This window comes from Coenobita brevimanus, chromosome 27 (assembly GCF_032717465.1).
Source record: "Coenobita brevimanus isolate Jiangsu-jjx chromosome 27, ASM3271746v2, whole genome shotgun sequence".
Lineage (NCBI taxonomy): Eukaryota > Metazoa > Arthropoda > Malacostraca > Decapoda > Coenobitidae > Coenobita > Coenobita brevimanus.
Genome location: NC_136980.1, coordinates 25,171,486 through 25,315,664, shown reverse-complemented (window position 1 = coordinate 25,315,664; position 144,179 = coordinate 25,171,486). Strand labels below are relative to the sequence as shown.

The 144,179-nt window shown below is 41.4% G+C and overlaps 1 protein-coding gene across 1 annotated transcript; it reads right to left on the bottom strand.

The window, feature by feature from the left end:
- Positions 1-63,997: 63,997 nt before the first annotated feature.
- On the bottom strand, positions 63,998-124,041 carry LOC145394516 ((3R)-3-hydroxyacyl-CoA dehydrogenase-like). The gene is made up of 6 exons (XM_080268357.1): positions 123,969-124,041; positions 110,201-110,317; positions 104,647-104,840; positions 104,320-104,504; positions 103,928-104,055; positions 63,998-64,089 (listed from the first exon to the last, which is right to left on the bottom strand). The coding sequence occupies exons 1-6, from the start codon at positions 124,039-124,041 to the stop codon at positions 63,998-64,000; spliced, it is 789 nt and encodes a 262-aa protein (XP_080124483.1).
- Between the last annotated feature and the right edge of the window lie 20,138 nt (positions 124,042-144,179).

The window sequence follows — 144,179 nt, the reverse complement described above, 5'->3', positions numbered from 1 at the left end:
TATGTTTTCGAGCAGTTTTACAATGTTCTCTATCTATCTATCTATTGCCAGATGCCTTAATCCCGTTTGGGGTGGCCACAAACAAATCGCCTCCAAGTCGCCCTGTCCCCCGCCATTTCACTGCCCTGTTCCCAACTCACCCCCCTCTCTCATATACCTCTCCACCCCATCCCTCCATCTCATCTTCAGCCTCCCCCTCCCTCTTCCCCCCTCCACCTCACTCACATACACTCTCTTCGTCAGTCTTTCACCCTCCATTCTCTCCACATGGCCAAACCACCTCAGTGTGTTCCTCATAACGCTTCCTATCACATCCACATCCACACCACAACGCTCCTTTATATCCTCATTCGTCAGCCTGTCTCTCCACGTGACTCCACAGGCTCCTCTTAAATAACTCATTTCCACTGCTCTCACTCTTGACTTGTGTCCTTCCAACAGTGTCCAAGCTTCACTTCCGTACGTTAGAGTTGGTATCACAATACTATCATGTAGTAACTTTTTCACTTCCATGCTCACTTCCCTGTTTCTTATCACTGCTTTCAAGGAACCAGCAACCTTTCTTCCCTGCTGTACCCTTTCAAGCACTTCACCCTCCAAACCTCCATCCTTACTCATCACACTACCCAAATACTTAAATGTACTCACATTTTCCAATTCCTCACCATCCAACCTCGCTGTACATTCACTAACTTCACCTCTCTCAAAGACCATCACTTTACTCTTCCCTACATTCACCTTTAGGTTCCGTTTCTTACACACTCTCTCAAACTCATCCACCAAGCCTTGCAGCTCCCCTTCGTCTTCACTCAACAACACAGTATCATCTGCAAACAACAGTACAGGGAGTTTCCAAGCACTATCCTCTCTCACCAGGGCCACTCCAACATCCACTACCCTACCTTGTACCTCTTTTATTACCCCATCCATGTACAGATTGAACAACCATGGAGACATGACACATCCCTGTTTCAAACCAACTTTCAAAGAGAAAAATTCACTTAGTTCACCATCCACACGCACTGCAGCCTTCGCACCATTGTACATACTCTTCACAGCATTCAACAACTTCCCATCTACTCCATATATTCTTAACACTTTCCACAATCCTTGTCTATCCACCCTGTCATAAGCTTTCTCCAAATCCATGAAAGCCGCATACAACTTCTTTCCCTTCTCTAGAAACTTTTCCACTAAAGTTCTAAGAATGAATATCTGATCTACACAACCTCTTCCCTTCCTAAAGCCTCCCTGTTCTTCTCCAACTAATTTCTCTGTTCTTTCTCTAACTCTGTCTATAAGTATCCTACCATACACTTTTCCTATTATACCAAGAAGACAAATGCCCCTATGATTACCACACACTTCTTTTTCCCCTTTTCCTTTGTACAAGGGAATAATTATACCTGACTTCCAATCCTCCGGGACTCTGCCTTCCATCCAGGCCAATCTGCACATCTTCCACATCCATTCTACTACTATCTCTCCCCCATGCTTCAGCATTTCACCACACACTCCATCAATTCCTGGGGCTTTCCCCGATTTAACTTTCTTCATTGCTTCCACAACTTCTATCCTACTGATTTCTTCCTGTCTTCTCACCTCCCTCCTTCTCCCAGCCATTCCCCTGCCACTTATACTCGCATTACTTCCATCCTCTACGTTCAACAATTTCTTAAAGTGTTCTCTCCATCTGCTTACTTTTTCTCCCTTCTCCACTAGTAATCTACCATTTTTATCTTTCACTCCCCTGCTAACTTCACTTCCACCTGTCTTACTCTTTTCACTTCTCTCCAGAATATTTTCTTACAGTCCCTCCACTTTACACTCAAATTCCTTCCAAATTCCTCATCCACTCTCTTCTTACTCTCTCTTACTAATCTTTTCACCTCTCTCTTCCTTTCCACATATAACTCTTTCTTCCGCCTCTCAACTTCTTCCACGCCCCTATTTCTCATCCATTCATTGTATGCTTTCTTCTTTTGTGCCACAGCCTGTTTCACCTCTTCAGTCCACCACGCTGTTCCTTGCACCCCCCTCCATCTTCTCTTCCTTCCACACACCACATCACATGCTGCACATATTTCTTCTGTAAATATCTTACACATACCTTCCACGTCTCCCATCTGCTCCAATTCATATTTGCCCAATCGTTCCTCCACTTCTCTCTTATACTCTGCCTTTTTCTCATCCTCTTGTAACCTTTCCACTCTCCTTGCAACTACTCCTTCCTCTCGTCTTTCCCTTCTTCTATTCCTCCATCTTACTTGCATCCTAATTCTGGCCACCACCAAGTAGTGGTCAGAAAGTCCACTTCCCCAGCCTCACTACACTCTTACATCCTTTACACATCTTCGCATCCTTTCATCCACACACACATAATCAATCATTGCCTTCCTTTCATTCAGTTCACCACCCACCCTTCTCATCACTCGCCATGTATACCTGTGGATCATTTTATGCCTGAAGAGGGTATTGGCTATCACCAACCCCCTCCCAGCACAAATGTCCACTAACGCACTCCCATTCTCATCTATCTCGGTAGGCACACCCCACTCACCAACTATTCCATCCACCTTCACATGACCAACTTTACCATTCATATCACCAATCAAAAACACTCTCTCATTCCTTCCAAACTTTTCCATGCACACTTCCACATTTGTCCAGAACTCTTCTCTCACTCTTCTAGCACGATCTTGTGTTGGCGCATACACACACACAATCGCCCACATTTGTATTCCAACTTTCAACTTTACCCACACAATCCTTGACCCAACTGATCCATACTGTCTTATGCTCTTCTTCCATCTTTTACTAACAACTATACACACTCCTTCCTTTGCCCTCTCATTCTCATCTACTCCTGCACATATACCCCATCCATACTCCCATTCTCTCACACTTTCTCCTCTCCATTTTGTTTCAGTTATTCCACATACATCCACTTTCGCATCCTCAACCACCTGGACAATCTCTCTCTCTTTCACCTCATCATTCACTCTTTTTTTTTTTCTTTTTGTGGGGGGGGGGCTTAATGGCCATCACCCACTATTTTGGGCATTAGGCCAAACAATATAATATACACAAGAAAATTTTAAAACATAGTCCAAAATCATTGAAACAGTCACTCTAGGACACAAAGGCGAGCGAGGCAGGAAGAAGGGCACAAGATGTAAACATGGCAGGAAGAAGGGCACAGAACGTAGGTTAAACCGAGCTGGTGGCTGAGGCAGAGTCGGACGTAGAGATAGACTGCACCCCCTGAAGGATATGATTGAGGATTTTCACCTCGTCAGGGTCCTTGATGGTCTGGAGGGACCCCCGGCGCAGCTCGATGAATGAGAGCATGGCCTGCCGGAAATCCCCCTTGGAAAAGTCTTTCTCATCTGGAGTCACAGGGGCAGCATCCTCGTACTCATGAAGATGGCGAGACATGGAGTCTATTTCCAACTCATCAAGGGCGGCAAAGTTTGCCCAGGTGAGGTGATGAACTGGACCAGAAGGCTCCAGATCCGCCAGAGCCAGCCCCGTAGGTGGAGCAGACTCCACCTCGTCGAGCACCACGGTAGGAGCAGGGGAGACAAGGGCATCAGGAACAGCAGCCTTAGGTGGGGAAGGCGGCGCCACATCCCCAACCTCCATAGGTACCACGGGTAGTGGCGGCGGGGCAGACCGGCAAGAGACTGAACGTCCTACCAGTTGGAGCCTTGTAGGTGGAGTTGAGGGCTGCAGCTGCAGCACCCTCGGGACCAAGCTGGTGGAGATCACAGGATGCCCCGAAGGATGACTAGGGGTCCTCCTCCAAGGCCTCTTCCGCACCACAGGCGGGGAGGAGAAAGACTCTGGGATGAGTATGGCAGGAAGCCCATTTGCCTGGAAGATGGCGGGCAGGCGCTGAGTGAGAACTGCCATATCACCCCCTGAGAAAGCCTTAGCAACCTCCACGCACATGGTGACTAGGGTGGAAGCAGAAGAGGCAGAGGCAGAAGCAGAAGAGGGAGACCAAGACTGACAACGGCGCTGACGACGGGGGAGGGTGTGGTGTGAGCCCCACACTGCCTGGACAGCAGGGCCAGTGACGAAGGCAGCCACAGGACCCTTATCTCCCGCCACCATGACAAACGCCACAGCTTCACCAGCCTCAACCGAAGGCACAGGATGGGAAGGGTTGGGGGCCACTATGGATGAGCGATATATAAAAATGTCGGTCCCCGTGTCCCGGCGAGTCAAGAAGCCAAACCCCTTCCGTACGTGGAACCACCGCACCTGGCCCACAACTTTAGCAGCCATGTTTCCCTTCAGCTGCTGCCTTCACACTCGCTGCTAGTCCCGGCCAACTCTGCTCAGTTCAAATGGTGGACTGTCTCACTCCTTGTTCTCGCAATGAATTTATAATTGCTATGTGCTCCACTGAGTCGAAAGTCTTTCGTAATACACACACACACACACATATATATATATATATATATATATATATATATATACACATGGAGGCTCTGTGGTACAGTGGTAGAGTGTGCGTTTCGTACACTGGTGAACCAGGGTTCACGCTCCGCCAGGGAAATAAAACTTTGGCAGTGTTCACAGGCGACGTACGCATTGGCAGACACAAGGGGTGCTGTAGTTGAACTAGTGTCGCGTACTATGAAGTATGCTTGCACCCAGTCGGCTTGCACTGGCCAATTACACTTGGTTCACAGACTACACACACATCCAGAGCCACTACAACACTACAGTTACACTTACAAGCACATCTCCCCCTACATACAATCTCTACCATACAGCCTAAGCTACTTGGTAGAGATACGTTGGCTGTATCGTCCCTACTTCGGTTAGGATAGGCCGGTCCTGCAGTGGATACTCAAACGGCTGCTGCTGCTACTGGTGATATATATACTGTATATATATATATATATATATATATATATATATATATAGATAGATAGATAGATAGATCGATCGATCTTGGCGCCGTCTCTTTGTCCCAGATATGCAGTTGCTTCAGCCGTCTCCTGCCAGAGGGCCGGACGAGTCATCCTCGGAAAACAATGAGAATCTAGGCTTTGTATATTTATTTTCTGGTCTCAGAACTAATTTAATATTAATGGATTAAGGATTATTTACTGTACTAGTGATTCATTATTTCATCACTGTAAACGATAAATAGTAAAACAAGGGATCACGACAGCGTTTGTTTACATTTTCGACACAAGGCAAGTCTTGCTGTTATTGCCCAACTTTTTTTTCTTTCTACTTGCACTAAGTTTTACAGAGAAATATCTCTCCCATTTCTTTACAGGTAACCGTGTTGTGACTTTATTGTTATAATTCAGATTGTAGTATAATTTAATTTCTCCATTCCACATAATGGTTACTTTTCCTTTCTCTGGAACAGATTACTGATAAATACTCTGCAGGTACACCGCTAACCAGTAAGGTAGTCATTCCTGCACAGTTTTAAACAGCAAGACCACCACCTACACCTGTAACAACTACATAAATTGTAATTGTTTTCATAACAGATTTTGTAAAGCAACTGATCATTGTTCCAGTATCTCTTTCAGGTGCTAATTAGCAATATCTGATTCTGTTTCTCTTGTAAGTCTTCGCAGTAACTTTAAATTTCAGAATGACGCAGAACATTATTTGCTTAGCCTGCTCCTGCAGTTTCACATGATCCTTTTATATGGACCGTTCCTTTGTTTGCAGGATGTGCAAACTATGTCAGAGCTTGGAAGACAAGCTGACCGAAGCCACAAATAAAATTAACAGCCTGACCCATAAAACTGATGTCCTGGAGGAGTTCATTGCCAGCAACGTTGGACATACTGTGGAGGATAGCCCCACTGCTTGGCCAACTGCTTTCCAGGCTGACCATCCTCCTCCCACTGTAGTTACTTCCCCCCCCACCATACAGAATGAGTTACAGCCAGTGCAGAATGGTGCCAGGTTTGTGAGAAAAAGGAGCATCATTCCAGTAACCACATATAACAAATAGATTCTCGCAGATGTCGAGGAAGAACCCCATGAGGCAGGGGTTGTGGGGGACTCCATCATCTGTGGTCAGTTTTTGGAATTTTGCAGCCGCGCAGCCTCTAAACATAAGCGTTTTTGTATTCCATGTGTAGGAGTAGATGATGTAACAGAGGCTGTGGAGGACGTTTTTGAGAATGCGGAAAATGACAGCCTTGTTATCGTTCATACAGGTACAAATGATGCCGTGCGAACCCGATCAGAGGAGCTGATGGAGAAGTACAGAAAGATGATTCGATGCTACAAGGAGAAAACTAATCACATTTTAATTTCAGTCATACTCCCAAGGATTAATGCAGGGAATGCCTTCTTCAGCAGAGTATTTAATATAAAAAACAGTCAAGTCACTTTGCTTACAAGAAAGAGTTGAGTTCACTGACATGTGGAACTAGATGTACGAGCAGCGGACATTATTTGCCAATGATGGACTGCACTTAAATTCGGTTGGTTCTGCCCATCTCGGTCGTTTGCTTAGTGATGCTATAAGTTTTTTCTGGAGAAAAAACAAGCATCAAGGCAGGGAATCTTAGATATCATACGATCCAAATAATCAATAAGTAATGGAAACTTCACACATCGGAGAGGAAAACACACTAAAGCTTTTCTTGTAAATGCGCATAGTCTGCATAATAAATTTTCTGATTTAGAGGCCCTTATCTTTACTGAAGATTATGATGTAATTGGTATAACAGAATCGTGGCTGAATACTGAGCAGATAGATTTGATAGCAGAGTTTAATTTACCAGGCTATCAAATTTTCAGTAGTGAAAGGATGAATCGAGCAGGGGGCAGTGTGTTGTTTTATATTTAATCAGGATTTCATCCAGTCGTAATTACCAAGCCATGTACTGAAAACATTGACACTATTTATATTCAGCTTCGAAATGAATCTTGTCATAAAATCACTCTTGGGTTGATTTATCATCCACCTGGTCAGCCACTCAACATCGATAATGAAATCTACAATCAAATTGCTGAAATATCTTGTACACAAAGCGCTGTAATATCTGGTGACTTTAATTTACCAGTTCCAAAATGGGAAGAAGCCAAATCTTCACACACAGGGTTAGACCTATACACAAACATGCAGGAAAGTTCTTTGTATCAATTTGCAAATTATCCGGCACGTGGAGCTAACATCGTAGATCTTGTCTTAGCCACATCAGAATATGTAGTGAGCAACGTTATTGTAGAAGAATTTAGTACAAGTGATCATCGCATAGTTACATTTAACATTAAATTCAGTGAAGACAGTGTCAAGGCCAGTTGCAAGAAAGTGCCTGATTTTAACCCGTACCATCCGAGGCATTTTTGCAATTTTATACCCACCCAATCCCGGACCAAAAACGGAAGAAATTTTTATTGCATCAATCAATCCAAAAGGACATATAAATCAAGGAAAAGCAAAAAAACAAGTACTCCTTATAGGAGAAATAAGACCAGGAAGACCGTCCATCGTGTTTTTACCCAAGTTTCGCAATGTTTGCCCACCCAGCTGGGCGGGATGAGAGAGAATGGGAGAGGAGAAAGAGGATTCCCCTTTCTCATTGTCCTCCACTGGCTCATATTCCTCCCCAGAATAGTCATCCAGGTCTTTCTCTTCTGAAGAATCACTATTTTTTTTTTTTATGCGAGGAAGAAGAAAGCAAAGGCCATGAGCCCGCAATAGGAGTTCTCTCCAAGACAAGAACAAAATACAAGAGAAGGGACAGAATTGTCCAAGTGACAATTTCAACAGCCTGCTCCAGCCCAATGAGGTAGAAAAATGGCGTGATTTTCGCGACATCCTCACGCACTGACGGACAGTGGCACACTGATGTTACCCACCCATGCAGAACCAAACTCAGTACTACAACTGCTTGGACACAGTGTTGCCAATACATTAAGCTACTCCTTAGCAAAAAATAGATTAAAGCAGTTTGAGACGTGCTACAGCACTCAAATTTTGCTGTTGGCACCATCACGTCGCTGGGATTAATCGAGACGTTTTGTACTATCGGCACCATGCCGACGGCAGGATTGTTCTGGTTAAGAGAGCAAATTTTAAGAAATTAAAGGCAATTGTAGGCGCAGGTGACTGGCATCCCATTGTCGAAACTTTAGATATCAATGACGCATGGAATTTTTTTACAGAAACTGTCAACAGTGCCATCAGGTTATGTATTCCAATGCGCAACAGAAGACCTGCTAAAAATTCTAAACTCAAATGGTGGATCTCCAACATAAAACATTGCTTAGAAGCAAAAAACCTTGCATATAAGAATCATAATACCACAAAGAGTCAAAGTGATAAAAATGAATATGATGCCCTTCGACTAAAAGCCAAAGAATTAATTAAATGCAGTAAGGAAAACCCTGAGACACATATTGCAACTATCAGTAAATCAAATCCCAAAGAATTTTCCAGTTACATAAGAAGCAAAAAGGTAATAACTCCATCAATCGGTCCCTTATTCACAGATAACGGAGAGCACATTGATGATGAAACTATGATGGCGATAATTCTTAATACTTCCTAAGCGTCAGTATTTACAACAGAAAATATACATACGATTCCTACTGTTTCCCCCATTCCCATAGAAGGGGGCAACATAATCACTGACATTACAGTTAGCGATCGTGAGGTACTGCTTGCAATAAACAAATTAAAAGAGAATAAAGCACCAGGACCGGACAATATATCACCGTGTGTATTGAAGGAAATATAGAATGAAATATCAAAGCCTTTATCTGAACTTTTTAACTTATCACTGAAGAGCAGTAAGGTGCCACACAAATGGAAGCTTGCTAACGTAACCCAAATATTAAAAAAGGGCAACAGAAGCCAACCAGAAAACTACCGCACAATTAGTTTAACATCGGTGGTTTGCAAATTGCTTGAAACTATTATCAGAGACAATTTCGTGAAACACTTAGAAACAAACAATCTCATAAAAGATTCTGAACATGGTTTTCATAATAATCGCTCTTGCCTCACGAATCTGCTGGACTTTTTCAATGATATACTGAACATGAACGACGAGACTAAATCTGTTGATGTGATCTACCTCGATTTTCAAAAGGCTTTTGACAAAGTTCCACACAAAAGACTCCTTCAGAAGCTAAAGGCATATGGTTTCAGCGGCAGTGTTCTCAGGTGGGTAGAAGATTGGCTCATTGGACGAAAGCAAAGAGTTGTAATAAATGGAAAAGAGTCAGACTGGATAAATGTTACAAGTGGAGTGCCGCAGGGTTCAGTGTTAGGTCCTATTCTTTTCTTAATATATGTAAATGATATTGATGAAGGATTGTGTTGTAAGATTTCAAAATTTGCTGATGATACTAAAATAGGTAACAGAGCAGATACAGCACTGCAAAGGTAGCCAATTCAAAGAGACCTTGTTCAACTGTTTAACTGGGCCCAAGTCTGGCAAATTGATTTCAATATTAATAAATGCAAAGTGCTAAACATTGGCAGTAAAAATGTACGAGCAAGTTATAGCATGAATAATGTCCAACTTGATAGGGTAAACCATAAAAAAGATTTAGGAGTTATAATAAAAAACGATTTGAAACAAAGCAAACAATGTACTGAAGCTGTGAAAAAAGCCAATAAATTGATTGGATTCATAGGAAGAGTATTTGAATATTAATTAAATAATGTCATCCTCACTTTGTATAATTCCTTAATATGCTCGCACTTGGACTATTGCGTTCAGCTTTGGTCACCATATTATAAAAAAGATATGGAAAAGCTTGAAAGAGTACAGCGAAGGATGACAAAGAGGATACCTAGATTGAGAAATAAACCATACGAGGAATGCTTACAAGCCCTGAATTTATATGCCCTAACTAAATGGAGGTTATGAGGAGATATAATTCAAGTATTCAAAATATTCAAAGAACATGATAACATGGCTGTAGATAAATACTTCACAGTTGATCACTCGAATTTTATTACAGGCAATGAGCATAAAATAATTGGCAAACGATTCCAGTCGCATGAAGGAGAGCACTTCTTTTTCAATAGAGTTGTAAATATATGGAATGAATTGCCCTACAGTGTAGTAAATTGTAATACAGTACAAACCTTTAAAGGTCGCCTGAATAAGTATTTGTCGTCTAACCCCCAGCTTAATATGTTTACTTCTGAATAAAACACTTGAGTATGTTTATTTATTTATTTTTTTTTTCTTATACCCCGGATTAGTATATTAAATGTAAATATAGTATATGCACAGATAGGCCTGAAATACTGGTCACTACTCATACTGTACTTTCGACCTGTGATGGGATGTGGATCACTGAGGGTCCCTGTTAGTTAAGTGGCCACCATCGGGATTTTTTTAATGTACCAGGGGTCACTGCTCCAGGAGGTGACTTTTGTGATTGTCCCGCATGGGAAAATTCCTAGTCTCAGTGGAATGAACGGAGCTGGGGCGTGATTGACTGCTGCCTACCTTAATTGCACCAGGCAAGGCTGCTGCACCACCCTTGAACATCCACACTGTGCACTGTGCAATTTCCAAGCTGTGTCCGCAGACGCCCTGTCAGTTCAACGTACCTGTACTGACATGCATTATTATTTTTTTTTTTCAATTATTCATTTTACTTTACTACTTCCTTTTCCAGGTTATTCTTACTGGTAGCTTATAGATAAAGTGTTAAAGTAACTTTTCCTTCTCAGCCTTTCCTATGAAATTTCCATGTCAGTCTTTCCATGTTGCATGGTGGTTTTTCTCACTTTTTCTTGCCAGTTTTAACTGGAGGGTTTGGAGGCGGGGAGCGCCTTCTTGCTTTACTATCCTTATACTTCAGCATGTAGAGTTAGATCTTGTAGCCATAGTCTACTATATAACAAACAGCCTCGAACGGACCATCAGGTCTATTGCTGTTTGCTTTCCTTTGTATACAAAGCATATTTTGGCATGGAAATGGTCGATCAACATAAGGACTGGTCTCCCCACTACACTTGTGATAGCTGTTGCTCTGCGCTTGAAGCTTGGCTACAAGGAGCGAGAAAGAAGATGCATTTCACAGTTCTGAGAGTGTGGTGAGAGCCTTTGAATCACCACAATGATTGTTATTTTTCAGTGGTTGATATATGTGGTGTGAAGAGCATTAAGGGCAGAAAGAACATTGTATATCCAAATTTGCCTTCTTCGATCTCTCCTGTGCTCAAAATGATGAGCTGGTGATTCGTGTCCCTCCTGTGGACATGGAGGTTGTCTCTGATCATGAGGACATCGTCAATGACAGAGGGGAAAGTGATAAATCGTATCTTGGAGAATGTTCCTGAGACACTCCAAACCTTCCCAATCATCAAGAACTGGATGACTTGGTCCGAGATTTAGGACTCACCAAGTCCAATGCTGAGCTCCTGGCGTCACATCTAAGCGAATGGAACTTGTTGGATCCCAGTTGCAAGTTGAGTTATAGGAATCACAAGGGCAAGTTTGCATCCTTTTTTCATATTTTGTGAAGAAAGTTCGTTGTGTTATTGTTTTGATGTTAAGTGTTTGTTCCAAGCCATGAGAGTGGATTACAAGGCCTCAGAATGGTGACTCTTCATAGACAGTTCCATGATGAGCCTAAAAACTGTACTTTTGCTTAATGGCAATGAACTCCCATCAATTCCAATTTCGCATTCTGTGGAAATGAAAGAAGGCTGTGAGAATGTGAATATTTGTCTGACAAAGATCAAGTACTCAGATCACAATGGAGAGGTTTGTGGGGATTTAAAAATGATTTCATTCCTACTTGGAATGCAAGGCAGTTATACGAAGTACAGTACTCATGATTTTTGTGCTTGTGAGACAGCTGGAGCAATGCAGAACGTTTCGTGAGGAAAGACTGGCCTCTCAGAGAAAGTTTCACACCAGGCTTGTGCAACATTTTGAGAGCTCTGCTGATCTCCAAAAAGAAGGTATTGCTACCGCTGCTACACATAAAACTTGGTCTTGTGAAACAGTTCGTGAAAGCCATCAACCAGGATGGCGATGCTGCATATCCGATCAATGTTTCCCAAACTGCGCGTGGCAAAGGTGATGGCTGGCATATTCATTGAGCTGCAAGTTCAAAGAATGCTTGCAATTCGTTAACTACAGGATAAATGATCAATAATGAAGAGCGCACTTGGGATGCTTTCAGAGTGGTTGTGGAAACTTTTTGGCAACCAGATGAGACCAAATTCCGCACAGCTCGTCGATGGCCTGATCAGTGCATTTCACCGGCTTGGATGCAGAACGTCAGTCAAAGTGCACTATCTGCATTCCCACCTTGATTTCTTCAAAAGCAACTTGGCTGCAGTCAGCAAGGAGCGTGGCAAAAAGTTCCACCAGGACATTCTGCTGATGGAAACCAGATATCAGGGCAGGTGGAATTAGCCAATGATGGGCGATTACGTTTGGGGATTGTTGCACAACTGTCATCACAGCTACAGAAGAAAGTCAAGATCAAAAGTGCATTTCTAGATACTATGTGCCCTGCATTCCTTGTGATGTTACTGTTTGCACATTTTCTAGTTACATTCATAATATACACCCGGAAATATATCAGTTCTTTAACATTCTCAACATTCTCAAAATGGTAACAAGTTGTAGTTCCTGTCCTTGCAAGATACATATGTTGCTGCAGAATTATTCCTGTAACTCTAGATTTACACATAAACAAATAGCATATTCAGAATTTACGCATTGACATTGATCAGAAATGGTGTAAACATCAACATAAACAAAAAATTAGTTTAAGTTTGTTCCACAGTGATATATTCGATATATATGCCTCATCATCTGGGTTCGAGTTGTAAAATATCCTCCCATAACGGAGTTATGAGGTTCTGCACAGAACTCAGGTGGCTTAGGCTTTATCATGTCATTGTGGGGTGACATAGTGCCTTGTTCCTATCTGCCTATATATATATCTATCTATTTTTCTATTGCCAGACGCCATAATCCCGCACGGGGTGGCCATTTGACTCTGAGTTATTTGTTTTACAGGGAGGGGCACTAACCCTCCACCAACCCACTTGACACGTAGGGAGCACGTATATATATATATATATATATATATATATATATATATATATATATATATATATATATATATATATATCTTTAAAAACAAAGAAACAAAGAAAAAAGCAGTTATTTGTTAAAAAAAAAGGTCACCCCAAATAAAAAAAATGGATTACCATATATTTAACGTTACCACAAGCAAGTTTTATTACTTTCCTAATCTTTATATAGATTTTTTTTTATAACTTTATAAACTTGCACAAAAGATTTTGGAACTGTTTAGAACTTTCTAGAACAGTTTGTAATGTTCTGTTATGGATTAGCATTGTTTAAAATGTTCTAGAATAATCAACATATTATAAAACGGGATACAGTTATCAGCATCTAACAATAATCTTCGCAGTTTGCAGGTGAACACTCAGGAAAACAATTGCTTAATGTATTACTATTATATATTAATATTATTTTTTTTCAGATATGCATGATGTCGCACAAAAGAAGTGATACTGTCGTACAGAAGAACAAGGATCTAGACCAATAATGTGGTGCAGTTCCAGCAGTCACATAGAAGAAGAGGAATTGCGCCTTTAGGAGAATTCTCATTAGAAGAAAAATGCAGAATGCCAAACCAAATGCAAGTTGTTGGACGTTACCAGTTTCTTAGAGCAAAAATCAAATTAAAAAAACATTGAATAGTCGAAATTTTCAAAGAAGTTACAAAATTATGGGAAAATAAACTGAACTTCCCACATGTGTCAGATCAAGCAAGACAAGCAAAGCTTGACAAGATGCTAAAATCTTACAATGAATGTGTCAAGAGAGGAAAGTATGATGCCCCAAATAAACTTATTAATATCACAAAAGTAGCTGGTCAATAGTTATCCACAGAAGATAAAGAATTCTACCACCTGCAAACGCAAAGCAACGGAGAAGTGGGGTGCTCAACAGGTCAAGTTGCAAGTAAGGAAACCATTCACCCTTCAACATGACGAAAACCGCCTGATGAACCTATATTACCATCAACATCTTATGATCTTTCATCTAGTGGTAGTTGCACTGAATCTGATGTCAGCGAATATAAGGATCAAGACGAGACTAATCATCCACCAACCAGAAAACACAACAGAAGTTGCAACAAACTTGGTAACATTCGCTGGAGTATCGAGAAATAAAGCTGCTAAAACATGCAAACAATTGTCACATGATGGTATTGACGTTCCATCTCCAAGTCAAGCAGCAATTTACAAGTCAATACACAGTGAGGCTGCTACACTGAAGGAGGAAATGACTGAAAAGTTACAGTTGGAAACATGGTCTTTATATTTCGATGGAAAGAGGATTGATGAAAATGACTACAGGTAATAATACTTAAAAATGAAAGAACCGAAATAAAACTGGGTGTATTGTGTTTGGAAAATGGCAAGGCTGAAACTGTTGCTGAAGGAACTGCAAAAGTTATTGATGAATACAACTTATGGGATGCAGTAAAAATGAACAGTGCAGATACAGCTAGCGTTAACACTGGGAAAAAGTGTGGAGTTGGTGCCGGATTACAGCAATGTTCTCGGATAAGAATTTCAACAAACCACAGTTTATCGGATGTCAGTATCACATTCTGGACAGGATTCTTCGTTTGGTGATGGACAAAGAACTTGGCGCTACCACCAATTCTCAAAACATCGATTATCCATTTGTGTCTCAGCTAATAAAGAATTATCTATCTATCTATCTATCTATATACCTAGGCTGCTTCCCCCAAGGAAAGGGAGGTAGCCGAGACAGGACGACACACTCCCCATTTACTCATCCATTCAAACACATTCATTCGCATCTTAGCCCCAAAGGGGAGAACGGACAGATCCTCACCGCACCACACCACACAAGGGTCAACTGCGCAATGCAATCAGTGACATCCGCAGCAGGGCCCGACAGCAGAACTGGTTTACCCCTGCCACATCATAACAGACCCATCCCCTTACCCGCACCTGACCTGACTAGCTGATCAGACCAAATGCGGGAGAATATCCCCTCAGGGCTGCGTCATCACTTATTCATTCATAATTTCTCTCCATTTATTTCTGTCACACACAGCCACTCTTCCTTGCTCAACAGACATCCCTCTCGCATCCAGCGCTCTCTTCACACTGTCCATCCATCCTATTCGTGGTCTTCCTCTCAGCCTTCCACCTCTCACATCAGATCTAGTTATCTTTTTCACCAATCGCTCATTATCCATTCTCTCCATATGCCCAAACCATCACAACACCCTCTGCTCAACTCTACCAGCCATCTCCCGAACAACTCCAGTTCTCCTTCGCACTTCATCATTTCGCACCCTATTCATTTCGTACTCTATCTTTTTCTCTCTTTTATCCAACTCACTTTCAAAACCTCCCTGCCACACCTAACCCTCCTAGCTCTTACCCATCTCTTACCTACTCTTAACTTTCCCTCCACCAGGTAGTGGTTAGAGATACCTCCACCCTCCCCTCTCAGAACTCTCACATCCAACAATCTTCCTATTACATTCCTATAACGAATTATAGAAAATTAAAATAACAGTTAGTTAATGGAAGAGATCCTCAATAAATCATTATGGAGAGATGACATGAAGTTTTTGCACCGTTTAAGACGAGTGTTTAGATTCTTTGGAAAAAAAAAAAAAAAAAAAAAAAAAGAGGGGGAGGCATTTCTTTTGATTAACTTTCACAAAATTCCAAATATCAGTAATGTGAAGTGGAATTCTAGTGCAATTGTCGCTAGCCTTTCACTCATTCTTATACCTACAAGGAAGACTTTGGAGAAGATATGCAGACCCATTTCGTACGAATGGGCAGAGTACTGGTTTACTAATCAGATGTAAAGTACAATGAAAATGACTTCAAGAACTTGTCGGAAATATTGAAACCTTACAAAAAAGCATTAAACTCATTGCTGAATTACTGGAAGAAGGAGTCATCTTTACTCAATACACAAAGAAGAAATCAGCGTGCAGAATGTGCAATGAAAATGATGCAGGAACTTGATGCTGCCTGCAGAAACAAAGGCAAACTGCAAATTAGATTTATTCTTGGTAGTAAATAGTGATTTTAAGTATTCATGCATTTGTATAAGCTCTTTTTTTTACTGTTATTATTATAATACATGGAAATTTACACTTTCAAAAATCATTTTCATTTTAGGGTGACTTTTTTTTTTTTTAACTGAGAGGAATAAGGCTTTTTTCTTTGTTTTTAAGCAAAAGTTTGTCGACCTGAGGAACAGGAACATTAAGCTGTAAAAAGTTATAACCCTATATATATATATATATATATATATATATATATATATATATATATATATATTAACATCAACCATTACAAGTCCACTGCTGAACGAAGGCCTTCCCCAACCTTCTCCACGAATTCCTTGACTGAGCCAATCTTTGCCACGTTTTCCCTCCACCTCCTGTCTGGCCTTTTCTGCTACGTTTACCATCTCTTGGTGTCCAGTCAGTCAACCTCTTGCTCCATCTTTTATCCCTTATTCTTGCTACATGGCCTGCCCACCTCCATTTCTGTTCTTTTATAACTTCTCTAATATCTTTGACTTGAGTCTGCTCTCTCATCCAAGTTTATCTTTTCCTGTCCCTTAAAAATATTCCCAACATCGCCCTTTCCATTGCTCTCTGACAACGAATTAATTTATTTTCCATCGATTTTGTCAGTTTCGAAGTCTCACAACCATATGTCACTGCTGGAATTATGCATTCATTATATACTTTTCGTTTCATACAAATTGGCAAGCTACTTTTCATAATGTCCCTATGTTTGCCGAAAGCTTTCCATCCAAATGTAATGCTTTTTTTATTTTTTTATTTCGCTATCATTATCTTTCGTTAATTTTAGTATTTGTCCCAAGTAATTGTACTCCTCGACTTCTTCAAGATTTTCTCCACTTATTTCTATAACGCTCTTTGGTGTTTGATGATTAAACATTACTTTAGTTTTACTCCAGTTCATCTTTAGCCCTACTTTGAGACTTTCTATGCTCAGATCATTTAACATTTCTTGCAATGTCTCTGCTGTTTCTGAGAATAGGACAATGTCATCTGCATATCTTAAATGGTTTAGCTTTTCTCCATCTATGTTCACTCCTTTGTTTTCCCAGTCTAGCCTTCTGAAAATACTTTCTAGGGATGCTGTAAATAACTTTGGTGAAATTGTATCTCCCTGGCGCACGCCCTTCTCAATCTTAATTTGTTCCGAGTCCTTATGTAGCAGTTCCCTCTTTATATATGTTTTCGAGCAGTTTTTCAATGTTCTCATCCTCTCCGTGTTCTCGCATTGAATTTATAATAGCTATGTGCTCATATATATATATATATATATATATATATATATATATATATATATATATATATATATATATATATATATATATATATATATATGAAGCCTCTGTGGTACATTGGTAGAGTGTGCGTTTCGTACACTGGTGAAGCAGGGTTCGTGCCCCGCCAAGGTAATAAACTTTGGCAGTGTTCACCCGGCCACGTACTGCATTGGCACACACAAGGGGTGCTGTAGTTGAATCGGTGTCGCTTACAATAAAGTATGCTTGCACCCAGTCGGCTTGCGCTGGCCGATTACACTTAGTTCACAGACTACACACACATCCAAAGCCACTACAACACTACAGTTACACTTACAAGCACTTCTCCCCCTACATACAATCTCTACCATACAGCCTAAGCCACTTGGTAGAGATACATTGGCTGTATTAGAAATACATTGGCTGTATCATCCCGACTTCGGTGAGGATAGGCCGGTCCTGCAGTGGATACTCATACGGCGGCTGCTGCTGCTGATATATATATATACATATATATATATATACATATATATATATATATATATACATATATATATATACATATTTTTTTTTTTTTTTTTTTTTTTATGGGAGGAAGAAGGACCCAAAGGCCATGGCCCGCAGTAACAGTTCCTCCAAGAGAAAAACAAAATACAATAGAGAGCCAAATTCAAGATCCGATCATTTTGAGATGCCTGGACACACTGCGTTTGAAAGACTGGAGATCATAGGCAGCAGGAAATACAGACAGAGGGAGACAGTTCCAGAGTTGACCTGTTGCATAAATGAAAGACTGGGAGTAACGGTTTACTCTTGCATTAGAGAGTTGGACAGAAAAGGGATGAGAGTTTGCTGCCAGACGGGTGCTACGCGCCCGTCGTAGAGGTGGAGGAATGCAAGCAGACAGTTCAGAGGAGCAGAGACCATTAAAGTAGCGATAGAAAAGAGATAAAGATGCAACAGTGCGGCGAAGAGACAGAGGTTGAAGGGAGTCAGTAAGAGGAGGAGAGTTAATGAGACGAAAAGCCTTTGACTCCACCCTATTGAGAAGAGCTGTATGTGGGGAGCCTCCCCACACATGAGAGTTGTACTCCACACAGGGGCGGATAAAACCTCTGTATAGAGTCAACAATTGTGCAGGGGTAAAGAAAGAGCGGAGTCGGCTTAGCACACCCAATCTCTTAGAAGCAGATTTTACAAGAGATGTAATATGATCTTTCCAAGATAAGTCCCGAGTAAATGAAACCCCAAGCATGTTCAAGGATGATGCAGGATTAAGCTGAATATTATTAAACATTAATGGGTATACCTGTGGAAGATTTTGTCGGGTTGATAGGTGTAAGAACTGAGTCTTAGATGCATTAAAGACAACCATATTATTTTTACCCCAGTCAGCAATACGAGCCAAGTCAGACATTAGGTGTGCCATAGCCTCATCCCTTGTTTCTTGAAGTAACTGTTGAGATGGGCGTTGCGGGAACCGAATGGAAAGGTGAAGGGTGGAGTCATCAGCATATGAGTGGATAGGGTTAGATGTACAGCTTAGAAGATCATTGATGAATAAAAGGAAGAGAGTTGGTGATAGGACAGAGCCCTGAGGAACACCACTGTTGATAGATCTAGGAGAAGAACGATGGCCGTCTACAACAGCGGCTATAGAACGACCAGAAAGGAAGCTAGCGATGAAGGCACAGATAGAAGGATAGAAACCGTAGGAGGGCAGTTTGGAAATTAAAGATTTATGCCAGACTCGATCGAAAGCCTTTGAGATGTCAAGTGCAATGGCAAAGCTTTCGCCAAAGTCCCGAAAGGAGGATGACCAGGAGTCTGAAAGGTAGGTGAGAAGATCACCAGTGGAGCGTCCCTGACGGAACCCATACTGACGATCGGAAAGAAGGTTGTGATAGGAAAGATGCCTTAAAATTTTTCTATTAAGAATTGACTCGAAAACTTTTGAAATACAGGACGTTAAAGCAATTGGACGATAGTTGGAGGGTTGGGAGTGGTCACCCTTCTTTGGAACTGGCTGAATGAGAGCAAACTTCCAGCAAGAAGGAAAGGTACAAGTTGACAGACAAAGGGGAAAGAGTTTGCCTAGGCAGGGTGTAAGCACAGAAGCACAGTTCTTGAGAACAACAGGAGGGACCCCATCAGGCCCATATGCCTTGTTAGTACTGAGGCCAGTGATGGCAGAAAATACATCAACTGAAGAAATTTTAATGTCAGCCATGAGGAAGTCAGAGGGGAGAAGTGATGGAGGAACAGCACCGGAATCGTCTAAGGTGGAATTGGAGGAGAAAGTCTGTGCGAAGAGATCTGCCTTATCAGTAGAAGAAATAGCTACAGAACCATCAGAGTAGAAAAGAGGAGGGAAGGATGATGAGGTAAAGTTGTTAGAAAGATTTTTGGCAAGGTGCCAGAAGGAGCGGGAAGAATTCGAGTTGGAGAGTTGAGAGCATTTAGTATGGATGAAATTATTTTTAGTAGAGCGAAGAACAGACTTAGCACGATTCCGGGCAGAAACGTAAAGATGATGTGATTCAGGTGTGGGTTGGCTCCAGTACCTTTTGTAGGCCCTCTCCTTGTTGCGGACAGCATTAGAACAAGCGTGATTAAACCAAGGCTTTCTTGCGTTAGTCAAAGGATATGAGAAAGGAATGTATGCTTCCATGCCCGAGAGAATAACCTCCGTAATGCGCGAGGCACACTCAGATGGCTCCCGGCCATGGAAGCAATAATCATTCCAGGGAAAATCAAAGAAGTACTGCCTGAGGGCCTCCCAGTTCGCGGCTCCAAAGTGCCACAGACGACGTTTCCCTGGAGGGTCCACAGGCCGTACCGGAGTGATAGGACAGGTTAAGGTAATAAGGTTGTGATCGGAGGAGCCCAACGGAGAGAAAAGATTAACAGAGTAAGCAGAAGGATTAGTTGTGAGGAAGAGGTCAAGTATGTTGGAGCTCTCTCCAAGGCGGTCAGGGATACGGGTAGGGTGCTGTACAAGCTGCTCTAGGTCATTAAGGATAGAAAAGATGTAGGCTTGTTCACCAGGTGGATCCGTGAAAGGAGAGGAGAGCCAAAGGTGGTGGTGAACATTGAAATCTCCAAGAATGGAGATTTCAGAGAAAGGAGAAATGGACAGAATGTGTTCCATCGTAGAAGTAAGATAGTCAAAGAATTTTTGATAGTCAGTAGAATTAGGGGATAAGTAAACAGCACAGATATATTTAGTCAGAGAATGACAGGAAAGCCGAAGCCAGAGTGTGGAGAATTCAGAAGAATCAAGTTCAGGAACACGAGAGCAAGATAAGTCGTTGCGTATGTATACACAACAGCCACCTTTGGCTTTGAAATGAGTATAGAGAAAGTAGGAGGATACAGAAAAGGGTTTGCTGTCGGTTGCCTCAGACAGCTGAGTCTCCGTCAGAAAAAGAAGGTGAGGTTTAGAGGAGGAGAGGTGGTGCTCAACAGAGCGAAAGTTAGATGAAAGGCCGCGAATGTTGCAGAAATGAAGAAGAAGAGAGTCAGACAGTGGTTCCAGGCACCTCGAGTCGTCACCGGGAGAGGGGCAGATGGCGGGGGCATTTATGGTCCCCCCCCCTGGGGACTCCGAGGCTTGATTAATAGACGCCATTTTTGTTGATTTTTGAAAAGGAAGTGTAGTGTGTACTGTGCATGTAGTTTGGTGAAGATAGTTAGAGAAATTTGTACTGGAGAGCATGCTGGCCTACTCTCTGTGTAACTGAGACACTGAAAAAGTTCAGCAAAGGGGGATGGTCAGGAACTAGTCCTGAGGGCTGATGAAACGGGAGCTCCAGCACTCCCTGTCATCAGCTTTCCATCCACCTCGGGAGTACTGCCCTGCTCGACTGGTGCTAAAGTCTACTCGATAAACGATTTCATTCATCTTATGAAAAGAGAACAACAAACATTCTTCTTTCAATATTTCTTCTAGTGGATGATTTTATTATACCAGTGCACTCAGAGCAAGGGAGGGTAATATGATTTGAATTGCTCGCATTTGTATGTGTCTGTATATAAGTATGCGTGTGTGTTTGAATATGTATGCTAGTGGGTTGAGGGGGATGATTGGGTGTGGGTGTGTTAACAAAATTACTCAGTGCTTTATCCTGTTTCAACCAGATTTGGTGGATGGGTTAAGGGTCAGATTCTGAGCAAAACCGTGTTTTTATAACTACAGGTCAAAAGTCTTGGCTACAGGACTAGCTCTTGCGTTGGTATAGCAAAATTGGTTCAAATAGTTTTTATCCAGTATAAACCAATCTCTGGTGTCTTCTCAGACAAGAAAAAAACTGATTGTTTTGTGAACAACCATACAGAGGTCACGGTCACAGAGCCTGGTCAGATTTCACTCAGTGAGTGTGTTTGTTAACAAATTAATTTTTTTATTTTCAGATTTTTATCAAATATGGTGGAAGGTTTGAAGGTGTGCGACTAAGTAAACCTATTCCTTTTGTGACCAAATTCAAAAGTCTTAGTACTGCAGTTAGGTCAGATAGATCAGTTTTTATCCGATTTCCAGCAAATTATATGGAATGGTTGAAGATAAGGAAAAATAAAAGGATAATTATGAAGTTGAGATTAATCAGTTAAAGGCCTAGGTTATACTGAAACGTCAGGGGCTACTACCACAAGGACTGTCAACTTAAACTGATTCTCACATTCCGACCTTCACGGCGGACGACTTAACCTCCTTCTAGGTAACTGCAGACAGTTGTATTCAATACATAGGAGTGTTTCCAGAATGGACGTACAGTTTTAGGTATAAACTGTTTTAGCTCCTTTCCAGCAGGACGCCTCCCCCATTTCGAAGAGGGCATGCTCTTAATGGCAATAGTGTGTGTGTGTGTGTGTGTGTGTGTGTGTGTGTGTGTGTATATATATATATATATATATATATATATACAGTCGTGGTCATTATAATCACCTATCATTCGGTACCCCGAGCCTCAGGCTGGCTCCTTCATGCGCAGCAAATCACACTGGAGTAAGAGAGGCTGAGAGGGAGAAGGGAAGGTGGGTGGAGCGACGTGTGATTGTGCGGTGGTGGAGTGAGGGAGGGGAGGGAGGGTAGGTAGGGGAGGGAGAATGATATGCGAAGTGGTGGTCACATTATCTGTCTATTTTCTTTCATTCAGGGCATGATATAAAGGAGTTCATATTCGGTAGATTATTCTGCATTAAATCTTGTATAGTGACGCCAGATAAACTTTAGATAGGTGGTGATATCAAGGGCTGGCTCAAGAAATATACTGACGTCACAGGTCAAACATTAGTGCAGAGCCATTGAGATTGCGTGGGACCAGTCTGTCAACACGTGAGAGACAGAACGAGGGGACACGGGTCCGCCTCCTCCAGCACACCTAGGATGAGTTGGAGCTGTTCAGACGAAACCAGCAAACCATCAACAACATTGTTCCCTCGGTGCAGCAAGACTACTAGAGGTTATTGAGGCAGGAGGCCACTGGACTACTTTCTACAACTTTCCTGGTTGCTTTGGCTTAAACATTGTCGGTAAACATTGACAAAGATATGTTTTGGGAGTTTGGGTAGGAATTTGTTTCATTTTCCATCTAACAGACTAGAGAGATATCATTATCATATCCACCCATGTGCATCGACATCAAATTTATTTACCTTTTATACACAATTATTTTAAATAGCCTTTTCTTCTAGAGGTGCCATAAAATATGACATTACGGTAACCGTATAGAGGAAGTATATAGGGAGAGGATGATCATATTTACTGTGGACGCAGCCTTGTCAAAGGTTGCATTTGATATTTAGTTCAAAAATTTTATTAAATGTAATAGTAGAGGACATTTCATATATAAATAATACGGAAGTCAAAGCCATTCAGACTCCATTCTGCGTCCGAAGTCAAAATACATGGAAAAACTCAAATATCTGGCTCCGTACTAATGTCTGATCTGTCACGCCAGTCCCTGATATCACCACCTATGTAAAGCTTGTTACCTGACGCCGCTATACAAGGTGTAATGCAGCATTATCTACCGAATATAAACTCCTTTATATCATGCCGTGAATGAAAGAAAACAGACAAAATTATGTGACCACCACTTCGCATTTAATTCTCCCTCCCATACCTCCCTGCCCTCCCCTCCTTCGCACCATCACTCGAACCCAAACCCACCTTCCCTTCTCTCTCTGGCCCCTCCTTCTCGGCCCCTCTTACTCCATTGTGACCTATCGTGCATAAAGGAGCCAACCTAAGGCACGGGGTATCGGAGAATAGGTGATTATTTATGACCACGACTGGAGAGAGAGAGAGAGAGAGAGAGAGAGAGAGAGAGAGAGAGAATGTCATTCTTATCCAAACTTAATTGTCAGGACTCTAAAATATCTTAATACAATACATAATAACTAATAGCATACATACTGTAGGCAGTGTAGAGGTGCAAAGTCAAACCTAGGGGCCAGAGGAAGTGACGTTCGCATTCCCTCTCAACAGGTATGTCTCACACACAGCACAATATGCCTCGTGACGCCTGATGTTACCACACACACACACACACACACACACACACACACACACACACACACTGGCTGCTAGATTACATCTATGCTACTAGCAATTATTTATGATATTTTAGAGTCCTGACAATTCTAGTGTTCTATACTGAAAATGATGAACATCTTCTACCTTTTTTTCCAAAAAATCTTCATCCCAAGCAGAAAGAAATCCTGTGGCAGTAGCAGGAATACAAACCTGCGTGGCTTCATAAAATTTTATCTGCATTAACTCAGGAAAAATCAATTACCATGTTAACAATAACTATTCCTTGCTGGGAATCGAACCCCGTTTGAATATCATGTGAATGTCCCGGGTTTGTTTCTTGGCATAGAATTGGTACTGTGTTATCTGATTTGATAGAGATTGTTGCTAATAGCTTTACCTCAAGATTTCCATTAAAAAAAAAATCTGGGACTGTCATAGTAATGCGTAAAATGACAATCTAAAAGAACGGGACAGTAACACAGAGGTGTCTGAATCGTGTCGCCGTTCTATCTCCCACACTGTGATACGAACTCCCCCATGTTGCCCTGTTTACCACTAGACAAAATACTTTCGTGAGGAGAGGCCTATGGTGGAGAAACAGTAAGTCTGTGTTATCTTACTTTACCGTTGTAACAAATCGTCCATAATGTCCTTGCAATCGTCAGCCCTTTTTAATGGGGATAGATCCGTTGCCGTGAACTGAAGGGGGCTGGGAACTATGCATTTTCCCGCCCGTGTAGCGAATATGTAATGTTCTTGGTCGCGTATGTCTGTTTGAGTACACTAAATGTCTTTGTTCACCAACTCGGATTTTAGCCAGAGGAAACCCTGACTTAAAAACTTCAGTTTGTGTAGGTCTGTAGCATATTACAACATACAGTTCAAGCTCGAATGAAGACATATTAAACTTACCTCTACGAAAAGTTAACATCCCTCTTTCTGTCACTTAAGTCTTGGCGCCAGCTTATGACTTTATTCGGATCATGAAAGACTCGAGGTGAAAGAGATTACAATATCTCTACTGGCCCCCAATGTCTTTTTTGCTTGTGATGCTCATATCTTATTATCGATGCTAGAGAGGATGCCTTCATTTGGTGGCACTGATATAGTGGGCTGTGGGGCTACCCGGTTATATAAATATCCCTTAACTCTCTCTCTCTCTCTCTCTCTCTCTCTCTCTCTCTCTCTCTCTCTCTCTCTCTCTCTCTCTCTCTCAAAAGAGAAAGGTGGGCTCCAGGTGGAGAACAAAGTAAGTCTGCAGTCCACTGTAAACATTTCAGATGAAACAACAACAACAACAACACCTTCTACTTCTACTACTACTATTACTACTTCTACTACTACTACTACTACTACTACTTTTGCTATTGGTAGATTACAGTATTTGGCTTATGAGCGATCCCTTGTAACGAAAGTTTAAATAGGCTGTGTTGTAGCCGTGGTGGTGTGTTGATAGCGAGCATTGGGCAATAATGTGGGCCTGAGTTACCACCTCGTGTTTCAGTTCTCTTGGGGTTTGCCGATACGCCTAGCTAAGTTATGACTCCAGACATCATGTTTGTAAAGGAGCTTCACCAGCCGTGACGATAAACAAGTTCCTACCGAAAGTAAAGGTGAAGTTCGGGCAAATGTCTGCATTGTATTTGCAATTTAGATTTATGTTGCGCTACTTCAGTAATCAGTAATAAACAGTCAGAACTCCTGAAAGGATGACATATACTGCAGATACCAAACTCAAAGAGATAATAAACTGTAGAACAAGAGTAAATACTGAACTGAAGAGATAAGAGCAAACCAAATGATTCTAGTAACATTTAAGTAACGAAAAACTGAATATGAGAAATGAGGACAGTGTGTGTGTGTGTGTGTGTGTGTGTGTGTAAACGGAAATGTTTCAGTTCTGCTTCATTCTGAATGAGATGTGATGCCTCTTTACAGATAAATTTAACAAAGTTTGGTGTGTGTATATATATATATATATATATATATATATATATATATATATATATATATATATATATATATATATATATATATATATATATATATATATATATCGCGGTATATAATCTTCCACTCACCACTTTTTTTTTTTTTCCAAATGAATGAATCATCAAATACACCAATACGTGCAGCGGCACGCATTTTCACAATAATCTTTTCCAACTGCAGAACGGAGTAGAGGTTGTTGTGAACTATTAATACGTTAAATAGATGATTTAGTAACATAATATTTACAGTTCATGTGGGCTGCAAACAATATCCAAAGTCTATCAATACCGTTATGACTGAGCTTCATATTTTTAAAGATAAAATAAATGCATGTGGTAAGCAACATGTTTCATTTAATGATATCTTTCCTTATAACGCATCCTTGTTACGTCCATCCATTTTTTATGCTACATAGTGATTTTTTTTTTTTTCGTTCAATTTGCAGCCCTCTTTCGACCTTCGCTTAATGTTAGAGTAAGAATATTAACGAAAGACTCCTATTTCTCCATGAGTACCGAGCAGCTTACCAAGTAACTAACCAGGCAGTGTTGAATATCAGCCAGTCTCTGGTAAAGCAAAGTGTAGTAATGTAATGATAATTCAAAAATGTAGTGCACTTAACGTTACCATGAATAAAGAACTTATCTGGTTAGCTCTGCAAACTCAAATTTTCGTTCTCGCCGACAATGGTCTCTTCTCGGGTATTTGGGATTGTCTCTATTTCTCCACGACTTGATCTTAACCACTAAGAGTTGAGTAGATTAATTAAGGGACTTACCGAAACTGAAAATATGCTTGATCTGGGCAAAAATATAGTTAAACACATTGACAGATGTAATAATAGCCATTGGGTAGTTTTGGGCAATTATGCCATACTAGCACTTTAGCACATCTCCGGTTACGTCCTTACATGTTATCTCCCCACCCACGTATTTACTCCAAGGAACGTATGGTCTCCCCATGAACCTACTTTCGTTCATGGCCTGTTTCATCATTGGGGATGTTGGGGAAATTTTCCCACTTACCTATTTGGTCCATGGACCTATTTTCCTTCCATGGACCAATTATCCCCAGGGAGCAATTATCCCCATGGACCTGTCTTTTCCTCATATTGAAACACAGGACCTCCACAGTGACCTAATATCTCCCATGGCGTATTTCCTCCATGGACCTTTTCAATCCACTTGATCTATGTATCCGCTTCAGCCCATTTTCCCCACTCCGTATTCCTCATAGATATATTTCCCTCATGAACCTGATTCAACCAATGACATATTAACCTATGGATATATTCTTTACTGGGCATTATTTTTTCATCTACTCACCCTCCCACACATTTAGGTACCTACCTACTCACCCGTTGTAGCAAGGCCGTCTCTTGCCATGCCCTTCGGGAAGACATGCATTCACCTACCCACCCACTCATCACCATAACCCACCCACCAACGTAACAACTCACAAATCCACTCACCAGCCCCACCCAAAAACCTCATCCACTCTCACCCACTCTACCTACCCCCTCCTGTGTACCCACCAAACCACCCACCCGACCCTCTCAGCAACTGCAGCCATCTTGACCAAAAGGGCTGCCATTCACTACCACGCACGCTGCAGTAGGTCAAAGTGTGACGATCTAAAAGGAAAAACTTCATGATTACGTGGTGGCCACACACCTTTCAGGCCTGCAGTGGTGAAGTGGGTTCGAGTCCCACACACATGATGCTGCTTTACCGTACGATGTTATTATATGCTGTCGCTAATATATATATATATATATATATATATATATATATATATATATATATATATATATATATATATATATATATATATATATATATATATATATATATATATATATATATATATATAGTTGCTACTACTACTACTACTACTACTACCACTACTACTACTACAACAACAACTACTACTACTACTACTACTGCTATTATTATTATTATTATTATTCCCGTAAAGGCCGCCCTCGGCGGCCTTTCCGCTCGAGTCAAAAGGCCAGAAGTGAGTCATATCTCGGGAATCGGTGGCCCGATTGGATTGGAATTTTTTTGTTTTAGTTAGGAGCATTTTAACAGTACCTTGCTATAACAAAAACTGCAATACGTTGCGTAGTTTTGACTGTGCTATGGTAACTACAAAGAAAGTGATCTGACTAAAGGCCGCCGGAGCCGCTCGATGTCAAAAGGACAGAAATGAATCATAACTAGGGGCCCGTGGCCCTAATGGACTAGAAATTGTTTTATTCTTCAGGTTAGAGCATTTTGGCGGTACCTTCCTCTGACAAAAATTTTTTCAATGCGCCGTTTTTGCTGTGTTATAGAAACAAATGGATAAACCAAAAAACCAACACACATACAGATATCGGATCATTACAGCATAGATTTCTGGGTATTTAAAATGCGGTCAAGTTAATTAAACACAGTTAGTGTATAGGGTATAATTATCTTTATATAAGGACAGACATAAGAACACTGACTATAATACACTGATAGAACGGGACAAAGGCTTTTTTTTAATGCAACGAAGAAAGAACCAAAGGCTGAGCCCGCAAAATTTTCCTTCCAAGGAGAAAAAAAAAAAACAATATAAAAGAGAGCCCAATTCAAGATCCTTTCATTTCGAGATGCCTGGACACACTGTTTGAAGGACTGGAGATCATAGGAAATAGGGAATACGGAGAGAGGAGATAGTTCCAGAGTTGACCTGTTGCATAAATGAAGGACTGGGAGTAACGTTTAACTCTTGCATTAGAGAGGAGGACAGAAAAGGGATGAGAGTTAGTTGCTAGACGGGTGCTATGCGCCTGTCGTAGAGATGGAGGGATGCAGACAGTTCAGAGGAGCAGTGACCACTGAAGTAACAATAGAAAAGATGCAACAGTGCAGCTAGGAGACAGAGCTTGAAGGAAGCCAGTAAGAGAAGGAGATTTGAGGAGACAAATAGCCTTTGACTCCACCCTATTGAGAAGAGCTGTATGTGGGGAGCCTCCCCACACATGAGAGTTGTACTCAAAATGGGGGCGAATAAAATCCGTGTATAAAGTCAACAACTGTGCAGGGGTAAAGAAGGCACCGAGTCTGCTTAGCACACTCAGTCTCTTGGAAGCAGATTTTACGAGAGATGCAATCTGATCTTTCCAAGATAAGTCCCGTGTGAATGAAACACCAAGCATGTCCAAGGATGATGCAGGATTTACCTGGTTATTTTAAAACAGTAGTGGGTGCTCTTGTAGAAGATTTTCACAAGCTTATAGGTGTAAAAAGCTGAGTCTTTGATGCATTAAAAACAGCAAGATTATTTTTACCCAAGTCCGAGATACAAGCCAAGTCAGACATTAGATGTGCCATAGCCTCATCCCTTTATTTGTTGAAGTAACTGCTGAGATGGAGAATGTGTAAACCAAATGGAAAGGTGAAGGGTGGAATCATCAGCGTACAAGCGGATAGGATTAGATGTACAGCTTAGAAGATCATTGATGAATAAAAGGAATAGAGTTGGTGCTAGGACATAGCCGTGAGGAACACCAATGTTGATATATCTAGTAGAAGAACGATGGCCGTCTACAAGAGCAGCTATAGAACGACCAGAAAGGAGGCTATAGATGAAGGAACAGATAGAAGGGTAGAAACCGTAAGAGGGCAGCTTGGAAATTAAAGTTTTATGCCGGACGCGATCGAAAGTCATTGAGATGTCAAGTGCAATGGCAAAGCTTTCGTCAAATCCCGAAAGATGGATGACCAGGAGTCTTGAAGGTAGGTGAGAAGATCGCCAGTGGAGCGTCCCTGACAGAAGCCATACGGACGATCAGAAGGAAGGTTGTGATAGGAAAGATGCTTTAAAATTTTTCTTTTAAGAATAGACTCGAAAACTTTTGAGATACAGAATGTTAAAGCAATTGTACGATAGTTAGAGGGTGGGAATAGTCACCTTTCTCTGGGACTGGCTGAATGAGAGCAAATTTCCAGCAAGAAGAAGGGGTACAAGTTGAAAGACAAAGGCGAAAGAGTTTGTCTAGGCAGGGTGTAAGAATAGAAGCTCAGTTCTTCAGGACAACAGGAGGGACTCCATCAGGCCCATGTATCTTGTTAGTATTGAGGCCAGTGACAGGAGAAAATACAGTACATCAGCTGAAGATATTTTAATGTCAACCATGAGGAAGTCAGAGGAGAGAAGTGATGGAGGAATAGCACCGGAATCATCTTAGGTGGAATTGGAGGAGAAAGTCTGAGCGAAGAGATCTGCTTTTTCGGTATAAGAAATGGCTACAGAGCCATCAGGATAGAAAAGAGAAGGGAAGGATGATGAGGTAAAGTTGTTAGGAAGGTTTTTGGCAAGGTGCCAGAAGGAGCAGGAAGAAGTAGAGTTGGAGAGTTAAGAGCATTTAGTACAAAATGAAATTATTTTTAGCAAAGCGAAGAACAGACTTAGCATGATTCCGGGCAGAAAGATAAATAACATGTGATTCAGGGATGGGTTGGCTCCAGTACCTTTTATAGGCCCTCTCCTTGTTGCGGATAGCATTACAACAAGCGTGATTAAACCAAGGATTTCTTGCATTATTCAAAAGATATGAGAAAGGAATGTATTCTTCCATGCCCGAGAGAATAATCTCCATAATGTGCAAGGCACACTCAGATGGCTCACGGCCATGGAAGCAATAATCATTCCAGGGAAAATCAAAGAAGTACTGCCTGAGAGCCTCCCAATCCGCAGCTCCAAAGTGCCACAGACGACGTTTCTTTGGAGGGTCCACATACCGTATCAGAGTGATAGGACAGGTTAAGGTAATAAGGTTATGATCGAAGGAGCCCAATGGTGAGAAAAGATTAACAGTGTAAGCGGAAGGATTAGTTGTAAAGATGTATGTTGGAGCTTTCTCCAAGGTGGTCAGGAATATGGGTAGGGTGATGTACAAGCTGCTCTAGGTCATTAAGGATAGAAAAGATGTAGGTTTGTTACCAGGTGGATCAGTGAAAGGAGAGGAGAGCCAAAGGTGGTTGTGAACATTGAAATCTCCTAGAATGGGGATTTCAGAGAAAGGAGAAATTAATAAAGTGTATTCCATTGTAGAAGTAAGATAGTCGAAGAATTTTTGATAGTCAGTAGAATCAGGAGATAAGTAAACAGTGCAGATATATTTAGTCAGAGAATGACAGGAGAGCCGAAGCCAAAGGACAGAGAATTCAGAAGAATCAATTTCAAGAACACGAGATCAAGATAGGTCGTTGCGTACATATACACAACAGCCACCTGTGGCTCTGAAATGAGTTTAGAGATAGTAAGAGGATATGGAAAAAGGGTTAGCTGTCAGTTGCCTCAGACAGCTGAGTCTCGGTAAGGAAGAGAAGGTGAGGTTTAGAGGAGGAGAGGTGGTGTTCGACAGAGTGAAAGTTAGAGGAGAGGCCATGAATGTTGCAGAATTGAAGAAGTGAGTTAGACAGTGAATCCAGGCAGCTCGTTGAGTCGTCACCAGAAGAGAGGCAGATGATGGGGGCATTTATGGTCCCCCCGCTAGGGACTGTGAGGCATGGTATGGGTGCGCCATTTTCCTTTTTATTTTTTATTTTTTGAAAAGGAAGTGTAGTGTGTACTGCTCATGTAGACTGGTGTTGACAGTTAGAGAAACTTGTACTGGAGAGGATGTTGGCCTACTCTCTCTGTTACTGAAACACTGACAATGTTCAGCAAAGGGAAATGGTCAGGACCTATTCCCGAGGGCTGATGAAACGGGAGCTCCAGCCCTCCCTGTCATCAGTTTTCCATCCACCTTGGGAGTACTGCCCTGCTCGACTGGTGCTACAGTCTACTCCTCAAATAGCCTATGTGGTCTTTTTGTAGTGTGGCCGTAAATAGCGCTCCAGTACAAATCCATTCGTGCTGCTGGGACGACTTAGTCTGCTGGTGATGACGTATGTGTAGAAGTGAGAGGAGGAAGTGAATGAATGATGCAGGTTAGACACTGATAACGCTGACTCAGCCGTCCCTAAAACAGGCAAGATATAGCCTAGTGGAGGTGGTGAGTTATATATGGATCATTCTATATTTCAAGAAAGTGTACGATGGTGTAGGCAGAGAATGGAAGTGCCTTCCTTTTTACATTTTAAATATAAGAGATATTGTTGAAATGTATCACTGGCATTGTTAAAGCTAACAAGATATATTTATATCACTATTGAGCCAGTATGCTTAATATTTGTTCAAAGGCCACCAACTTTGTGAGTATGCCTCAACACTGCAATGATAAACTAATATGTTCAACTATGTTGTTCAGTGCACACCATCGAAATAACATTATTTAGCGGCAGTTTCGACGATGATGCTCTTTAGTGATGATGGTGAAATTTGTTTCGTCAAAGCAAAATTATTATTCATGCATACGAAAATACTGTGCCTTCCTGAAGCCTAATGAAGTGAACAGAGTGTCTCTTACACAAGCTTTAAGTTTTCGCACTCTCAGGGGCGAAGGGACTGCTGGTAAATAAGTACTGATATTCAGCTGGTCTTATATTCATTCAGTGGAAGGAACATTATGGATAAGAGAAAGGGGACGTGTCCAAACAATGTAATGTGGAGGTAATTCTACCATGGCCATCAATTAGTAAGGTTATCTAGGAGTGTGCAGGTGTCATTAGAAATACCTGTAGTGTAATATTATAATTTAAAAAAATGGACTTTCCTTCCATACTAAGCATTATCATTTTTACTTCTTTCAAGTACTTTGATTACTAACCAACCTAATGTGTTTGTGACGGCATAGTTACAGCCATCAGTATCTCTGTCACGCCACCAGAATTCTCATTAGCCCCTTTACCAACAGCACAACTTGTTTCTCATTTATCTTCGTCCTCCTCTAAATTAACAAGAAAATGCTCTTCCAGTCAAAAGTCATTGGCCAACATTGTTGTAAAAATCAGTAAAAGTGAAAAAGAAATTAGGTTAGGCCAAAAAATAGCCAGCTGAATAAAAGTTGTTACTAACTCTCCATTGCTAGCTGTAGAACATAACACAGTTGATCAAAATGACCAGCGAAATGGTTTCGGGGATCTTCTTGACCAAGAACATTCATCTACAGTATACTGCAGCATTATTTTGTTGATGTTATGAATAAAAATGTCCCTAGCAATATGATGCTGGAGTACTACAAGTCAATACATAAATAAGTATTTGTCACGAGTCAGCTAGTGACATTGGCTTTTGTGAGAAACCGCGAACTTTAGTGGAATCCCAGTTTATCGTTCAGTTAACCGCTCATTCGGTCGGGAGTCTTTTCAAATCAATTTTTAACTGTCATAAGTGATCGTCTTTGTGTGAGACATTAGCGCTTCCACTGAGCGATTTGTTTTGGGCGTGTTTCGCTCATTCTAGCCGTTAGAAATGCGGCCACAGCGCTCCCTTCTTTCCCACGAGTTAGTCAGTCGAGGTTTGAGCACCACGAAACCAGGTTGGGCCAGAGCGTAGTGCCGCCGTTCCTGATTCCCACATACTGTGATAGGCGAAAGACTTAAGCGAGTGCAGTGTCCTTCCAGTAATGACACCCAGTCATCTGCTTAGTCCACTCTTTGACCAGTATTTTCTCTTCGTTTTCCTAGACTTAAGAGTTTAGTTAAGTGTGCTGTTTCCTCACATGCCGGCCGGCTGCGCCGCATGTTGTTTTCCTAGGTTTAAGAATTTAGCTTTTGAGTGAGTGAGTGCGATCTCTTTATTTGAATTCACTTTGAAATGTAACGTTAAATTTATTCCTTTGTAATCAATAAATTTAACAGTTCTTTTTCTTTGAGCTTAATGTACTGTAAACTCGTGTTTCATTTCTCCATAATTAAGCTTATTTCCCTTATAGCTCCTAGCTTGCATAAAAGCTTTGCTATTCATAACTGGTACTTAGGCCAGTCTTATTAGCTTGTGCTTAAAATCCGTTGTGCCTTCTAGGAGTTAACGCATCAGCAAGAACCTGATATCATTGATAGTATTAGTTATTTATTGTCAGGGGTGAAGTCACTTTCTCCAGAGGCTAACAGTACTAATAAACAGCAAGTGTGAGGAATTAGTCTCTGCTGTGTACTGTTGAGAAAGTTTATAAATTTTCGTTCTTAGGGAATCGGCGAAGCAAGGCAGCATAAAGTAATCATTGCTTGATTTTAGCAAGACAATTTCATTGTCCCTGCTCTTCAGTATAATTGGAAATCATCCTTCAATATTGTATAATCATAAAAACCCCGTGAAAGTATTTAACAAATAAGTAATAAAGTAATAAAGTATTCTATTCAGAAGCAAGGTAAAAGCTTACATCAAAATTCCTGTCTGAACCATGAAATATGACCCAAATCATGTGAAGACGGCCTGAAATGAAAACAGTCTTGTGACAGACAGTGTTGCATGGAAATATGATAAAAATGAAAAAAAGATTTCGAGAAAAGATGAGAAGTTAACAGGGAATTGGTACTGTCTCCTGCTACTAAACCTCCAAGCTTTAGATCTTTAAATGAAAGACATTAAAGAGCAAATAACCCATGTGATCAAAATGATGCTTCAGAAACCATCACCCTCCTGGATATTTACTCAAAACAGGAGAAAAATGATTGTTTTGTCTTGTGATACTGTAACACTATTGTTGACTAAATTCAATCATAAAAAATAAATAAATAAATAAATAAAACTGGGTTATCCTAGTAAAAGCATGCGGAGAACACAGTGATAAATTGATGAACAAATAATTCGTACAGTACAGTAAATGAAATAGCTTTGATATTTTTTGCTAAAGACTATCTAGACAGCCACAATCCTTCTACTGTGGCACTGAGTACAATCTAACAAGAACAAGCTTTGGTCATTGATGCTGCTGAAGCTTCGTACTGGCTTAAAGTTAATATAAAAGGCTGATAACCAGAGCAGGAAACAGCAAGTTATGACAGACATAAATGGACTGGCAGTAACTCTAACACCAACTAATTATTCAGCAAATGTAATCAATCATAGGTATCAAGTAAGGGATTTGGGAACTGAGTTTGATGTAGCTGAATCATGTGTAAATAAATGCCAATGATTCTCCCACGAATGCGTATCGCCCACCATCGCTAAAAAACTAGATCCACTGGTAATCGGAAGCATATCATCGCAGATTTGTCAAAAAAAAAAAAAAAAAAAATAGTCTTATGATTTCACTGCTTGCTCCTACTAAGTTAAATATCACGTTTGCATTCAGAAACCTGAAGTCAGGGGGTTCTATGCTGAAGGTCATTGAGTATAACAGGCCTTTGAAGAATTTCTAATAGTTACCCTTTAAATAGCTGTCCTCTTTGTTGAAGGTATGACAGAAAACATTGAATAATGTCAATATCATCTGGCCATCTAACGCATATCATTGCAGCTTCTCAAAAATTATTAACAAACAAGCCATTCCTGCATATCCCGGGACACTGCCCACAACGTTTGCATTACAGTTTGTCTGGTTGATCTGAGATATTTTGAGAACAGCTAGACACACTAACAGACATGCACACACAGATGTAGGTGACATTATCGCCTCACTATGCTGGCGACAATGAGAAGCTCCCAAAATACTCCTCCAACACTGATGAGTTCCAGAGGAAGAAATAACACATTTCATTGCTTAAATTTGATAAATAATGTAATTAATTTCCTTTCACCCATTGCTGCTGATGGATTTTTAAAAATCTAGGATAAAAAAATAATGAAGATCCCACGGGTGGGGCTGAGGATGAAAAGGAGAGTCCTAGCCCTTAACCATGATAAATGGGACTTATTTACTTATCGACGGAAAAAATAACTATTTTTAATATCCTGTTTTATTAAAAAGATCGTGTTTTTCAAAAATTTTCGAATTCCAGGAACTTAAAAAGTTACATGTTTAGGCACCACCTCTAAGTGGACAGCAACCAATGTGTGTTCTTACCTAATTCTTACCAAATTGTATCTTTACAGGAATGAGTCAAGCTCGTACTGTCCCGTGTCTTAAACCATATTTATCGTACATATCCTTAAATTTGTCAATTGTTTTGGCACACACTATTTCATTCGGTAGGGCATTCCATTGATCAATTGCTCTGTTTGGGAAACTGAATTTCCTTACGTCTTTATCACCTCTCTTCTTATGCAGTTTTTTGCAGTGTCCTCTTGTTGATGCTTCTCCATATGTTAAGTAATCATTTATGTCTATTTTCTCCTTTCCTGATATGCACTTATAGAGCATTATCATGTCACCTCTTTTCCTTCTCTCCTGTAGTGTTGGTAGATTCAGTTTATTTAGTCTTTCTTCGTAGCTCAGGTCCCTTAAGCTTGGTATCCATCTTGTAACGGCCCTTTGAACTTTTTCAATCTTGTCTATATGCTTTTTGAGATGAGGACTCCAGACAACTGATGCATATTCCAGGGTTGGTCTAATGAATGATGTTATTATCCTTCTTAGCATGTCTTCATTTATGTATGTGAATGCTATTCTCATATTTGCAAGCAGTGTATACATGTTCCGTACCTTCTCGCTGATGTGGTCAGCCGGAGATAGTCTGTTATTGATAATCACACCTAGGTCTTTCTCTCTTTCTGATGTGTATAGGGTTTTATTTCCTAACTTATAATCCCAATCAGGTCTTTTTCCACTTTTACCAAACTTGATTACATGACACTTGTGCACAATGAATTCCATTTGCCAAGTACTACTCCATTCATGAAGTTTATTTAATTCTTCTTGTAACTCCCTACAAGAGTCTGTGCTAGTAATTCTCCTTTGTATTTTTGCATCATCTGCAAACGTATTCAGATAGCTCTCATTTCCAGTGTTACTGTTTACATCATTTATATACACTAAAAACATGATTGGTGCCAGCACTGAACCCTGTGGTACTCCACTAGTCACTTCTTTCCATGATGAGTAGTTTCCTCTTAGTACTGTCCTCATTTCTCTTTTTATGAGAAAGTCTTGCATCCAACAAAACAGTTTGCCTCGAATTCCTCCTTCATGGTACAGTTTCCATAAAAGTCTTTGGTGTGGTACTGTGTCAAAAGCTTTCTTGAAATCTAAATAGATACTGTCCACCCATCCTTCCCTTTCCTGTATTGTGTCTGTTACTCTGTCATAGTAGCTCAACAGATTAGTAACGCATGATTTTCCTTTTCTGAAACCAAACTGTCTTTCTGTTATCATACTGTGTTCTTCTAGATGATTTACCCAAGTTTTTCTTATAAGCTTTTCTAATACCTTGCTTTCAACACTGGTCAGTGATACTGGTCGGTAGTTGAGTGGATTTTGTCTATTTCCTTTCTTGAATCAGGGGACAGTATTTGCTTTTTTCCAAATATCAGGTAGTTTACCTTGACTCAAGGATTTCTTGAAATTTAAAAATAATGGTTTGCTTAACTCCTTTGCACATTCTGGTAATACCCAACATGAAATTTCATCAGGACCACTTGCTTTTCCTCTGTCTAATCTACTTAACTCCTCTTGTTTTACTTTTTCTGCTATTTGTATATCTGGTAGTATGTGTGGGCATGCGTGTTCCACATAGTCCCTTTCAAGATATTTTTCTTCTGTAAAAACTAATCAGAAATTCTTATTTGGTGCTTCACAAATATCTTTCTCTTGTGTATAAGTGATTCCCTCGTCCGTAATGGATTGTATTATATCTTTTACTTTGGTTTTGCTTCTGATATAGCTGTAAAACAGCTTTGGTTGATCACTACTTTCATTTATTATATCCTCCTCAAACTGTTTTCGGGCTTCCCTCCTTATTCTTGTATAGTCGTTTCTTGCCTGTTTGTAATTATTATACGCCTTTTCACTATTGTGTCTTCTGTATCTATTCCACAACAAATCTCTTCTTTCTTTTGATTTTTTACATTCTGTATTGAACCATTTCTATATTTTCTTATCTGCTTCTTTGTGCTGTGGGATGTACTTCTGGACTCCTATTTCATAAAATTCACAGAATTTTTTATATACAGCATTTAAATCTTGTCCTCTAAGCTCATTTTTCCAATCAACTTCTAAGAAATACTTCTTTAGGTCTTTATAATTTCCCTTTTTATAGTTTAGGCTCTTTTTGTAACTGTCATTACTGTTTACTATGTCATATGCTATCATGAAGTTATAATTTAGTACTGCATGATCGCTTTTGCCGAGTGCAGGGTGATATATTAAACTGTCAATATAATTTTCTTGCCTAGTAAATATTAGATCTAGCACTGAAGGTACATCAAGTCCTCTTTTTCTGGTGGTTTCCCTCACATGTTGCGTTAGGAAAAACTCTTGCACGAGATCCAGGAGCTTTTGGTCCCAACAACTTTCTTAGCTAATTATATCTTGAGTATTCCAATTTATATTTGTATTGAAATCCCCAGTTAGTATAATTCTTTCCGATTTCTCTTCCATTTTATGTAGTAATGATCTTAAACTCTGAATTGTACTCTCTGCGAGGTCCTCATATTCGTCTCTTTCCCATGTGTTTGATCTGGGTGGCATGTACAAATTAGCTACAATTACATTACCTTCGGATGTGTTGATCTCTACTGCAATCACTTCTACTTGTGATGGTATATCTAGTTTTATTTCATTGACTTTTAGATTTTTCTTAGTTAATATTATAATTCCTCCTCCTTTTTTTAAATTTCTGTCTCTTCTCCATATATTGTATTCCTCTAAGTTTAGTATGTCATTGGATATCCTTGGTGTTAATTTTGTTTCAGTCAGGCATATTATTTGTGGTTCATTTTCTCTGACATAATCATTCATGTCTAGTAATTTAGATACCATTCCATCCACATTTGAGAACATCAGCTTTATCATCTTGTTTATATACTTGTCATGACATGGTTCTACTACCTTCCTCCTTTTTCTTCCATACTGTTTGTGTACCACTTTCGTACCTCCAATCCTATTACTTTGTAAAAAAAAATTCTTCTTCTCCTCTTCTGATCTTCCCTCATTTTTTGTTTTTACTTCCTCCCTTTTCTCTTTCAGTAATTCCAGTTCCTCTTGTGTTAGGTATCTTTTTATCCATACATTTTTGAACTCCTCTTTTTCCATAAGATTCTTTGTGTGTGTGTGTGTGTGTGTGTGTGTGTGTGTGTGTGTGTGTGTGTGTTTGTGTGTGTGCGTGTGCGAGAGAGAGAGAGAGAGAGAGAGAGAGAGATTAGTGAATGTAAATGAGATGGAGACTGGGAAATTAGCCAACTGTTGTTTGCAGATAATAAAATTCTGGGTCCGGGCTTCGGTGGTAAACTTTAGCAGTTGTTTAACTTTGGAAGTGTTAACGAGAGGAGGGAAAGTTGAATGAAAGTGAGAAAAAAGCTAGGTGATCAGATGAAGTGGTAGCTGGGCACAACTAGGTGAAAGGATATCTAAATGGGGATAATGTTACGAAAATAGAATTGTTCGACTTTGTGGGGTGTGAAAAGAAACAGGCTGACTAGAAGACTTCGAGAAGGGAAGAAATTTGCGATGCAATGGATGGAATGCAGATGTAAATTGTTTGCGACAGTGGCGTTTGGAATGTATCAGTGCATAATGATGGCGGCTGTGCTGTATGATCCGCAAGTGTTCGAGACGGAAAAGAAAAGACGTGATGGAAATAAAGTTTCTGAGGACGATATTTGGGATGAAATAACTTAGTAGAATGGGAAATCAAGTGGAGTTGTAAGACAGAGTGATGTGAAAGTAGAAGTAGTATCAAGGAAGGACATGGTCAGGATGTGTTAGGGTGATCTGGCAATGGTCAGGGTGTGTTAAGATGATTTGGCAAGGTGGAAAGAATGCGTGATGAAAGATTGATAAAGAACATTTACAGATCGGAGTCAAATGTTGGAAGAGGAAGTGGCAAAGAAAGTGAAGGAAGTATGAGATGAAGAAGATTATGTATGGCAATGTAGAGGATGAAGAGACTGACGTAACCCACGGAGCACTCAGGGGGTTTGGTTGTGGACATGATCAACTTGTTACGTGTAAACCTATAATCAGCCAGAGGTAAGCGTACATGTGAGTGGGGTAACTAGCAGTTTGTGACAGAGAAGTAAACTGACTTCTGTTCTGAGGTCGGACCGAGGCTGGAGACTGAATAATTTGAGGATTTGCATTTCATTAAACCTCTTTAACTGATCGTCCACAACATCCAGTAACTTGTCACTGAATTATGTGCACGATTAGATGGCTTTAATGCTGGATATGATTGTTCCGGAATAAGTAAACTGAAGAATGAATTCCTAGTGCCAGACGTCAAAGACCATGTGGCACTAACTCAAAGCAATGACTAGCATTGGAACAAGACGGGGAAAGGAGTTGTAGAAGTGGTTTAAGTGTAGAAGTGGTCTTGGTGTAGCAGTAGTCTTGGTGTTAAAGTGGTCTTAGCAATTAAGTGGTATTGGCACTGAAGTGATCTTGGCACTGAAGTGGTCTTGGCATTGAAGCTTTCTTGGCATTGAGGCTGTCAAGGCACTGATGCAGTCTTACAGCAAAAGCAGTGTTGGTGCTGAACTGTCCCAGCGTTGAAGTTGTTTTGGCACTGAAGAGATGCTGAGGTTGAAATCATCTTGATATTGAAGTTGTCTTGATGTTGAAATGGCCTTGGCGTTGGAGTGGTTTGGGCTTTAAAGTGGCTTAGCGATTAAATGACTTGGATATGAAGTGGCTTGAATGGCCAGTTAGTTGAAAGGCCCAACCCAGGAAGGGAAGAAAGGTCGACCTCAGTGGGAGATCCCTAAACCATTCATGCCATGAAACCAAATGTCCAAGTTGACAGGCCAAAAGAAACGCGGAAACATCAATAAGAGAGGTATATTAGCGATCCAGTGAAAACATCAAGGGCTTGTCGATGCCGTGGCTAGGAAACCACGATTGGTCAGGTGTTCGGACAGAGTTTTAAACCCCCTCTCTTCCAGCTCCTCCCTCTATCCCCTCTCAGTTATAACCACCTTGATCTGTGTGTGTGTGTGTGTGTGTGTGTGTGTGTGCGCACACACACACACACACACACACACACACACACACAGAAAAGTGTGATAAAATAAGGAAAATAGACAGGTCATTACATGCTTGACTGGAATCTGTTAAAAAAATAATACCCACTCTTTCTTCAAGAGCGTGAGTATAATTAATGTAATTCATTAAGCAAAAATATGAAAGTAACGGATGAGGCGTGTTCTACCCTAAGCCTAATAAAACTATCAGCCAGTAGCAAGAATGAAATGGCAGTTTACTTCATGAATGAAAGATTTGGAGAGTGTTTGTTAGTCACTATGTCTGCATATGCTTTACGTCTTCCTGTCCGCGAGAGTCGTATTTTCACTTCAACTGAATAAAATCATCTGGCAGTAATAATATTGCAATACCAGTTAATGTATACTGAATGTAAACTGATAATGCCAGTTAATGTGAACTGATAATTCCAGTTAGTGTGAAATGATAACTCGGAAACTGCCTGGCTCACTTTCTTTCTTTTTAATTTACCTGCTTCTCTGTCTTACACGGCTTCGTCCACAGAAATAGTTTACTCTCAGTTATGCTGAATAAAATAGCCTGTTTTTAGCAGGCGCGAAATAGCAATCAGTGTGAAATAATGATTGAGACTGTTTTTCCCCTTGTCCGCCTGCCCAATTGGCTGTCACGTTTTCTCTATAAGAAGGGTCTGCTATTGCTTAACCTGAATATTATCATCAGGTGAAATCAAGAATATAATAAAATAAGTCAACGTGAAACGATAATCCAAAAACTGTGTCTGTCTGTTTGTCTGTCTTATTTAGGAGGCGATTTCTTTCCGAAGATGCATGAAATCATTTGTCTTTAGCAAAAATAAAATTACAGTTATTCGTAATCTCAAATGGCGTGTGTCTGTGTCTTTCCTTGTCCTTGCGGGAATAGTTTGTTTTCAGCCTGGCTTAGTAAATGTGTTTGTTTATATTAAGAATAAAATAACAACACTGACAAATCTCTCTAAGGCATATGCCTGCCTTTCCGTCAGTTTTTTCTATTTCTCTGAGGATGACTTCTATTCAACAATATGATTTTCTGGCAGACAGGTTTCCAAGCAAGTTTGAATGTAAAAAAAAGAAAAATACAATAGCTTACATTTGAAGCCAATACGAGTATAACGCTCATTCCATTTTACATCACGCAGTTTTATTATGTTACTGTGCAGTCATAATTGTTTTCATACGTATTTACTTTATATAAATGCTACAACATATGCTGAGCATCGTCAGGTGCTTCAGACCGAGAAGTAAGGGAGCCAGCTACCCTTCAATCAAGCGGGATGGTGGTAGTTTGGGATTGATGGATGGATGGAGGGAGGGAGAGAGCATCTATATAACGCAAATGTTAATGTTATAAAGATGCTCCCTCCCTCTCTCCCACCCTCCCTCCATCAATCCCAAACCACCACCAGCCCGCTTGATCGACGGGTAGCTGACTCCATTACTTCTCGGTTTGTCGCAGCTGACGATGCTCAGCATGTGTAGTAGCATTCAAAGTCCAGAGATCTCTGGACCTTTGCAGCATCTATGTAACGTAAATACGTATGGCAAAATTCTGACTGCACAGTAACATAATAAAAGAGCGTGATGCAAGACGTAATGAGAGTTAGGCTATACTCGTATTGACTTGAAATGTAAAATACTGTAATATTATTCTTAACACTCCATCTTGCTTGGAATTCTGGCTGATAGAATGATGTGGTTGAACAGAAGTTCCTCAGAGAAATAGACAGAAAAACTGACGGAAAGATAGGTATATGCCTTAGTGAGATTCGTCAGTGTTATTATTTTATTCTGAATGTCAACAAACACATTTAGTGAGCCAAGCTTGAAATAAACTATTTCCGCAATGAAAAGGGAAGAAACAGACACGTCATTTGAGAATAAGAATAATTGTTATTTTATTCTTGCTAAAGACAAACAATTACACGTATTTCCGAAAGACATCGCCTCCTAAATAAGACAGACAAACAGATAGATACAGATTCTGGATTATCGATTCACGTTGACTTATTATATTGTTTTCTTGATTTCACCGAATGACATTATTCAGATTAAGTGATAACAGACCCTTCTTGTAGAGGAAAAAATGATAGCCAATTGGGCAGACGAACAAGCGGAAAGACAAACAGTCTCTCGGTCATTGTTTCACATTGATCGCTATATCAGTTTTGCTAAAAACAAGAAAATATTTTCAGCATGAAAGAGAATAAACTGTTTTTGAAGATGATTGACGAGAGACAGAGAAACAGGTAAAATAAAGATAACGAACTTAAGGGAGACAATTTCCAAGTTATAAGTTGACATCAACTGGAATTATCAGTTCACATTAATTGGAATTGCATAATTGTCACTGCCAGATGATTTTATTAAGTTGAAGTACAAATGCGACCCCCCCGAACAGGAAGACGTAAAGCATATGAAGACATACTGACTAACAGACAAACACTCTCCAAATAGTTCATTCATGAAGTAAACTGTTATTTTATTCTTGCAACTGGCTGACTGTTTTATTAAGCTTAGGGTAGAACACGCCTTACCCGTCGCAGAGATACAGTATTATTACTTAATGAACTACATTAAGTACTCCCACGCTCTTGAAGACATAACGGATGTTGTTATTTAACGGCGTTCAGTCAAGCCCGTAATGCGGTGTCTCCTTTCCTTATTAAACCTTCCTCAGGTAACCCTAAAATTTTATCCTTCCTCAGGTAACCTGGGGTCCGTCAAACCCCAATCTTTGAAAAAACACCAAAAATACTTGCAACTTTACTGAAACAATCACTTGTACACAATTTCTGTAGCCCCTTTTCTTCAATTTGGGGCAAAATGTATGGAAATATAAGTGACGAAATACTGTAAGGAAAATTAAAAAGGAAAACATTGACAAATTTCATACCAACTGAAATTAGTGGCTCCCATATCAAAGCTGATATGTTCCACCAGTTTTCTGTCAATGCCTGCTGTGGACCAATGGCCAATATATCTTTAAGAAGAAAGAGAAGCACATGTCATAATGAATGATTTTTGGTATGGAAGATACTGTACATATGGGGAAAAAAATCACAGGTTAGCTAACCTGGAATCCACTGGACCCCAAAGGCCCTTTAGCGAGAAAATAGAACCAGACCCTGAACTGACCCCATCACCTGCCTAAACTAGTCTACTAGTCGGGAAGGTAGAGGGGAAACCAGATCCCAAGGCCTTATAGTAATATATGAAAAACACTGAGAAAAATAGTGTGGGGTCCAATAGACCCCAGGTTACCTCACACACTTTTGTGTGTGTGTGTGTGTGTGTGTGTGTGTGTGTGTCTGTGTGTGTGTGTGTGTGTGTGCGTGCGTGCGTGCCTCATATTGCGATGCAAAGAAGAGAGCTACATCTCGATCAGACCAGGGAATGTGGTTGTAGTTGGGAATGGATGGAGGGAAGAGGAAGGGAGGGTGTTTAAAGCTGTGTCCAAAAACCAGACCATTCTCGGCTTCCTGGCCATGGCATCAACAAGGCCTAGATATTTTCTTTGGTTCGCGACATTACATTCAGAAAATAACCTATATGACTGCTATTTCCCCCAGACTCGTACGTAATTAATCTACTCTCTCTTTTCCTAAAATGTGTGTTACACACAATCATGTTCGTTACCTCCCCAAACTCAAGTATCCTTTCCCCTTCTGCATTTCTTATCCCATACGCACATCCCCCATGTACTCCTTAGTAACTTTGAGCTGCTTCGCCTACATGACCATTTAAGCCTCCTCCCAAAACAACTATCTCATCATCTCCCATACCAACTACTACACGTATTAAGTCATCCCAAAACCTATCCTTCTCTACCTCATTCAAGCCTGCCTGTGGAGCATATGCCAATATAATTGCAGTCATCATTCCTGTGAACAAAATTTTCACTACCAATATCCTATTGCTTACTCTCATAACGTTGATAATAGATTCTACCCATTTCTCCACAACCAACACACCAACACCCCCATATCTGTCTGTCTACCCCTGCCAAAACAACTTATAGTAGCAATCCTTCCTAACAATCTTTCTGGCTGATCCACCCCTGCACCGGACTTCCTGCAAACATGCCACATCCACCCACCTCCTACTGAATGCCTCAGCCATTTCCCCTGCTCTTCCCCTCAATCTTCCCACATTCCATATATATAATTAGAGAGAGAGAGAGAGAGAGAGAGAGAGATTTACTTATTTATTTATATGTTTATTTATTAGGGTGTGTCTAGGGTAGGAGGGAGAAAACTCATAGTACGAATTTGTATGGTCTCACCCTCCCGATTTGTTCCACTTGATGAAAAAAGGTTCTGCTACCAAAAAATCATTCGTTTTATTTAATATTAAGGGGGCGCCCTGGACACTGAAAATTACAACACAAATACATATGCTACAAAGTTATGGTACAAGCATAGAAGTTCACACTGAAGCTCTCCTTTTGGTACGAAATCCCTTGGCAGGGGTAGGAAACAGCTGTCGGTGATCTGTTACAACACAGAGAAAGGAACTGGAGCTGCCCATCTTTGGTGAGCTTCTTGTTCAGCTCCTTCCTGAGGGCCATGGCATGCTTAGCCCTATCATTGACGACGGGGAGCTACTAGACTATATCACTAGCTTGAGTGTAAGCTGCATTCTTTATCCAGGAAATTGGGTAATCCTGAAGAAAGTCATGGGAAAGCCAAGTCTGGAAAAAAAAAGTCCTAGTGATGATGGTTATCAGGCCATCCAAGGCATCTCCGGCAAAAGCAGTTATGGGTATTCAAGGTCTCTTCGTTGGTAATTCTGGGGCTTCCCAGTCGAGTGCCAGCACCATCTGGTGCTTTGCGTCACCAGTGATCCTGTCACTGAAAAAAGCAAGACCAACTGCTTTCTTTCTCCAAAAGGAACCATAGATGAGAGTCCAGCTTCATGGTGGCATCAAAGATTTTCTTTTTGGGGTACTTGATGAGTTGCTGCATCAAGATCCGGTCATTGAGGGGAGCTTAGCCCGCCGTGTGCTGGCCATTTTTAGCCTTCTGGGTCACCCCAGTGCTGGCCATTTTTTGACCTTTTTTTTTTTTTAGCTAAAATGATAGATATTGATGTGGAAACAACAAATTTCGCCATTAAAATGCTCACCGAGGCTCAGAAATCAGTTTTATTGAGTCCTGCATACTCGTGTACAGGTATAGCCGCTCTCTCACGCTCACCACGTACGTGAGAGAAAGCCGTTTTCTATGTAATGTATACTCAGGTATTTTTGCTGGAAAGGTATAGCAATGTTCAGTGCACTTTTCTGATCACTAATTACTTCAGCATCTATCACAATTTGCATGTCTTTCTCACTGTGAATGCATTATCTTACACTTACTTGAAGATAGGTACAACCTGACTTCATTATGTAGAGTCTTGACACTTACAAGAAGGTATTTACAACTTGACTTCACTATACAGTCCTTACACTTACAAGAAAATATTTACAACGTACATTTACATAAAAATATTTACAAAATGCCTTCACTATGTACAGTACTGGGTGAGGCACACAGGCAGAGTGAGGCAGAGTGAACGTGAGGGGGGAAGCGAGTGAGTGTATGGCCTTGACTGCCTGGGGAATGGTAGAGGAACAGTTACCTTACATACCTGCCAATTTTTACCTGCGAATCTTGAAAAATGCAGTCACAGTCAAGTTTTTTATTATAGACCGTTTTAAAATGGCCCTGGCACTGGCCACGACATTATGTCAGACCATTTTAAAACGGCACTGGCATGCAGCGGGTTAAGCCAAAAATGTAGCTGAAACTCAGGCCTTCAAGTAGATGGGGACAGATATCGCACTCCATGCTCTTCTGCCTTCATCATCTGGAACTGGCTTTGCAAGAGATACAGCTTCTAGATGTATATAACTTTCACCATCTATTGAGCACGGTGTACTGTCCCTGGAGCTTGAAAATTCACGCCCTTCTTTGGAGTTCCGCCAAGAAAGATAATGAACAGGTGCAAAAACTCCTGATAATCATCTAATAATTGGTTTGACTGGGACATGGCAAAGCAAAGGAGATCTTTCCTCAGCTCGGTAATTGCTGCCTTGGCTACCTCAGTATCTGTGGTTTCAAACTTCGCTTGAACTAATAAATTACAGTGGGCTTTGAACCTCTTCAGGAGCAAAATATTTGCTCCCATTGAAGTGGTCTCCATGGAGGCTTTGAATGCTGCTCCCATGATCAACTCCATCACATGGTGCCGATAGGCCAAGTAAAGTAAATCTCATCCGATCTTCTCTTGAAGGATAACACAGGTTACTCCATGCTGGCCCATGTTCAGTGCAGCAGTGTCAGTGCACATGGAACTGATGTGCTGGATTAGGACCCAGGCATCAAGGTACTCCATGATGACGTTGGTTTGGGCTTCTGCTGTCCCAGAAGAAAGCTTTGGAACTCCCAACAGTTGTTCTATCCTGAAACTAGACACCAAAATCGGAAGACGGTCCACATGTTCCCTTGAAGGAAGATCTTCCATAAGTTTTCCATTCCAGTGCACCGTCAATTTTTAATTCCTTTGAGCTCACTCTTCAGTTTTTGAGCGTCTTGGGCACAAAACTGTGCCCATTGGCGGTGTACGGTTGATGAACTGATATGTTCACGATGATCATGACCTAAACTGACAGCAGTCTGCATCAGAAGATACGTTGTCTAGCGGAAGGATATGTTTGTTCAGTTAAGAGTGACTGATAAGACCCTTGTCATAATATTTCTCACTGTTCGTTGTTTAGGAGGAAAAGAGTCATTTGTAGGTGTCTGAAGTGATGTTGATGATCCATCACAGGCTCCTTCAATTTTGGTTTCATTCTCAGAGCTGGATGAGTAGGAGTACAGGATGATTTTCTTAGCAGCTGCCTCCATCTCATTCATGGAATACTTTCTCAACTTCTCAGTATTTTCCTCCCATTGTTGTTGAGCCTTGACTTTTTTCTGGTGAATCACGTCGAGTCCCATTATGCTTCCAGGACGTCCTTTCTGGCACTGAAGAAGGAGAAATTCCCAGTCCTCTCGATGAGATACACGCCACTCGGCATCAGCATGAGCAATGTCAAATTAATCTTCGATGTAATCCAAAAACAACAGCTCCTTTTCCTCGTGAAACTCCGTTGTATGGGAAGAGTGCTTCTTTAGCCCAGTCCAAGCTGTGAAGATCTCTTCTAGCTTCTTGATACAATTGTATTCCTGTCGAGATGGTAAATTTACTGCTTTATCCCATAATGTCTTCACTGAGCGAACTGTATCACGAAATCCATCCCTTTTCTCTTTCTGTTGCTCTCTATGCAGATGCATAAAGTACCCATAGGGCTGTCGATTCGATGGTAGTTTGTTTCCAGTTATCTCTGTAACCGCTGAACCAAGTAAGTAGACTGTCTTGCGAGTTACCGTCTGGGAACGACCTGAAATAAAAATTGATATTGATAACGCAACACCCATACTGATCATTGAAACAAAACAAACTAGCATATTCCATGAATGCATGAATGCTGGTCCTTTGATGGTTCAGAGTACAGAGCAACAACAATGGCCGACAAGGGACAATAACTTTGCTGCTCCAGGGCGACCAGTAAATATCATCCAAATGGAGTGAAAATCGGCGTGCCTTGTTTTTGTATGAAGTGGAAGAAAAGCAGAGGGTGAGATAAAGAAATATCAAAATTTTATTTGTAGGACACACCCTAATATACTGTATAGATAGATAAATAGATAGATAGATAGATATAAATATATATAGATAGATAAACAAATAGATAGATGGATAGATAGATTGATTGATAGATAGATGGATAGATAGATAGATAGATGGATAGATAGATCGATAGATAGATATAAAGTACGTGTGTGTGTGTGTGTGTGTGTGTGTGTGTGTGTGTGTGTGTGTGTATGTGTGTAAGAAAATGGGAAGGAGAGAATGAGTGAATGGAGACAAAAGAATCACAATAATATGACGCACTAGGAGAGTGCAAGACCTGCTTCGTACGAGTACTTGTCTGACACTTACTCCTTCACAAGTTTTGTTCTAAATCAGATCAAAACTCTGTGTTATCCATGTCCTGTGACCTTGACGTTTTACCTTGCCATGTGACCTAGACTTTTGACTGATTGTTCTAGATAACAAATTCCTTTATTTTCGTCTAACCCTGAACCTTTCCACAAAGCTTTGATGAAAATCAGATAAACACCGTTCAGACGGACCTTGTCATGTGACCTTGGCCTTTCACCATTGTTCTGAATAGCAATAGCCTATATTCACTTCTACCAATTATGGTAAAATGTTTATCATCACTGATTTCATTGCTCTGCGCACACATAGCCATAAAGTTTGAATTTGGACCCTGCTTTGGCCTGTCACTGGTTGGTCACAAACGAAACCCTTTGTCCCTACATTAACCCAACCCATTCATTATGTCAGAAAAAAAAAAAAAGTTTTTGTTCTTGCATGGTCAAGCTTGACCTAGCTATAGGATTTCTTATGAAAAAAAAAAAAAAAAAGACAAAAGAAATGTCAACTGTATGCCTGACCTTATCTTTCCACCAAATTTGGCTAGAGAAGGCTGTTTGAGTTAATTGTTCACACACACACACACACACACACACACACACACACACACACACACACACACACACACACACACACACACACACACACACACACACATGTCGATCAAACCTCAACATCTTACGCTTTACGAGTCGCGGATGTAAAATTACAGAGAACAAAAGTGAAGATGGAACAAAGTGAAAGTCATTGGACAGCACGGAATCGTACCTAGAAATAAAATCATGTAAATGGGAAAGAAACGAGGAGAATACTAGAAATGGGAAAACAAAATAAAAATAAAAGAAATGAAAACGAAGTACATCAGCGGAAAGAAAAGAGAATGGGGACGTCATCAAAGATCTCAGGGAGTGGTAGAGTGAAAAGGTAGGGTTATGTGGGAAATGACCGGGAATGACTCAAAGAACATTGTAAAGATAATAAAAAGGCAAGGAAGTGGAAGCAAAGGAAATAAATATAAATGAATTAAAATTTTCAGCGCTTCCAAAGTAATGCAAGACAGTCTGCACATAGTTTGAGTACAGCCTCATACTTCTGTACAAATTGTCATGATAGTAAATGGATATACAAGAACATTCAGTCCCATTATGGCTTGACGTAAGACCTCCTAACTCCCTTTACAAAGGACGCACACGCCATAGGAACAGTTGGGACAGGTTTGATGCGATATGGTTAAGAAATAAAGGACTGGTATCAAGCTGAAAACCGTTTGGAAGAAACAAAGAAGATTTGGAACAAGGAAAAAAAAATAGGGAGAAAACGGCAGATGTCACACGATAGTGCGGAGTCATAAAACAACCAAGATAAGAAATACAAGTAACGAAGAAGGACAAAGAAATGAAGGAAAAACACACAGAAAGTTGAGAAATTAAATTAAATGAAGAAAACACACTAAACAAAAAAAGTAAAGGAAGCAGGAAGAAAAACAAGGCGAGAGGAAAATTTACAAAAAAATGTCAAAAGAATTAGCGGCATGAAAGAAAATTAATATGGAAAATAGAGAAGAAAAAGGATGGCAAGGACAGAAAAGGGTAGGACTACACAACCTGAAAAAAGGAAGAGAACAGGAAGACGACAAGAAGAAATTGGAAAAGAAGAGGAAGAACGGAAGAATGAAGAAGGGAGAAGAAAGAATGGGTCATAAATGATATGAAGGAGGGCTTAATAGAATAAAAGAAAAAGAAGAGAAGAAAAAAGTGAACCATGACGAAGAAATGCACAGGAAAAAGCAGGAAGTGGTAAAGAGGAAACACAAATATAAAAAGAAAGTGAAAAATGAAAGGACCAGGAAAGGGGTATAAAATGTTAACTAAAAGGCCAGGACAGAAATAAGGAAGAGGAGAGGTAGACCAGGGAATGAGAAATGTGGAGAAAAGGAAGGCATATACTGTAGAAAGAGAACAAAAGAACAAGGTAATGAAAAGAGGAGAGGTAAGGAAGGAATGACATAAGAGAGTCGAGAATGAGGTAAAGACGGGCTAAAAATTGGGGGCAACGTAATTTGGGAGAAAGCGGAGCTGGGGGGAGGGGGGATTGGGAAGGAAGAGAATAAAGAATTAATAGGAGAGAGAGAGAGATGGGGGGGGGATGGGGTAACGGACAGGCAGTGAATGCAGAATATTATAATGTCAGAAATCATATGGTATGTGGGGGCGCTCACTATCCACTCACTCGATGTATTGTTGCTTCGGATGTCTGCCCTTTCCTCTCTTCCCTCCTTCCTCTTCCGTCTTTCTCTCCTCCATTCTTTCCTCTTCCTCCTGCCTATGGGTGATTCTACACAGAGTGACAAGCCAAAAGGTTTCCTGTACACCAGGAAACCATTTACTATGCTTGGTGGTAACCATATAACCATACTACTCACCATCCACTCACTCGATGTATTGTTGCTTTGGATGTCTGCCCTTTCCTCTCTTCCCTCCTTCCTCTTCCGTCTTTCTCTCCTCCATTCTTTCCTTTTCCTCCTGCCTATGGGTGATTCTACACTGAGTGACAAGCCAAATGGTTTCCTGTACACCAGGAAACCGTTTACTATGCTTGGTGGTAACCATATAACCATACTATGGCACCTCGTGGTTTAATGGGCAATGAAGGAGCTCCAATCGAATTGAGCCTGTGTAGGTTCATACCCAAGGGATGGTTGGGGTTTATTGCTCACGTAATGCCACTCAGGAATGAGTGAGGCTGATCACTCATCTTAATGGTCAGGACCAACCTGCCTAGCCCCAGGCTTCTACGCTCCTCATGGGGCAACGTAGGATTGGATGATGGATGGATGGATGGAGAAATCATATAAAAAGATAATATCGGGGGACAGATATGGAAAGGAACGGGGAGGAAATGTGCTTGCTATAACGAATGAACTGAACGGAAGGGTAATGAAGGGAAAGGTGGAGAGAGGAAGGAGAGAATAGTGGAATGAGGAGAGAAGGGAGTGGATGGCAGAAAAAAAAAATCATATCAGCTCACTTATATATTTCGTTAAAGGTACCATGATTTTTTTTTTTTTTTTATTCAGCTGTGCAAGAATAACCCAATGTGTAGGCTACATTTCTGTACACAGCAACTTAACTTTCCGCTGACTTTCTCCAGCCTTTTGTCGTACTTTCCTTTACCTTTGCTTTCCAGTATTATAAATGCAATATGCCTAGGCATTTCGAAATGAACAAATCCAGAATTACGATCTCTTATAATTTTTCTAACAATAGGAAAAAGAAGTTAGCATGGTGGAGTCTTTGCTTCTTTTTTTTCTATAAAATATAAAGGTCAAATCCTTCAGAAATATTCTCCGGCAACCATTTCTCTATTGCATCAAGGTAACACCAGACGATTTTGTTCATTTAAGAGAAATCCCAACAGTCAAAAAGTTGATGTACTGTAGGTGGTATTAGAAGGCCATGGAAGGGAGCATGATTAATAAAAAAAAAAAAGGAAGAGGAGAAGAGGTGTAAAAAGCTAAATATAGAAATAAAAGATTGTTGAAAAACAGAAAATGGATTTTAAGAACAGGGAGATGGGAGGGAAAGAATATAATGCAACTGGCTGAGACTGAAGGGATAAATGTTCGTTGAACTGGGAAGAAGGGAGGAAATATAATAAATGAGGAAGGAAGGGAGGGAGAGAGAACAGTGAATTTGGGACAGAGGCAGGAGGAAGCACGGGAGAGGAAATTGTACCTGTAAGAGAAGGAACAAGGCATGAGGTAAAAAGGAATTGGTAACGAAGAAAGGGAGAGAGAAATTGAAATTGGGAATACAGCGGAGAGAGAGAGAGAGAGAGAGAGAGAGAGAGAGACAGACAGACAGACAGACAGACAGACAGAGACAGACAGACAGACAGACAGACAGACAGACAGACAGAGGCAGAGACGGAGACAGAGAATGGTGTAACAGAAAGCGCAGACTGAAAGAAAAGATGTTACTATAAGTTCGAGAAAAGATGGAACGAAACAGACATATGGAGTAGAGAGAAGAACGAAACTATAGGAGATGAAGGAAAGGATATAAACTGGTGAAATCAGGGCAATAAAACATACAGAAATTAATGAAAATAAGGAGCAGACGGGAAAGTGAGAGATGGAAGTAAATTGAAATATGAATAACCAAATAGCGGCTAAATATGATAGCAGGAGGGGGAAAGAAGGGTAACACAGAAAAATGGTTGAGACGCTGGGAATTTAATTAGAAACAGAGAGAGAGAGAGGGAGAGAGAGAGAGAGAGAGAGATGACATGCAAAACAATGGGCAGGGAATTATCGTGCCAGTTAATTACAGCTCTACGTAAGCCTGTGTATTTTTTCCCTGCCTGCCTGCCAGCCCCTCCCCCTCCCCCCCCCTCTCTCTCTCTCTCTCTCTCTCTCTCTCGTGTTATTCCCAATTTCACTTCTCTCTCCCCTCCTTCCTCTTTACCAATTATGTTATTCGTTGTGTCTTGTTCCTTCTCTTCCAGTTACAATTTCCTTTCTCTTGCTTCCTCCTGCCTCTGTCCCAGTTTCTCTGTTCTCTCTCCTGTCCTTCTCTTGTTCACTTATTAAATTTCCTCCCTTCTTCTTCCTTCCCAGTTCAACGAACATTTATCCCTTCAATCTCTGCCAATGTCATTATATTCTTTCCCTCCCTCCCCCCCAATCTTCTAAAAATCCATATTCTGTTTTTCATCGTTTTTTCTGTAATTAGTATTTTTTATTTCTCTTTTTTCCCTCCATTTTTTTTATATAGTAATTATTCTCCCTCCCTTGCCCTTCCACTGCCACCTACAGTACATTAACCCTTTGACTCTTGGAATATCTCTTGACTGAACAAAATCGTTTGGCGTTACACTGTGTAAATTTCCTTGATGCAACAGAGAAACAGTTGCCGGAGAAAATTTTTTTAGGATTTTCCATTTTTCTTAATGCCAGAAGAAGGATGCAAAGGCCCCGTCATACAAACTCTTTCTACCTAATATTAGAGAAGTGAGATCGTATTTCAAGATCTGTTCAGTCTGAGGAGCCTGGACATATTGCATTTATAATACTGGATGTCAAAGTTAAAGGAAAATACAGGCCGAAGAGGGCCAGCTGAATGTTGAGCTGTTGCGTACAGAAAAGTACACCTCGGGTTACACTTGCATTAAAATCCTGTATTTAAAAATCATGTTAGTTTTAATGTAATAATGAATGAACTGCAGATTGTTTTTTTTTTCCCTGCCTTCCGCACTCTTCACTCCTCGTTCCATTATTTCCTCCGTCTTCCATCCACCCTTCCCTTCATTACCCTTCCGTTCAGTTCATCCGTTTTAGCAAGCACATTTCCTCCCGTTCCTTTCCCTATCGGTTCCCCGTTATTATCTTTTTATATGTCTTATCGCATTCTAATAATCTTCATTCACTTTCTGTCCATCGCCCTATTTCTCTCTCTCTCTCTCTCTCTCTCTCATTAAATCCCTTTTCTCTCCTCCCATTCCTCTCCCCTAGCTCCACTTTCTCGCAAATTACTTTGCCTCCAGTTCTCAGCCCCTCTTTACCTCATACTCGACTCCCTTACGTTCTTCCCTCTTACCTCCCCTCCTTTCTATACCTTGTTCACTAGTTGTCTTTCTCTATGTATTTCTTTTCTCTGCATTTTTCATTGCCTGGCCTACCTCTCCTCTTCCTTTCTCATTCCCCGAACCTCTATTAGTTAACATTTTTTCTCTGTCCTGATCGTTTCACTTTCACTTTCCTTGTATATTTGTTTTTCCTTTTTACCTCTTCCTGCTCTCTCCAGTGCATTTCTTCTTTCCAGTTCGCATTTTTCTTCTTCTCTCCTTTTATTTTGTTTTCTGTTAATCCCCCCTTCATATCTTTTATGACCTGCTCTTCCTTCCGTCTTCTTCCTTCTTGTTTTATTCATCGTATTCCTTTCCATTTCTTGTCCTCTTCCTGTTCTCTTTTTTTTTTTCTTTTTTTTTCGTAGTGTAGTCCTCCCCTTTCCTGGCCTGGCCGTCCTTTTTCCAACCTTATTATTCTTTCTCCTTATTTTCTATTAGGACGCAACTTTTTTTTATTATTTTTCTCTTTTCCTCTCACATTCCTTTTCTTCCTTTCTCCTTTTCATTGTTGTTTAGTGTTTTTTCTTTTCTATTTCTTTAATTGAACCTTTCAACCACTTTCCGTGTCTTTCTTTTATTTCTTTCTCCTTCGTTACTTGTATTCCTTGTCATGGTCGTTGTATGACTCCGCACAGTAGTGTCGAGATATACTGTTTTTTCCCCTCGTTTTTTCTATTTTTTTCCACTTTCTTTCAAACAGTTTTCAGCTGATGCCATCACTTTTATTTAATAATCACTTCGCTTCAAACCTGGCACAGTTATTCCAAGCGCATATACACTACATCCAGCCATAATTTTCAGCTTATTGGCCGAGGGCTTCTAGAAGGAGTTATGGGGTCAACCGTCAAGCCATAAAAACACTAATATTGTGATTGAATATTCTTGTATGTTCATTAACTACCAGGATAATTATTTTGTACAGATATAAGCCAGTGTACTATAGCTGTGTGCAAACTATCTTTCATTACCTAGAAAACGTTGGCAGTTTTTATTCATTTTCCTTCCTTTCCCTATCTTCCACTTCTTTGCCATTTTTTTCTTCACAATTTTCTTTGAATTTTTCCCATTAATTTCCCACATAAATTTCTCTGGGGTCTCCGACGATCTCACGTTCTCTTTTCTTTCCGCCGCGTCCTTCATCTCTTTTTCTTTTTCTTTTTTTTCCTTTTTTTTCAGTTTTTCATTCATAGCACTCCCTTCGTTTATTTTTCATGCACAATTTTTTTTTCTAGCGACGTTTTCATGCTGTCCTCAGTCCATCACTTTCTTTCTACTTCTCTTTTCCTCTTTCTCTTTTCTCTGTATTTTTACACCCGTGGTAGGTGGGGACGCCCATCATCCACCCACTTAATGAAGTGGTACACTGTTTTTTGGGTAGCTGTACAGTGAGTGGCGAGCCAAATGATTTCCTGTGAAACAGAAAATCATTTACAACGCTGGATGGTAACCTTATAACTAACCAACACGTGTTCCCTACATGACAGTAAGTGGGTTGGTGGAGGGTTAGTGCCCCTCCCCAGAAAACAACAAACTAAAAATATGAACAAGAATCCTCTCAGACCAGGACTGACCAACAGCTGACGACTAAGGACAGAACAAAGGACATGGTACGGATTGCGACATGGAATATAAGGGGGGCAAATGATGAGGTGAAAGAGAGAGAGGGACTGTCCAGGTGCTTAACAGTGCAAAAGTGGATGTATGTGGATTTACTGAAACTAAATGGCTGGGTGAGAGTGTGAGAGAATGGGAATATGGATAGGGTACATGCGCGGGAGTAAGTGAGAATGGGAGAGCAAAAGAAGGAGTGTGTATTGTTGTGTGCAAGAGATGGAAAGAGAATATAAGAGAGTATGGATCAGTTGGCTCAAGGATTGTGTGGGTAAGATTGACAGTTGGACTACAGATGTAGGCGATTGTGTGTGTGTTCGCCAATGCAAGATCGTGTAAGCAGAGTGAAAGATGAGTTCTGGACAAATGTGGAAGCATGCATGGAAAAGTTTGAAAGAAATGAGAGTGTCTTTGATAGGAGATAAGAATGGAAAAGTAGGGAATGTGAAGATGGATAGAGCAGTTGGTGGGGTGTACCTGCAGAAGTGGATGAGAATGGCAGTGCTCTAGTGGACATTTGTGCCACGAGGGGATTGGTGATAGCCAATACCCTCTTCATGTACAAAATGATCCACAGGTGTACGTGGCGAGTGATGAGAAAGGTGGGTGGTGAACTGAATGAACAGAAGACAATGATTCATTATGTGTGTGTGGATGTGTAATGGATGCAAGAGCATATAGAGGTTGAGGAAGTGGAATTTCTGACCATCACTTGATGGCGGTGAGAGTTAAGGTTCAAAAGAAATAGAGGAATAGACTAAGGGAAGGACAGGAGGAAGTAGTTCATACAAGGAGAGTGGAAAGGTCACAAAAGGATGGAAAAAGGCAGAATATAAGAGAGAAGTGGAGGAACGATTGGGTAAGTATGATTTGGAACAGATGGGGGATGTGGAAGGTGTGTGCAAGATATTTACAGAAGAAATCTGTGCAGCATGTGAGGTGTTGTGTGGGATGAAGAGAAGACGAAGGGAGGTGTAAGGAACAGTATGGTGGAATGAAGAGGTGAGACAGGCTGTGGCACAAAGGAAGAAAGCATATAATGAGTGGAAGAGAAACAGAGGTGTAGAGGAAATTGAGAGATGGAAGAGAGAGTTACATGTAGAGAAGAAGAGAGAGGAGAACATATTAGTAAGAGAAAGTAAGAAGAGAGTGGATGAGGAATTTGGAAGGAATATGAGTGTAAAATGGAGATAATGTAAGAAAATGTTCTGGAAAGAGGTAAAGAGAGTTAGACAGGGTTTTAAAGAAGTTAGTCAGGGAGTGAAAAATAAAAATGGTAGATTACTAGTGGAGAAGGGAGAAAAAGTGAGCAGATGGAGAGAACACATTAAGCAATTGCTGAACAATAAGAATGAAAGTAATGTGAGTATAAGTGGCTGAGGTATGCCTGGGAGAAGGAGGGAGGTGAGAAGAGAGGAATATGTCAGTAGGATGGAAGTTGTGGAAGCAATGAAGAAAGTCAAAATGGGGAAAGCCTCAGGATTTGATGGAGTGTGTGGTGAAATGCTGAAGCATGAGGGAAAGATAGATGTAGAATGAATGTGGAAGATGTGCAGATTGGGCTGGGTGGAAGGTAAAATCCCGGAGGATTGGAAGTCAGGTATAATTATTCCCCTGTACAAAGGAAAAGGGGAAAAAGAAGTGTGTGTGATAATCATAGGTGCATGTGTCTTCTTACTGTAATAGGAAAAGTATATGCTAGTACAGTAATCCCTGTACTATCCGAACTCCCATTTTCTGGACACCCCACATACTAGACATTTTGGTCCCTGGATTTAATATTCCCCAAATTGCCCAAAATTCGCAAAAAAATCGAAAGAAATATGACTTTTTCTCCCACCATAATTTGAACTCAGCACATGCAGCGCGGACCAGCCAAGTTTGGGTGCGTAGTTCTGACCCCATTTGCTAGAGCGCCCCTGCATCCTCCCCACTTACCACCCGTCTCATGTTGTGAATGCACGCTCGTCATCATGGCTGCCCACGTGCTCGCTTTTGTGGTGGTGCCCTACCTGCTGCAGGCTCTCCTGCTGCTCTCCTGCCTCTTGGTCGTGTATGTGATGACCCCGCTGCCTGAGAGGAAGAAGAGAGTGGTTCTGACTCTGGAAAAGAAGAGGGAGACACTGGACAAGGTGGACGCAGGATGGTCAACCTCACGCATCCTCCATGAATTCAATCTGGCCTGATCTACTTTTATATCAAGAGATCCCATGAGAAACTCATGCAGTACACGGCTGACTTCTCGTTGAAGAACAAATGCAACGTGGAGAGGAAGATGATTTTTTTTTTTTTTTTACTCCCCGGTATGCTGAAGTTGACCGCTCCACGTTGATTTGGTATCGACAACAACGTGCTGCTGGTGTGCTGGTGCGTGGCATGGAGCTGAAGGCTGCTGCTGAGAAGTTCGCAAGGCTTAAAGATGCCCTAGACTTCAAGACATCTGAGGGTTGGCTCTTCGCGTTCAAGTTACGACAAGGCCTTACCAACTGTAAGTCCCATGGCGAAGCTTTGGATACCAACGATGATGGAGTAGAGGAGTTTCGGCACAAGGTGAATGGCTTGATCGACATGGAGGGCCTCACTCTCGGTCAAGTCTACAACACTGATGAAACTGGTTTATTCTATCGCTCTTTGCCAACAAACACTCTAGCTGAGGAGATGGAGAAGCGTGTACCTGGCTGCAAGCACTCCAAGCAACAGATATCTGCTTTGTATTGTGCCAATGCTAACGACATGCACTGGCTCAAGCCCATTATTTTTGGCCACGCAAAGCAGCCTCGGTGTCTTTGTGGGGTGATGGATGTCCTTCCTGTCATTTGGTACCATTCTTTGAAGGTTTGTTTCACTGCCCAGATCTTCAAAGACTGGTTCCATCTCCATTTCATCAAGGAGGTCATCCATTACCAGACAAACACACTGGGTATCCAGTGCACATGCGACAAGGACTTGGTGGCTGAGAATGGCCACATTAGGTGCATGTTTATGCCACCTAATATGACTGCTCTCATCCAACCAATGGACCAAGGAGTGATCGTGGCAACGAAAAGGCTGTACCGAAGGAAGTTCCTGGACGAGGTGATGGCAGTTCTCGAGGACGAGGACAAGCACAGGGGGGGATGGGACACACAAGGCCAGCGGACTTTGGAAAACCTTTGCCGCTATAACATCAAGTCTGCAAACTACAACTGGGCCAGTGCATGGAAGGAAGTCCCTGTCAAGACTCTAGAAAATGGTTGGTCTCATCTGCTTCTTGGAATGGATGTGGAGCACAATTTTCAAGGTGTTGATGTGGATGACTTCCATGCACGTCTACGTGTGCATGGTGACGATGTTGATGTGGATGAAGTGCATGAGTGGTTGGATGACGACGAGGGCGATCCTGGGTATCAGACCATGTCTGATATTGAGATCGCATCTTTAGTTGCAGGTGTCAGTACCCAGCTTGAAGATTCCGACGAGGACAGCGACGATGATATGGACTCCTCTCAGCGTGACACTACTCCAGCCATCCCCAAGCTGAGCGCATTCTGGAAACACATAGAGTTCGTTCTCGACGACCTGGAACACCCGGACTATGACAGGGAGATGGGTCCCTTGGGACTTGTGGAGGAAGTGTGCACTTTCAGAAAGCGCATCATTAATTGCCAAAATCGTCGTTCCTTGCGTCAATCACCATTGACAGCTTTTTCAGACCCGTGACCCCAGCTGGCTCCACACCACTGCCTCCCCAAAACAGGCCCTCATCCTCCGAGCCACAGCCCAGCACAATAGCCAAGGTAAAATCGCCACTGGACGTGAGTTTCCGCCTCTCTTCAGAGTCATCTGCAGTGGGTAGTCCATCACCATGTCCCAGCGACGCACCACTAGGCCACCTTCATCAGCTACTCTCAGACTCTGACAGTGAATAAACAGCAAGAACTCACCACTAGACCACATGGGAATTTACAGTGTTGTACAGTGAAACAAATAGTGTGCAGTGTTAAATTAGAATTCTGAGTGCAAAGACTTCAGTGCAGAGTGCAACACTGATTTTATTAACGTACAATGGAGCGCGAATTAGACTATAGTGTGTAGTGTTAAGAAAATGGAATTATGAGTGCAAGGACTTAAGTGAAGAGTGCAACACTGATTTCACTAAGGTACAATGGAGCGCGAGTAAGACTAGAGTGAGCAGTGTTAAGAAAATGGAATTATGAGTGCAAATGACTAAGTTCATTGCAAGATTTCATGTACGGTGTACTGCAGGTGCTTCAGGTACTCCTTTATACTGTCAGAGTCTGAGAGGAGGCGGGTTATTCATTGAGATGGCCAGTGACTTGTTGTAAGTACCCAGAATGTTTTATATTGTACTGTATTTTCCATACCTCTAAAACCTCATTTCACTCTTTTATGTCCCTTACTGGTGTGAATAGGGTCTTAGGTGCTATGCATGTCCACTAGGGAAGTAATTTTCTGAGTCAGGCTAGGTTAGGTTCCATAAGTACCAGTCCAGAAGCCAAGGACTTGTTGTAAGTACCCAGAATGTTTAATATTGTATATACTCACCTCTAAAACCTCATTCTCTGGTTCCTTTGCATTTATTTCAGAATTTTATGTCCCTTATTGATATGAATTGGATCTTAAATAGGTCCTATGCATGTCCAGTAGGGAGTTGTAGGTGTTTTTCTGAGTCAGGGTAGGTAAGGGTCCCTAAATACAAGTCCAGGAGGCTGGGGCCCACTATTCGGACGGGACCAATTTCCACACATGCCTTTGGCTCTATTACGTAGGATAGTAGAGGGATTACCGTATACTTATTGACAAAGTTAGGGAAATAAAAGAAGAATTCGAGGGAGAAGAACAGGGAGGTTTTAGGAAGGGAAGAGGTTGTGTAGATCAGATCTTCATTATTAGGTCTGTAGTGGAAAAGTTTCGAGAGAACGGAAAGAAGTTATATGCGGTCTTCATGGATTTGGAGAAAGCATATGACAGGGTGGATAGACAAGGACTGTGAAAAGTATTAAGAATATATGGACTGAATGGGAAGTCGTTGAATGCCGGGAAGAGTATGCATGAAGTTGCTAAGGCTGCAGTGCGTGTGGATAGTGAACTGAAAGAATTTTTCCATTTGAGGGTTGGATTGAAACAGGGATGTATCAGGGGTCCATGGTTGGTCAATCTGTATATGGGTGGCATATAAAGGAGATACAAGGTAGAGTAGTTGATGTTGGAGCAGCCCTAATGGGAGATGGCAGTGTGTGGAAACTCCCTGTACTGTTGTTTGCAGATGATTCAGCATTGTTAAGTGAAGACAAGAGGGAGCTGCAAGGTGGTGAATTAGTTTGGGAGAGTGTGTATGAAACGGAATCTAAAGGTGAATGTAGGGAAGAGTAAAGTTATGGTTTTTGAGAGAAATTAAGTCATTGAATGTACAGTAAGGTTGGATGAGGAGGAAATGGAAAATGTCAGTGTGTTTAACCCGCCAGATGCAGACAGACTTTGGACCCTCATGGCGCCATGGTGCCAGGCAATTTTTGACCATTTTTTTCTTTGCTAGATAGGTTAGAAGTGATGAGAAAACATGGAGAACAGCCATAAAAGTACTCACAGAAGCCATGTAGGTCGATTTTGAAGTCGATTCTCCCTGAGCAGGCGACTGAAAACTTCGGAGTAATGCCCGTATACTTCACCCCCCGCCGCTGCCACAGAGCAAGGGGAGGCAGAAGCTCTGCGTTTTCTTCATTGGTAACTATGCTATTCAAGCCAAGGACACTCTTGTTGGGTATATATTGAGGCCTAGAGAGTCAGATGAGGCTTAGAGTGGTGTGGGAATATCCCAGCCAATTTTTGTGTGCCTAATTTGACTTCGAGTTTTGGCATAATCGCCAACGTACAAGTACATCGCTGGCAGTGTCCGCGCATATAGGGGCCGACATACACGTAGATCTCCGGCACAGAGTGGGTTAATAGTTTCTCAAAAATATGGACAGTGTACTTACTGTATTAATGGCAAAATTTGCTTTAGGTAAACAAATTACAGAGCAGAAAGTGAGCCATATGGAAAACGAATTGTACTCCAATGTGGAACAAGATAGTTATATTATTATCTTTAAACTGTATGGGATGTAACTGAGGATAGGAAGTTTGTGCTTAGGCCAGTGAAAGTAGGTTTGTGAGAAACACTTGCGGGATAAGTGAAGTGACTGGAGTGATTGGTAACTAGAATGTCCAGGAATGGAAGGTTTTTGTCGTTTTTAGGTTCTTAAGTGAAATTTATGTCGGCATGTTGGGAGACAACAATCCAAATATTTTTCAATGTGAGCAGGGTTGTTAAGTTTGAGGAATGTGTCGTCAGTATACCTTTGGTAAAAAAGAAAGAAGAAAGAAAGAAAGGAAAGAGGGCTTAAAATTACTGGGACAGTTATTAAGCCTGGTTTGTGCATTATGACAAAAAAAAAAAAATGCAAATGAAGGACCTGGTAGTGACCCCATCGCCACACCATGTGTTTGAGTAGAAAGTTTTCCATTAAATGTAAACAGGGATTGGTGGGGTAGCTATCTCCAACAAGCTGTACAATGATTTCCTGTTCAGGCCAACTGAAGTGAAGGTAGAAGTACTGGTGTTGTTTGTGATGAGTCGAGTCGCTTCATGCAAGGGAACATCAAAGCCAGCAGAAATCTGAACCGTATATTTATTTGTTCATAGGAAACTGACCAGGGGAACCAAAAATATATTTTTATTATAAGTGAAGGTACCTTTGAATGAAATGTTGGGTCTTAAAGGTATGTTAGGCTTATAAACTTTTGGGAGACCATAAAGATAACCAGGAATAGAACCAGAAGCATACAGACTAATAGGTGCTACTATAGTGTACGGTCTACAGAGATATTTACACTACAGCACTCGGTTAGGATACAATAGGCTAGGCTGACTAGGTTAGGTTAGGTTAGGTATAGATTAAGACAGGACACGATAGGACAGGATAGGATAAGTTAGGGTTAAGTTTGGACAGGTTAGGATAGGATAGGATAGGTTAGGTTAGGTTAGGTTAGGTTAGGTTGGGTTGGGTTAGGTTAGGCTACAATAGGACAGGACAGGATAGAATAGGATAGGTTAGGTTGGGTAAGGTTCTGTCTTGTCCTAACTCAACCTAACCAAAACTGTTCTATTCTGTCCCAACCTAACATTCTATTCTGTCCTATTGAACTACATTGTAAAATGTCCCGTTAGACCACTCGCTAAAGAGTAAATGTTCCGGTAGACCACACATTATAGCAGCACCAACTAACAGTCATTAGTAGTGTCACCAACTTCATCTTTAATACTTCGTAGCAATCTGTTTAGTTTATATTCATGCTTAAGGATGGCAGAAGAAATATCAAAATTAATGACCTTAAATTTAGAGGTGTCACTGAGAATATGATTAAGCTTAAATTCATATTCATCCTTGTTCAAGTAAACTATGTCCCTTCCTTTGTTGGGGAAGGTAATAATTATATTATATTTTATTAGTGATTTCAAAATCCTATGATATATGCAATCCTCCTTTTCTTTCACATGTGTATAGTATTTTGTAAAAGATTTTGTTTTTGCTAAAGCAGATACATTATGCCGCACATAAATCATGTCTTGGTTGTAGATGTTGTATTCCTTTAAACCTGAACATTATTTCTCAAAAGGTAAGTAGAACTTAGCATAGTTTAAACGAAGGGAGGGAGAGCAAAATCCACGTTTAACGACAAAACATCGAATTGGCGTCAATCGTTCAGTTAATATAGATGAAGTCATTTTTAATCCCTCCACAAGGCCTTTGACTAAGGAAGAGAAAGATGTGTATGGTGATCACATGCCGTATCCTCCCGTCACCTCAACACAGGCTCCCACCATGTAGCTGCTCCGCTCGCCCAGCAGAAACGCCACCACTTCAGCCACTTCTGTATTTGGCGAGAAAAAATAAATAAATAAATAAAATAAAAATAATATAAACACAAGTGCTCGTGGACCCTTCGGGCCCCTCGCACTTGCTCCTGCGAAGGGGGTTTAGGTGTTATGAAGTATGGTTATATGAGTACAATAATATAGTATGGGTACACTCTCGCGCTGCTATAATATATTTTAGTTATAGCTATGGACAAAAAATTCTACGGAGATCCTATGCCGGGCGCCGGCAGCTGCTTTTTTTGGTCAAAATGTGACCGCGCATTAAATACAGTAAAAGTATTTCAATCGTGATGGGATCAAGTTTTTTCACATCAGCGAATTTTTTTGCAGTTTTAGTGCCAATTTTGGTGCGATTTGAATGTGTAATTTCGGCTGCCCAAAACACACACACACACACACACACACACACACACACACACACACACACACACACACACACACACACACACACACACACACACACACACACACACACACACACACACACACACACACACACACACACAGCTAGTGCTACAGTACAGTATATTAGATTTCCAAAACTAAACAAGTTTGTTAAGTTCGTTACGTTTTTTCGTTACCTGGAACTGAAAATAGGGAGCTGGATGTAAATCGATGGTTGTGTGTGGTATTCTGGGGGAATGTTTGGGTGATTTCCTTTTCCGTCACACTTGTATGTGTTTGTGACTGTTCCTTGCCACTAAATACTGCCCACGCATGTTGGGTTGAGCCCCGATACTTGTTTCTTCAACTGAAAATCAATCCCTTACCAACTAATTCTTCCCATGTCCCCATCCTTTCTACCGACTTAGTGGTTGGCACAAATATCTAGTTCTTTCCTTTTCCGTCACACACAGTGTATCGTCGTTAGAGGGCTGGGCAGAAAATTTTGACAGAATGTGTTAAGTATGATAACAATGGAGCTTTGTGATTGATTCCAAGATTTGTCCGTCTTGTTGTGTGATTCTGCTTGCTTACTTGATTTTTCTTCTCAGACCAAACTCCCCAAATGCCTGTCATCGTAGCCTGCATTCAGCCCTCATCCTCTACCTTTCATCTATTATATACCGTTAGTATCATTTCTAACCTAAATCTAGCCTTCAGATTATGTTATATAGCCCTGCTTTGCCACAGATAATATAATTGCAGTTTCATCATATGAATACGAGGAAGGTTCTAAAACAGAACTGAATTTTCAGGCATTTGATCTAACAATAACCTTATGAGATACAATGGATATAAATGAAAGGTCAGCTTAGGAGTGTACATATTAGACTTATGACAAGTAAAGTTATGGTAGACACGGTTCTTTCTTCTCCCCCCCCACACACACACTGGCGCCCAAATCCACTGAGTGTCCCTATACTGGGTCACTCGTTTACCGAGTCATTGTACTCTTTTGAATAATGAACCCTGTCATGTTACAAGCCACAAATGTGGGATGCTGAAGGATGGGAGTATTAATGATGCCTGGGGTGTATCTGAGGTGCGGGTGTTTTGCTTCTTGGGTGTGTCTGGAGTGTATCTGAGGGTCTGTCCAAAGACATAATATGTGATGGAATGTGTCGGGGTGCTGGATACGTTCTGGGTGGATGCAGTTTTCAAAGGTCTGCTGAGATGAAGGCGTCTGACGGCACCAAGCTAGTGGTCACAAATTCTGTTCTTGTACTCATTTGATGCAGTGCTGCCTACTTCTTCCTTCACTTTTATCATTCTTTTTCTGTGTCTGTCCACCTCTTTTCCAATATCTCCCATCTTTTCTGTCACTTCTTTTCAGGTGGCATATCATTAAGTGACAAACATAGTGGCTTCCTGTAAGCCAGGAAACCATTTACAACGCTGGTTGGTAACCATATAACCAACCCAAACGTCCCTATATGTCAGCAGATGGGTTGGTGGAGGGTTAGTGCCCCTCCCCGTATAACAACAAACCCAAAAACAAATTACAGGATTATGGCATCTTGCTACAGATAGACAGATAGATATCTTTCTATATCGACTGATGACTAATACATCCTTCCATAATAATAATGTGTCGTGTACCAGTAGGTGCAAGAAAAACTACCATGTATGACAGAACCATTAATAATGGTGTATCCAGAGGCCATTAAATGTTATTCAGGATATTAAAATACAAAAAACTTACAAAGTAGGTGAGCTTTCATTCTCTGATGTGTTTTTTCCAATTGTTACTATTATAATAAACCTGACAGTCACACAGTCATATTGTAAAATACTGTATTATTTATCGGGGGACAAGATATACTGTATTCATACAAGGAAGCCTACACGCACTTTTGCCAATAGGTCACACTTCGCCAGACAAATATCGAACTACAGACGATTTCCAATCCAGTCGACCTCCATATGGTTGAATATACTGTAGCTTAAGAAAGACCCCTTTCAGTTGGATGGGTGAAGGAAGGCTATATTGTTGAACCCCTCCAGTTCGAAACCTCTCTCACGATCTGTTTTAAAAATGTCTAGAGACAACATGACTAAAATACATGAAAACTTTCTGACAGAAAGTAGTAAATTTTCAGCAATTCGATCCTTCCACTGCTATATTCCCCATCCAGACGCTTTTGTCTAGTTTAGGAAAGGCCTCTCATATTTATCGGTTAATGAGTTAATAAAGGCTGTACCTAACCCACAGTTCAATATGTCCCCTGGAAAGAGTTTGAACATGATACAAAAAACAACCACATGGAAGGTGTTAATATCGGTTGTTCGAAGCCTCCTTTGTTGAGTTCAGCATCCTGCTTCGAATCTTCTGAACCCCTGAAGTCCCCTGCTCCGTCTTTATTACCCGTCCCCGCCCTGGAGGGGCTCTGGGACAGGTGTTGTTTTCACTCATTTTCTCTGTTTATATGTTTGCTTGCTTGTTTGTTTGTCTGTCTGTCTTTCTGGCTGGCTGGCTGTCTGTTAACAATTTTTCGTGAAAACTACTGGTCAAATGGGCGATTTTGACTAAAATTACACGGATGATGGGCTATGGCCTTCTGATCACCTGATTAAATATTGGGCCAAATTGGGCCAAGGCCCAGGCTGTAGGCCCCCCAAAATTTAAATAACGGGGATGCGTATTTTTTTTCGCCATAACTACTTTCAAATTAGTTATATAGAAATGAAACCTAAACCTAATGGTGCATCTTTCAAATCTGCTTCCTATAACATGCCTCTTCCCATCAGGGGGTTCACCCCCCAGCTTGCGGTAAAAGGGTCAATGGCAGGTGGGTCGGGCCTAAAGCTTCAAATGGGCATAAAATTGTCAATTTTCACCTGATTTACTCCAAATTTGGTATGTGACATCTTTGACTAGATATCCGATTGTGTTTATATGTCAGCACTAAAATGAATGCCGGGGACGGGTTTGCTGTGCCTTGGCACCGCTTCTTGTTCACGTTCAGATGATTTTATGCAGCTAAGTAAATCCCTCTCATATTAAAGAAATTAATGAAGGCTTAATCTAACCACTTCAATCGAACTATCTCTCTTAATATGAATAAAACCATCTAAAGATAAGAAGAATAACAAGAAGGGTAATCTGTGCAAGAGGTAATGCCTATTATTCGAACCCTCCTTCAAAGAGTTAATTATCCTGCTTCATATCCACTGGTCCCTTTAAGCTGGCCTGCGAATAAGAGATGTCCCATACCATGATAGGGTTAACAGTGACCGTATTCACACTATAGCGGTATTTTCGTCCTGCCCTTTGAGCGGTCATAACCAGTCGCGACACGAGGCTTCCCGTGACGTGATTGGTGTTGAAATTTCTTTTATCAAAATGGCAGCAGGAAAATGTGGCTAATGACACAGCTGAACGATACTGATTGTCGTTAGTTGGAATAAATACTACAAAGGACGCGTCCATGACAGGGTTTACAATAATAATATTGCTCTCTCTCTCTCTCTCTCTCTCTCTCTCTCTCTCTCTCTCTCTCTCTCTCTCTCTCACACACACACACACACACACACACACACACACACACACACACACACACACACACACACACACACACACCAAAGTTCTGTCCCACCTTTCCCACCATACTTATTCCCCAAGTGCACATACAAAACACCTACTCTAGTCGATATCTACATCTACACATCCCTCACATACACCCTCATTCGACACAAAACCATTCTGGAGAAGGAAGGAAGAAAACATCATCATCATCAACATCCTAACCTCTTTTTCCCATCCAAGGATAGAGGATGAACTATTTATGTACAGACGATGTGAATCTCTCAGGTGATCACAAGTATTATTCTCATAACTCTGCTCTCTTTAGTCATTCAAAACAACTCTCTTTTTTCCCTTTACACTCATACCTCTCACTTACATCCCCTCAATCACATTTCCTACTCACCCTGTTATCCATCGTTACACATTGTCACCCACTCACACTTATTCACACCTCTCACCCATACCTATATCCTCATCCCCAGTGACACTTACATCTATACCCAACTTCACCCACACCTGCCTCCACCCACATTCACACCGACATCCACAATCACAACCACCAAAGCATCACACCCTCACTCATTTATACTCACTTCCACCAAAATCCACGCTTGCCTACACCTACACTCACTACAATCACACCCACATCCACAACCACATCCCAACCATGAAAGCATCACACCCACACATACTCATCTGCACCCAAACCCACACTTACCTACACCTACATTCACAACAAACACACCCACATCCACATCCACATCCACAATTACAACCATCAAAGCATCACACACACATATACTCATCTGCACTTAAACCCACACTTACCTACACCTACATTCACTACAACCACATCCACATCCACATCCACATCCACATCCACAATCATCAAAGCATCACACACACATATACTCATCTGCACTTAAACCCACACTTACCTACACCTACATTCACAACAAACACACCCACATCCACATCCACATCCACAATTACAACCATCAAAGCATCACACACACATATACTCATCTGCACCCAAACCCACACTTACCTACACCCACAATAACTACACTCACACCCTCTTACACCTACAATCATGCTTACTTACACCCCCATCCCCACACCTACTATACCCTTTTTACTCTAACTTGTCCTAAAATTTCCATCTATCCATCTTGAATGCTGAGTTGTAACCAAACATGGGGACTCGAGTCTGTGACTCGGACTCGAGTCCGACTCGAGTCGCTGTTTTTCATGACTTGCGACTTGACTTGGACTAGAGAGTAATCTGACTTGACTAGAGACTTGGTCATAAAGACTCGTGACTTGACTCGAGACTTGCAGTTATTTTGACTTGGGACTTGGTTTAAAATGATTCGAGTCTTGGTAAAATCATTATAATGTATTTAGTATAGAAGCTGGATAAATAAACCGTCTGATTTCCTCCTGACAAATTGTTCCTTATGGACAGGATCCAGACAGGTCCACTTACAGACGCACTGCCAGGTTGCCAGCCATACGATCATGATTAACCTAAAATAATATGTGTGACATACATACTTCCTAGGAGAATGATTTAATACAACTAACTAAAAAAACAAACAAGAAGCCTCGGACAAGGACTGACCAAACGATGACGACCCAGGACCGGACAAAGGATTTGGTAATGAGTACATGGAATGTAAGAGGAGCGAATGATGAGGTGAAAGAGAGAGAGATTGTCCAGGTGCTCGAGGGTGCGAAAGTGGATGTATGTGGAATAACTGAAACAAAATGGAGAGGAGAAAGTGTGAGAGAATGGGAGTATGGATGGGGTATATGTGCAGGAGTAGATGAGAATGAGAGGGCAAAGGAAGGAGTGTGTATAGTTGTGAGTAAAAGATGGAAGAAGAGCATAAGACAGTATGGATCAGTTGGGTCAAGGATTGTGTGGGTAAAGTTGAAAGTTGGAATACAAATGTGGGCGATTGTGTGTGTGTATGCGCCAACGCAAGATCGTGCTAGAAGAGTGAGAGAAGAGTTCTGGACAAATGTGGAAGTGTGCATGGAAAAGTTTGGAAGGAATGAGAGAGTGTTTTTGATTGGTGATATGAATGGTAAAGTTGGTAATGTGAAGGTGGATGGAATAGTTGGTGAGTGGGGTGTGCCTGCCGAGATAGATGAGAATGGGAGTGCGTTAGTGGACATTTGTGCTGGGAGGGGGTTGGTGATAGCCAATACCCTCTTCAGGCATAAAATGATCCACAGGTATACATGGCGAGTGATGAGAAGGGTAGGTGGTGAACTGAATGAAAGGAAGGCAATGATTGATTATGTGTGTGTGGATGAAAGGATGCGAAAATGTGTAAAGGATGCAAGAGTGTATAGAGGTTGGGGGAGTGGACTTTCTGACCACTACTTGGTGGTGGCCAGAATTAGGATGCAAGTAAGATGGAGGAATAGAAGAAGGGAAAGACAAGAGGAAGGAGTAGTTGCAAGGAGAGTGGTAAGGTTACAAGAGGATGAGAAAAAGGCAGAGTATAAGAGAGAAGTGGAGGAACGATTGGGCAAATATGAATTGGAGCAGATGGGAGACGTGGAAGGTGTGTGTAAGATATTTACAGAAGAAATATGTGCAGCATGTGATGTGGTGTGTGGAAGGAAGAGAAGACGGAGGGGGGTGCAAGGAACAGTGTGGTGGACTGAAGAGGTGAAACAGGCTGTGGCACAAAAGAAGAAAGCATACAATGAATGGATGAGAAATAGGGGCGTGGAAGAAGTTGAGAGGCGGAAGAGAGAGTTATATGTGGAAAGGAAGAGAGAGGTGAAAAGATTAGTAAGAGAGAGTAAGAAGAGAGTGGATGAGGAATTTGGAAGGAATTTGAGTGTAAAGTGGAGGGACTGTAAGAAAATGTTCTGGAGAGAAGTGAAAAGAGTAAGACAGGGTGGAAGTGAAGTTAGCAGAGGAGTGAAAGATATAAATGGTAGATTACTAGTGGAGAAGGGAGAAAAAGTGAGCAGATGGAGAGAACACTTTAAGGAATTGTTGAACGTAGAGGATGGAAGTAATGCGAGTATAAGTGGCTGGGGAATGGCTGGGAGAAGGAGGGAGGTGAGAAGACAGGAAGAAATCAGTAGGATACAAGTTGTGGACGCAATGAAGGAAGTTAAATCGGGGAAAGCCCCAGGAATTGATGGAGTGTGTGGTGAAATGCTGAAACATGGGGGAGAGATAGTAGTAGAATGGATGTGGAAGATGTGCAGATTGGCCTGGGAGGAAGGTAGAGTCCCGAAGGATTGGAAGTCATGTATAATTATTCCCTTGTACAAAGGAAAAGGGGAAAAAGAAGTGTGTGGTAATCATAGGGGCATTTGTCTTCTTAGTATAATGGGAAAAGTGTATGGTAGGATACTTATAGACAGAGTTAGAGAAAGAACAGAGAAATTAGTTGGAGAAGAACAGGGAGGCTTTAGGCAGGGAAGAGGTTGTGTAGATCTGATATTCATTCTTAGATCTTTAGTGGAAAAGTTTCTAGAGAAGGGAAAGAAGTTGTATGCGGCTTTCATGGATTTGGAGAAAGCATATGACATGGTGGATAGACAAGGATTGTGGAAAGTGTTAAGAATATATGGAGTAGATGGGAAGTTGTTGAATGCTGTGAAGAGTATGTACGATGGTGCGAAGGCTGCAGTGCGTGTGGATGGTGAACTAAGTGAATTTTTCTCTTTGAAAGTTGGTTTGAAACAGGGATGTGTCATGTCTCCATGGTTGTTCAATCTGTACATGGATGGGGTAATAAAAGAGGTACAAGGTAGGGTAGTGGATGTTGGAGTGGCCCTGGTGAGAGAGGATAGTGTTTGGAAACTCCCTGTGCTGTTGTTTCCAGATGATACTGTGTTGTTGAGTGAAGACGAAGGGGAGCTGCAAGGCTTGGTGGATGAATTTGGGAGAGTGTGTAAGAAACGGAACCTAAAGGTGAATGTAGGGAAGAGTAAAGTGATGGTCTTTGAGAGAGGTGAAGTTAGTGAATGTACAGCGAGGTTGGATGGTGAGGAATTGGAAAATGTGAGTACGTTTAAGTATTTGGGTAGTGTGATGAGTAAGGATGGAGGTTTGGAGGGTGAAGTGCTTGAAAGGGTACAGCAGGGAAGAAAGGTTGCTTGTTCCTTGAAATAAGTGATAAGAAACAGGGAAGTGAGCATGGAAGTGAAAAAGTTACTACATGACAGTATTGTGATACCAACTCTAACGTACGGAAGTGAAGCTTGGACATTGTTGGAAGGACACAAGTCAAGAGTGAGAGCAGTGGAAATGAGTTATTTAAGAGGAGCCTGTGGAGTCACATGGAGAGACAGGCTGACGAATGAAGATATAAAGGAGCGTTGTGGTGTTGATGTGGATGTGATAGGAAGCGTTATGAGGAACACACTGAGGTGGTTTGGCCATGTGGAGAGGATGGAGGGTGAAAGACTGACGAAGAGAGTGTATGTGAGTGAGGTGGAGGGGGGAAGAGGGAGAGGGAGGCCGAGGATGAGATGGAGGGATGGGGTGGAGAGGTATATGAGAGAGGGGGGTGTGAGTTGGGAGCAGGGCAGTGAAATGGCGGGGGTCAGGGCGACTTGGAGGCGATTTGTTTGTGGCCACCCCAAACGGGATTGAGGCGTCTGGCAATAGATAGATAGACATACATACTTCCTAGGAGAATGATTTAATACCATATATTTTCATCATTTGAGGGTGTTCCGTCTGGCAGCAAAACAAGAGTAATATAATCAAATGAAAATACGATGATCTGCTAACATAAACTGCAGCCGCTGCACACTGCAACTTCTGCTAACAGTCTGTCACTCGTGATAGATGACAACTTTGTGGTGCGGTCATTCTCCCTTGTGTCTGTCGCTCTGATTTGATCTGTTACTTTTGTTGACATTATGGCTGCGGCAACACCTAACATAATTCTGTTTGCATATAAGGATTTCGAAACCTCACTGGACAAAAGGAGTGTCACATGTGCAACATGTAAAAAAAAAAATACAGAAAAAACGCAACTACATCAAACTTCGTGCGACGTCTCAAAACACACCCTCAGAGGTAAGTTTCATTTTTTTTTTTTTTTAAGTGGGAAATGGGCAAAAATCTAGAGTATAAGAGAGATGCTTTTACTAAGGGAGTCAGTATTTTAGGTACCATATAGGATTATTAACTAGTACCTGGTAACTATATGCAGTTCAGGAACTTCTCGGTAATATCTCTTGGTGTACAAAGTTTACGATGTGACCGCCAGGCGCCAGTCTTTGTTTTCTGAACCTAACCTAACCAAATCTAATCTAAAAATTACTGGGTACACCGAGTGATTGAATTGGCAGTTGGTGGTCGCCAGTATGTCACAACTGCTTGTGTAAGCGACATTTTTGTGAGATAATTTAATGCATTAATTTTAAGGTATGGTCGAGGCCGAAGCAGGAATGCTTCCAGAGCCAGACCCAGTGCTTTTGCAAGAGGACACTGAAGAAGATGAGCCACTTAAGACCCCTCGTCTCTTTGCAAGTTACCGTCGTGAAGATTGTCAAAAAGATAGAAACAAATTCAGTGTACAGGGTCAACTTGCTCGATACCTTGAACTATGTACCAAGAGCCAAGTCTGTGATGCTAATGGTGCTCTTAATTACTGGTGGCTTCATCAGGTGCATCTGCCTCATTTATACCAAGTAGCTGTTAGGGTCCTTTGTATTCCTGCATCTAGTGCACCGATTGAATTCAGTCATGGTGATATTCTTATGAGACCACATCGTGCAAGACTAAGTGACAAGAACTTAAGTAATCTCATATTTTTGAAGCGCAGCAGCAGCAAAACTGACATGTAGACCTGAACAGAATAATAACTTGCAGGTTAACTTTGTTCTCTTTCTGAAGATTTTATATGTGTTTGTTTATTAATCATTGGAATTCAGTTTCTCCTTGTTTATTTACTGAATTTTTTTTTTAGTAAGCTCTGATAAGTAAGACCATTTTAAGGTATTATATATCAAATTATACAGTATGTTACATTACTGTTATTAAGTAGAGATAGTTTTCCCTTTCTGTAGGCTGCTGTGGGATGGCGTTCAGTTTCACCATTATGTAAAAAGTATTGAATACTTCATAGATCATATATACATTACTGTGCCATACTGTGAGAATGGGTTGAAAACAGGTATAACTAAAAACTAAGGTTGAGAGAAATGCAGCTACTATAAGATGAAGGTGGTGGTCTTTCCTAGTTTTACTATTTTTAACCGCTAGGTGGTTAGAAGTAAAATACATATTTTGTTCTGGCTACATCCAGATGATATTTAACCCTGTGAGGGAAATAATTACTTCAGTAGCTCTAGAAACTGTTGTAAAAATTCATGGGGCATTGATAGCTTTATCATATCTAATTCTTGAACCAACACAGCTTGTTATGAACAGGTCTTGTTATGAACAGGTCTTGTTATGAACAGGTCTTGTTATGAACAGGTCTTGTTATGAACAGGTCTTGTTATGAACAGGACTCGAGACTTGACTTGCGACTCGACAGAAATAACTTTCGAATTGACTTGTGACTTGTCACTAAAGACTTGAGACTTGACTTGCGACTTGACGATAAAGACTCGAGACTTGACTCGAGATTTGACAAGGAACACTCGAGACTTGACTCGAGACTTGAAGAAAGTGACTTGTAGACATGTCTGGTTGAAACAATAGATTAACAATAGGACAAGGTGCTAATCACGAAGAAGTGCTATATGCAAGATGCAGAGCCGTAGTATCTTCTTATTCTGACACTGACCTACGTGAATTAAGACGCAAAAAGATGGATGTGAAGGCCAGGTTAAGGTAAAAGGACTCTAACACCCACTGACTCAGAGATGGGCGATAAAAGACAGTAGATGAGTGACCTGTGGGTAATATATTCCAGGAAGGGCATCTTCGTAACCTGCATTTGCATAACACTTGAATGAAACAACACATGGTCTCAGTCATGGGTTTTTGATCAAATGTTTTATGATAAGGGCGATGTATGATCGGGCATTCACTTTCTTATAGTGAACATGATCTACTTTATGATGTGGAATGGAAGAGCAACAGACAAAATACCAAGGAGGACCCTGCAGGATTAACAAAATAGCAGTCCGATTTTCCTGACTATATTTGCGATTATCATCGGGCTTTCCTTGATGAACCACACATCCAATATTTGTATAATTATGCAGGTATGTGAGATTATGGCTTGGTCCTTATATGTGGTTTTTCAGTTCAGTAATTTTCACTCCGGGATTATTAAATATATATATATATATATATATATATATATATATATATATATATATATATATATATATATATATATATATATATATATATATATATATATATATATTCCTAATAGGTGGTGGGGCTCCCACCATTCACTCACTACGTGTAGTGCAACCAACACATGACTAAGTGTCAAGCCAAACAGTGTTATGTAGTGCACTGCCCAGTTACACAGAAGTAATGAAGGAGCCGTGACTACCTATACACAACGTTAGGGTAATCATCTGGCTCGGAAATAAAGCAGGGTGAGGGTACCATAGTCGAAATACAGAGTAATTACCTACACCAGAAAGCCCCAAGAATTGATGGAGTGTTTGGTGCAATGCTCGAGCATGAGGTAGAGATAGTAGTAGAATGGATGTGGAAGATGTGCAGATTGGCCTGGGAGGAAGGTAAAGTCAGGGAGGAAGTCAGGTATAAGTATTCCCTGTACGGAGGAAAAGGGGAAAAAGAATTGTCAGGTAATCATAGAGGCATTTGTCTTCTTGGTGTATTAGGAAAAGTCTATGGTAGGATACTTAGTGACAAAATTAGAGAAATAACAGAGGCATTAGTTGGAGAAGAACAGGTAGATTTTAGGAGGGGAAGAGGTTGTATAGATCAGGTATTCATTCCCAGGTCTTTAGTAGAAAAGTTTCTAGAGAAGGGAAAGAAGTTGTATGCTGCCTTCTTGGATTTGGAGAAAGCATATGACAGGCTGGATAGACAAGGATTGTGGAAAGTAGTAACAATATATGGAGCAAACGGATAGCTGTTCAATGCCGTGAAGAGTATGTATGAAGGTGCTAAAGCTGCAGTGCATGTGGACAGTGAACTGAGTGAATTTTTCAGTTGGAGGGTTGGATTGAAACAGGGATGTGTCATGCCTCCATTCTTGTTCAATCTGTATATGACTGGGAATATAAAAGAGATACAAGGTAGGGCAGTGGATGTTGGGGCGACCCTAGTGAGAGAAGGCAGTGTGTGGAAACTGATTGTCCTGTTGTTTGCAGATGATACTGTGTTGTTAAGTGGAGACGAAGGGGAGCTGCAAGGCCTGGTGAATGTCTCTGGGAGAGCGTGTAAGAAACGGAATCTAAAGGAGAATGTTATGGTTTTCAAGAGAAATGAAGTCACTGAATGTACAGTGAAGCTGGATGAAGAGGAAGTGGAAAATGTGAGTGCGTTTAAGTACTTTGATGGTGTGATGAGTAAGGATGGAAGTCCAGAGGGTGAAGTGCTTGAAAGGGTGCAACAAGGAAGAAAGGTTCCTCGTTATTTGAAAGCAGTGATAAGAAACAGGGAAGTGAGCGTGAAGGTGAAAAAGTTACTACATGAGTATTGTGATACTAACTCTAACGTATGGAAGTGAGGCTTGGACGTTGTTGGAGAGACACACGTCCAGAATAAGAGCAGTAGAAATGAGTTTTTTTGAGAGAAGCATGTGGAGTCCATGGAGAGACACTAACAAATGAGGAAGTGAAGGAGCGTTGTGCTGTGGATATGGATGTGTTGGGAAGCGTTAGGAGAAACACATTGTGGAGAAGGATGTAGAGCGAGAGACTAATGAGGAGAGTGTATGTGAGTGAACTGGAGGAGGGAAGAGGGTTGGGGAAGCCAAGGATGAGATGGGCGGATGGAGTGTAGAGGTATATGAGAGAGGGGTGTGTGATCAGGGCAGTGAAATAGCATGGGACAGGGTGACATGGAGGCGATTTGTTTGTGGCCACCCCTTACGGGATTACCGCGTCTGGCAGTAGATCGACAGATAGATAAATATATGGCTATTGGTCAGGCAGGGCCTATCAAGTGAAGGCATGCAATAGCCAGCCATATTGGCTGGTGAGTTTAATTACAAGTTTTTAGTACGAGGAGCAATAATCTTTTGTTCTCATAAATACATATGCATTAATTCTACAGTTTCTTTCTAAACAGAACATTTTTATCTTGCAAACTTTTAGTAACAAGTGGTAAAATGTGGCCTTTTCTTTGTATTATCTTAAATATTTATTTGTATTAGATATTTGTAGGCTACTTCATGTACAAAAAGAAGGCATACTATTTATATTCATATGTTTATCACATTTAAATATAAAGTATAAAGAGGTGAAGTGATAATGGGGGTAGTTTTAGTTCTACTCGCTGAGAATCGACTTATAAATCTAGAATCAGTTACATCCTGCTGAGCATGTTCACGTATGATGTTCTTTTCCATAGCTATGAGATCCCTACAGGTGAAAACACCTTTGCAAGACTTCATGGACACCAGGGTCCTCTGCCCGACATCATAACAGTAAATCTTACGCAGCTTCAACAAGTCCTTTACCTGAGAGGAAGTAAAAGCTTTAAGTGGGTCTCTCTTATCAAGTTTTTCACTTGTTCCACCTCACCAATAACACATGAATTACCATTGTAATAATGAAAGAATTATGACTTGTCAGGGGAGTGGAACCGTCAGTATATAGCACAACAAAAGATGCGTTACTTACAGAAATGTCACGGGGAGTACGAGTCAAAGGCTGGTCAGTCGTGGAACAGTCAATCTGTGACACAGTCAAGGATCCGTCAGTACCATCTCCCCTCCCCCCCTGAAGGGGTAGGAGGCAGTAGGGTGTCCACCATAGTAACCACCACTCCCTCATGGGGAAGTGAGAAGAAAGAGAAATTGAGCAAAGGACAAGATACCCAGAATAAGACAGTTAAGACCGATCAGTGAGAGGGTCACTCCATAAATGGGCATGCAAAGGCTGTGTCAAGAAACAGATACAAACATCTACCGTTAATCTTTACAAAGAAGGTAGGAATATTAGAACTAGTTAACCATATCTAACACCATCCTAATGGTAAACTAAAGCTAATGCTGGTGGAGCAGACTTGCAGCTAGAGGAGAGCAAGACAAGCATATCTGTACCTCTACAACCATGCATCAAAGGCCTTCTAAACAAGATGTGATATAGCCGAGATATTTATACCACTCTAAGTTCCCTCCCCTTTCTCTTGTCAGCCTGAATGACTACACAGGTATACACTGAAAAAAAAAAAAAGTTTTGTTTTTTCATGCAATTTTTATATATTTCTGGACCCTGAACTGGAAATTGAAAACCATTTTTGTCCATCACGTAACTTTTTTTGAGAACACTTTTCTTTTTTTAAGTTTTCAGTTATATATATTTTTTTTTTATAATTTCACACTACAGTATATAGTTATTTATATATGGATATTTTATTGCAGTGATAACATCCTTGAATTTAGTGTTTGCTAATATTATAATCCATGTTGATAACACTATTTTTTTTTTAATAAGCCGAATATAGCTGGAGCAGAACACAGGGATGAATCACACCAGCACTAGAGTGCAGCAAACATATCTCAGTGTGGCACTGTTGACCAGTGCAAATGTAAATTACTTTCAGTGGAGTGTTTCTTTTGAAAAAACAGCGATATAAATTGATAAAGGTGTTGTTTTACTGAAGAAGTTGTGATATTTATTGATTTTTGTTTCTTTAGCCCCCAAATGCCTGGTTAATTTTCAGCCTGGCACATTCTCACTATGTGCATTTCTGGCAAAATACTGTAGCTCTTTTTCAAACCTTATTATCTGGAAAAGTATATCTTTTAGAGAAGTAACTGAAAAACCATATTACTCACAAACTCTTTTTCTTGCAAATGAAACTATTCCCAGGTCTCCAGACTGTCCCGCTGTTGAGTAAGGACGAGTAGAAGGTGAGTGGTTGTCGATGATTTTATAGGGAGTTTCCGAGCGTGGGCTGCTGGCTGTGGCTTGGGCGTACCTGGCTAGCATTGGCAGCACTGACCGGAGTGGTTATTGTTACACTGGCCGGCCTTCCTCCACAAACACGTAAATTTATACACTTTTCATTTACTTGCCCACAGGCACCGTCATAAGGATGAGTCATCACCTTGTCCTTTTGGTTCACCCTTGATTTTCCAGCAGTAACGGTGGCACTATGCCCCATAGGTGTGTGGTAAAACTTACGCCGTATACTTTTCTTGATTGTTTTCAGGCATTAGTTATAACACTTGCCTTATGTTCAACAGTACTTATCCTGTACTTCATATCACAATTACGGTTTATTGCATTTGAAAAAAAAAAAAAAAAAACATTGCTTAGCATACTGCACGCAGGAGAGTTGAGTATGAAGTATACACTTGGTCATAATTTTTTTTGTACTCTTCCCATTCATCGTGAAAATATTGCTTATGTTCTACACAACTTATAAAATTTGTACTGCAAGTCACAAATACATTTCATATCACATCTTCGCAAATATTTCAAGAGTAAGTATAAAAAGACGTTGTACACAATAATGTCATTTTCTTACATGCACTAGTGGTTTTCTTTCATACATCAGGAAGGGTTACTCATAATATTTCTCATGCATTGCATCACATATTACCATAAACAATTCATTATCATAATAAAAAAAATTGTGCACAGCTGTTCATTTTTCTCATAAATAAAAATAAAAAACTTGTGCACTCCTGTTCACTTTTCATGTAAACCAAAAAATAAAAATGCTTGTAGACACATGTTCACTTTTCTCATAAACCCCCCAAAGAAACACTTGTGCACACCTGCTCACTTTTCTCCAAAAAAAAAAAAAAAAAAAAACATTTGAGTATCTGAGTGGTACTCACAGAAACATTTAGGGCATAGCGAGACCTTGCATTCGGCACACTGGTAGGGGGTTTCCTTCCGCATGGGGATGCTGAGTTTTGTCTTACTGCAGACAAGACAGTGCCTGTAGGCCAGACCACCTGCAGGTGTTAGGCCTATGTCAACATGACGATAATGCTGGAAATACTGAATGCAGCTCAGCCTGTCTACCATCACCAGCTGGTATCCTTTGCCTGCCAACTAGCAACTGTGCAGTTGTATACCTTGCAAGCAGCTCACATGCCAGGTCTCTTTCGAACTCTTCCAGAGATAGATTCCTTAGTCAACCCTGCTTGAAAAGTAGGTAACTGTTCAGGACGGCGATATCAAGATGTAAGAATGCCTTCTTCTAACAGGATTTATGGAAGTAATCAAGTGCCCCAGTCTGCACGTCCGACTTATCAACGAGCCTTATGTTGATGCTGTAGTTGTTGACAGTATTGGGCTCGAACACGGGTTCCCTGGTCCTGTAGTCTGCTTTGCCTGTGTCCTCCAGAACTTCCTTAAGAACTGTGGTCAACATGTTAACCTTTCTCTTTTCGTGCCATGTAAGGGCTAACATGTTGCCACATTTCTGGGTCAGGAGGGCAGCTTTCTCCATTTTTTCTGGGAAAGATAGACAATTATTTCTTCCTGCAAAACAGTTCCACAGAACCCAGTACCATGTTCATGTAAATTCCTGGTCAATGCGGGGAAGTGTAATAGTTGTCAGTGTACAGAATGTGATGCTCATTGAAATACCTGTCCATGAGCACCTTTACGACTGATGACGAGAAACCATGGGGATCATCACTAATTATATCAACATCTGTAGCAGAATAAACTATTACATCAAGCACATATCCAGTTTGGCAGTTACAGAGGACAAAGAAATTCAGTCCTAAATGGTGACGCTTTGAAGGCACAAACTGAATAAATGCTACACGGCCCAAGAACAACACAATCAGCTCTTCAATAACCACTTTCTGAAATGGTTGGAAAAGCCTGGCAAATGACTCCTTCAGCATGGTCAGGATAGGTCTTATTTTCCATAACCGGTCATTGGGAGATGACCCATAGTTCCTGCTAAAGTGAAGAAACAGGAAGATGGCCAGGTACACCCACGGACAAATGTGTTGACGCCTCTTCATCTTCACTGTGAACATGAAACTATGACGCGTGAATCCGAAGCACGTAGTAAACATCACACCATACAGGGGCCACCGAGGTGGGGAGGTGGGGGTGAGGAGACCAATGAGTGAGGGGGAGGGGTGAGGTCAAGTGATTCATCACGGTAGTGCTGTAAGCTTGCCTCTACCCAAACTTATATTACTATTAACTGATACGTTTATTGTACAAAATGTATAAATTGTTACGTTATCGTGAAATGAAGTTTGAGGTAATCTCCCAATAAAATCCTACAAACATGATATGCCGTCACATAATTACATTGCTGGTCGCACCTTCCTCCCTTCTCTCCTCCCAGCCTGGGTTGCTTGACCCTTTGGCATGACCGTCAAGTTTGTTCCTTTCCATTCCACACCTCACTTGGCACATTGCTGCAAGTCGATTTACAGGTTAATAATTTGGTGTGGCTGAGGTATTACGTTGCAGGTTAACACACATTCTACGACGGTAATGTGAATTATAAATATAGATGCACCAGAAAGCAGAGCTAACATTACAGTGTTACCTAGGAAAGAGTAAATGCTGTTTAATAACAGTGATGCACTACCCATTTGCACATGTTAACAGTTCATATTGTGATGCACAATTTGTTATTAGGTGTTTAGGTCATGATTATTTTAATCAGTGGACTATGATAGGTGATATCATCATGCCAGATCTCACAGTGTTCACACATCTGTATGGTGAGCTAGTTATAGCACACAACGTCATGTAGGACAGTTATTTTGATGTCTCTTACCCTAATGAAGGATTGTTGCTTATTTGTGTAATGAAAACAATGCATGATATATAAACACAGCATATTACTTAACAATAATGACTTTCTACAATATCCAAGTAAATGATGACACAGGGATCATACGTAACAATATATTCAAAAACATAACTATAAGAAAGCAGATATTATCAGGTCAGTAATCTGTCAAGCCACCCTGTGCATCAAAAACTTCATTTAGTCTCTTTTGCACAGACTCTACCAGATTCATGCTGTCACAAGTCAGCTTGTGACATTGTTTTTTTGGGGGAAACCGCGAACTCAATTGGAATCCCAGTTTATCGTTCAGTTAACCGCTCATCAGCGGGAGTCCTTTCAAATAAATTTTTCAGTGTCATAAGTGATCGTCTTTGTGTGAGACATTGGCACTTCCGCTGAGCGATTTGTTTTGAGCGCGTTTCCCTCACTCGACCATTAGAAAAATGCGGCCTAGTGCTCCGCTTTTGTTTCCCACGACTTATTCAGTCCAGTGTTTGCTTTGACGGAGAGAGGTACTTTACTCCAGAAGTGTGAGAGAGAGAGGTCGGCAGCACCCAGACTCCACTGACTACAGTTTCTCCAAGCTCCCACCTTAGTTGGTGATACACAGCATTCATTGACCAGTATTTCCTTTCGTTTTCCTAGTCTTAAGTGTTTAATTAAGATGTTTTTTCCTAGGCGTAAGAATTTAGCTCTTGTGTGAGTGAGTGAGTGCGATCTCATTAATTTGATTTGAAATGTAACGTTAAATTTATTTTTGTAATCAATAAATTTAACAGTTCTTTTTCTTGAGCTTAATGTAATGTAAACTCTTGTTTCATTTCTCCATAATTAAGCTAATTTCCCATATAGCTCCTAGCTTGCATAAACGTTTGCCATTCATGACTGGTACTTAGGCCAGTCTTGTGTATTAAGCTTAAAATCCGTTGTGCCTCCTAGGAGTTAAGCATCAGCAAGAACCTGATATTATTATTAGTATTAGTTATTTATTGTCAGGGGTGAAGTAACTTTCTCCAGAGGCTAACAGTACTAGCAATCAGCATTGTGAGTAATTAGTCTCTGCTGTGTACTGTTGAGAAAGTTTATAAATTCTCATTCTGAGAAAATCGGGGAAGTAAGCCAGCGTAAAGAATCATTGCTTGATGTAGCAAGACAATCATTGTCCTTGCTCTTCAATATTTTTGAATATTATTATCAATTACATAATATTTAGCATTTATTTTAAAAAACCCGTGATATTAAAAACCCCGTGACACATGCAAATGTTTGGTCGGCGTCTTTCAGAGTTCCACGCCTCATATGCTTTACGTTTAATGGCAAGGCGTTTCCTTACTTCTCCCACATTTCAGTCCTGACTCATTATTAACCAAAAATTTTCACAGGGGTTAATGTCACACCTCTTACTGGACCAGTCAATAACTACTATCTCTGGGTGTTCTGCGAACCACTGTTTCACTATTCTGCTGATATGGACAGGACTGTTATCCTGCACATAAATGATGGGTTCAGGTTCAGGAATTGCCAAAGCTAGCCCAAATGGCAGCATAACTTCTTCCAACATCCCTCATATTATGTGTTCTGGAATTAAGCGAGAGTTTACCACAAACATTTATTGAAGATATAGAAACAAACCATGAATTTCATAAATTAAACGTGTCAGATAATAGTAATATAACTCTAAAGGCAAGCTTATACTACTGCCGTTATGAATCACTTGACCCCACCTCTCCCCATCTCCTCAAACTAGCCAAACTCCCTCTCACTTACCAGTCTTCTCACTCCCACCCCGCAACCTCGGTGGCCCCTGTATGGTGTGAACTTTACGAGGTGCTTTGGGTTCACACGTCATGGTTTCATGGTTCACAGTGAAGATGGAGATGCGTCAACACATTTGTCCGTGGGTGTGCCTATCATGGGCCATATAATTTTCGAACACAGGTGTGTCCACAAGTTCGCCTACCGACCAATAATCATGGAACACATGTTTTCTAATGCGGGCCATCATCGTTGTCAAAGCCAGCCACACAAACAACTCCGCCATCTCCACTGGTACCCAGTTTTTCATTTTGTCACTTTCGGCGGCCAAAATATCCAGCTGGTGCGCACTGATTGCCTGATGGTAATTGATTTCTGCCACCAGGTGCTCCATAATGGCGGTGGCGAAGATGGCCCTGGAAAAGGACATCAGAGTCCTAGGGCTGGAAAACAGCGCATCATACTGCACACCTGCCTCTTGAGCATCAAAGGCAGGCACACTGGGCTCAAATCCTTCCCCCTTCACCCACACAAAAGCATCAACTTTTTCAACACCCGGGAGCCTTGGCCATGATTTTTGGCCGTCACGCCTTTTCACACCACGTGCATGCCCATGCCCATGCCCACGTGCATGCATGGGGACAACCACGGACAGGAAGTGAAGGGGAAGGAGAGGCAGCAGTGAAGGAGTATGGGGATGATGTCTCACCTGATGCGAGGCTTCCCTGGGGAGATGCTGGCGGCCCCGTCACACCATGTTGGCATTGAGTGGAACTTTCCACACCTGAAGGTCCAGATTATGAGGATAATGCCCTCGAAGTGCTGGGTTGTGGTGACGAGGGACGTTGGAAGGAGAGACTGTGGCAAACTGGCCGCGAGATTGGTGGTGAGATGAGGCGGTGGTGTTTATGGAGGAGATGACCATCACCATCTCCCTCACTTTCTTGGTGACCAGGGTCATCCACTTCTTCCTCAGACGTGCAGTCGTCACTGTCATAGGCCCTGCCCTCCTCCTGTAGCAATTTGAGAGCCTTTGCAGGCATCTCGGGGCAGGTCGGGGACAGAGGGCGCGACACATCACTTTCAACATGGTAGTTTCCCCCTGCTTTGGAAGAAGTCTCACCCCTCGCACTAAGAGAAGACACAGTCTCCTGAAGGGCACAAGCTATGGCACTGTCACTAAGCCCTTTTCCTAGCAAGGGCTCAACCTTGACAGGAGTCGATGTTGCAGTAGTCTCGGAGCATGAGGGGACAGAATTGGATGACGAGGCTGAGGAAGATATCATTCCACACTGTAATAATGCCATGGAGAAACTGAACCGTGCATCCATGGGGTACCTTGGGTTCCTCCGTACCCTATGGTAATGAGAGAAGATGGGTGCAGGTTCAAACGGTGGCCCGACTCTGATGTGTATGCACATTTCCTGACAAATGGGGGTTAAAGGTATATTTAAATTTTGTTGTACTGTTTACAATCATATTATGGCATTTAGAGGTTGTGTGAACAGTCCTGATCTTTTTCGTTACTTTTAGGGAAAGTTTGTAGTAAAAAGAAAGAGAGACAGAATATAAAACCTTTTGCTAAAAAAATTTAAAAAAAAACTTTATTACACCTATTTTGAATAAAACTTGGTTACCAGGACACAGACGGGGCCCCTTACAGTGTCTGCTCTGTTTGTGTTGATGAGCTAAGACAATGGACAAAAGGTAAAAGAAGGCTTTTGCTTTTGGTATTCTGGTGATATAGGAGGGACCCAAAATCATAGTAACGACTGTTGTTTTTGTTCCTGCAAAATTCAAAGACACACACAAAAAAAATCAGACATTGTTATCCTATTCTTTTATCAGAAGTAAGACCTGTACCACAATGATCTGGTCTACTAATCCCTACTCCACCTGATAGTCTTAATTATGTAGAAACTCACTCAGAGAAAGAAATTGCTGCAGTAGACAATGAAGAATTTGTCCCAACGTTTTCAAGCAATGAGCCACAGCCATTCTTTCAGGATGAACTTATGATTTGGTAGGAGACCTCAGCATCCCCAAAGGTGCTGCAGAGGTCTTGGGATCCCGATTAAAAGATAAAAGCTTATTACATCCAGGCACAACTTTCTCTTGGTACCGAAATAGAGAAAATGAGTTTGCACTATATTTCAAGAAAGATGGATCCTTGGTTTATCGCACTGACATAAGTGGCCTAATGCAGAAACTTGTCAGAGATTATAGTGCAGAAGAATGGAGACTATTTATAGATTCATCTAAAAGCAGCCTGAAAGCAGTATTTCTTCATAATCGTAATAAATATGCATCAATACCTATTGCTCATTTTGTGCATTAAAAAGAAACATACAAGAATTTGGCAAATCTTCTCGAGATAATCAACTACAATGAACACTGTTCGTTCATATATGGGGACCTGAAAGTGCTGTGTATCTTATTGGGTCAGCAGTCAGGGTATACAATATTCAAATGTGTCACGAATCAAATTCGCGACATTTCCCTTTTGTGAGAAGCCACGAACTATTAGTGGAAAACTCACTGTTTATCGTTCAGTTAACCGCTCATTCAGACGGAAGCTTTGTCAAATCAATTTTTCAGTGTCATACGTGATCGTCTTTGTGTGAGACATTAGCGCTTCCGCTGAGCGATTTGTTTTGGGCGCGTTTCGCTCACTTGACCATTAGAAAAATGCAGCCTAGTGCTCCGCTTTTGTTTCCCACGACTTATTCAGTCCAGTGTTTGTTGTGACGGAGAGAGGTCCTGTGCTCCAGAAGTGTGAGAGGAGAGGTCAGCTAGCACCCAAGCTCCACTAGTACGGTTCCCCAGTGCTCCCACCCTTGTTTGGGTGATACACCGCATTCATTGACTAGTATTTCTTTTCATTTTCCTAGTCTTAAGAGTTTAATTAAGGTGTTTTTCCTAGGCGTAAGTATTTAGCTTTGTGTGAGTGAGTGAGTGCGATCTCATTAATTTGATTAGAAATGTAACGTTAAATTTATTTTGTAATCAATAAATTTAACAGTTCTTTTTCTTGAGCTTAATGTAAGTAAAGTCGTGTTTTATTCTCCACAATTAAGCTTATTTTCCATATAGCTCCTAGCTTGCATAAACGCTTTGCTATTCATAACTGGTACTTAGGCCAGTCTTGTATTAAACTTAAAATCCGTTGTGCCTCCTAGGAGTTAAGCACCAGCAAGAGCCTGATATTATTATTAGTATTAGTTATTTATTGTCAGGGGTGAAGTAACTTTCTCCAGAGGCTAACACTACTAAAAAACAGCAATTGAGTGATTAGTCTCTGCTGTGTACTGTTGAGAAAGTTTATAAATTCTCGTTGTTAGAGAATCGTGCGAAGCAGGCCAGCGTAAAGTAATCGTTGCTTGATTTAGCAAGACAGTCATTGTCCCTGCTCTTCAATATTATTGACTATTATTATCAATTAAATAATATTTAGCATTTATTTTAAAAACCCCATGATATTTTTAAAAAAACCCTGACAATTGACGACCTCATTCCAGGATATTAACTCCTAGCTCTAAAGCTATTCATGAGATAGTACTCACTCGTTCATATTTAGGAATTTATCATTAAAGTTTATAGGCACAAGTTTAGTGGTGTTTACCGTTAATTTAGCAAGTGAATTTTTGCTTTATTAATCCATAGAGTACTTAACTCTATTTAGTACTTTATTTTGGTAACGTCAGACGATTTTATTCGCTCCTGGGTAGCCGCCGTACCCATTGTGTTAATTATTGAGTCTTCTCAGTTATTTGCATTTTTGCTTTATTCTTTTCCAGTTAACTAGATAAGACTGGTCACCACTAGCTTGTGTCTGTACTCTTTACTTGTGTTTATTAGTATTCGTTTGCGAAGCAGTCAGTACTCAGTTTTGGTTTGCTTAGTAAATTAGCGTCATGGCTACCACCATATTTTTACAGGAAGCCAAAGATATGGGTCTTTCGGACCCAACCGAAATTAAAGAGTATATACTCTCACGGCATAATATGGATCAGCAGCGCAAGAATGATGCCTGTGAAGAGCGTAAGATTCAACGCGAACACGAGCGAGAACAGCGCGAACACGAACAGAAACTGTGCGAACACGACCAGAGACAGCGCGAACTTGACTTAGAACATGAGCGAGAACAGCGTGAGGAACGAGAGAGAGAACGTCAATACGAGTTACAACAATGAGACAGAGAACGAGAACACGAATGTGCCGAGCGAGAAGCACGCGAAAAACATGAACTTGAAGTGCTGAAGCTCAAGCGAGATTCCTTGGCTTCAGACACATCTGGTTCAGTTAATCCAAGCTCCACTAGCGCTCTTCCTACACATGTCCTAGCGACCCCACGCATCAAGCTTCCTTCATACAAGGAAAGCGAGCGAATCGAGCCGTACATATCTCGTTTTGAGGACATGGCAGACATGTATCAACTGGATGAGGCAGCTAAGCGGATCCAATTTCTTAGTTTATTTGAGGGCCCTGCCCTCGATATTCTCCACAGAATTCGTGGAGACAATCTCACCTATGAGATGATGAAAGCTGCACTCATTAAGGCGTATGGTCTCACAGTAGACGACGCCAAAGTTCAGTTCATGCGAGCTCGTCTCCAAGACAAGGAGACAGCTGTTCAGTTCCTTGATCGTCTCACTGCTTACTTAAATGAGTGGATGGAGAAAGATGAAACTCCTTCCACGCGTGAGGGGATAATTGACCTTATGCTGCATACACAGCTAGAGAGGTCGTGGCCTGCTGAGCTCATAGCACAGCTTAAGATCTGCCAGGCGAAAGATGCCAGCCAAATGGCAGAAAAGGCTGACGCATTCTTTACTGCATACAGGTATCAAACTCGTAAGCAAAACACCTGGAACAGAAAACCTGATAAATCTGGGAAATCGTCTCAGCAACAAGGCCATTCTCAGAATAATGGCCAAGGTCCAAAACCGCTGTGGAAGGACCAGGGGCAAAACACTCAGAAACCTGAGTGGAAGAGGTACAACAAGTACCCTAACCAGCAGCAGTATCAGCCACGCAACTGACCGTTGGGACAAACTTTTTCACCACCAGCTCAAAAGAGGCAGGAAACGAACGCAGCCTTCATTCCTCAGCAGCAGCACGGTTGTCACGTCCCTACCAGTATGGGTACTCCCCCACAGTTCACTAGTCCCACAGTGACAGTGAACCCCCCTCCACAGATGGCCAATGTTCCATCTTCCCAATATAATTCTCAAGGCATAATGTTTGCCACATCAATTCAGCAGGCTCTTGAGTGGCTAGCTGCTTCCTCCACAGGCCCTCCCACAGGTGACAGTACCTTCCTTGTTCAGCCAGGGTTTGTGGGAGGCATTCCTGTGAAGGCCCTGAGAGATAATGGTTCCTCAGGTTGCTCTGTCAAGCAGAGTCAAGTTCGGCATGAGCAGTATACAGGTCGACAGATCCATGCAAACCTTATTGATGGATCAGTGAGATTGTTCCCTGAGGCATGTATCCAGGTGGCATCTCCATTTTATACTGGTACGACACTCGCAGTTGTCATGCCAGAACCTTTATTTGACCTCATCATTGGCAACATTCACGGAGTCAAGGATAGTTGCTCTGATGATGACGCTACTCAGACTTCGGCTGCTGCGGTAACACGAGCCATGGCTGAGGCTCCAGACTATGTCACCCCAGTGATCATTGAATCGCCACAAGATCTGATGTGTAGTCAACTTGTTGTACAAGAACAACATTCTGACCCGAGACTTGCTGCCGTGCGGAAAAAACAAAAGGGTTGAGTGATTAAGTATTCACGGGGAGGTCGAGCCAAGTTCCTTCGCAAACAAGGACGGCTCTACCGTGAGTCACGAACACCCGAGGGCGAGGTTTGACTGCAGTTTGTCGTCCCCGCCAAGTACCGCCAAGCAGTGTTAGAATGGGGTCATTGTTCAGCCTCAGGAGGTCACATGGGCAAAAGGAAGACCCAGAGCCGTATCCGAGCTGACTTTTTCTGGCCAGGGATGGGACGAGACATAGATAGTTTTGTCCGTTCCTGCAGTGTGTGTCAAAGTAGCACCACTAATCAGGGACATATCCTTCCTGTGCCGTTCATAACCACACCTGTAATCTCTGAGTCAGTTGAGAGACAGGGTAGTGGTGAAGTGGGTGCAGACCTGACGTCTCGCTCATTGGCCCCACAGGACACATCATGTCCAGGGCCTATACATACATATTATGTACTGTAGGTTAAGGGGGAAGTGAGAACTCAGCAGAGGCAACTCGAGGCTATGGAAGACCCGAGTTTGCACAAGGATTCTCAGCTCCCCAATACTAATATAAGTACTGTAGGTTAAAGGGGAAGTTCGAGAGAGAACTCCGCAGAGGCGACTCGAGGCTATGGAAGACCCGAGTTTGCACAAGGATTCTCAACTTGCCGACACTAATCGTGTGCTATAATTAATGGCGACCTCGAATGTACGAAGCTTAGGCTGTCACTTGTATTTTTCAGATAGAGCGTACTTTTCGTAGCATGCACTGACTGCTAGGCAGGGAGAGTAGTTGTAACATAATAAGAATTTTGTCTCATTGACACTTTTGATGCTCCACCTTCATTGGTTTTGCAGGTACAGCAATGGGTGTAGCAGTTTTGCTGTGCGGGCCAGCTGATCGTGTGCCGCATGCTGCCGCCTCTTCTTCTCTGCCTTCGTTGTCGCCATATTATTATTTACTGTGTCATTTTACACGTAGGTACAGTTACACTACAACTGTCACACCTACACCATGTATTACATACACCACGCTACACAACAATTAGTTGTCAGTGTAAATTTAGCGAATTTTCACTCAGTTTGACCTGAGTACAGGATTTTCACCGTCGTCACGGAGTTTTTCCCTCAAGCTTGCTTCTATTAACGTAAATATGAGTTTTTTTCGCTCGCTGGCGACTGCGACTTTCTCCTGTAGCAGGATAGCACACACACCACAGTGTGAATCTTGTGTGAATGAGTTAGGATGTGTACATATATATATATATATATGTATATATATATATATATATATATATATATATATATATATCCACAAATTTTTTCCCATAAAGAAAAAAATTAATTTTGTTGGGGCGTAATGTCACGAATCAAATTTGCGACATTTCCCTTTTGTGAGAAGCCACGAACTATTAGTGGAAAACTCACTGTTTATCGTTCAGTTAACCGCTCATTCAGACGGAAGCTTTGTCAAATCAATTTTTCAGTGTCATACGTGATCGTCTTTGTGTGAGACATTAGCGCTTCCGCTGAGCGATTTGTTTTGGGCATGTTTCGCTCACTCGACCGTTAGAAAAATGTGGCCTAGTGCTCCGCTTTTGTTTCCCACGACTTATTCAGTCCAGTGTTTGTTGTGACGGAGAGAGGTCCTGTGCTCCAGAAGTGTGAGAGGAGAGGTCAGCTAGCACCAAGCTCCACTAGTACGGTTCCCCAGTGCTCCCACCCTTGTTTGGGTGATACACCGCATTCATTGACTAGTATTTCTTTTCGTTTTCCTAGTCTTAAGAGTTTAATTAAGGTGTTTTTCCTAGGCGTAAGTATTTAGCTTTGTGTGAGTGAGTGAGTGCGATCTCATTAATTTGATTAGAAATGTAACGTTAAATTTATTTTGTAATCAATAAATTTAACAGTTCTTTTTCTTGAGCTTAATGTAAGTAAAGTCGTGTTTTATTCTCCACAATTAAGCTTATTTTCCATATAGCTCCTAGCTTGCATAAACGTTTTGCTATTCATAACTGGTACTTAGGCCAGTCTTGTATTAATCTTAAAATCCGTTGTGCCTCCTAGGAGTTACGCACCAGCAAGAGCCTGATATTATTATTAGTATTAGTTATTTATTGTCAGGGGTGAAGTAACTTTCTCCAGAGGCTAACAGTACTAAAAAACAGCAATTGAGTGATTAGTCTCTGCTGTGTACTGTTGAGAAAGTTTATAAATTCTCGTTCTTAGAGAATCGTGCGAAGCAGGCCAGCGTAAAGTAATCATTGCTTGATGTAGCAAGACAATCATTGTCCCTGCTCTTCAATATTATTGACTATTATTATCAATTAAATAATATTTAGCATTTATTTTAAAAACCCCGTGATATTTTAAAAAACCCCGTGACAAAATGTTTTCTCTGTAAGCCAAGGACTTACATTGGGTTCAGAAGGAATGGTCAGATAGAAAAAATCTACAGCTTGGTGCCAAAAACATCATCAGATCTAGTATGGAGAATGGAGATAGTGCTGCTACCACTGCTTCATATTAAGCTTGGATTAATGAAGTAGTTTGTCAAAGCCCTATCAAAAGATGGAGCCTGTTTTATGTATTTGTGCCGAAAGCTTCCTGGTTTGTCTGTAGCTAAATTGAAAGAGGGTGTATTCTGGCCCTGTTATTGGAAATCTGATTTCCGGTGCAGAATTTCATAGTGCGCTGAACGACCTGGAACGAGAGGCTTGGGCACCATTCAGAGAAGTAATTTCAAAGTTTTAGGGTAACAATAAGTATCCAAATTACAAAGAAACTATGTGGAATTTGTTAGTCAAATTTAAGGAGCTGGATTGGAACATGAGTATCAAAGTTTAGTTTTTCTATCCTCATTTGGAATTTTTCCCCAGAAATCATGGAGCAGTGATCGAAGAACAGGGTGAAAGATTCCATCAGGATACTATCAAGGACATGGAAAGAAGGTACCAGGGAAATTGGGATGTCAATATGATGGTGGACTGCTGCTGGGTGATTCACAGTGATGCACCAGAAAAAGTGTACAAACGACTGGCCACGAAACGAAATTTTGGAGCAAAGAAACTGAGAAGTTTCAAGGAGTAGAGAGGTTATATGTGAGTAATAGAATATAGAGTATTATTTCCTTTATGTATGTGTTTGAAACTAAATATTTTTTAATTTTCAGTAAATTTAGAACAATATTGTATATATCGATTGAAACTTATAATACCGGTATGCTATGTTTTAAGTATTTTTGTGTGTGTGTCAAAATTTGATTTGATGGAAACATTCTTTATGATTTTTTTTATTGTGTTCATAAGTGCAATAAGAAATAACTACTCAGAATGTAAACAGTTTTTAATTACTTTAATTTTGCAGACCTTTGCTATCTATACGAAAATTCTATTATCCAACCCTATCCCTGTATTAGCAAAATTTATCCGCTTATGCATCCGTACCTCAATTTTTCCAGCCCCTTGGAAAGAAGCAAATATCCATCCTGTTCCTAAAAAGGCGGCAACTTCTGATCCATGAAACTATAGCCCAATTGCAATAACTTCTGTTCTCGGTAAAGTTTTTGAGACACTTATTAACAAACACATAGTCAAGCATCTAGAAACCAATAAATTGATCAATGATCAGCAGTATGGATTTAGACAGGAACGTTCAACTGTAGATATTCTTTGCCTTCTTACCCATCAGATTAACAAAACAATAGACCAACATGGTGAAACACACACAGTAGCACTTGATATTTCAAAAACATTTCACAGAGTATGGCACCAGGCCTTATTGTCTAAGATGTCACACTATGGCCTTGCATCAATGTTTCCTCTAATTTCTTCTTACCTTCATAGTAGAAAAATACGGGTCATCGTAGATGGAATTTATTCTCAGTTTCATTCTATAAATACTGGCGTACATCAGGGATCAGTTTTGGCGCCAACCCTCTTTCTCATTCATATACAGTAAATGACCTTCTATCAGTCACGCACAACCCAATACACTCTTATGCTGATGACTCGACCCTTCATAGTTCTTTCACATTTCGTACTTCCTTTACACAATGTGATATATTAAATTCCCAAATAAACACAGCGATTTCTCTGAACCGGACCTTTCTAAAATTAATCAATGGGGACAAAAAAATCTGGTCTCATTTAATGCTCAGAAAACTAAATACATTAATTTCTCCAATAGAAAGAATCCCTCAGACTCTTACATAATTTTAAATGATGTCAGTATTCCCATATCCACCACAATTGATATCCTAGGTGTTACTCTAAACCCCAACCCAAGCTTGACGGCTTATGTTAAATCCCTTGCTAAAAATGCTTCTAAAAACAGGGACTTATAAGTACAGAGTTCGTGAGTTCTTCACTGACGAGCAGATGGCCACAATATACAAAAGTCATGTGCGTTCTCAGATCGAATACTGTTCACTACTGTGGAGTGGATGTGGAGCGGTTGCATTAAGGCAGTTGGACGAAATTCAAAATAAATCAATAATCCTGCCATAACGCAGGACCTTCCTCCATTATCAGTGCGTAGAGATGTTGCTTCTTTAGCACTATTTTATCGATATTTTTACTGTAAGTGCTCTAACGAACTGTCTTCAATTGTGCCTCCCCTTCACATTTTCTCCCGAAATACTCGGGCTGCTGGGAAAGCCCGTGAATTCACACTCTCTCCTCCACAATGCAAAACCTCTGCTTATCATAATTCATTTATCGCCAGAACTACTACTCTCTGGAATTCACTTCTTGGGAGTTGCTTCCTACATACATTCAATCCTCTTGATTTTAAATCCAATTGTTATAAGTATTTTATGAATGGAGGATGCCTTTAGGCACATGAACCTATTTTTTTTTTCCTTTGTTTTTCATTCCTCCATTCATTATAAAAAAAAAAAAAAATACTATCCTTGCTGTATACCTACATGGAATGAAAAATCTGTTCCTATGTTTTTTTGTTTTTTTGTTTTACACAAACGCGAGGTGCTTCCAATAATTTTCTCATTCGTTTAATCAGATCTTTTTAAATGACAAGCCTTTTCCAACCTGGGCAAATGATTGTGCTAATGTATGTGCAACGCTAGGGAATTATATATTCTGTGACGCCGTACATCTGCTTTGTAGTCTGCTAACTTTGTATCCATTCATTGTCCTGTTTCCCCCATGTACTGTACATTTTTGAGCGTCCACTGCACGGTATGCTGAATACTACACTGTTTTTGTTTTTACTTCCTTTCATTTTTTATGTCACCATATCTCCTATTTTACGTTTTGAGGATGCTGCGATCCTAAGCCCTACTTTCTGTAAGTACTGTACTTGTTAATAGCCGTAACTTTGGCTGGGTTGCAGACAGTTACATATCTTGTGTGTAGACAGTTACATATCTTGTATTGTCATAGATTTATTGAATATTGGCATCATTTCTTTTTCATGATATCAGTAGCCTTCCTTTTTAGTTTTAACAACTTACTTATCGAACTGCATAGCTTTTTCAAGGTTTATATTATGTATTAAGAAGGAATGCCATGAGGTAGGCATGCTGTTATACGTAAAAGAAAAAAAAAAGAAAAAAAAAAGACCAGAGGCTAGCCCCATTTTACTTGCATAAAAGATAACGTCGTGTATTTACTACACTTCCTTCAAGCAAGGAAGATATATCAGTTGTAGTTCTTGTGCAGCAGTACACATCTGAACTAGTATGTGCAAAAATATTAAAGTTGAAGCATCCTGTCCCACGACACGCATATTAATATCCCTGTGTGCTGTGGGCGTGTAATAAATTGTTGATGTTAGACAATGTCTATTATAGTCCACCCTGTATTTTGTCATATGGGCATTCTTGTATTCATGGGATAGAAGATAGCTAAAAAAAAAAAAAAAAAATGCAGTTCCTACGTTTGTGTCATATCAGAATAGTTAGGTTCTACATTTTCAAGAATCTATCTATCTATCTATATACCTAGGCTGCTTCCCCCAAAGAAAAGGAGGTAGCCGAGACAGGATGACACACTCCCCATTTACTCATCCATTCAAACACATTCATTCGCATCTTAGCCCCAAAGGGGAGAACGGACAGATCCTCACCGCACCACACCGCGCAAGGGTCAACTGGGCAATGCAATCAGTGACATCTGCAGCAGGGCCCGACAGCAGAACTGGTTTACCCCTGCCAAATCATAACAGACTCATCCCCTTACCCGCACCTGACCTGACTAGCTGATCAGACCAAATGCGGGAGAATATCCTCTCAGGGCTGCGTCATCACTTATTCACTCACAATTTCTCTCCACTTATTTCTGTCACGCACAGCCACTCTTCCTTGCTCAACAGACATCCCTCTCGCATCCAGCGCTCTCTTCACACTGTCCATCCATCCTATTCATGGTCTTCCTCTCAGCCTTACACCTCTCACATCAGATCTGGTTATCTTTTTCACCAATCGCTCATTATCCATTCTCTCCATATGCCCAAACCATCACAACACCCTCTGCTCAACTCTACCAGCCATTTTCGGAACAACTCCAGTTCTCCTTCGCACTTCATCATCTCGCACCCGATCCATACACGTCACTCCACACATACTCCTCAAACACCTCATCTCCATTACATTCAAACTTTTCCTCTCTGCTACACCCATATTCCATGTTTGAGCCCCATATAACGCAGTCGGTACCACAACACCCTCATACAGCCTTCTCTTTACATCCATTCTAAGTGAACGACATTAAACACTTTTTCATTCCTCCCAGCACCTCTCCTACTTCATTTATTCTAAACTTCACTTCTGCATCTATTCTTCCATCCACAGCAACATGTGACCCTAGATATTTAAAACAATCTACCTCCTCAAGCAACTCACCATTCAAAACTATATTCATCCCCCTACCAGCTATCAACCTCGTACACTTCATCACTTTACTCTTATTCTCATTTACTTTCAATTTCCTCATTTCACACACCCTTCTAAACTCCTCTACCAACTGTCTCAATCTCTCCTCTGAATCAGTCACCAGTGCAGTATCATCTGCAAACAGCAGCTGCTTCAGATTCCACTCTCCACCATCAACATTCACCAGACTCAGACCTCCACCTAAAACTCTTGCATTCACCTCCCTTACAACACCATCCATGTAAATATTAAACAACCAAGGCGACATCCCACATCCCTGTCGCAGCCCCACTCTCACGGGAAACCAATCACTCACAGCATTTCCCACTCTTACACAGGCTGTACTATTTACATAAAAACTTTTCACCCCTTTTAGTAACCTGTCATCAAGTCCATACAATCTTAAAACAGTCCACAAAGCCTCCCTATCAGTTCTATCATACGCTTTCTCTAAATCCATAAATGCCCAAAACACATCCTTGCCTTTCGCTAAATACTTTTCACACACTTGTCTCACAGCAAACACCTGATCAACGCATCCCCTCCCTCTCCTAAAGCCACACTGCTCATCACCAATCACTCCCTCTGTACCCTCTCTAACTCTCATAATTAACACTCTACCATACACCTTACCTACAACACTCAACAGATTTATACCCTTAAAGCTAGTACATTCATATTTATCACCCTTGCCTTTATACAACGGGACCACAAAAGCACTTGCCCAGTCAATTGGCACCATACCTTTCTCAAAGCACACATTCAACAATCTTACTAACCAGTCAACAACAGTCACTCCACCACCCTTCAGGCATTCCACAGCACACCCATCCATACCTGCAGCTTTCCCTGTTTTCATCTCCTTTATTGCCTTCCCCACTTCCTCCTTCGTGATCAAAGAATCATTTAACTCTCCCAACACATTTATTCCTTGCATCCTTCCATCCGCCACAATCTCAGCCACCCTTTCCTCCTCTACATTTAACAATCTTTCAAAATACTCTGCCCATCTCTTCCTTATTGCATCCATTTCAATTAACATCCTTCCATCCTCTGCTTTTACTCGTTCTTCCTTCCCAGACTCTCCCTTTCGCACCCTTTTCACCTCCTTCCAAAACATTTTCTTATTCTGTTGAAAATTCTCTGTCAGCCGCCTACCTCACCTTTCATCTGCTGCCACTTTAGCATCATGCACAGCCCTTCTCGCTCTATTCCTCTTTTCCTCATACCTTTCATATGACATCTCATCCTTCCTCTGCAGCCACACTTCATATGCACGTCTCTTCTCAGCCACAGCCATACTTACTTCCTCGCACCACCATTCACTTCCTTTTCTTACACCACCACCCACACGTCTCACACCACACACCTCTTCTGCATGCCCCACCACAGCACTCTTAAACAACTGCCATTCCTCCTTCACACTGCCATTTTCCCGATCTTTCACTGCGTTCCACTCATCTTTCAATTTCTCCTGATACTCTATGTTTTTCTCTCTTTTATCCAACTCACTCAGTTTCAAAACCTCCCTGCCACACCTAACCCTCCTAGCTGTCACCCATCTCTTACCTACTCTTAACTTTCCCTCCACCAGGTAGTGGTCAGACATACCTCCACCCTCCCCTCTCATAACTCTCACATCCAACAATCTTCCTATTATATTCCTAGACACAACCACATAGTCCATCAAAGCTCTATCAACAACCCTTCCACCCTCCTGTCTCACCCATGTATACTTATAAATATCTTTCTTCTCAAACAGCGTATTCCCAATCACCATCTCTTGCTCAACACACATCGCTATCATTTGTTCCCCATTTTCATTTCTTCCAGGCACACCATGCATACCAACTACGCCTTCAACTGCTACATTTCCCACTCTAGCATTCAGATCTCCCATCATTACCACATTCACATTCGCTCCAAAACTCTGCAGACACTCATCAACATCATTTCAGAAAGACTCCCTCTCTTCTTCATCCCTTTCACTACCAGGCCCATATGCACTCACAAACGCCCACAACTCACGTTAAAATTTCGCTTTCACCTACATCAGTCTCGATGACACCTCCTTCCATTCAATCACACATTGTTGTACTTCCGGACTCACTAACAGGCCACACCTTCTCTTGCCCTTCCTCTATCAACACCTGACAATCTTCCATTCACACTTCCAAACATAGATTCCCCCTTCCCTTTCATCTTCGTTTCACTCAAAGCTAACACATCCAACTTTCTTCTCACAATGATTCTCCCAATCTCCTCCCTTTTAGCCTCAATCGTACTACATCCATGCACATTCATAGACCCAATCTTCAGGGTACGGGGATAACTCCATCCCCCATCCCTTTCTCTGGCCTGTCTCTTTTTAGGAACTAAAAAACAGAGGAGGGGGTCCCTAGTCCCCTCACCCCGCCCCTTTTAGTCGCCTTTTACGACACGCAGGGAATACGGTGGCAGTATTCTTCCTAACACAACCTGGCCGCAGAGTAGTAGTACCACCCCATAGTGCGGCCAGGTTGTGTTCCCCCCGTTACAGGGGTTATTACCCGTCCCCGTCCCGGAGGGGCTAGGGGGCAAGTATTATTTTCACTCGGTTTGTCTGTCTGTTTATTTGTTGTCTGTCTGTCTGTCCGTCTGTTTGTTAACAACTTTACGCAAAAACTACTGGTGCGATTTTGACTAAAATTGCGGGGATGATGGGCTATGACCTTCTGATCATCTGATTAAATTTTGGGCCCACTGGGTCAAGGCCAAGGCTGTAGGACCAAAAGATGTTAAAGAAAAAAAAGGGGGACGGGTATTTTTTTTTTCTCACGATAACTCCTTCCAAATTAGTCATATCGACATGAAACCAAAACCTAAAGGTTCATCTTTCAAATCTGCATTTCATAACATGCCTCATGACACCAGGGGGGTCCCCCCCCCCCAGTTAGCGGCGGGAGGTGTAAAATTCCAAATGGGTATAAAATCGTCAATTTTGACCCAATTTACTCCAAATTTGATATGCAAAACCTTTGACTAAAATAATATCCTGTTGTGGTTATACGTCAGCACTAAGATGACTCCCGGGGACGTGTCTGCTGTGCCTTGGCACCGCTTCTTGTTTATCTTGGTTTGATTACTTCTCTCTGACTAAATAAATTAGTTATTATTGAAAGAAGTGGGTCTGGCACAACACTTCACTGCCATTTTGGGTGAAGTTGTCAAGTGTTGCAGAAGAAAACTGCCTAAGCATGATGAATAACAGAACCCAATTATCGAGAGTTCATGTGGAGTTAGAAGCAAATATATGCCCCAAATACGGTACATGTTTGAGAGCAGAAAATTGAGCTAGTAACAGTTTATTATTTTCAACAGTTTATTTCTTATAGGCATGAATTGAGATACAGAGATCCACTACACCCTCTGGAAGTCAGTGATGAATACCCCATACCATACTAGTGATGTCTGAGTCAATGACAGCCCTCTTTCTGTGGGGTACTGGCACCACAAAATGCACGACACACGCAAGTCAATACACGTTCTGTTACTAGTGCTTCCGAATTTATTGTACTTTAACAGCGTGATTAGGAATTCAACTGTGGTACAGTGATACAATAACTGTGCTGGCCTCACCTTATTTGGTTGTAGTACGTTTAATACTCACGTATTTCTTTATGAAAAATCTGAGGAGAGACACGTCTATTGTAGGTAAAAATGTCTTAGCTACGGAAGCCCATGCCACAGCCTAATAATGCCATTGTCATCATCTTGTAAATGACTGCTGATTATCTCAGAGTCGTTTCTGAAAGTGCCTGCGATTAACTGAATGAAGACATGCTGTCAACTGCTGCCAAAGGAGATTTATAAAGCCAGAAGTTATGGACAAAGTGTCGTGTCGCAAAAAAAAAATCTGGTTATGAGAAACCATGTTAGAGTTCCGACGGCTCAACCGCACAACAAGCAATGGCACCAGAATTCAGATATGGCGGTATGAGCAAGTATTATATGAATAACGACCAGGAAACTATTTAACCCATTGGGTGGTAACCATATAGCGAAATGGACGCGTGGTGGTCTAGTAGGTTAAGGCTCTCCAATACGATGGGGCTGATACTACAATATATTTGAGGGGTGGTTGCGGTTCATTGCTTACATGATGGCACTCAGGGCCCAGTGACGCTGGCCATCCTTGCTTTACATGTTGGGAGTGAGCACTCTAGGCCTGAAACCCAATGATCCCTGTGACGCGGAAGAGGATTGGATGATAAAAATATATTTTATAAGATCAAGGCATTAGAGATTTTTGCACCTGCACAGGCAATAGTTCAACAGATGTAATGCTTTTTGTGGCACATGTGTGTGTGTGTGTGTGTGTGTGTGTGTGTGTCTGTGTCTGTGTGTGTGTGTGTGTGTGTGTGTGTGTGTGTGTGTGTGTGTGTGTGTGTGTGTGTGTGTGTGTGTGTGTGTGTGTGTGTGTGTGTGTGTGTGTGTGTGTGTGTGTGTGTGTAAAGAAAATACCGTAACTTAGTTTAGAACCGATTTTAAACAATTCTGTGGGAGGGTTAAGGATCACTTATGTAGCTGAACATTTTTTTTTTTTAGACCAACAAGTCACAGGTCCAGGTCACATGTTAAGGTTAACCTGAACAGGTTTTGTCTGATTCAGAACAAACTTGGTGGGGGAGTTGAGGTTAAGGCAAGAGTGGAGGGATTAGTTATTAGAGCAATCATTCAAAGGTCAAAGTTAGGGAGGATTGTCAAGGTTCTAACTGAGTGTGTCTGTGTGAGAAGAGAATAACTAAACAAATTTAATCTGATTTGGACCATGCTTGGTGGAAGAGTTGATGATCAGCAAATAGGTTGATTTTTTCTCTTTATAAAACGATAAATGTCAAGGTCGCTAAGTAAGCTTTACTTATACAGCTTTTGTCCAGTTTACACCAAGCTTTCTACATGGGTTCAGGCAAAGCAAGGATGAAGACACTTGATTCCAAGAACAATTAGCCAAAGGCAAAGGCCACAGAGAAAGACCAAAGATCAAGGTCAAATGGCAAAGTCAGATTAAACGGTTTTAATCCGATTTAAAGTAAATTTGGTGGAAATGTTGAGGCAAAGACAAGGACGAAAGTGCTCGGTTTTAAAAACATTCAGTCAACAGTCAGGGCTTGAGGGCAAAGTAAAATATCATCTGTATAACACAGACAGTTTTGGTTACAGTTTGGAGCAAAGTTAATGGAAGAATTGACGAGTAAACCGTTGATGATGATTATTGATTCTGAGAAACAATTAAAAGGTCATTATCACAGATAAGAACAACTCAAACAAGTCTGATTCAATTAGGACCAACCTTAGTGAAGGGTAGAGTCAGGCAAGAATAAAGTAATTCGATTATAAGATCAATCACTAGAAGGTTTGCGTCACTGTGCTAAGTCGAATATTCCTTCCTCAGACCATTTGTTAGGTGCAGGTATTGGCCTCTCTGAGTGTTGATTCTTATTAACGTTGTCACCACTGAATACAGGTCATACCATCTGATTTGTTAACCTATCCCCTGGCCGCAGTCTTCTCAGTATTTTGGGAGTAAGCCTTAGCACGACACAGACCTTACCAGTTTACATGTTACTTCATTTTTTTTACGTGTCCGACGCTGGGCAAAGGATTCAGGGCCTATTCCCAAGTTTCAGTAGTCCTCCATCGGAGCCAGTAGTCCTCCTACATCTCCACATGTCACCACTTCGGCGCTAACAACCATCGTCCATAATGAATACATGCTAGGGCTGTCTCATACAGGACTGGTGTACTGCTATTACCAGGAGTACAGTACTTTTATGACTTGTCGGCAAGTCATCTGGTAGATCAGAAAAGTCTTCTTTTTAAGAAATTCAAATCCTTAAACTGTTCCCTGCCCCAACCAGGACGCGAACTTGGGTCCATTAGGTCTGCTGGCCGCCTCTCTACCGATCCACTTATATCATACTAAATCGCATAATATAATTTTTTGCAGGAGGGCTTAGGGCATAAGATTTCATATTTTGTTGTTGTTGTTGTTGTTTAATCCCAGTCTGCCTGGCCAAGCAGACTCGCCAACCACAGGTAAGCAACTGCCCTACTGGGTACATCCCACAGATTGTCTACCCCATTGATGTTGCCTCTGCGTATTAGTGTGGCATGTGCTGTACAGTACTCCATTATGTGTTATATTGTGTGGGCCCATTCCAGAAGCGGGACATGTGCAGTATTTAGTTCCACCCAACGTGAACCGAAGCTGGCAACTGAAGAGAATTAGGTGATGTCCTGATCTATACCTAGCTAATTGTTCTCGATCACTTCTATCTTATGATACCTCTCCTTGTTATGAAGTTTGGGAGGAGGGACTTGTAACAGTGTTTTTACCGAGGTGTCGTATTGTCCTGCATGGGAATTGAGTATGCCGGTGTTTCTTCATTGCTAGTGTTAGGATGTTTGGAAGTGGGATGCTGTTGAGGATAGTCTGGTAATGCTTGCGCGTGATTGTTTTATAAGCCCGGTTGTGTTGTGCGGCCCTGTTATTTAATGACAGGGGTACTGTGTGTTAGCGTAGGCTGCAGCGTACAACTGTATGTCTCTCACATCAAGATATTCTCTAACAGCGAGGACTTTAGGTTCAGAGAGTAATTGAGCTTTATGAGTAGCGAGGACTTTAGTTTCAGAAAGTAACGGAGCTGTGGGAGTGATTTTAGTGCAGCCAGTAATGGTGCGTGGGACGTTGTTCTGTATAGTCTGCAAGGTGCTGTAGTGGGTGTTAGATAGGATGGAGGCCCATGCTGTTCTAGTGAATATATTGTAGAGCAGGAAGAGATGAGATGTCATACCGACTGAAATAAATGTAAAACTTATTTCAGAACACAAAGAAAAACAATGTCATTGTTAATTATTCTCGTAATAGTATTTCTTGCTTGGGGGTACTGTGATTTTTAGCAGTGATATCATGCATGACAGTCACTGCATTTTTCATTATAACGCAAAGGGTTTGCAAAGGAAATATCGGTCATGTACATGAAACAATTATTGGATTACTCACATCTGACTTGGTGCCATCAGACTCTTTCATCTTGGTGAAGGAAAAAAGAGGTACCATTTTACGTTTATAATCGGTTTTACCGTAAATCTGATAATACGGCTGGATTCACGTGAATTCTTTTCATGAGCTTCCTGTCTTTATTAATCTGATTCGACATTCGTATCATAAGTAAAGGAATATAATGATTGCATGGGAATTTCTAAGTCATTCGACTTCATTCGTTTTATATCATTTAGTTAGATCAGATGAAACATTTCAAAATGCGCTTCTGTTCTCCAACTGATTTTGTGTCCATTTGTATAATGTGAATTTATTTAGTCTGTGTAACAGCAGAACTATGGACAAAAGAATCTGTACATAAAGTGCCTAGTGCAGCCTAGAACAAAAATGACAGTTAGCCCTGAAAACCACTCTTCCTCCTGGTGTCAGACGTCTTCACATGGCTGATTAAGTACTATCACCTCACAAATCCAGCCACCAGCCATCTGCCGACATCGCCCTACCAACCAGCTCATTGCCTGCACTAACCTTCAGGGCGGCCAAGTCTACCCAACGGTGCGAGCCGCTTGAACAGCTCCTGTAGTTCATCAGGTACCATTGCTCCCATTGGTGTGTCAATCACTCCAGGTAACACACAATTTACGCGAATGGCTTTGCTGAAATGGTAAGCAGTTTCAGTAACTTACACTTCAGTATGGAGGAATCATAATACAGACACACACACACACACACACACACACACACACACACACACACACACACACACACACACACACACACACACACACACACAATATATATATATATATATATATATATATATATATGAGGGAAATAATTACCAACATCAAGGCAGAAACTGTTTATGGAAACCATCATCAGTCCATTGTCTGAATACTTAGTGTATATGGTTTATCTACCTCGCGAGTTCCGCAGCACATGTCTTGGTGAGTGTAATAACTCCTCCTTTGCTGGCACTATAAGCACACAAATGGGGATATCCAGTTTTCCCCGCAATACTTGCGATGTTCACTATTGCACCCTTTGGATCCTTCCCATTGTCCAGCAGTGATGTTGCAAAAGCCTGGGTTACCAAGAAAATTCCCTGCGGAGTTCAAGATGACAGTTATATAAGACTCAATGTAATTTGTGTACCAGTATTAACTTCATTATAGTCTTCCATGTTCTGTTACCTTTTATTCATGGAATATCATTCACTCAACTGATTGCCACAACTTGGAACTGACCGTCAGATTGACATCAATAATTTTCTGCCAGGTGTCATCATCAGTCTCTGAGAAGGGAACCATGGTGAACACACCGGCACTGTTGACTAGCAGCGAGGGCGGGGCGCCACACTGGTCCTGGGCTGCCTTCATGGCCTCCTCCACACTCCTCCTGTCTCTCACGTCCATGGCCACAGCCACGTGCTGCTGACCAACTGCTGGAGACAAGAAAATAATGCACATGTTCTTTATTAGGATGTATTACAAGATGTTAATAGTAACACCAAAATCCTGCCTACCAGAAAATTCTCAGGTGCAAATAGCAATTAAAAGAAATGTTTTATGAACGTCAAGATGTTTGTGTCGTGAAGAACTTACGGTCGTAGTCTTAAACTGTGGGCAGGCGTTTACCTTGTCCTATCCGTATCTTTTGGTAAACTTAACGCACGAAAGGGAGAGCGTTCCCCGGTGACCGCGAGAGGATTATCCCAGTGTAGTAATGGAATCCGCGGGGAGTCTCATAGCACCCCTTCACATGCCCCGTCGTCATATTATAGTAGCCTTGTGCAAAGAAAAGTGTGTAGAATTTGAAGGGCCATATGGTGTGTATGATAGTAAGGATAGAGGTTTGGAGGGTGAATTGCTTGAAAGGGTACAGCAGGGAAGAAAGGTTGCTGGTTCTTTGAAAGCAGTGATAAGAAACAGGGAAGTGTGCATGGAAGTGAAAAAGTTACTACATGACAGGATTGTGATACCAACTCTAACGTACGGAAGTGAAGCTTGGACGTTGTTGGAAGGACACAAGTCAAGAGTGAGAGCAGTGGAAATGAGTTATTTAAGAGGAGCCTGTGGAGTCACATGGAGAGACAGGCTGACGAATGAGGATATAAAGGAGCGTTGTGGTGTGGATGTGGATATGATAGGAAGCGTTAAGAGGAACACACTGAGGTGGTTTGGCCATGTGGAGAGAATGGAGGGTGAAAGACTGACGAAGAGAGTGTATGTGAGTGAGGTGGAGGGGGGAAGAGGGAGGGGGAGGCCGAGGATGAGATGGACGGATGGGGTGGAGAGGTATATGAGAGAGGGGGGTGTGAGTTGGGAGCAGGACAGTGAAATGGCGGGGGACAGGGAGACTTGGAGGCGATTTGTTTGTGGCCACCCCAAACGGGATTGAGGCGTCTGGCAATAGATAGATAAATAGATAAAAATATTGTGTATAGAAAAAATAAACGTTTAATATTTTTTCGTTTAGAAGACTTCACTTCTCCGGAGATGGTTAGTTTACGACGAGGCGAAAACAAAGTTGAGACACTATATCCACTTCCATTATATTTTCCAGTAGTTCTGCCATGCTGTTTTCAGATATGGTGCATGATACTTTTATAAATAGTTTGATTTGTTCATGAAATGATTCCTAAAGTAAAGAATGGCCGAGTACTGTTTAAACAGACAAATCGTGCACAGCCAGTTTGAATTATGAAGCCTCATGTTTGCGTTCGGTAAACTTTTACAAGTCCGCACTATTTTGTTTGGCTTGGCAATTTATTTTTCTGGTGTATTTTGGTGTGATTTGAACGAATTAGATTTTTATTTTCGGTGCTCGTAATTGGTTTTCAAATTAACCCCCCTTCCCAGGTGATTTGGGGGGACTTGGGGGTTTTCGGCAATCTGGGTGGGAAACTGACCAAAACAAGCATTAGGGGCAGAAATATAATCAAAATCGGTATGCCCAGCCAAGGCGTATAAGTATGGTTATAACTGACTGCATGAACCACTTTAAAGCTATGTCTGTCACCTAATTTTCCCCATGGTGCAGGTATGGTATACATACTAACAGAGTATTCAAGAACAAATGCCAGTCTTTAATAATTAAAGGGGTAAGAATGGTTAACATTAAGGGATTATATTATATATGAACCTTCGAAACTTTTTTTTTTTTCAATATTTAAAATATAAAACTAATCAGTGCTACCAACTGTTTGCTGCGTCTACCCACACGAAGGGGTGCTCTCTCACCCTTTCAAGATTACCATTTACGTTGAAGGTGTGACCGTCCACTTCGACCGGGATGTGGGAAGGGTAATCCCTGCCCTCAGTTTCAAGACTACTGGCGTTAATAGTGACTTTTGATTCCAATTAGGATGTTAAATGGGTATCGCCTGAACGTACCTAAATGCAAAATCAGGACTGCAACAATGAGGCAGAGTAAGAATTTCATTAGAATGCTTACTGTCAAAATCATTAGGAAAAAAGCCAACTTTCTTCTTCGGGCAATAAGTAAATGTACCATATTGCTTTACAGCACCAAAGAAAACAGAACTGAGCGTACTGCACCACTTGTGAGACTGACTGGCTTCACTGAGATGCTATTGTTATATTCTGTTTCAGCTACAGAGTAAGCAGCCTGAGCCACAGCCCTCGGGGAATTATGAGAGAGAGAGAGAGAGAGAAGAAAAAAATATATATATCCACTTATTCTGAGCGCTCCTGAGCCCATTCACAGTGTTCATGGGTAAAAAAAAAAAAAAATAAATAAATAAATAAAAGTCAAATCTCCATGGTAAATAATAAACGTTATTATGTTCATTGCCTCAAGCAACACGTGCAATATATAATTTATACAATGGGAATTAAATAAAAGCATTTCCCTTGAACTTTATAATTATTTCTTCATTAGTTCTTTGTCTTCCCATCCATAGCCTTCAGTGCAACTGTTAAGCTATTTGGTCTGCTGCTAGAGACTCTGTGTGTGTGTGTGTGTGTGTGTGTGTGTGTGTGTGTGTGTGTGTCCAAAATATGCGACGATGGACTTCCACTCACATAACGGCCTTTCGTGATCTGCGAAAAATTGTCTTTCTTTTGTCACATGTTGAGCCATTCCCAGACGAAGGTAATTTACATCACATTTTTTCTTGCATCTGTTGCCTAGGAAAGTCAAATTATGATAAGGGGTGGGGGGGGAGGAGATAAAAACTGCAAAAAAATAAGTCATCTACTATAATACCTTTATTATTATTATTTTTTTTTTTTCAAACCTTCCCAGTCAGTTTTCCTGTTCACATCGCAAGTAAGTTTTGGTATGTGAGGCTTGGTTCAAAGAACAGATTGTTAAGTGCACAGTGCTTGTAGGGGAGGGCTACAGTTTTCAGGTTTATACAACAGGTTTTTCATAGTTACACTTTTTTTTTTCTAGCATTTATCTCCCCCTCCCCGCCCCAATTTGTCATATTAAGGCTTCCTGGACTCCAGATGGAAGAAATGACTGATGTGATAACCTCTGCCTGTTAATGGCGCGAAAACTGGAAATGAAAAAAAAAAAATGAAAGCTTATAAATAGTCGATAAACAAGAACATCACCAATGCACACAGAGTATTTGGGGAAAAAAAAAATCTGGTGCCACGCAAAGTAATTCCGTAGCTGAAGTAAAAGCCATGAGTGGGAAGATTAAGTTGACATAAGCAATGTAAATAAAAATGCAATGCTTTTGTTTTCTTCTTCATCTATAAATACGGTATGGATTGTCTGATGCAGGGAACAGGCCGGTGATGTTTGCTGTATTGATATTTTTCTTATTGAGTTCAGTGTATTGTCCATCCTTCCATCATCCAATCCTGTGTCGCCCCAAGAGAAGCGTAGAAACCCTGGGCTAGGCAAGTTGGTCCTGACATTTAAGATGAGTGTGACCGGCCTCACTCATCCCTAAGTGGCATTACGTGAGCAATAAACCCCAACCATCCCTTGGATATAGACCTTCATCGGCTCAATCCGATTGAAGGGCCTTAATTACCCGCTAAACCACCAGGCGTTATAATTTGGTTATATGGTTACCACCCAGCGTAGTAAATGGTTTCCTGGTGTACAGGAAACCTTTTGGCTTGTCACGCAGTGTACAGTTACCCATAGGCAAAAGGAAGAAGAAAGAATACAGGAAAGAAAGACAGAAGAGGGAGTGTAAAGTCACCCGTAGGCAGAAGGAAGAGGAATGATTGAAGCAAAGAATGACAGAAGAGGAAGGAAGGAAGACAGGGAGGGGTAGACACCCAAAGTAGCACTACATCGAGTGAGTGGATGGTGAGTGGCCCCAACTGAGTATATTGTAACTGTTATAAATGCAGAGGACGTGTCACAGCTCAAAGGTTAAATTTTCGAACACTTTGTAAAAGCTGAAAAACAAATTTTGATTTGTGACCAATGACTGATTGTCTAATGATCCCATAAACTTAATGCTTCTTCACCTAACACTGTACTGTTGCTTATAAGACTGTAAATATTTTGTTAATTATTTCATACGATTGTGAAGGATTAATTTATATTGATTATATTCCTTAAACTGAGGTGCTGGAATGCATTAATTTTAAGAACATAATGACCTGGCAACCCGCACTATTGAATATTCGTGAAGCAGTTATTGATACGGGATGAGGGGCTAACATTGTTTACGATAGTATGTAACATCCTGTTTTTTTATCAATCTAATAGAAATAAAAACAATAACATACCTATATCTGTGAATGTGATTATTTAATAACTTTTCATCTCTTGTCATCTCTAACCATGAGGTACGGAGAGAGATACTGCTGGTGAAACAATACTCATTTTACTGTAACTTGGCCTAAAACTGTTACTATCTCTCTTGAGTGTTGAGCTGCAACAACACTAGATTAACACCGATATATGTTGCTGAGTCACGAGGAATTACTATGGAAAGGACAAGGAGGAGTAGCACTGTCTTTTTCTGCAACTGAGCTACATAATGTAAGCCACAGAAGGTCAAAAATCTGTGCCAAGTTAAGGTGAAGGAACTATAGAGGACATGAAGATCGCTAATGAAATTAACAGACCACTTGACTGGTGCTGAATAACTGCCACCTTATGCCACGTCAACAGGCAGTAAGATAAGTAAACTGTTATTTATAATCATGTTTTTGTCAGAGTGCCCTTAGTTAAAGAAAGTGAAGTGGCGTAGTGAGATGAGAACTTGTATTTGTTTAGGTTTGTTAGGTTAGCTTAATTCACACTAAGGTTTTGGTGGAGAGAGAGAGAGAGAGAGAGAGAGAGAGAGAGAGAGAGAGAGAGAGAGAGAGGATTATGGGGAGGGAAGGGAGTGTTAGCTTAATGCGTTCTCAAATGAGTGACATGAATCACCAAAATATTGTGTTCCAGTGCTTGGGAAGTTCAAACATGACCATTTCTTCTCATTCAAGTAAAGCAATGTGCACAAAATTAAGTTATGTACATGTTTGTGCCTACCAACAACAGGTTAATTTACTCTCTCTCTCTCTCTCTCTCTCTATTTGTTTATTGATTTATATTTAGACAGACATGTAGGTAGACTTATTAAGACAGACAGACAGACAGAGAGACAGATATGTTAGCAGACTTACTTACGTTGACCATTTTCTCCATTGTATTACACTGAACACAACTGCGCATCATGCAGACATAACTTTACCTCTGGATAGTCTGTGACGCAATGAGCAGGAGAGTGACTCACCAGACAGGAGAGTGACTCACCAGGAAGGAGGGTGACTCACCAGACAGGAGAGTGACTCACCAGACAGGAGAGTGACTCACCAGGAAGGAGAGTGAGGGTGTGTTTGGCCGCCTGAAGGTTGATATCAGCGACCACCAGTCGGGCGCCCTCCCTGGCCAGCACCTGACAACATGCACGTCCAATGCCGCTCCCGCCGCCTGAAGCGACAGGCAGTAATAAGTTCACAGTAAACTTTACTCTTTATATATAAAACATTATCTGTAGTGAGTGCTCTGCTGTCTCATTGAAAATATTTTCTCAGTCAGTACCCATTCCTTTCCTCTCTGTCTCTTTATAATACTCTCAGGCAGTGTTCAGTGTCCTCCGCTTGCTGCACAGTACTGTCAGGCAGTACTCAGTGCTCCTTCATGAGTACTATAGTTTTCCTTTTGATACTGCAGTTTTTATGTACAGTGGTGGACAGTAATATCACCTTTTTTTAAACTGAACAACTGAACAATTATCAAACTCTCACCATACACTGAGAAGAGTTTCAACGATGGCATCACTGGGTTTTGTTAGTCATTGCTCGCCGTCCCAGTATTAATCATAATGAAGTGAATCATAATGGGGTGGAGAGGTATATGAGAGAGGGGTGTGTGACTTGGGAGCAGGGCAATGAAATGGCGGGGGACAGGGCGACTTGGAGGCGATTTGTTTGTGGCCACCCCAAACGGGATTGAGGCGTCTGGCAATAGATAGAAGTGAATCAATATTTACTTCTGCACATTCTACAAGGATCCATATATCACTGCTCTGTATACAGGTTTCATGAGTACACCTCGTACTGCAGGACCAGACACTCGAAAAACACATTTTAATCCATTCAGTCCGTGTATTCATTCACTTTCTTGCTACCTTCATACAAATTGTTCCAATTAGGAGAGACCTTTTGTATCAAGGAAATAATCAGTGCTGTATCAAACCTCGTTAATTCGTCTAAGGTGACTGATATTACCTGGAGGTAGCAAATATAGAATTATCAGTACTTCACCGGACTGAAGGGATTAGTGATTATATAAAACCGGTGAGCACTCCTGGAATCCTATGACAACAGGGAGACTAGCAGTATGACAGTGTGGTCTTGAGAACTCTTACTGACCAGCATAATTGTACACTACTACACTGCTTGGTTACCATTGACTTAGGCTGCTGTACAGTCAACAAAAGCGTTGTCGTCTCAGCAAACTGTTCATGTACCCTGAGATTAACGCCATATTCCAAGTGACGTGGCAGATTTCGTAGCACATCTTCCATAGCGATTTATTTTACATGATAGCTATTTGTTTTCCCTTGTGTGTTCATTATAACGCTTAATATTGACATATAGGAGTAACAAGCAAGAGGATACCGGACTATAATATACAGAAGGAATTACTAAGGTAGACGTGTTATGAATTCTCCTCAGCCACTTCGAATATTACCTTGATATACCAGTCAAGTAGGTGGTGGCGACCGTCATCCATTGATTTGCTGTAGTGCTCTCTGCTTCTTCCTTCACCTTTATCATTTTAGTACTGTATCTGCCTACCCCTCTTCCTTTGTTTCTCATCTTTCCTCTCACATTCCATTAATCTTCGTTTCACTTCAGCTGGCTCTACACTGAGTGACAAGCCTAATGGTTGCCTGTAACCCAGGAAACCATTTACAATGCTGCGGAGCCTACAATGGTGCCACTGTTAACTTGGTGGAGAGATCCAAATACCCAGTCCATCCAGGATCCAAAACTTTACATTCTTCCCTTTGCCTTGCTGTGGCGGGGCAGTTCCCTGACTGTGGTTGATGGGTCTGTTCGGGCAGTGAGACTGGAGTTACTCTACAACAACAACAACCGGGCTGGGATAGTGTGGGAGGGAGAGGTGGGGGAGGTAATGCTGGAAAGAGTTGGTAAGATGACTAGGCTGGAAGTGGAGTGATTTTGTGTGAGTCCTTTGTATTATTATAATGACCAACAACAAAACCCGGACCCTGCCACCCATCCTACCATCCACTCACAATATATACCATCCACCCTGCCAACTACCCACCCACCCACCAGCCCACTCCATCCATTCACCCACCCCTCCCTCCTTGCCCACAACACCCATTCACCTATCCACCCACAAACCCACTTACCCATTGTTGGTTTGTTCGTTACTGTAACAGCCAAAACGGCGCAACGAAGCGCATTTTTGGTTAGAGCAAGGTACCGTTAAAATGCTTTAACTTGAATAAAGCAACGTCACGGCCAATCGGGCCGCCGGTTCCCGAATTATGACTAATTTCTGGCCTTTTGACATCGAGCGGAGGCCTCCGATGGCGGCCTTTAAGCGAGTTCGATTAAAAAAAAAATATTGTTACAGTTAGGAGTTTTGTCAGTTGGCAGCACTGCTCAGTACCTCCATGGAGATGACCACCAATAAATGATGACCAACATGTTGGAGTCCTGGTACAAAGAAGGTATTTTAATTTGATTTTTGAAAACTACGAATGTATACGCAACAGAAAGTCATCGGCAGTTGGTCGAAGTCTAAGGAAACGAAGTGATGAGTCGACACTTGTAAATCTGAGGGTCGGGCTCAGAAGCTGTTAAGATTAACTGCTGATTCAAGTAATCAGTATATATACAATACATACATACACACACACACACACACACATATATATATATATATATATATATATATATATATATATATATATATATATATATATGGAGCCTCTGTGGTACAATTGTACAGTGTGCGTTTCGTACATGGGTGAGCTAGGGTTCACGCCCCGCCAGGGTAATAAACTTTGGGAGTGTTCACCCGGCCACGTACTGCATTGGTGGACACAAGGGGTGCTGTGGTTGAACCAGGATAAATTATACTTGCACCCAGTCGGCTTGCGTGGGCCGTTTACACTTGGTTCATAGACTACACACACATTAAAGCCACTCCAACACTACAATACACTTACAAGCACTTCTCACCCTACATACAATCTCTACCAGACAGCCTAAGCCACTTGGTAGAGATACATTGGCTGTATCGTACCGGGACGACTTCGGTCGGGATAGGCCGGTCCTGCAGTGGATACTCAAATGTAGAGAGAAAGAGAGAGAGAGAGAGAGAGAGAGAGAGAGAGAGAGAGAGAGATGAGTGCATAGACAGATAAAGTTACTGTATGTTTATGTTATGTATGAATGTATGCATACTCGTATCAAACATGGTGACTCATAACATAGGTACCAACTTCAGAAGATTCCTGGGATGATATTGAAAAAAAAAAAAAAATTGGTGTGCCAACATGAGTCCAGTTGTGAACCGTAACGGAGATACACTTATAAGCCTGTGGTTAAATTATGACAGAAACTTTCCACACACGAGGCACTCAGTAATATTAACTCCATAACAGTTGAAGATAAACTCGTGCTTAAATATTGTTATTCAAAATTACCCTAAGATATCCGTCCTGAAGTTATTACTTCAGCACCTGGGGCAGTACATGCATCCGTTACTGCTGTGTTGGAGCCAGGTAATCATAGTTATCTCTAAAGTGTTATCATCACGCGATATGTATTGACGTGGACTAGACGGTTTGATACCGTCATGACCGCGACTGCCTGTTGTATCTCAATTATTAATTCAGCGCCCAGTAATCATCAATGAATTTTATTGGCCTCATCAAAATTTTGATAAGAAAATATAACCAGCAATAGAAATGGTTACCAGATTCTAAAGTAACATCTTTAAGTGCCATACAGCAGCTAGTCAGTTATGGCGGAAAACCTGGGTTGTTCAGTAATAATTATGTGGTTCAGACAACATTCAGGTTTACCTGAGATCAAAAGAGTAGATAAGGTACCCACCAAGAGTACTGGAAACGAAATACAAGATATTAAGGAATTCAACACCTTTGCCTCAAGATAGCAGACCACCTGGAAATTGTGTGTGTGTGTGTGTGTGTGTGTGTGTGTGTGTGTGTGTGTGTGTGTGTGTGTGTGTACCATCATTCTACACCTCACAAATGTCTGCATACACACAAATGTCCTGGGCAACGAATTCAGAGTTGTTGTCAGACTGCCATCATGCCTCCTCTATCGCTTGTGAGAAACTCGTATGCTCTTGTGACAGCTGCCCAGCATTCCTAACTGGGCCCCGAGATGTGAGAAGCCACAGCGCTTTCGTGTTATTATAAATAGTCTTAAGATTTCTCCTGTGTTTAGGGGCACTCATAACTATTTACGAGTCATCCTTAGGACGTAAGAGTTTTAATAAATTCCAGCCCAGAGGTCTAATATTGAAGACATTAAATGGTGAGCAACTGTCTCATCGTGTTTATTTACTTGTGCTGGTATTTTCATCATGAAATAAAAGGAAATTATTCGGAAGCCGAATGCTAATCGCCCGCCAGAATATGCTGTTGGCCAAGTCCAAGATTTTGGTCATATCTTGATACACAGAAGGTTTCATGTTGATAACTCAAGCCGCTCATGAGATAAAATGGGAACAGACAGACAGACATACAGACAGACAGACAGATAGGCACACACACACACACACACACACACACACACACACACACACACACACACACACACACACACACACACACACACACACACACACACACACACACACACACACACACTTAAGGGACCTAAGCTACGAAGAAAGACTAAATAAACTGAATCTACCAACACTACAGGAGAGAAGGAAAAGAGGTGACATGATAATGCTATATAAATGCATATCAGGAAAGGAGAAAATAGACATAAATGATTACTTAACATATGGAGAAGCATCAGCAAGAGGACACTGCAAAAAATTGCATAAGAAGAGAGTTGATAAAGACGTAAGGAAATTCAGTTTCCCAAACAGAGCAATTGATCAATGGAATGCACCACCGAATGAAATAGTGTGTGCCAAAACAATTCACAAATTTTAGGATATGTACGATAAATATGGTTTAAGACATGGGACAGTACGAGCTTGACTCATTCCTGTAAAGATACAATTAGGTAACAATTAGGTAAGAACACACACACAGACACACACACACACACACACACAACACACACACAGACACACACACACACACACACACACACAGAGGCAGGCTAAAACATTATCGGTCCACCTTCTAAAGGCGGGCAATAATATTATCTGAAAGAGTTTTTATAATAAATGATGACAGCTACAGGAAAACTGAGAACACGATCAGCACATTGTTTGAATATCCATCACCTTTATTCACCCTAAGCCATATTAAATCGTCTGGCGGTAGCTGGAATAAAATATCAAACGGACATCATCATTAGCCCTTCAATCAGAGTAAGGAAGTTGTTATACTGTGGCTATCTCATAATTGTACTCAGCTTAAGAGAGAGTTGTCGATCCGGAGGGTCTGCTATATCGTTCATTAACTCCTTCAGTGTTAGGGCGCTCTCCCAGGTGGAATGAAATCGTGTGACAACAGCAAGAACAGACTACAAACAACTTGTTGTCATGCACTGGGGAGTAGGAGACTTGTGTCTTATCATCTGATCGCCGACTGACTTTGGCTCGTACTCTCGTCGGCTAAGGAAGCTTCCAAATTCCTCTTCCCTTTGCGATTTCTTTTTGAATATGGATGAATAAGACGTTACTGCAAGGATTTACATACCACAGACGAAGACAGTAGGGTGTAAGAAACAAAATAAATCGCTTAAGAAAAGGTGTTAGGGAGCTTCCTAAGCCGTCGAGAAAACGGGTCCTTGAGTAGTCTGCCGTAGGGTAAGCCACTCAGTCGACTCAGTTGCCAAGCGGCGGTAATAAGCCATCATGGTGTCTGGCTAGCATGTTAGAAATAAATGTTTGTATTATTGTGGTAATAAGCCATCATGGTGACTGGCAAGTAGGTTAGAGATCAGTTTTTGTATTGTAGTGATAATAAGCCATCATGGTGACTGGCTAGCATGTTAGAAATAAGTGTTTGTATTATCATGGTAATAAGCCATCATGGTGACTAGCAAGTAGGTTTTTTTTTTTTTTTATGTGAGGAAGAAGGAACCAAAGGCCAAGAGCCCGCAGTTACAGTTCCCTCCAAGAGAAAAACAAAATACAATAGAGAGCCAAATTCAAGATCCGATCATTTTGAGATGCCTGGACACACTGCGTTTGAAAGACTGGAGATCATAGGCAGCAGGAAATACAGACAGAGGGAGACAGTTCCAGAGCTGACCTGTTGCATAAATGAAAGACTGGGAGTAACGGTTAACTCTTGCATTAGAGAGTTGGACAGAAAAGGGATGAGAGTTTGCTGCCAGACGGGTGCTACGCGCCCGTCGTAGGGGTGGAAGAATACAAGCAGACAGTTCAGGGGAGCAGTGACCATTAAAGTAGCGATAGAAAAGAGATAAAGATGCAACAGTGCGGCGAAGAGACAGAGGTTGAAGGGAGTCAGTAAGAGGAGGAGAGTTAATGAGACAAAAAGCCTTTGACTCCACCCTATTGAGAAGAGCTGTATGTGGGGAGCCTCCCCACACATGAGAGTTGTACTCCACACAGGGGCGGATAAAACCCCTGTATAGAATCAACAATTGTGCAGGGGTAAAGAAAGAGCGGAGTCGGCTTAGCACACCCAATCTCTTGGAAGCAGATTTTACAAGAGATGCAATATGATCTTTCCAAGATAAGTCCCGAGTAAATGATACCCCAAGCATATTCAAGGATGATGCAGGATTAAGCTGAATATTATTAAACATTAGTGGGTACACCTGTGGAAGATTTTGTCGGGTTAATAGGTGTAAGAACTGAGTCTTAGATGCATTAAAAACAACCATATTATTTTTTCCTCAGTCAGAGATACGAGCCAAGTCAGACATTAGGTGTGCCATAGCCTCATCCCTTGTTTGTTGAAGTACCTGTTGAGATGGGCGTTGCGGGAACCGAATGGAAAGGTGAAGGATGGAGTCATCAGCATATGAGTGGATAGGGTTAGATGTACAGCTTAAAAGATCATTGATGAATAAAGGAAGAGAGTAGGTGATAGGACAGAGCCCTGAGGAACACCACTGTTGATAGATCTAGGAGAAGAACGATGTCCGTCTACAACAGCGGCTATAGAACGACCAGAAAGGAAGCTAGCGATGAAGGCACAGATAGAAGGATAGAAACCGTAGGAGGGCAATTTGGAAATTAAAGATTTATGCCAGACTCGATCGAAAGCCTTTGAGATGTCAAATGCAATGGCAAAGCTTTCGCCAAAGTCCCAAAAGGAGGATGACCAGGAGTCTGAAAGGTAGGTGAGAAGATCGCCAGTGGAGCGTCCCTAACGGAACCCGTACTGACGATCGGAAAGAAGGTTGTGATAGGAAAGATGCCTTAAAATTTTTCTATTAAGAATTGACTCGAAAACTTTTGAAATACAGGACGTTAAAGCAATTGGACGATAGTTGGAGGGTTGGGAGTGGTCACCCTTCTTTGGGACTGGCTGAATGAGAGCAAACTTCCAGCAAGAAGGAAAGGTACAAGTTGACAGACAAAGGCGAAAGAGTTTGCCTAGGCAGGGTGTAAGCACAGAAGCACAGTTCTTGAGAACAACAGGAGGGACCCCATCAGGCCCATATGCCTTGTTAGTACTGAGGCCAGTGATGGCAGAAAATACATCAACTGAAGAAATTTTAATGTCAGCCATGAGGAAGTCAGAGGGGGGAAGTGATGGAGGAACAGCACCGGAATCGTCTAAGGTGGAATTGGAGGAGAAAGTCTGTGCGAAGAGATCTGCTTTATCAGTAGAAGACATAGCTACAGAACCATCAGAGTAGAAAAGAGGAGGGAAGGATAATGAGGTAAAGTTGTTAGAAAGATTTTTGGCAAGGTGCCAGAAGGAGCGGGAAGAATTCGAGTTGGAGAGTTGAGAGCATTTAGTATGGATGAAATTATTTTTAGTAGAGCGAAGAACAGACTTAGCACGATTCCGGGCAGAAATGTATAGATGATGTGATTCAGGGGTGGGTTGGCTCCGGTACCTTTTGTAGGCCCTCTCCTTGTTGTGGACAGCATTAGAACAAGCGTGATTAAACCAAGGCTTTCTTGCGTTAGTCAAAGGATATGAGAAAGGAATGTATGCTTCCATGCCCGAGAGAACAACCTCCGTAATGCTCAAGGCACACTCAGATGGCTCCCGGCCATGGAAGCAATAATCATTCCAGGGAAAATCAAAGAAGTACTGCCTGAGGGCCTCCCAGTCCGCGGCTCCAAAATGTCACAAACGACGTTTCCCTGGAGGGTCCACAGGCCATACCGGAGTGATAGGACAGGTTAAGGTAATAAGGTTGTGATCGGAGGAGCCCAACGGAGAGAAAAGATTAACAGAGTAAGCAGAAGGATTAGTTGTGAGGAAGAGGTCAAGTATGTTGGGGCTCTCTCCAAGGCGGTCAGGGATACGGGTAGGGTGCTGTACAAGCTGCTCTAGGTCATTAAGGATAGAAAAGATGTAGGCTTGTTCACCAGGTGGATCCGTGAAAGGAGAGGAGAGCCAAGGATGATGGTGAACATTGAAATCTCCTAGAATGGAGATTTCAGAGAAAGGAGAAATGGATAGAATGTGTTCCATTGTAGAAGTAAGATAGTCGAAGAATTTTTGATAGTCAGTAGAATTAGGGGATAAGTAAACAGCACAGATATATTTAGTCAGAGAATGACAGGAAAGCCGAAGCCAGAGTGTAGAGAATTCAGAAGAATCGAGTTCAGGTTAAAGATCAGTTTTTGTATTGTAATGATAATAAGCCATCACGATGACTGGCAAGTAGGTTAGAGATCAGTTTTTGTATTGTAGTGATAATAAGCCATCACGATGACTGGCAAGTAGGTTAGAGATCAGTTTTTGTATTGTAGTGATAATAAGCCATCACGATGACTGGCAAGTAGGTTAGAGATCAGTTTTTATATTGTAGTGATAATAAGCAATCACGGTGACTGGCAAGTAGGTTACAGATCAGTGCTTGTATTATCGTCAGGTACAGAGAATCCCTAATACTGCTGCAAATTTAGTGTTTTTATTCTAGATCCGGAGGTATTACCGAAATCCAGCTATATCATAAGACACCCCTGCAAGATATCAGCGATAAACCAGTGATTATAAGCCCTCGTCTAATGATTTTCTGGATATATAAATTATTTATTGTCATTCTAGCTGTCTGTGAAAACAAGTTTAGCGATATTTCTAGCTTTGGATTTGACAACACCGTTCCCTGCCCCATCTTCCATACCAGTTTGTTTTACGTGTTGCTCCTTAAAATATTTTTTACTAATTTCTCTGTACAGTATATTATTGCTTTTTCTAAACGAATTACATAGGCGAAGTCTTTCGAACCATATGGATGAAATAAACCTAATTAATCCCTTCATGTCAAAAGGTCTTTCTTAAATGCATTAAAATATCTAGAGTTAGCAGCAATAAATGTACTGACACCTCATCATAGTGAAGGGATTAATATTATGTTGTATGTTATTTATGCCCTTTTAATACTGATATTGCTTGTAGAAATAACCGTGTAAATGAACAAATTTTTATACACTGCCATTAACCCTTTCATTATATGACGTTTTCTGTACACTTCTTGCATCTGACGGACGATATTATTCACGTAAGGGACGATTCCTCGTACTGAAGAGCGTACTATAAAATTTCGCTCCATTTCCAGTGTAAGGTGTTTGTTAAACTAATATATATATAGCTTAAATCTATTGTGTCCCCCCCGCCAGAGGGGGGGGGGACACAATCTGGCCGCACTATGGGGTGGAACTACTACTCTGCGGCCAGGTTGTGTTAGGAAGAATACTGCCACCGTATTCCCTGCGTATCGTAAAAGGCGACTAAAAGGGGCGGGGTGAGGGGACTAGGGACCCCCTCCTCTGTGTTTTAGTTCCTAAAAAGAGACAGACCAGAGAAAGGGATCGGGGATGGAGTTATCCCCGTACCCTGAAGATTGGGTCTATGAATGTGCGTGGATGTAGTACGATTGAGGCCAAAAGGGAGGAGATTGGGAGAATGTTTGTGAGAAGAAAGTTGGATGTGTCAGCTTTGAGTGAAACGAAGATGAAAGGGATGGATGAGTCTGTTTGGAAGTGTGAATGGAAGATTGTCAGGTGTTGATAGAGGAAGGGCAAGAGAAGGTGTGGCCTTGTTAGTGAGTCCGGAAGTACGCAGTGTGTGACTGAATGGAAGGAGGTGTCATCGAGACTGATGTGGGTGAAAGCGAAATTTGAACGTGAGTTGTGGGTGTTTGTGAGTGCATATGGGCCTGGTAGTGAAAGGGATGAAGAAGAGAGGGAATCTTTCTGGAATGATGTTGATGAATGTCTGCAGAGTTTTGGAGCGAATGTGAATGTGGTAATGATGAGAGATCTAAATGCTAGAGTGGGAAATGTAGCAGTTGAAGGTGTAGTTGGTATGCATGGTGTGCCTGGAAGAAATGAAAATGGGGAACGAATGATAGTGATGTGTGTTGAGCGAGAGATCGTGATTGGAAATACGCTGTTTAAGAAGAAAGATATTTATAAGTATACATGGGTGAGACAGGAGGGTGGAAGGGTTGTTGATAGAGCTTTGATGGACTATGTGGTTGTGTCTAGGAATGTAAGAGGAAGATTGTTGGATGTGAGAGTTCTGAGAGGGGACGGTGGAGGTATGTCTGACCACTACCTGGTGGAAGGAAAGTTAAGAGTAGGTAAGAGATGGGTGAGAGCTAGGAGGGTTAGGTGTGGCAGGGATGTTTTGAGAGTGAGTGAGTTGGATAAAAGAGAGAAAAAGATAGAGTATCAAGAGAAATTGAAAGATGAGTGGAACGCAGTGAAAGATCAGGAAAATGGCAGTGTGGAGGAGGAATGGCAGTTGTTTAAGAGTGCTGTGGTGGGACATGCAGAAGAGATGTGTGGTGTGAGACGTGTGGGTGGTGGTGTAAGAAAAGGAAGTGAATAGTGGTGTGAGGAAGTAAGTATGGCTGTGGCTAAGAACAGACATGCATATGAAGTGTGGCTCCAGAGGAAGGATGAGATGTCATATGAAAGGTATAAGGAAAAGAGGAATTGGGCGAGAAGGGCTGTGTGTGATGCTAAAGTGGCAGCAGATGAGAGGTGGGGTAGGTGGCTGACAGAGAATTTTCAACAGAATAAGAAAATGTTTTGGAAGGAGGTGAAAAGGGTGCGAAAGGGAGAGTCTGGGAAGGAAGAACGAGTAAAAGCAGAGGATGGAAGGATGTTAATTGAGATGGACGCAGTAAGCAAGAGATGGGCAGAGTATTTTGAAAGATTGTTAAATGTAGAGGAGGAAAGGGTGGCTGAGATTCTGGCGGATGGAAGGGTGCAAGGATTAAATGTGTTGGGAGAGTTGAATGATTCTTTGATCACGAAGGAGGAAGTGGAGAAGGCAGTAAAGGAGATGAAGATGAAAACAGGGAAAGCTGCAGGTATGGATGGGTGTGCTGTGGAATGCCTGAAGGGTGGTGGAGCGACTATTGTTGACTGGTTAGTAAGATTGTTGAATGTGTGCTTTGTGAAAGGTATGGTGCCAATTGACTGGGCAAGTGCTTTTGTGGTCCCGTTGTATAAAGGCAAGGGTGATAAGAATGAATGTACTAGCTTTAGGAGTATAAGTCTGTTGAGTGTTGTAGGTAAGGTTTATGGTAGAGTGTTAATTATGAGAGTTAGAAAGGGTACAGAGGGAGTGATTGGTGATGAGCAGTGTGGCTTTAGGAGAGGGAGGGGATGCATGGATCAGGTGTTTGCTGTGAGACAAGTGTGTGAAAAGTATTTAGCGAAAGGCAAGGATGTGTTTTGGGCATTCATGGATTTAGAGAAAGCGTATGATAGAATTGATAGGGAGGCTTTGTGGACTGTTTTAACATTGAATGGACTTAATGGTAGGTTACTAAAAGGGGTGAAAAGTTTTTATGTAAATAGTAGAGCGTGTGTAAGAGTGGGAAATGCTGTGAGTGATTGGTTTCCCGTGAGAGTGGGGCTGCGACAGGGATGTGGGATGTCGCCTTGGTTGTTTAATATTTACATGGATGGTGTTGTAAGGGAGGTGAATGCAAGAGTTTTAGGTGGAGGTCTGAGTCTGGTGAATGTTGATGGTGGAGAGTGGAACCTGAAGCAGCTGCTGTTTGCAGATGATACTGCACTGGTGGTTGATTCAGAGGAGAGATTGAGACAGTTGGTAGAGGAGTTTGGAAGGGTGTGTGAAAGGAGAAAATTGAAAGTAAGTGAGAATAAGAGTAAAATGATGAAGTATACGAGGTTGTTAGATGGTAGGGGGATGAATATAGTTTTGAATGGCGAGTTGCTTGAGGAGGTAGAGTGTTTTAAATATCTAGGGTCATGTTGCCGTGGATGGAAGAATAGATGCAGACGTGAAGTTTAGAATAAATGAAGTAGGAAAGGTGCTGGGAGGAATGAAAAAGTGTTTAGATGTCGTTCGCTTAGAATGGATGTAAAGAGAAGGCTGTATGAGGGTGTTGTGGTACCGACTGCGTTATATGGGTCTGAAACATGGAATATGGGTGTAGCAGAGAGGAAAAGTTTGAATGTAATGGAGATGAGGTGTCTGAGGAGTATGTGTGGAGTGACGCATATGGATCGAGTGCGAAATGATGAAGTGCAAAAGAGAACTGGAGTTGTTCGGGAGATGGCTGGTAGAGTTGAGCAGAGAGTGTTGCAATGGTTTGGGCATATGGAGAGAATGGATAATGAGCGATTGGTGAAAAAGATAACTAGATCTGATGTGAGAGGTGTAAGGCTGAGAGGAAGACAACGAATAGGATGGATGGACAGTGTGAAGAGAGTGCTGGATGCGAGAGGGATGTCTGTTGAGCAAGGAAGAGTGGCTGTGCATGACAGAAATAAATGGAGAGAGATTGTGAATGAATAAATGATGATGCAGCCCTGAGGGGATATTTTCCCGCATTTGGTCTGATCAGCTAGTCAGGTCAGGTACGGGTAAAGGGATGGGTCTGTTATGATGTGGCAGGGGTAAACCAGCTCTGCTGTCCGGCCCTGGTGCGGATGTCACTGATTGCATTGCGCAGTTGACCCTTGTGCGGTGTGGTGCGTTGAGGATCTGTCCGTTCTTCCCTTTGGGGCTAAGATGCGAATGAATGTGTTTGAATGGATGAGTAAATGGGGAGTGTGTCGTCCTGTCCCGGCTACCTCCCTTTCCTTGGGGGAAGCAGCCTAGGTATATAGATAGACAGAAATCTATTGTAGTTTGAGCCAGAAGAATTGCCCTGTCCTCACCGATAACGGATTTTCCCCTTATGTTATCGCTACTTTCAGACCTTCCTATGTAGTTTAGGAAACTTTTTGAAATGGTAGAGTAAGATATCACCTCCATTATCCATCACTCTGGGGACTTCCATACTAACAATAATTATTATGAGGTAGCAGCAGTAGTAGTAGTAGTATAGTCCTCGTAGTCCCAGGTTCATCTGTAACGTGAACCTGGTGGACTAAAAGCTGAAGTCCAGGAAAATGGCAGTGTGGAGGAGGAATGGCAGTTGTTTAAGAGTGCTGTGGTGGGACATGCAGAAGAGATGTGTGGTGTGAGACGTGTGGGTGGTGGTGTAAGAAAAGGAAGTGAATAGTGGTGTGAGGAAGTAAGTATGGCTGTGGCTAAGGGATAGGGAAATAGCTGAGGGGCGTTTGTATAACCTGGCACTTTAGCCGGCCGGGTATCCTGTATCAGTGCCACCACATGAAGGCAACCATCTCCAGTACCTTGGAAAAGTAGCAAAACAAGTTTACAAACACTTCATTCAACAGAATAAGTCAAGTTGCTGTTATGACAAAGTGCATACAATGTTACCTGTGACGAGAGCGATTTTGCCTGTGAGTGTGTATGACGGTGTGGTGGTGGTGGTGTCTGCTGACGCTGCCATTACGACTGCTGACGCTCACACTACCGCACTGACAGCCTCACACTGCCTTAAGGCTACTTTGTGGGGGGCAAGGGTTAAAGAGCAGTGTTTGTGAGTGATACTAAAGGTACAGTGCTTATCGCTTACCGCTATATAAGTTTCAGGCGATAATATGAAGAGGCGCTGGCTCTTTTGTGTGTGTGTGTGTGTGTGTGTCTGTGTGTGTGTGTGTGTGTGTGTGTGTGTGTAATAGCGATAGTGCTTAAGACCCGTAACATGAAAACTGTGTGTGAAGTCTTGTGAGCAAGGCTATCATTTTTGAGAGCCATTTATGGAACACTTTTAATTGTTATAGAAGTGAAAATATGGTTTATAGGTGATGTTAGGAATGGATGAAAAGTGATGTTGGGTATGATGTTACGATCTGCCGGAATGAGGAGTGATTTTTCGATTAAGTCAGATAAGCGAGAACTCCATCAGAGTTTTGAAAGATGTCAGAATATGGAGGAAATAAGATTGATTTTGAAGGAAAGTTGTCAGGATTTGAAGGAGAATTGTGTGGCGTAGAGGGAAAATGTTGTTCCAATAAATTTCAAGATGTGGTTCAAAGATGTTAACTATTGTAGAGGAAGTCAGATGTGGAGGCTTGAAGTTGTATAGGCAGATACATACGTACATGCATACAGAGAGAGAGAGAGAGAGAGAGAGAGAGAAAGAGATACATACATAAATGCATACAGAGAGAGAGAGAGAGAGAGAGACTAAAATGTTGGCTTGTGTGGTCATACTCTTGTCAATACTAAGCATAAACTACGACGTAAACATTGTGATAGTGCGAAGTAATGGGCAGTAAAGTACAATGATGGCCGAACCCCGCTATTTTCCCCCTGGCCATTGCATCTTACTTGGCCAAGTGATACTGAGAACTCGACCAGTATGACTAAAACATCACCACGTCATATCACGAACGTTTTCAGTTCATCGCTACCGCTTGCAGAAAATATCATCAGCTTACGAGAGCCCCGTGTTAATGAATGGAAACTGTACAGTATATAATTATCTATATGTATATTTATGTATCTATCTGTTTATCTGTCTATCTATCTTCATCAGAGCACAACATTTCCAACAGTCTTCAATGGAATAATCATCTCTTGGCAGCAAGGATAGTATAATGAAAAAGGCGTTACCGTAGTGAAGGTGTTAATGTTATCAGAGGTTCCAATGTGGCAAGCATTTTTGTACTGACGGAAGTGAAGATTTACTTAGCTTACTGGTCTCTTGTCATGACTCCAAGACTGCAGTGCCTTTATTAAAATCCCTTCTAGACTCGATACATAAGTCTTCCATGGCGGAAACAGATGGGTCGACAGTGTATTACTTCCTCATTTTGGACTCTGGTAGTACTTTATTCAGGCTGCCAATATATATATATATATATATATATATATATATATATATGGTAGTACATAGAGCGAAGACAACCAACAATACGGAAAGGTAATAAACTAAACACATGTTTGCCATTTAGTTCTTTTCTTTGCTTATCCCTGATGGTTAGACTTATTTTTTGGTGATATAAATTCACGCTCATTATAGCTGGATCCTCCCCTGGTCTTCTTCACATCCAGCCTTTTATTTACTGTCAAGGCTGTTAAGATTAGAGTCCTACAGTAAGTTCCCTATAAAGCATCTGCATTATTGCAACTACAGTGATAATGCCTTTAATGTCAAGTATTCATTTATAACTGTGTAATCCAGCTGTGCTACATGTTTTTAATCACATTTATTTTAGCAGTTCAGATACTTTTACAAGAAGCCTGTAAACTATAAACACGAAGAGGAAAAAGTATACTCTGCAACCAATAGTACCTTTTTTTCTTCAGTGTAGATTTTCCCACGCATGATATAAATATTCTGCCTACTGTAGTGTAGAGTTACTCCGTTTTCTGTTCAAGTCAACAGTGAAGCAGTTCTCTGCCCCAACATCTTCCTGCATTCAGTTTAGCTAACAAGGAGAGCACCTAAAAAGTAAGGCGTGCGAGGAGAGAGGTTACAGTTGAGAGAGAAGGCGACGAGGATGCGAATTTTAGAAGGAATAAATGCTGGGTTGTAACCCACCATGGTCGGGCAGTATTTTACCCATAGAAGATAATCATATATACACATAAGAATAACCGATAGGGAAGCCACCCAAACATATTCCCAGAATACGACAAATGAACTCTCGTTAATATCCGGATCCCTATTCCTAGCTTTCATTTACAAACGAGATGAGCTAAAGACTTTTTCCATAGGTAGTGGTCCACTTAATACTTTCTGTTGTATTTCGACTATCACACTGAACTCACTGTGTTAATTCAGACTCTTTCCAGAAAGGAAGATCAGGCTTACTGTCATCAACATGCAGTAATTCTTCCAGACGCTTTCTCTGTATCTTTGACCATGTTTTCTTTTGCTGAATAGCTTCCCATATTAAGATAACACAGTGAACATATGTTTACCCATAACAGTAGTGTCTGAAAATTTCATTTCTCATCGATAGTCATACTGAGTGTTTCGACATTATTAAATCGTCATTTTACATTTACTATATCCCCTGTTTAGGCCAGTCTTTCACTGGTACCTCCAAGATTATATCGCCATACTCATTCGGGGTCCATACTTTATTTCATTCTCCAAGAAGTACTCTTAATTTCGATGCTTTATATTTCAAACTCTGATTGATAAAATTGCGCATCCATTTGCTGGTGATGTACATGAACACCATTCATAAGTTGTCAATTCTTAATGGGAAGTATGCTGCAAAATTTAATCACCAAATGTTTGGCTGTAGGAATGTTTGGCAAAATATCATGAATAACAGTTTGTGCAACTTTACGGAGATTTTTTTTTTTCTTATTTCAGCTTAAATTCCGCACCCTGTTGAAACGAAAAGGCAATACTTCAGCTCCCGATCCATTCCATAATACTTTGTGACTGACCCCATATCTTTATCCTAGTCTCTTTGCTGTAGCTGAGCGTTCAGGATGGAAAGCTAGGAGTTTTAGTCATGCTAATCTCTTGTTGTATCTAAGGTTTTGGATGAAGAGATAGTTGTGTCGGTCGTGATATTCTCTTCCTACAACTAAGGTTCAAGATGGGGAGACAACATTTTTGGTCTTGTTAATCTCTTGCTGCAGCTGAGCATTGACGGTTTAATGATGGCAGCTTTAACTTATTTTAAAGTGCACAGTATAGCTGACAACACGCACACGGAACCAAAGCACCGAATGTATTTCTGTGGCAAGACTAGGGTCGCGATGGAAAAAAATCATTACCAATTCCACTGAGTGCGGTGGCTCTTTCTTGCCCCACAGCACCGGTCTCTGGTGGCGCATCTAAATGTTTGAACTGGTTCCAGATACTGCAGCTTTACCTAGGCAATCCAGCTGGAATTTGTTGCTCTCAGTGACCAAGCTTTACAATGACTGTGTGTAAGATCAACAGACTTTCGTTTAATTTATTGTAGCACAAAGAATAAGAGTCACATAATTATGCAGTCTCACTTCCCTGCTCATCCTTTAGAAATAATCGCAGTTACGAGACGAAAATTATCCAAAGTTTGTAAATCCAAGCCCAGCCTTCTCATTTCCTCAGCGTCCATCACAGCAGTCACTGCAACAGACATGGGATGTGGCTAAGGTGCACCTGATTTCTAACATGTTCATTATTACTAGTTAGGATATAAGACGTCTTATTGTTTTTATTGCATCATAAACTCAATTCCATTATCTCTAAGCCCGCTAAAGTCTTCCTTAGGAATATCTCAGACTTTTCAATGAGATACATCTCTGTCATTCATCACTCACTATCTTTCATCTTTTAGAAATTATATCGGGACTTATCATGGCAGGACAACAATATTTCACGTGCATAATTTGTTTCTCAGGGATTCATCCTTCTGTGTGAGGTAAGGGCAAGGTGTGGGAGGGACTCAACACAAATGGCTTTTCTAAATGTAATGGAGTGAATGGTTTATTGTCTCATCAATTAACTCCTCCCCCCCCCCCACAAACACACCTACATACTGACTTCCATCAACCTCTGTCTCTTGGGCACGGTGTTGTATTTTTCACCGTCTATTATTGCTTCATTGGCCGCTACTATACGCAGTTGTTCATACATCCCTCTCTAATTACAGCGAGTGGGTAGCACCCATCTAGGAACCCATTCTTACCTCTTTTTCTCTCTAGTCCTAATGCATCATTTAAGGGGTACTCCCGGTCCTTCATCTTGGCAGGTGGTAAACTCTTAAATAATTGTCTTCCTTAGAATGTATTTCCCTCTGCTTATGAGCTGCAGTCTTATACATGCAGTCAGTCCAGTCAACCCAATATTGAGGAATTTTGGTGAGGGCGCTCTTTAGTTATACATCTTGTAACTAGAACAGCTTTATGTATGCTTGCAGCCATCGGTTCATTCTTTTTGCATTAATAATGGTGCTTCAACTACTGTACACTAAACCTACTGAAAACAATTGTACAGTCAAGCGATATATCTGAGTTTATAGAGACAATCCAAATTGGAAGGATTACATACAATCATCGTTAACATCGTTACCATTATGGCGCACATCCTATTCTAAGATATGTATATCTTGATTCGCTGTTTCCAGATTATATTATTCAGGTTGACAGAGAATTTGCAATCCCGAGGGTTTAAATAAGCCTTTCTTTAACCCGTTGGAGTGATCTAAGCTAAATAATATAATCTGGAATTAGCAAGAATAACATAATGAAGACGTAGATTTATTTGCAATTGTCTTCAAAAGTTCACTTTCACTTCCCTGTCCTCAATGGTTCATAACATTAATTAGTTATGGAAGTTAAAATAAGATAGTTAAAAGTAACTGTTTATCTGCCTAAACAGATTATAGTGACCACATGCAACATTACCCAGGTTATTGTTATATTATGGGTTACTGAGGGTCAGGAGGAGAAACGTAACATTTTATCTGGGGACTGAAGATGTATGTAATCAACTAATTTTGGTTAGGATTTCCGGAAACTTGCTCAAAGATTTTTAAAAGTTTCACTGCCATTGACAAAATTTACTATTTTATTCAGACTGATTCAAGACTGTTTTTTGCATGTGAGGGAAATTCTGCTATTCGATGATTAAAGAAAACAGTCAACATTACAAGGACTAGAATTTACTTGCTAAACAAAATCATATTGTAGCAGCCCAAGCAAAATACCTTTGAGCATCCGAATAGTAAATGGCTGAGGAATTTACAAGACGATAATGACTCCAAAATGTTTTCTCCTGTGACTTAAGTAAACTTCGCGTAGATGAAATCGAAGACTCTGAGTCGACTGAGTCAGAATGAGTGTTTCCCATACGTCCGTCTGCTCATTTGTGCTGCGCAAGCCACAGATAAGCATTATTATCACGCACACACACACACACACACACACACACACACACACACACACACACACACACACACACACACACACTGACGCACGCACGCACGCACAAACACACACACACACACACACACACACACACACACACACACACACACACAGTTCAATATATCACCCTCCACTCGGCAAAAGCGATCATGCAGTACTAAATTATAACTTCAGGATAGCATATGACATAGTAAACAGCAATGATAGTTACAAAAAGAGCCTAAACTATAAAAAGGGAAATTATCAAGACCTAAAGAAGTATTCCTTAGAAGTTGATTGGGAAAATGAGCTTAGAGGACAAGATATAAATGCTGTATATAAAAAATTTTGTGAATTTTATGAAATAGGAGTCCCACAGCACAAAGAAGCAGATAAGAAAATACAGAAATGGTTCAATATAGAATGTAAAAAATCAAAAGAAAGAAGAGATTTGTTGTGGAATAGATACAGAAGACAATATAGTGAAAGGGCGTATAATAATTACAAACAGGCAAGAAACGACTATACAAGAATAAGGAGGGAAGCCCAAAAACAGTTTGAGGAGGATATAATAAATAAAAGTAGTGATCAACCAAAGCTGTTTTACAGCTATATCAGAAGCAAAACTAAAGTAAAAGATATAATACAATCCATTACAGACGAGGGAATCACTTATACACAGGAGAAAGATATTTGTGAAGCACTAAATAAGAATTTCCAATTAGTTTTTACAGAAGAAAAAAATTTTGAGAGGGACTATGTGGAACATGCATGTCCACACATACTACCAGATATACAAATAGCAGAAAAAGTAATACAGGAGGAGTTAAGTAGATCAGACAGAGGAAAAGCAAGTGGTCCTGATGAAATTTCATGTTGGGTATTACGAGAATGTGCAAAGGAGTTAAGTAAACCATTATTTTTAATTTTCAAGAAATCCTTGAGTCAAGGTAAACTACCTGATATTTGGAAAAAAGCAAATATTGTCCCCTTATTCAAGAAAGGAAATAGACAAAATCCACTCAACTACCGACCAGTATCACGGACCAGTGTTGTAAGCAAGGTATTAGAAAAATTTATATGAAAAGCTTGGGTAAATCATCTAGAACAGAGTATGATAACAAAAAGACAGTTTGTTTTCAGAAAAGGAAAATCATGTGTTACTAATCTGTTGAGCTACTATGACAGAGTAACAAACACAATACTACAGGAAAGGGAAGGATGGGTGGACAGTATGTATTTAGATTTCAAGAAAGCTTTTGACACAGTACCACACCAAAGACTTTTATGGAAACTGTACCATCAAGGAGGAATTCGAGGCAAACTGTTTTGTTGGATGCAAGACTTTCTCATAAAAAGAGAAATGAGGACAGTACTAAGAGGAAACTACTCATCATGGAAAGAAGTGACTAGTGGAGTACCACAGGGTTCAGTGCTGGCACCAATCATGTTTTTAGTGTATATAAATGATATGAACAGTAACACTGGAAATGAGAGCTATCTGAATATGTTTGCAGATGATACAAAATTACAAAGGAGAATTACTAACACAGACTCTTGTAAAGAGTTACAAGAAGAATTAAATAAACTTCATGAATGGAGTAGTACATGGCAAATGGAATTCAATGTGGACAAGTGTCATGTAATCAAGTTTGGTAAAAGTGGAAAAAGACCTGATTGGGATTATAAGTTAGGAAATAAAACCCTATACACATCAGAAAGAGAGAAAGACCTAGGTGTGATTATCAATAACAGACTATCTCCGGCTGACCACATCAGCGAGAAGGTGCGGAACATGTATACACTGCTTGCAAATATGAGAATAGCATTCACATACATAAATGAAGACATGCTAAGAAGGATAATACCATCATTCATCAGACCAACCCTGGAATATGCATCAGTAGTCTCGAGTCCTCATCTCAAAAAGCATATAGACAAGATTGAAAAAGTTCAAAGGGCCGCTACAAGATGGATACCAAGCTTAAGGGACCTAAGCTACGAAGAAAGACTAAATAAACTGAATCTACCAACACTACAGGAGAGAAGGAAAAGAGGTGACATGATAATGCTATATAAATGCATATCAGGAAAGGAGAAAATAGACGTAAATGATTACTTAACATATGGAGAAGCATCAGCAAGAGGACACTGCAAAAAACTGCATAAGAAGAGAGGTGATAAAGACGTAAGGAAATTCAGTTTCCCAAACAGAGCAATTGATCAATGGAATGCACCACCGAATGAAATAGTGTGTGCCAAAACAATTCACAAATTTAAGGATATGTACGATAAATATGGTTTAAGACACGGGACAGTACAAGCTTAACTCATTCCTGTAAAGATACAATTAGGTAAGAACAATTAGGTAAGAACACACACACACACACACACACACACACACACACACACACACACACACACACACACACACACACACACACACACACACATTCTCCATTTCCTTAGTGTCAGCTTCACCAAACGATTAGACAACATGCCAGTCGGTTCACTAATCTCATAGTTATTAATCTCTCTCTCTCTCTCTCTCTCTCATTTTTATTAATCATAGGTGCGATTTGTCTCTATAGGAAGTACAATGAAAGAAAGTATTGGAATTTCTCGTTCCTCTTGCACCCCTATCCAGAACATAGATATGATAGTTTTTTTTTTTTTTTTTTTTTTTGAGTTAGTATGTGTACCTCTGCTTTGAACTGCAATTAAGAGGTGGTGCAGGGGATATTTACGATACTACCAGACATATAACAACGTCACCCACTGTCTCCTTCCACCTTTCATGACTCGCTTCTCAGAAGTTTTATGCTGAGCCGACTCTGTGCTTTCTCTATATGCTTCTGTTCATTATGTATATTTATATTTTATTCTTGATACTTCCAGACGACTTTGTTCAACTGAGTAATAAACTCTTACTTGAAGGTTGAGAAAGGCAATGTTTAATTTCCCCAGTTCGAAAACCGCCTCGAAGGCTAACTAAAATCGTCTGGTATTACCAGTAACAGGATATAACAAGTTACCTTAGTGAAGTAGTTAGCTCTTCAAACCTGCCGACTTTATAAAAAAAGCCATGATCGAAGTAAGGAGTAATGTGTTAGGATCTCTTGTCATCAGGGAAGGGTTAGAGGCATTTCGTCTGAACATCTCATATTTAACGGTTTCCCTTCAATGCCTCCATCCAACTGTTTAACACTGGAGGTACCTGGTTTCTCTCCTTAATATACAGAGTTTGTAAAGGACAGTTCTTTGACAGGACTGAATAAAGAATGGTGTAATTGTATATAAACCACACATATACTGCTTTCAATGATTCTAAGATACAAAATGTTGTCATTAAAAATAATGAAAGTTTCAGTGCGGTAAGTCCTTTAACCGTAAGTGTCTCTCTTCATCATCTTCATCGACATCCGGACTTCCTTTCCCACCCTTGGGCAGGGTGAGGAGTACCAACGTCCAGACAGCCTACGTTTGCCCAGTCCACTGGGCCACGCTTATATTCACTCATCATTCAAGGCCCCTGAGTCCTGGCTCTATCCGATATACGTCAGAAGCTTTCACCACATTCTGTAGCATCACACAAACATATCCGGTAGAGTCAATACGGACGCTGTCACGTTAGAAAACGGTGCCAAATCCCTGATCATGCACGTTCATTCATTCATTGCCAGACGCCATGTATCCCAGACGGGGTGGCCAAGGGCTTAGAGTTAATTGTTTTACAGGGAGGGGCACTAATCCTCCACCAACCCCACTTGACACGTAGGGATGCCAACAGCATCTGGTGTTCCCAGGCGGTCACCCATCCAAGTACTAACCAGACCCAACGTTGATCATGCACGCCTTGTCACAAAATTCATCCTTCCAGCTCTATTTCCTGTCAGCTCCCTAGCCTCACTGACTTCCATATCTCTCTTCCTCATCCACTCATCCACCATATCCTTCCACTTTCTCCTTGGCCTACCTCGCCTCGTCCCACCTTCAAATTATCTCAGATATACCTTTTTCACCATTCTATTGTTGCCCATTCTCTCTAAATGACCATACCATCTCAGTACACTCTCCTTGATTCTGGTGTCCACAGACTTCCTCACTTCGCATCTTTCACGAATCACGTTACATCGTATCCTATCCACTCTCTGTACTCCACATACATTCCTCAGCAGTCCCATCTCCACTGCTCTCACGCTTGACTTTTCGTTTTTACGCCACACCATAGTCTCACATCCATTTGTTAAAGTTGGCATTAACATTCCTTCATGTAAGCCTCGTGCAGCTGCAACACTCAAGCCTCTGTTTCTTTTCAAGGCCTTCATTCTACTTTCCTTCCTCATGTACTTCACTTTCCACTTCTTTTGCACGTTGTCCTCTTTTTTTCTGTCACAGGACCCCGGTATTTGAACTCTCTCACCAATTCCAGCCTCTCTCGTATTCACTGTAACATCACACTGGGAGTCACCTTCTCTCTCTATTACCATCACTTTATTCTTTTCTACATTTACTCCCAAGGCACGACGCTCGCAGACCTCAGCAAAACTCTGCACTGCTCTGCTAAGTTCTTGTCCGGTATTTGCAAGTAGCACTGCATCATCAGCATACAACAAATATGATATATTCCATCCATCACCATTCATTACTGACGCCATCCCTCTCTCCATTACTCGTGTGTTTACTTCTCTCATTACCCCATCCATATATATATATATATATATATATATATATATATATTGAGCAACCATGGGGGGATCGCACAACTTGTCCCACACCCAGTACATTTGCCAGAAACTCAACCATAGACGATACCAGCCAGAATGTCCCAATACTAGAACCTGACTCTCCCGAAATTGCCCCACTTAAAATACAGACAAGATACGTAAAATCCATCCTAGACAGTTTACCTACCAACAAAGCTCCAGACCCAGATGGAATTCCGCCAATTGTTTTGGAAAAGTGCTCCCCTGAACTTGCCTCTGTTCTAGCTATATTATTCAGACTATGCATACGTATTTCTTTATTCCCAAATTCATGGAAAGAAGCCAATATCCACCCGATTCCGAAGAAAGGAAGTTCCTCTGACCCCTCTGATTACAGACCAATAGCTGTCACATCTTCTCTTGATAAGGTATTTTAAACTTTAATTAATAAACACATTGTTAAACATCTTGAATCCAACGACTTAATTTGTGATAGACAGTATGGTTTTCGCCATGAAAGAACCACCATTGACATACTCAATCTCCTGACTCATACCATCCATCAATCAACTGATCTATATGGAGAAACTCATGCAGTAGTTCTTGATATTTCTAAAGTTTTCGACAGAGTATGGCACCGTTCCTTGCTGTCCAAACTCCCTTGCTATGGCCTAACGTCTTTGTTCCTTTGATTTCTTCATATCTTAGTGACAGGAAAATAAGAGTAAAAGTAGATTAACGCCAGCGTGCAGCAGGGGTCAGTTCTGGCGCCAACCCTATTCCTGGTTCATATTAATGATCTCTTATCTGTCACCCACAATCCCATCCACTTATACGCAGATGACTCAGCACTACTGTACATAGTTCATTCACACTCAGACATCCATTTACAAAGTCTAATATCTCTACCTCTCAACTCAGTACAGCCAGCTCCATAAATCAAGACCTACCAACGATCAGTGAATGGGGACAAAACAACCATGTCTCATTTAATGCTGGTAAAGCTAAATATATACAGTTTACTAATAGACAGATATTGCCAGATTCGTACATTACCTTCGGTGCTACTAATATTCCCATCTCCAAAAGTATTGAAATTCTTGGCGTCTCACTTAACAATGCCCTCAGCTGGACCTCTCATGTTAGATCACTTGCTAAAACCGCCTCAGAGAAACTTGGATTATTGTACAGAGTCCGTAACTTCTTCGCTGATGAGCTCATGTGCGCTCTCAGCTTGAATATTGCTCACCCTTGTGGAATGGATGTGGAGAGGTAGCATTAAAACTAGACAAAATTCAGAACAAAGTTGTTAGACTTATCAACAACCCTACCATTGCAAATAAACTACCTCCTCTGCAAGTAAGAAGGAATGTTGCCTCTCTTGCATTATTTTACAGATATTTTTATCGCAAATGCTCAGACGAAGTTCTGTCCATGGTGCCACCTCTCCATGCCTTCCCTCGTGCTACACGAGCATCTGGTAGCGCTCATGACTGGAATGTTACTCAGCCATATTGCAGAACTTCTGTCTATCAGAATTCTTTCATACCCCGAACTTCATCTCTCTGGAACTCGCTTCCCCAGAGTTGTTTCCCTGCAGCTTTCAACCCACAACTGTTCAAGTCTAACTGTTACAGACATTTTATGAACAGAGGACACCAGTAATCTTGTGTATGGATTATTATTTTTTTATTAATTTGTTTTCCCTTCGTCCGTTCTGTTATTAAACACAAACACACACACACACACACACACGCGCGCGCACACACACACACACACACACACACACACACACACACACACACACACACACACACACACACACACACACACACACACACACATTGATTGTGAACCATTCACTTAAATGCCCATTTACCCTTGCACATGCCTCACTACCGTCATAAAAACTCATCACTGCATCTAGCAGATTACCATGTACACCGTACATGCGCAGAACCTTCCACAATCCTTCTCTGTCTACTTTGGCGTATGCTTTACCCAGATCCTTCAATGCCATAAACACCTTATAGTCCTTCTCACTAGCCTACTCCACTATCTGTCTCACTGCAAATATTTGATCCACACATCCTCTGCCACTCCCAAAGCCACCCTGTTCATCACTCACTAGGATTTCTGATATTTCTCTTACTCTATAATAATTTTTCCACATACCTTCCCTATAACACTTAATATATATAAACTTGTGCCACGATAATTCTTGGACTCTCTTCTCTCACCATTATTTTTGTGCAGAGATACAATCACAGCCTTTTCCTACTCTGCTGGCACAGTTTCACTCATCCATGCCTTCTTACATAATCCATCAGGCACTTCATTCTGCTTTCTCCACTACAATTAATCATCTCTGCATACACCACCATTTTTCAGTCGCTTCACAGCACTCTTCACCTGTGCGAGTGTCACGTTTCCTGATGAAAGTTTTCTAAAGTAAAAATATGTATAAAAGGATTAACAACACACACACACACACACTACCATCCATCCATCCATCATCCAATCCTACGTTGCCCCATGAGGACCGTAGAAGCCCGGGGCTAGGCAGTTGGTCCTGACATTTAAAATGAAAGTGACCAGCCTCACTCATCCCTGAGTGGCATTACATGAGCAATAAACCCCAATCACCCCTTGGATATAAACCTTCACCGGTTCAATCCGACTGGAGCACAATAATTACCCACTAAACCACCAGGCGCCAAAATTTGGTTATATGGTTACCACCCAGCGTAGTAAATGGTTTCCTGGTGTACAGGAAACCATTTGGCTTGTCACCCAGTGTAAAGTCAACCACAGGCAGAAGGGAGAGGCAACAACAACAATTACTATCACGTGAATAACCGGCAACCATAGCTGGATGACGTACTCACAGATAGAAAGCAACACTTGGAAGCATTAGCAACGATCAGCGACAGCTATTGGCAGAACAATCACACTAAAACTAAACACAAAAAATCATAATTTCTCAAAAAAATGATAACATTCATGGCCTATAGGATGATCACCATATCCACGAAAACAATCACATAATTCACACACCAGGTTTGGGATGGGATACTCATAGTAAAAAAGAGAACCGGAAAAAAGAATCAAGTCAAAGAGTAATAACATGAATTATTACTCGCACGTCACCTCCATCAACACCATCACATTCACACAACCACCAACCACCAGAACCACCACATCCACCACAACCATTACATCCACCACAACCATTACATCCACCACAACCATTACATCCACCACAACCATTACTTCCACCACAACCATTACATCCACCACAACCACCACATCCACCACAACCATCACATCCACCACAACCATTACATCCACCACAACCATTACATCCACCACAACCATCACATCCACCACAACCACCACATCCACCACAACCATCACATCCACCACAACCATTACATCCACCACAACCATTACATCCACCACAACCATTACATCCACCACAACCACCACATCCACCACAACCACCACATCCACCACAACCATTACATCCACCACAACCATTACATCCACCACAACTATCACATCCACCACAACCACCACAACTATCACATCCACCACAACCACCACAACTATCACATCCACCACAACCACCACATCCACCACAACCACCACATCCACCACAACCATTACATCCACCACAACTATCACATCCACCACAACTATCACATCCACCACAACCATCACATCCACCACAACCATTACATCCACCACAACCATCACATCCACCACAACCATTACATCCACCACAGCTATCACATACATAGCAACCAAAGACCCAACAACCATCATATTCTAAGGAAATCCACAACCTCCACAACCATCACATCCACCACATCCATCACGTTCATTACACTATCACATCCATAAACACTACAATATCCACAACAGCCACAGTCAAACCTTAACAGCTGAAGCCAATCACAAGTATATAATCACAGTTAAGGCCCTCTCCCACTTCTGCGTAAATAGGCACGATGAAGCCACGATGAAAATCGTGGCCGAAGTCGGTGATGTGTCGACGACTCTGACCAAGAACCGTGGTGTCGGCGTAATACCGGCGACACCAGTACAACAAAACGCCGACACATCGGCGGAGTATACGATATAACCGGCGACTAGTCGCCGACATATCGCCGATATGTCGGCGTAATGCGCAAGCATTATTCTAAATTCAAATATTACCGTTTTTTTTTTTTACGGCGATTCAACGGCGATAAAGGTACAACGGCGGCGTGCTGTCGATGATGTATCGTCGATGTGTCGGCGAATGCATCGGCGCAAGAGGCACGACGTTATTCCTCAGAGTTCGCTTACATGTCGGTGATATATCACCGACATTCATAAGATGAAATATTACTGTCGCACAACCTGGTACGTATCGTACGGTTTACGTAGGCTATGTCGTATTAACCTCACCGATGCATCGCCGATACATTGCCAACGCTTCGCCGTATGACCATATGATATCTAAACAGTATTTTTCACTGCCAACACCTCGCCGATGTCCGCGATCATACGCGGTTTTTATGCCGGGTAATCGCCGACGTCGCCGAGGCATCGCCTTGTTGTCAACGACTAATCTGCGAAATTTTACAAAATCGTGGAGGGCCACGACGTTTTCATGTAGCATGAAAACGTCGTGGCCCCCCACGACAAATTTCCACCTCGTGCGACGTATCGGCGACATGCCATGAATGGACAAGATTTTGATCACGAATACCCACGATTAGGGATTTTTGACATATCGTGACTTTATCTTCCCCACTTTCGCCGAAGTGGGAGAGGGCCTTTATAGTCACACATTCACACATAATCACACAGCTACAGTTACACGTCTACCGTTACGCGTTCACAGTCAAGTACTCATTCATATTTCTATGGTTGCACCTAGAGTACCTATATACCGAGAGAGTAGCGAAATAGGAGCTACCGGACGCTCAGCTGATGGCCGCCATTTTCCTGCCAAATTCACGCGCCGCCTGACTGAGACTCACGTTCAGGCATTCCGTTTTTTGTTGCTGAGAGTGGGTGTGATGCCGGGCTGTTCTGCCTATGGGTGTGCCAATCGACCGGAGAAAGGCTTTAAAGTGTTCACATTTCCATCTGATCCAGAAATAAGGAAATTATAGAGGAATAAAGTCAATCGTCTGGGGTGGGAACCAACTTCTAAATCAGTCTTATGTGAGGTATGGTATGCTTAATGAATGTTATCATGTAATTTGCTGGGAGTTTGTTCCTCTCTGCCGTAGAAAGAAAGAAATTGTCGGTGTAAGAGGGAACCACTAAAGTAGATAAGAGTATCAGGACGGGATAATCATTGAGAATGTATTTGCGTAAGAAGTGATGATTCACAAATTCATGGTTTTTACATACTATGTTGATATTAGTTGTTTATGGTTATTTATGCATATCTTGCATATGTTTATTATACTTCCTCTTCATATGAGTGCATTGTGGTACTTGCGTATTATGCCTACATGGAAAAAAAAGTATTATTCACCAAATATTAGTGCGCTCTTCATACCAAGGTAGCCTACCTTTGTACTATCTTACTTTTATACTATCGTAGGCTACTGCTCATATGTGTATGACGTTTACCTTTCGTGTGTTTATTATCACACGTCTTGTGTTTTTACGCATATTCTTACGTGCATTATCCGTACTGAATCTTTTGATGTGTATTCTACATGTACTCTTATTATTTCGTGTGTTGTGACAATACATGGAACATGCATCGTTTATTTTTTTTTTTTTTTTTCGTGTGCTACTGTATACGTGTACTACGTGCATTTTATGTATATTATGTTGACGTGTACCTACGTGATTCTTGTCAACCGTCTATGAATGTTACAAGTTTCTAAGGGGTTCAGTATAACATACAGTTTACCTAAGAGTACCTCTATATAGGTACTCTAGTTTACCTCTAATGTTATCATTGGTTACTTAGAAGCTGTAACACTTAACAGTTCACGTGAGTCTGAAGTCAGCATAATAAGCTTCACAGATAAAGGTCAGCAGGACTTGTCAGTGACAGAGAGTGATTCTGTGTACAACTTTATAGGCTACTGTGTTTACAGTGTAAAAAAACACGGAGACCACCTGTGACGAGTGCCTGGGAGATGTAATGTCATCACCCCATCAGACAGCTCATAAAGCAGCACACCTCACTTTACTCAAGGAATACACAAAAGGAGGACTTATTGCTGCCAGATAAAGTATATGAGATGCTGCATAAAGTAGAGCTGATGTTCATGAAAGGTCAGTGTGATTTGACAGGAAAGGATAACATTAAGAAAACCCTGATGAATGAAGCAGTAAACCTAACCAAAAATTATGATATTCCTATCAGTCACAACCTCAAAAACAAACTTCTAAGCAAGTTTATCAATGCTCGCTTGCATTTCTACTGCAAAAAGATTAATGAAGAAGACGAAAGAAACACACAGAAGAAAAATATAGAACTTAGTAAAAGTGTAGCCATGAGGAAACTTGTACAGAATGTAATCATCAAGTCCTGTCCTTCAACAAGTTACTGCTATAATAGTAGTATATTGTTAAATATTCCCATATAAACATTGATTGTAAGCATCCTACTTCTCATTCATCACCTTCTCTTATATTATGTTTTCGTCAGTATTTATAGCAACTATCACCAGCAGGAGAGAGAGGACAGCAGGTCGCCGGGCAGGGAGTCGGTGCATGCCGCGCGTTTGGCAGGAAAATGGCGTCCTATCGCGGAGTTGTCGCTACTCTCAGTATATACTGTAGGTACTCTAGTTGCACCTATTCACTAGGCTACAGTCATATGTCTTCAACTACACATAAACACACATTTATAGTCATCCGTCAACTGCCATAGTCATATGTGTACAGTAACACACACATACACATCTATATTCACTCCTCTATTGTGACTTATATTCATACGTCTGCATTAACAAATAATCACAAGTCAACAGCCACACGTCCATAGCCACAAGTTTTCTTCTGTAATCATGTTGCTACAGTCACTCGTCTACAGTCACGCGTTTACAGTGACGTTAACAGTCATACATTTACAGCCATAATATTTCATTCATTTTCGCAGAGACACATACAGCTTCTACAGCCATGTTCATCGTCACACGCCTACAGTAAATGGTCTACGGTCTCATACCAGCTGTCATAGTTAGTAGCACCCGTCTAGCAACAAACTCCCATCCCTTTTCTGTCCAACTCTCTAATGCAAGAGTTAACTGTTACTCCCAGTCTTTCATTTATGCAACAGGTCAACTCTGGAACTGTTTCCCCCTGTCTGTGTTTCCTACATACCATGATCTCTAATCTTTCAAACGCAGTGTGTTCAGGAATCTCGAAATGAACGGATCTTGAATTTGGCTGTCTTTTTTTTCCTTTTTTTTTTTTCTTTCTTGGAAGCATTGGTCTGTCGGCTCTTAGCCTTTCGTTCCTTATCTCTTGCTTAAAAAAAAAGAAAGAAAAAAAAAGCATTTACCACAAGCAAAACATGAATCCTTCATTACAGTAACTTCTTTCCAAGGCCCAGCAAAAAGTCGTCCTGCAGGATCAAGAATATAGTAAGAAAAAGAACCCCCTAACAAAAGGAAGAAAAACAGTCATTGCAGTCAAAAGTTCTATCTGGACAGGTACAGGATAAACCATGCACAGCATCACAGTCACTGCCAAAGCTGCTGTCAGTCACAACACCCACTTTCAAAATCAAACATAACATGGCATAACATTATTTTAACACCCTACCCACTCTTTTTCGCCTATCCCGCACACATTTTTCTTTTCAACCACCATTGATTTGTTCTTCATCGTCCTTCCTACACTTCCCTCCACGCCACCTGTAACCAAGGTTCTTCCATCAAATACAACCATTATGATCATCACAGTTGCCTTTATCATTAGCATCATCATCATCATCATCATCATCATCATCACAGGTACCACCCTCTCTGATTTTGACTCAGCGGCGAATCAACATCTCTCCGTGAGCCTTTGTTCGAAGTCGTGCATGACCACTCAGTGCGTCATCAATCCAATGATATACTGTGGCAGAGTCTATCCGTAACTCAATGTTCTTCATACCCCAAGCGATTGCCAATTTCACTGCACAGACTGCTGCATCCACCTCCACCATGTTGATGTGTGAGCTATCGTCCCACTGCAGCCAGCATGCGTCTTCAATTACACCGCCTTGTGGCATCTCTAAAACAACTCCAGCAGCTAGAGCACTGGCGTCTGTCCACACAACTGCCCAGTCGCCATACACACACCAAAGGCCACAACATGGATCTTCCCTGACCAGCCGTGCTGCCACGTACTCCATCTGTTGATGCAGGGAGTCATCATCCACGATGTCATCCCAGCCCTGTGTCACTGCATTTGCTCGGCATTTAATCCACGCAGCTGCTGGCCCGAGCCACCCTTACTGGCAAGTGCACGACTAACCATCTGCACCATGCCAACACAGCATGATGCGTCACTCTTGTCAGTGGTGGGTCGACTGGATTGTCACATGTCCACTTCGACTGGCCATCTGATGACTGCACGTGCAACCCTAGCAGTCGTGCCTCATCAGCTGCACGGTTCGGCGGCTTGCATTCCAGGTTGAATGCAGCAAAATGTGTGGCTACCTGCTGTGCACTGGCTAGGTCCTCATTCACCAACAGATCATAGACGCATGGCAACACTGCATGCTCAATATCTGGGTCCTGAGCCAAGATGTTCTTATTGACAACCTTCATGACCAACGGAGCTATGTTGAGCCCAAAGCCAAGGCACATCAAACAGTAGTGCTGGCCTCGTACCATCACCGTCTGAAATGGCCACAGTTGCTGATTGACATGCACCTGCAGATAAGCCTTGCATAGGTCCAGAAAAGCCACATTACCTCCTTGTCGGCGCCACTTGCGCATCTGATCAGCACATACATCGCTATCAGCAGTAAAGCCAGTTACGTAGTCGTTTAGCTCATGGTAGTCTAGCACTGGCCATACTTTACTGCCATTATTCTGACAAACAGCCATGAGCGGCATAAGCCCTCGTGGCACCCCATGTTGCTGTTCGTAATAGGGTACCAACCAGCCGTTCTTGATCCATGACTCCAGTTCCTGGTCAAACTCCTGGTGCATGGACGGGGATATGCTGTACTGCTCCACAGTATTATGCAGTCAGGTGCTGCTCCATTCATCCATTTCCATGACAACATCCACATTCGATGCCTTACATCAAATCATACACTGAAATCAGCCGCATCCACTGCCAGCGGTCTCAGAGTCGATGATGCAGCTCCACACAACCTCCCAGTGCTACAGAATTGGACTTCTGAAGGAGACTTCACTATGACGCTGCCAAGTGCTGAGATGCCAGTGATGCCAAGCACAACATCTACACCCAAAGGCCGCTCACACACCACCAGCATGCGCACCCAGGTGTTCTGGCCATCAGGAGTATCCACTGTCACACTGCCTGTCCCAGTGCACCGGAAAGAATCTCCACTAATCGTTGTAATGCTGGTCATCTGTGGGTGCCACTACATGCAACAAGGGGCATGTACTATGGTGTCTGTGCAACCAGTGTCGACAAGAACTTGGCACCACCGCCCGTTAACAAGCAGCTGAACTACAGGAAGAGCGCTACTTACTGGCTTCCAAGAGAGGACGCTGGCGCTGATGCTGCCCCTCCAATGTCCTTTCCCATCTGAGGACATGCAGCAGCAAAATGTCCTGGCTGGCCACAGGTCCAGCAACGATGAAGGCGATGTGCTCTCCCAGGGAGTTAAACCCGCATTTGGTCTCACACTGGTGCTGAAATCCCAGCAGCAGCCACACACTCATCACTAAGCATGGCGCGAGCCCGTGCCAACACACTGTTTAAATCTAGTCCCTCGGCTCTTGACCCAGCGTGAATAGCACGACGAATATCGTCTGGTAGTCCTGCCATGTGCGCACATGCCAGAGTATGGTCAGAC

What these genes read in the sequence shown, in the direction of transcription:
- LOC145394516 (XM_080268357.1), bottom strand. Translation starts at nt 124,041, where the DNA reads ATGGCAGCGTCAGCAGACACCACCACCACCACACCGTCATACACACTC. An exon ending in CACCCTCACTCTCCTTCCTG is followed by an intron (nt 104,841 to 110,200) that starts GTGAGTCACTCT and finishes TGTCTCCAGCAG; the next exon opens with TTGGTCAGCAGCACGTGGCT. An exon ending in TGTGCTGCGGAACTCGCGAG is followed by an intron (nt 104,056 to 104,319) that starts GTAGATAAACCA and finishes TTACCATTTCAG; the next exon opens with CAAAGCCATTCGCGTAAATT.